This window comes from Hoplias malabaricus, chromosome Y (assembly GCF_029633855.1).
Source record: "Hoplias malabaricus isolate fHopMal1 chromosome Y, fHopMal1.hap1, whole genome shotgun sequence".
Classification (NCBI taxonomy): domain Eukaryota; kingdom Metazoa; phylum Chordata; class Actinopteri; order Characiformes; family Erythrinidae; genus Hoplias; species Hoplias malabaricus.
Window position 1 is genome coordinate 44,770,373 of NC_089820.1, and position 127,105 is coordinate 44,897,477.

General features: G+C 38.6%; 2 protein-coding genes and 1 long non-coding RNA gene across 18 annotated transcripts; 2 read left to right on the forward strand and 1 right to left on the reverse strand.

The window, feature by feature from the left end:
• Positions 1-38,267: 38,267 nt before the first annotated feature.
• Positions 38,268-111,847, forward strand: LOC136677787 (voltage-dependent P/Q-type calcium channel subunit alpha-1A-like). 16 transcript variants are annotated; one of them, XM_066655418.1, is made up of 47 exons: positions 38,268-38,402; positions 39,739-39,878; positions 47,658-47,749; positions 48,026-48,178; positions 48,349-48,536; positions 49,246-49,349; positions 52,672-52,787; positions 53,059-53,097; positions 54,828-54,914; positions 55,550-55,753; positions 56,240-56,352; positions 56,422-56,534; positions 56,826-56,957; positions 57,079-57,151; positions 57,349-57,466; positions 57,617-57,684; positions 58,929-59,035; positions 60,746-60,878; positions 61,088-61,443; positions 61,887-62,179; positions 62,847-62,982; positions 64,316-64,445; positions 64,528-64,587; positions 64,728-64,834; positions 70,155-70,254; positions 70,580-70,740; positions 72,813-72,953; positions 73,530-73,731; positions 74,347-74,511; positions 75,052-75,162; positions 75,907-75,990; positions 78,215-78,331; positions 78,770-78,835; positions 78,947-79,044; positions 79,145-79,295; positions 79,764-79,891; positions 83,031-83,127; positions 89,824-89,929; positions 90,618-90,725; positions 93,274-93,377; positions 96,376-96,482; positions 98,505-98,643; positions 100,379-100,498; positions 102,366-102,401; positions 104,496-104,706; positions 105,747-105,988; positions 106,703-111,847. In XM_066655418.1, the coding sequence occupies exons 1-47, from the start codon at positions 38,268-38,270 to the stop codon at positions 107,309-107,311; spliced, it is 6,600 nt and encodes a 2,199-aa protein (XP_066511515.1). In that variant the 3' UTR covers positions 107,312-111,847. The 16 variants fall into 16 exon arrangements, with proteins under 16 accessions (XP_066511515.1, XP_066511521.1, XP_066511517.1 ...); XM_066655424.1 differs by having other exon boundaries at positions 96,400-96,482; XM_066655420.1 differs by having other exon boundaries at positions 93,277-93,377.
• Positions 102,793-104,531, reverse strand: LOC136677789 (uncharacterized). Its single transcript, XR_010796432.1, has 3 exons — positions 104,416-104,531; positions 104,224-104,301; positions 102,793-103,940 (listed from the first exon to the last, which is right to left on the reverse strand). It is a non-coding gene; the product is annotated as an uncharacterized lncRNA (long non-coding RNA).
• A 3,624-nt stretch (positions 111,848-115,471) lies between the features above and the next one.
• Positions 115,472-121,694, forward strand: LOC136678834 (syntaxin-10-like). The gene is made up of 8 exons (XM_066656988.1): positions 115,472-115,549; positions 116,205-116,374; positions 116,604-116,698; positions 116,872-116,934; positions 117,224-117,325; positions 117,459-117,565; positions 119,549-119,643; positions 119,854-121,694. The coding sequence occupies exons 1-8, from the start codon at positions 115,515-115,517 to the stop codon at positions 119,928-119,930; spliced, it is 744 nt and encodes a 247-aa protein (XP_066513085.1). The 5' UTR covers positions 115,472-115,514; the 3' UTR covers positions 119,931-121,694.
• The last annotated feature ends 5,411 nt before the right edge of the window (positions 121,695-127,105 follow it).

The window sequence follows — 127,105 nt, forward strand, 5'->3', positions numbered from 1 at the left end:
CCTCAGTCACTCAGGACCAATCAGGCCTCCAAGGCATTGGTCATCAAGCCCAGTTTAAACCACTGCCGCTGAAGCATTTTAGTAAGAGTTTCAAGCAGTGCTGTGCTGTGAAGAACAGAACAGAGAAGAGAAAGCTGGAATGGGAAAATAGAGGAGCAAGAGAACTGCAGAAATGAAGTGAGAGATGTTGGTGTTGAGTATATTCCTGGGATAAACTATAGCTCCCCTTTAAGAAAATTAGGGTAGTTATCATAGAGAAATTCCCTCATGTATTAATCTCCCTGCTCCCTCATGTATCGCTGTTGTCCATTTCAATATATGAATGTACAGGGTGGGCCATTTATATGGATACACCTTAATAAAATGGGAATGTTTGGTGATATTAACTTCCTGTTTGTGGCACATTAGTATATGGGAGGGGGGAAACTTTTCAAGATGGGTCGTGACCATGGTGGCCATTTTGAAGTCGGCCATTTTGGATCCAACTTTTGTTTTTTCAATGGGAAGAGGGTCATGTGACACATCAAACTTATTAAGGTGTATCCAAGCCAGCAGGGAGATATAATCCCTCCTAAGTGTCCTAGGTCTACCCTGGGGCCTCCTTCCAGTTGGACGTGCCTGATATACCTCCAGTGGTAGGTGTCGAAGAGGCATCCTCATCAGATGCCCGAACCACCTCAACTGGCTCATCTCAACTCGAAGGAGCAGTGACTCAGATTTCCTCCCTAATCACTGAGCTCCTCACCCCATCTTGGAGAATATGCCAGCTGCTTGTATCTACAATCTAGTTCATTTCAATCATTACCCAGCGCTTATGACCATCGGTGAGAATGGGTACGTAGTAGACTGACTGGTAAATTCAGAGCTTTGATTTATGGCTCAGCCCTCTCTTCACCACGATGGTCCAGTACAGTGGCCGCATCACTGCAGGCACTGCACCTGTGTACGGTCAACCTCACAATCCTTTTCCCCATCACTCATTCAATGCCCACATTGAACAAACTTGACTTACCTCAGAGCATGCTAACACAACTCAAACTCTGAGAGTATAAGGACTGTACTGCTCACCAGAGCACCTCCCACAGAATCTCTTAGGGAACATGGCCATACATTCATTCATTCATTCATTATCTGTAACCGCTTATCCAGTTCAGGGTCGCGGTGGGTGCAGAGCCTACCTGGAATCATTGGGCACAAGGCGGGAATACACCCTGGAGGGGGCGCCAGTCCTTCAGAACACACCAACTCCTCACAGACAGTCACCCGGAGTGAGAATCGAACCCACAACCTCCAGGTCCCTGGAGCTGTGTGACTGCGACACTACCTGCTGCGCCACCGTGCCGCCCTACATGGTCATATACCTTCTCCAAATCTACAAAGTATGTGTAGAGGGGAGTAGCAAATTCCCATGCCCCCCAATCATCTTTGATAAAGTAAAGAGTTGGTCCGTAGATCCGAGGCCTGGATGAAATCTGCATTGTTCGTCCAAAATCCTAGGTTTGACTATCGGAAGGATTCTCCTTTCTAGCCTCCTGGCGTAGACCTTCTCAGGGATTCTGAGAAGTGTGATGCCCCAATATTTGGCACACATTCTCCGGTCCCCTTTTTTAATAACCACCACCCTGTTTGCCAATCCAAAGGGACTGTTCATGAGGTCCATGCAATATTGTAGAGGTGTGTCAGCCAAGACAGCCCCACAGTATCGAGGGCCTTCAGTAACTCTGGGCAAATCTCATCCACTCCCAGGGCTTTCCCACAGCAGAGCTTTTTAACTGCTTCAGTGACTTTAGCCAGTGACGTGAAATCTGACACCCCAGACACTTCTGGCCCTACCTCCTGCACTGGAGGCATGTCTCTCAGGTTATGTAGTTCCTCAAAAAGCTCCTTCAAACGCCAGACAAAATGCTCAACTGAGTTCAAAGATTCACCATCCTTACAGAGTACAGCTTGAATAGTGTGTCCACTCCCCCTGAGCTGTCGGAATGTTTTCCAGAATCTCTTTGAGGCCACCTCGAATTCATTCTCCATGGCCTCTCCAAACTTCTCCCACGCTTAGGTTGCCACCATAACAGGCAGATTTTGACCACAGCTATTTGCAGTTGCTTCCACCATGAAAGTCCGGCACAGGGTCCATTCAGACTCTATGTCCCCTACCTCCTCTGGAACATGTGAGAAATTCTCTCAGAGATGAGAGTTGAAATCTTTCTGGACAGTCCTCTGCCAGCCTTTCCGAGTACACCCTCACTACCAGGCCTGTCTGGCAGCTTTCCCAATCATCTGATCCAACTCACCACCAGATGGTGATCAGTTGACAGCTCAGCCCCTCTCTTTACCTGAGTGTCCAAAACATATGGCCTCAGATCAGACGACACGACCACAGAATCTATTCTTGACTTTTGACCCAAGGAGCTCTGGTACCAAGTACACTTATGAGCCACTTTGTGTTCAAACATGGTATTCATTATGAACGAACCATGACTAGAAGAGAAGTCCAATAACATCACATCACTTGGGGAAGCAGGCCGTTCCTCCCAATCACTCCTCTCCAGGTTTTCCAGTCATTGCCAATGAGCATTGAAGTATCCCAGCAAAACAAGAGTCAGTGCATGAAATCTTCTCCAGAACTCCACTCACTAGCTCCAAGAGTCAGAATACTCTAAGCTGCTGTTAGGTGCATAAGTTTTCCTCTCTGTAAGTTGAAGCTGCATTGAGAGGACCCTCTCGTTTACCGGGACAAACTCATATTGTACAGCTGCCAGCTGGGGACATGTGAGGATCCCTACACCCACCCGGCATCTCACACCCTGTGCAACTCCTGAAAAGGAGAGGGAGCAAAAGGAGTTTGGTTCCAGAGCCCACACTATGTATAGAGGTGAGCCCAACTATATCTAGCTGGTATCTCTCAATCTCAAGCACCAGCTCTGGCTCTTTCCCTCCTGAGTGAGGTTACATTCCACGTACCAAGAACCAGTTTCCTCTGCCCTGTTTCATGATGCCAGGGCCTCTTTACCCTGACTCTGTGCCCGATGGGCATTGCATTGCACCCCTACTCTGGATCTTGCGATTGCTGGGCCCACATGATCTTCCCACACTGCCTATTTGAGTTGAGCTTACATGGGCTGCCCGGCCCCCAGGTACCTGTCAATGGACAGTACCCCCAGGCCTGGCTCCAGGGGTAGGTCCAGGTTACCCTCTCCCGGGCTGGGTACACATTGCTCTTTTCATGGTGTTCATAAGGGTGCTTTCTAGATTGTGTTTGTCTGGATCTTCACTCCAGACCTGTTTACCGTGGGAGACCCTACTGGGAACTAACAACTCCCAACAACATAGACCTGGAGGTTGTTAGACCACACAAGCCCTTCTGTCATGAAAAGGCCCTGATCCAGGAAAGATGTGCGCTTTATTTACTGTTTGAATTACCACAGAAACTCATTGTTAACTCAGTTTGTTTAATTTTGTAGTGCTTTTGGTCTGGTTACATTATGCCGTTAGCAGTCTCCTAATTTTGTATATATCTCCACCATAAATAATCCAAACACAAAAATAAGTCAATATTACCCATCTATGGAGCAGGAATATAGCAATATCCTTTACTTGTTTTGTGCTCTTCAACAATTGGAGTTCTCTCTGTTGTCTAAAAAAACTTCAAATGCCTTTTTAGTAATGTGAGCAGAGAGAGAGAGAGAGAGAGAAAGCCTAGCATATCTGACAAGACAGTTTTTTTTAGTTAATTACTGATACCTGCACTTCGTAAACACATTAGACTAGTTTTCAAGCATAAGCATACAAAGAGACCTTAGAGCTAGCAAATGGTGAGAAAAAATCTTCTGGATTTTATAAAAAATGTTTTTGATTACAGTCATTGCTTTTGAGCAGATCTCAAAACACTGCCACTGACATAGACACTTGTGGGTTAGTAGTTTCCTGATCCCCAAAGAATGGGCAAATGCCCTGAAAATGTGATTATTTGCTCATAACATGTCCCTGAATTCTCAGTGAATTCTTGTAATAAAGGGTGTCCACAAAAATATGCACTTATGGTGTGGATACATTTTTATATACCACACACAAACACAAAGACAGGTTGTATGTAGGCTGTGTTGAAATAAGGCCGTTCCATTTTAGATTCCACCTGCAGCAGAACAGGGACGAACTACAGCAAAATAACTGCAGCAAATAGGCCACCTGTACTCTTAATACACTCCTATATATACTCTCTACCCACCCCACCACTCTCCCTCCCTCCCTCCCCTTTCTCTCTCTGAATCTGCCTCCCCACACCACCATCCCGATCAGTGAGATCAGCGCTGAGTCTTCCAGAAACTTCATTAGAGCTCATTTATACCACACACACACACACACACACTCTGTTGGCTGTTTTGAGCTTAATTGAAAGACTCTGATGAATCAGACACAGTGTGCAGGACTCAGCACAGAGGGAGAGTGCCCGAGAGAGAGAGCGAGAGAGAAGATGGACTAAGAAAAGAGAGAAACGGCATTAAGAGAATGGAATTTGTTCTCTTTGTTTCTCCCTCTCTCTCACGCTATCTCTATCTACCTATCTATCTATCTCCCCATTTGATTTACTGATAAAATATTATATATATATATATATATATATATATATATATATATATATATATATATATGGCTATCATTTAGGGAGGTACAGTTCTAATAGTGACTCAGTTAAGCCATTGTTAGTTTATCCCTGTGTTTCTCTGTCATCTGTGAATGAACTTAAATTTAGATCATGGTAAAGTGACCTGGACGTCCTGATACTTTCAGCTTTATTTACTCCTGTCCTCAATTAGGTTTTACAGCAAGGAAAAGAGACGAGGACACTGAAGAGATAGTGGCCGTATTATAGAAAAGATCCAGCACATTGATTTACTTACAGAATTTGTGTCCAAAAGTGCACACCTGAGCAGCAGACATAGATGACTGTTATGGATTTCAAAATCATGGGCACTAACACATTGTTCCTCCATACTAAGCTTGTTAAATCATATCTTTAAAAATCTAACTTTGTGCACAGGGGCACTGTACTGCTGGAAAAGGAAAAGAAGTATTATTTGTCTAAAATATATTGGTGTGATGTAGCATTGACATTAACCCTTCATATACTAAAAGAGCTCCCTCCTTCACCAGACTTTACTGTTGGCATTATGCATTCCAGTAGGTAGCATTCTCCTGCATCTGCCAAACCCAGATTAATCATCAGACTGCCTGATAGTGGAGTATGATTCATCCATCCAGAAAACGTTTCACAGCTCCAGTGACAAGCCTGGAGATACAAGGCCGTGACGAAATGAGCCTTACCTATACAGTCATAGAAATAATATATTTTATTTATGTAGCATCCTTCTCAGAAATGAGTTCCCTTTAGTGATATTGTATTAGATTTCATTGTTTGAGTGAAAACAGTGCAAACTGATGTGTATTCTTGTGTGTGTGTGTGTGTGTGTGTGTGTGTGTGTAAGTGCTGATTCTCCAGGGTAGACTGCTTACTCCACACCAGCACAGAACCCATTACAGCTGAGACCAGCTAGTCTCTCTCTCTCTCTCTCTCTCTCTCTCTCTCTCTCTCTCTCTCTCTCTCTCTCTCTCTCTCTTTATCAATCAGCTCATCAATTACTATACACAGTCTCTCAGAGTGAACAGCCAAAAAAGACCAATCTGCTAATTACTGTGGCTCTCTTTCCGCCCATCTTTATTCCTCCCTCTGTCACTCCATCTTTCCCCCAACTTAATTTATCCCTCATCCCTCCCGCTTTCCCTCCCTCCCTTAGATCCTCCACTTTCATTTTAATTTATATACCCATTCCCAGCCTCCATTGGATCTTTAGGTCTTTACATTTTCAAGATTTTGTGAATAATTTGTATTATCACTCTTATGACAAAGCTCATTTCTCCAAAATGGTAAACGCAATTGATAATTATTTTTTACATTAGTTCAGTTTTCTTGCAGGAGATCACTAACTGGTAATTGTGGTAAACAGCTGAACTACTAATTCTGAGCAGAATTCAGTAATTAATTTACACCAGCTCAACACAGTTTTGAGGAGAACCCTAACTGTTAATTCTTGTATATCTGCTCATCTCACTCCAAGGAGAGCACTAACTGCTAAGTCATTTATATTATACATCAGATGCATGCATTGGCTAACATTGTGCTGAGTAATAGGGAGACAGAGGTCCATCGTACAAAGTGTGGGGGAGAGAAATAAAAGGATTTGTTCCAACGGTGGAGATACATATCACCAAACTTCATTTTCAGGGAAGTGAATGGAATATAGATACTGATCTCACTTTGTCTCCTCCATCAGTTGACATTAAGCCTCTCAGTTTCAGCACATATCTGTTAATACGTTTAGCCATTTAACCAGCAGGTTTAGCCAATAGATAGAATTAACAATGTTTTTAAACACTCATGATAATGTGGTGTGTACCTTAACATGTGAAATGACTAAATTCACATTTTTTACCTTGACATTTCCAGTAAGTTCTGACATGTTCAGTATTAGACAAAAAAGAGGTCACTGTTGCTTTGTGTTAAAAGTGATTATTATGGTATTTATAACCTAATTAATAATCTTTTTTTTTAAATATGGTGCCTTCAGTACACACCAAATGGTTCACCAAAGCAGCTAAATATGAAGGGCACAAACAAAAGGCTCTCTCATTTCAAGCAAAGATGGGTTAGGACTGCTAGTTGACATTTGACAAACAGGTCAAAAATAACATTTCTCAAGGCAACTCACAAAGAATTCAGGTCTTTCACCATACCCTTGTAGTACTGTAAGAAGATACAGGGGATCATGAGAAATAGTATAAGGGAAGGCTGGAAACTACTGTTGAAAATCATGACCTTTGAGCCCTCAGACAACATTGTAGGAGAAGCTGTCGTGCTACTGTGATAAATATAGCCACATGGGCTCTGAATGTCTGTAGAAAATTAATGGCAACACGTGTCTCTCTAAAATCCCCATTTTTGGATTTTTGAAAGATGATTGCTACTATCAAAGTTTTGTCTTCTCTGGGTAAGTACACGGTTATTTTAAATTATTATTTATTGCTGTGGTGCATCAAGGAGAGGAGAATCAGGCAATGGCCAGCATGAACTGCTAAGCAGCTGAAGTTCTAAAACAATTAAAAAATTTAATTATTATCACAGTGGTAAACAGCCCTCTCTCTGCGTTTTGGAGTGTAGTGCAGCCATCAATTTCTACATTTGTTCATATATGTTATTAATAATGTTTGTTTAAGCTCGTGGGATTGCAGCTAACCTCACTGAACATGGTGGCACGAGGAAAACTGACCCCAGATTGAACAGAATTATGAATTTTAGACAAAGAGCCAAGGAAACCTTCCATAAACACAAGATGAACTCCAAGGTCTATCACACAATATACATCAATTTTGAGTGAAAATGGGGTGCATGAAAGAAGAACCAGGGGGATCCCGCTGCAGGAAGAATTTGTTAAAATGCACACTGACAAGCCACAAGGCTTCTTAGAAAATGTCCTTTGGACAGATAAGACAAGGGGCTTTTTGGCAAGTCACATCAACTCTATGTTCACAGACAAAAATTGATGCTTTACTGCATCAACTGAGTAGTTTCTTGCAGGAAACAATGGAATCTCATGCATGTGTGCAAAAGCACTACTCAAAATGGTTCTGGAGGGCACCTGCTACTTTTATTCATATGTTTTGAGAATGCTCCAAAGTAGGAAACATATGGTTCTCTGCAGTAGGAAAATTGTCCAATCTACTGGAACTCACCATTCCGCTTTTGCCACACTTATGTCTCCTAAATGATGACTCAGGTTTTCAATTTACTTTGATTACGCAAATAATGTTATTAGCTGGCTTTACAGCTATTAAGAAAACCATTATACAAGTCTGGATTTTCAGTTACGATTTTTCGGATCTTTAGTTTTCAAAATATAGTCAGAATGGAATAACTGTGAGCTAAACTTAACAAAGCACAATCCTCAACAACTGGTAATTGGGAGAATTTATATGATTCTATTCAAGATATTGTTTTCAGTTAAATGTTTTTTTATTTATTGTATCTCTTTTAGTATGTGTCTTTTCAATGTATGTATATGTCTTGCATTCTTGTCCCCTTCCCCCATCCCAGATGTTAAATGTGTGGAAAAGAATAAAAAGTTGATCACACAAAAAAAGGTTCTGAAGGCAGTGCTGCCTTTGACGAAGAGGGAGCATAATTGGTTAACAGCCAAACGGGCAAACACGGGGTTCTAGGTGGCACTTTACTGGTTTATAGCGCTGTATTTGAAAATCTCCACCCAATGCATTTTATCCAATCACATTCATCCCTGCCTGTTATCTGGTAACTAATTATGTTCTGCCTCCAGAAGTGTTTAGAGTAGTGATTTGCATGTGTTAATCTCCAACAGGATAATAATCACAAAGCACAACTAAAATCACCAAAGAAAGGCTAAAAACAAGACACTGGATTATTTAAAAGTAGACTGTATGAGCCCTGATGTGATACCTTCAGAACATCTGTAAAAACCTGTTACACTTCAAACCTTAGACAAGTTGAAGCATTTGCCTCAGGTAAAGAGGGCAAAACATCCAAACTAAACTGTTGATAGGTGCAGAAGTGTCACTGAGTGCTACAGAAATTGCTTGTTTACAGTGATTTCCTCTACAACAAAAAATTAGGTAAATAGTACTCTAGCACAAATTGCTGCTAACGTTAGTGGTGGCTCAGACAGAAAAGTGGCAGAACACACGGTGCTTCATAGTTTGCTGCATATGTGGCTGTGTAACCACCCATGCCAGATTTGCCTTCACGAGATTCATGATCATCAGAACTGCACCATGCAGCAAAATATGAATTTGGCTTCATCAGATGAATCACATTTTCTTTTACATCATGTGGACATTCAGGTCCATGTGAGTCACGTAGTTGAGGAATAGATGGCACTAGAATGCATTATAGGAAAAAGGACCATGACAAGTTTAAGGTTATTGACTTTGCCCTAAGATTCCCACATATCAATCTCAACATGCATCTCTGGAATGTACTGAAAACATCAAGTCTGAACCATCTTGCAGGACCTGAGGCATCTGCTGGTAACTTCCTGGAGCCAGATACCACAGGATACATCTGGAGGTCTGGTTAAGTGCATGTCTTGACAGGTCAGAGAGACTTTGGCAGCTCTCTGGTTTTAATTTTATGGCAGATTGGTGTATACAGATATAGCATGCTAAAATGCGTTAGCTTCGGCACAAATGTTTTAAATGCACAAATATAGGAATTTATACATATTTAATGGAGTCCTATGTGTGGAGTAGAAGCAGATGTTTCTGTGGTAAAGGGCCGATGAAGGACATCAGCACTTTAACTGATGAAATATTAACCACACCCCATAATGTAGGACAGAGAGAGAGAGAGAGAGAGAGAGTACAGTATGTGAGAGAAGGATGAAATGTAAAGAAGGGGAAAGGAAGGATGGACTCTATCTATCTATCTATCTACCTCTGTGTCAGTAATCTTTGTTCTGTCTCTATCTATCTATCTATCTATCTATCTATCTATCTATCTATCTATCTATCTATCTATCAGTCTATTTGCCTGCCTTCCTGTCTGTCTATGTGTGTTTTCTATCTCCTTCTTCAATAGTCTAGTGTATAGTGTAAGAGAAGTGAGCTAAGCATGTCTTTGTTACTGTGTGTGTGTGTGTGTGTGTGTGTGTGAGTGCAAGAGAGAGAGAGAGAGAGAGAGAGAGAGAGAGAGAGAGTGTGTGTATGGGGTTGCCGGGTGTTTCCTGCAGGGTTGCCGCGTGAACGCTCTTTGAATATCAATGCAGTATACCACACACCAACCCGCACACACACACTGAGAGAGAGAGAGAGAGAGAGAGAGAGAGAGAGAGAGCAGTATTACATTATGTAAAAGCATATAAAATAATGTGTCGTTTATTTATCCACAATATCATTACTATTGTTCCTTTTTTAATTAAAAACATGTAAAGCATCCCTCTCTTGTCTCACTCACATTCTCTATCCCTCGCTTTTGGTGAACGTTTTCCTGCTGCTGAGTCCTCCATATCCTTCTTTCTTATGCTCCTGCCATTCCCCTCCCTTCTCTCTTTCTCTATATTTCTATATCCTTCAGCACTCTTCTCTCTCTCTCTCTGTCTTTCTCTCACTCACTCACTCACTCACTCACTCTCTCTCTCCCAATGTGTTTTCCCGCCACTCCTGAGTCCTCTCCTCCTCTTCAGAGGGGAACTCACGTCTTTATGATGAAACTGATCTCCCGGAACCATGGAACGCTGAGTAATCCACTCTCACATCAGTTTTATTATACACTCCATTTATAAAGAACACTAGACACAGTCTATCAATGATGGACCAGAACCAGGGACAAACCATTGAGTTATCCATAGATAGAACCAGAGGTTTCAGTAATGGGTCAGAACCACAGGCAGAGAAACAACCATGGACAGAGACGGAACCATGGACAGAACTAGAGGAACCTTGAATAATCCGGCTCTACTGTCACATATTTATTACATGGCATCTATATAAGAGATGACATAGTGTATCAGTGGCTGGTCAGAATCACAAATAAAACAACTGATGGACCCACAGACATGCTATAAAAGAAACATGGACAGAGATGGACAGAATCAGGGTCCGCTCCAGGCGACCGCTGAGTAATTACACACTACTCTCACAGCAGATTAATTCCATTGGCAATAAAGGACAGATGATAAAATGCATCAATGATGAAACAGAAACAGTTGCAGAACCACAGGCAAAAGAGGCCATGCTAAATAAGCAGAGCCCAAGGATAGAACAAAGGAACACTGAATAATTAGAAACTACAATACAAAATAAATAAACACTAAATAATTCATTCATTCTCACCACACATTTACACCTACATCTATTACTTCATGAGTTATCCACGAGTAATGGATGAGTAACAATGAGTAAGTGGATAACTAAATCAGTGGATGAGCAATGGAATGGCAAATTATAGGTAAACAAGTGAAAATGTGAGTGGGAGAGTGACTGAGTAAGTCTGTATATGAGTTTGTGAATGCATGAATAAGTAAGGGAATGAGATATGTGAGGATGAATGAAGGAATGGAAATGTATGTAAATTAGGAATGGAGTAATTCGCTAATGGCATTTATGTCCAGTTATTCATTCTGGATATGCATTTCAACTTTTACAGTACCCGTCAAAAGTTTGGACATCGTCTCATTCAATGATTGTTCTCTGTTTTTTAAAAAAAAATATTTTCTACATTGTAAATGCACATAGAACACATTAAAACTATGAAGGAACACATATGGAATTATGTAGTAAACAAAAAATGTTAAACAAACCAGAATATGTTTTATACTTTAGATTTTTCAAAGTAGCCTTCTTTTGCTTTGATGACAGCTTTGCGTTCTCTCTGCGTTCTCTCAGTCAGCTTCATGAGGTCGTCACCTGGAATGGTCAGCTATCAGCTATGGCCACATCAAGAGTTAATTTGTACAACTGCTAGACTTCTTAATGTGGTCGAGATTATAACTTGGGTTGTGCAGAGGTAGAGCTGGTACACAGTTCTATACAGTGAATAGCCCTATTCCACCAATGACTAAAGAGAAGATATGTCCAAACCTTTGACTTGTACTGTATGTATTTAAGCACCATGGACAGTGTCCCCTGAAACTTCTGTACAGAACACTGAGGTTTCATAGAGATTTATCTGTATATTTAAATCCATAATTGAAGCTTTAAACTCAACAATCAGCCTTATAGCCGAATTTGTATAAACAGCAACAGTCCCTGACTGACAGTAGCCTATGGCCATGTAAGGATTTCCATGGTGATGTCAATGTATAAGCAATTACTGCTTGCTCTCAGCTATTTTTAAGCCACACCTAATTATGTTGTGCAGGTGTTATATTTGGTGATAAATTACTTGTTTTGTTTGTTGGTGCTTGGTGTTAATATTTATTGAAGGTACTTGTCGATGTGTTTTCTATTTGTCTGGTGCTGGTGTTTGGTGTAGCTGCTTGGTGTTTATGGTTGTCATAGCTGCTTTGTTTTGATTGCTTGTGGTTGGTGTTTGGTGTTGCTGCTTGGAGTTGATGGTTGAGTAGCCCACAGACCACAAGCTGACGGAGCGTCTAATACTTTCAGTGCGTTAAGCTGGCCTCACTCTCAGGATTCTGCCAGTTGCATTCTGATTTTCTATTTACCTCATTCTACACATCAGGACAAATTAGCAGATTTGTGATTGGTCCTTTGGCATGTCATTCAAATTTCTTTTTCTGGAGGAGTAGGCAGTTCTTGGCCATGTTAAGTGGCGAAAGGTACCAGACTCTCCCTAGAGAGTCTGACAGTGCGAGACTAATGATTGAGTAGCTGCTTATTGTTGGTGTTTGGTGTTGTTGCTGCTTCGTGTTAATGGTTGTTCCAGCTGCTTGTTTGGTGTTGGTGTTTGGTTTAGCAGCATAGAGTTGGTGTTTGATGAAGCTCCTTGGATGGTTGTTAGGGTTTTGTAACTCCCTGGTGTTGATTGTTGGTGTTTGGTGTTTGTTGTTTGGTTTTGGTGTTGCTGTTTGGTGTTGATGGTTTTTGTATAAGCTTGGTGTTGATGCTTATGTATCTGCATTGTGTTGATTTTTAACTGCTTGCTGTTGGGCTTAGCTGGTTGGTGTTGTTTGTTGTAGCAATTTACACAGCAAATTCACCAGTGCTAAATCAACGTTATTAGTGTTAAATTAACACTGTTAGTGTAATAATTTAACGCCTTCAGTGTTAAGTTAACACTGGAGAATTTGCTGTGTACTGTTGCTGGTTGTTGTAGCTGCTTGGTGCTCATTAATTTGTAGCTCCTTGGTGTTGATAGTTGTTTGTAGCTGATTGATCCTTGTGTACACTTTTGGGATTGTGTCTTTCACTGATCTTTGGTGTCTGTTTTAGCTGTTAGAAGTGTTGGGATTGTTATGTCCCTTCCTGGTGTTTGATGTCTGGTGTAGCTGCTTAAAATATTTGGGAGTTGCGTAGCTTTCTGGTGTCTGGTGTTTATTTTTCGCTGTTTGGAGTCTTGTCAAGGTTGTGTACCCTCTTGAATATAAAGGTGCTACTAAGGGTTCTTTGAGCAATGCTATAGAAGAACCACTTTAGGTTCCATAAAAATTGACAGGAGATGTGTAAGAAAACTTTTGAAGGATTAAAAATCCAACATCAAACAACCATCTTAAAGTTCTTTATGCATATGAAATGTAATAGCAAAAATGGTTCTTTATGGAACCAAAAGTGGTTTTTCTATGGCATCACTCAAATAATCTTTTGTAGCACCTTTATGTTTACAAGTGTATGTCACTAGTGTTTGGTGTCAGTTTTAGCTGTTTGGAGCATTATTGGTGTTGTGTAGCTCCATGGTGTTTGGATTCTGTTGTATTACTTTGACGCTTTGTGGTTGTGAATAGTTAACTTGTCAGTGTTGGAGTGCTGGATACTTTTAGATGCTGATGGTCATTTTGTTTTGGCATTGGCCTTTGCTTGTGGCACACCCCCACAGAGCTCCACCAACGCGCTTGGACTCCACCCTCTCTCTCTCTCTCTCTCTCTCTCTCTCTCTCTCTCTCTCTTTCCGTCTCTTTCTCTCTCGCTCCTGTTTGCTGACGCTCTTTCCGGCGCGTGAGCTCCTTTACTTTTTTTTCTTCTCCGCGCGCTGCGGACCAGGAGAGCGCGAGAAAAGAGCGGGGGGGAGAGAGAGAGGGAGAGAGAGAGAGAGAGAGAGAGAGAGAGAGAGAGAGAGAGAGAGAGAGAGAGAGAGAGAGCAGGAGGACCTCCACCCCAACACTGCAGCTCGTGCGCTCACACATACGCGCGCGCGAGAGGGGTTTTCTCGGTTTGTGATGGTGCCTCGCTCGCGCTGGACCTGCTGGAGGACGAGGAGGATAATGAAGATGATGAAGATAGAGAAGATGATGAAGATAGGGAGATGTTGAGGACGCACGAGGATTCGCGTTAGGCTTCTGAGAGACGAACACACACACACATATACACACACACACGCACACACACTGCAGTGTGGATCCTCCCATCTTAGTCTCATACGCTACACACACACACACACATACACACACACACACATACATACTATAAAATCTTGGAGCTCCAGCATCCGGCAGAAGAACCAGAAATGTAAATGGACAACCCACCAGAGTGCTTCATTTATCAACATAAAACTTAAAAAACATAAAAGGATCTTCAGTAAGAAAACAACATTTAGAACATGGACAAACACCAATGGAATTCATCTTCTTTTATCTTCCAGTATCCTGAAGATCTAAAATAAGAACAGAAGAAGGAGGGTGGATGTGCCTCGCACACGCATATGAGCACATATCACTGGGCATAGGCTACATTGTTCATTTTTTATCTTCAATTTTCTTCGCTTATTGACCTACATCCTGAAGATCTTCAACACGAAGAGAAACTCTGAAGATTTGGAAGGTGGACACACACCTTCCTTACAAGGCTTTGACTTTGTTCATCTTCCACAATATTAAACACTCCCTTGAATGAAGAGAATATCTCGAAGGTGGACGTTGTACGATGGGAAAAGAAGATCTAGAAGGACTTCTCATATACGCTCGTAAATCAGTGAGCTTTGATTTTCTTTATGGTCATAAATATTGAAGCTCTTCACACATTAATCCTCTACACTCATTAATCCTGAAGATCTTCAGAAGGAAGAGGAGATCTCAAAGGTGGATGTTGCACATATACATGAGTGGGCTTCAGCTATAATTATTATCTTCATGAATCTTGAAGGTTTTGTAAAGAAAGTGATCTGAAGACTGTTGTTGTTTGTATTTAACAGATGCAAACCAATGTTTTATTTAGTTTTTTTTTGTTTGTTTGTTTTATTGTCCTGAATCTTGAAGGCTCTCAGAAAGAAGAGAAGATTTGAAAGCCAACCAATGGGCTTTGTTCATCGTTGTATATTATAAAATATTCACAAGAAAGAAGAAGGTGGATGTTGCTCACACATAGACATGAACGTACCCCAGTGGGCTTTGGCTTCATTTACAACCTAAGAGCTTTGAAACCACAGATTTAGAAGATGGTGGCTTACACATGTTTATGGAGACAATCCATTGGCCTGTGGCTTTTTTTAGCATTTTAAATCCACAAGATCTTCAGCAGGGAGAGAAAATCTGGAAGGTGGACATTGGACACACTCTCTCACTCAAACACACATATACATAAACATACACACACACACACACACACACACACACACACACACACACACACACACACACACACACACACACACCGATGGGCTTGGGCTTCGTTTATATTCCGACATCTTGAAGACATCTCGGTGAGAAGACACTAGACGTGTGTTGTGTATTGATAGCTTATCCAGCTGGGCATTATTTCTTTATTTTATTTTATTTATTTTCCACAAGACGTGAGTACCCCCCATCTCTCTCTCTCTCACACACACACACACACACACACACACAAACACACACACCGTGGGCGGATGGGGTGTGATGTGTCGGCTCTGCACCTCCTGGGTTGCTGTGTAAAGTGTGTGTGTGGTGCTGGTGGTGGTGTGTGTGCAGGATGGCGAGGTTTGGGGATGAGGGTCCGGTTCGGTATGGGGCTGGAGGGGCCGGTGGCGCAAGTGGGCTTGGGGGGCCGGGTCAAGCTCGTGGAGGTAGCAGGCAGGCTGGGCCTCCTGGGGCTCAGAGGGTGTACAAACAGTCCATGGCCCAAAGAGCCAGAACCATGGCCCTTTACAACCCCATCCCGGTCCGACAGAACTGCTTCACCGTCAACCGCTCGCTCTTCCTCTTCAGCGAGGACAACTTGGTGAGGAAATACGCCAAGAAGATCACAGAGTGGCCATATCCTTTACCAAAGAGAGACTTCAGTAAGTGCAAGTGTGAGTGTGACTGTGTGTATTTGGCACTGCATGAGGACCAAAAATGGCTTTTCTCTTTGGCTTCAATGGAATCGTGGGGACTGTTTTGGGTTTTGGTATAAGTCCCCACAAACACAGTGATACAAACTTTTTCATTTGAGCAAACACACAAAAATAGGGGTCATACTGGATACGAGTGCTGGTGTGGCTGTTTGTGCTCTGTGTGCTGAGCAAAAGTAACCTGTCTTTTGGGTTTTGGTGGAAATATGGGTACTATAGTTGATTTCAGTGCAAGTCCCATCAAACACAGGAATACAAACTTGTTTGTATGAGAAAATATCATGACAGTGTTGGGTTCCTTTTATGCTTGTGTGGGTTAATAACACAGTAACCATAAAGCTTTACATGGGAACCAAAAATGCAGCCATGTTGAGTAACATTGGAAATACCCCACAAATACAGGAATACAAACCTTTCTGTTTCAACATGGCCATATCAGTTGTCTGTTTAAACATGGCCATATCTATATATGTCTGTTTTTCTGTATTTGTGTGAGTTTGTTTCTGTATGTGGGCTTTTCGGTTTCATTAGAAAGAAGGGGATTGTGTCAGGTTTCAGTGGAAATACCATATGGTTGCTTATGAATTTCTGTTTCAGAATAACTCCTGACAAACACGGGAATGCAAACTTGAGTGAGTACAATCAAAAAGACCAATAGCTGAAATAAAACTGACCAGAGAAGGGCTTTTATAATGTGTGATGTGTATTAATCTTGGTAAGCAGATATTTTACTAAAAAGAGATTTTGATAAATGCAGATGTATAAATGCAGTATTGTGTGTGTGTTATAGTGGAAGTGTCCCTCAAAGACAGGAATACAAACTTGATTGTTTAAGCAAATATACCAATAACACCACAGACTGGTCATACAGTCAGTAACTCTGTGTAAGTATTTAGAGCTGTAGGGGCAATGTGAAAGTTGCGTGTGTGAATGCACGTTTTAGTAAAGAGAGATTTCAAAAAGTGTAAGTATGTTGTCATTGATACGTATTTAGTTCTGTATTTTTATTATAATGGTGTTTCTGTTGTGTTTGAGTGGCTATACCCCATAAAGTCAGAACAAAATATGGTCTATATGAGCAAACAGGCCATATCCTGCAGATGGCCTATAGAGTGTGTTTGTTTGCATGGATGTATATTTAGTTCTATATGAGGATCTAAAATGGCTTTTACATTAGGCTATGATGGAAATATAGGGACGGTGTTACAACACAGGAATACAAACTTATTTGTGCGAGCAAATACATGTAGATACCATGTAATGGCCTGACACGTTTTTAAAGTGGGGTTATAAGTTAAAGGCGTAGTTCATTATTGTAATCAAAAAGCACTTTTTATAAAACTCAGAAGATGTTTCATCACCATTTGCTAGCTCTCTAGTCTGTGTGCCCACTGGAATGTGGTCTGATGCCTTTACGAAACCCCAGTGCCTGTAAATGATAAAAAGGATAAACTGGCTCGGTTCAGTTTGCTAGTCTCTCTCTCTGTGCTCATGGCAGAGGCATTTAGAGTATTTTTAGACAATGGAGAGAGCTCCAAACGTTGAAAAGCATGAACTGAAATGAAGATATTGTTCTATTCCTGCTCCATAGGTGGATAATATACGCTTTTTTGCTGTTTCAGATCACTTAAAGTGGAAATTTGGGAGACAGCTAACTGCATTACTGAAAGTGCTACAGAATTAAACAACTCGAGTTACAAATGGGTTTCTGTGGTAAATCAAACAGTAAATAAAAACCTAAAAGACAAGTTGAGCTTCATCCACGTACAAACAAATGTAATTTTTTCCCACTCAAACACACTGTTCTACCTTAAAAGATGCTTAACTTCAAAATGTAAATAACCTGAGAGAACTGTGACGGCCCACAATCTTAGACGTTCCCTTTAAGTGTGCCTGTGCATTTTGTTCTTTATGGTCATTATGTTTAAATTTTAATTAAAGAGCAGCAGTCGTGTGGTCATATCAACTGATCACATTTGGGTTTTATCCCGGCACTATGTGGAGTTTGAAGGATCAAAATAAAATATGACACTTTTATGATAAATTAAGTTTTTTAATATCCTATAAGTACTGACTGTTTTCCCCAGAGGGTAATTTACCAAAATAACTATGAGAATTTCTTATCAGTCTGCTGTCTGTAAGCTCTTTGTGTTTAGTTTTTACTGTTAGAAATGTGGGTGGCACAGTGGTGCTGCTGGTAGTGTCACAGTCACACAGTTCCAGGGACCTGGAGGTTGTGGGTTCAAGTTCCGCTCCAGGTGACTGTGAGTGTCTGTGAGAAGTTTGGGGTGTTCTCCCTGGGTCTGTGTGGGTTTCCTCCGGGTGCTCCTGTTGGTTGAAAAACACAAGTTGGTAGGTGGATTGGCGACTCAAAAGTGTTCGTAGGTGTAAATGTGTGAGTGTGTGTCGCCCTGTGAAGGACTGGCACCCCCTCCAGGGTGTGTTCCCACCTTATGCCCAGTGATTCCAAGTGGGCTCTGGACCCACCGCGACCCTGGATTGGATAAACGGTTTCAGACAATGAATGAAATGTTAAGAGACGCTATTGTTCAAATATAAGTAATAATTTTGTGTAAATAATTAGTGTTATTAGTTACTTTTTATATGTTTGTTTGTGTGTGTGTGTGTGTGTGTGTGTGTGTGTGTGTGCGTTTGTATGGAAGCTGCTTGAGTGTGTGATCAAATAAGATCATGCTATGACACACAAACATACACACGCGCACATGCTGCTGGAGACGACATATTATAACAGCATGAATGTGTGTGTGAGTATGTGTGTGTGTGTGTGTGTGTGTGTGTGGTTGCTGATGTCAGCATTTGAGCCCCTAACAGAGCTTTACCAGCAGGGTGGAGTGGAGTGGAAGAGGGAAATGGAGGGAAAAAAGAAGGTTGGCGAGGAAAAGAGAGGGGTGTTGGGGAAAGGAAAGAAAGAAGGTATGAAGAGAAAATGTCTGAGGACAATCTGAAAAATGGAAAAAAATGAGAAAAGGATGGCAGGAAAGAGGAATGGAGCAGAAAGTAAACAGAAAGGGAAGTTGATGGCAGTAAGGGTGAGGGAAGATGGGGAAAAAGAAAGAAAAAGGGGATGGGATAAAAAATGAATGATGGTGGTACTAAAAGCAAAGGGCAGAGAGATGTAAGGAAAAAATAGTGGAGAGGGAAATGGTGGCATAAGACATAGAGGAATGGACGGGAGATAGGAGGAGACAGGGTAGTGAGGAAAGAACTGAAAGGAGAAGGCCTACATTGCCAGATACGTTTATTATTGTACTATTCCTGTGAATTTGTATCTGAATGCCATCATCATATTTTATTACTTGTAAGATCATTGTATTAAAATTGCCTGTTTTTGTTATATGTCCTGCTCTTGATGGGTTTGAATGTATTCTTATATTTCACACTGCCCTTCCCAACCCCCTCTCATGCCTGGTACCATCTGTTCTGCAGTGTGTTGTCTGTGTGGTTCTGGTTCCCTGTGGTTCTGTTGGACACTGTTTTCCTGTTCCTCATGGTCACTCTGATCACACTTCTGTCAGATTCCGTTTCTGTTTGATTGTGAATCTGATGGAGGACTCTTATTCTCTCGGGTCTTGTCACAAAAACATATGTCTGGGGATAAGTTTTAAAACTTTTGGTGTTGGATTATGGTCAGTAAAAGCCTACAAATCTTTCTAAAAATTCCGTCCACAAATTTATATAATTTTTATTAGTCCATCCTCTTTTAATGTCCATTGATGACATAATCAAAAAGTGATAAGTGTATATTAATATCGCCTGTATTCAAAAAGACTAACCTATGAAATGCCACTTGCTAAAAGAACTGTATGATTACAGATTTCTGATGCATTAATATGGTTCAGGTTCTGTTGGGGTCATTGGCAGGTTTGGTTGGTCATTCAGATTTGATGATTGAGGAATATTTTTGGTCACTGTGGTTCTGTTGTTTGATTTCATTGGGATCTCTTTGGTTGCTCTAATTACAGTTCTAATTACAGTTATGAATCTATTTGTAGCTTTGGGGGTCTCTGTGGTTCTGTTGGATTTGCTGAATGGTATTCATTCTGTCATGTCGATTCAATGTTTATTGGATTTGCTGACTTAGGGATTTTTTATTTTGGTCATTTTGGTTCTTTTGATCACTCTGATTAACATTCTGCTTTATTTGTTAAATAAGATTGTGTTGGAGTTGATGATTGGGGTTCTACTGGTCAGTCTAATAAGGCTTCCTTTGGCTTTCTGTCACTTTGATTGGGTTGTTTTGTCAGTTTGGTCATTTTTAGTGACTGTTGTATTTGCAGGTTGCAATCCTGTTAATTACACACAGGTAATTGTCACTTTATTTTTCTGATCATTTGTTTGGGGTTCTTTTGGTCACTTTGAGTCATGTGCTGTTGGTTACTCTAATCACAGTCCTGGAGAAACTGCTGTTGGTTATGTTTAGTCTGCTTTGTTTACTTCCTTTGATATTATGTTCTGGTAATCTGACATTTCTCACGGCGACTATAGCATTTGCTGGTGGAGGTCCTGCACTTTAGGTTTTTGCCACTTTCTTATTCTGTTATTTTGAAAGGATTATGTTGGATTTTGCAGTTTGGGGTACTGTTTGGTAACTTGATTTTATAAGTCACTCTGGATTCTACTGGATACTGTTTAATATTCTGCTGAAATAACACACTTAAGGTTGTGCTACTCAGCCTAATTGATTTCATCCAGCACAAACTCAAAGAGGGGTAGATGCTAAGAGTATTAGCATGTGTGATAACAATACACAAAATAAAACATATTTTTTATACTTTATACAACAAGAGCAGGTTTGGGTCACTTATTTTAGATATTTTAATGTTTACATTTCTGGTCCACATTGAGCAGAAGGGAGAGGGTAGGATGTTACCTACACCTTTCCCAGCATAATGCAGCCAACATTATGGATTCAATTACACTCTGACCTCTGCTGAATTTACTCATTTTTCCACTTTTATCACACCTGCATGCAGTTCAAACACAGCACACAAAGAGATTTTTCCCAGCATTATGTCCAGGTCAATGTTTTATTGAGGTCTACATCAGCAGAACAGAAACTGTAACTCAGCTCCCAAACAAAGCTGTATACCGTTCCATACCTATAACAAAGTCAGTAATAATAAAATGAAGTGGCATTTATAAAGGAGATAATAAATCACAGAATGTTCAATACTTAAGGTAGAGTTAACAATATAGTGCATGCTGCAGCACATTTCTGTAGTTGGTAGCTTTTTTTCTACAGTAGAAACCTAACACTTGTGTTTACATCTTGTTTACTCTTGTAGTGTTACTCTTACTTAATTTTTGAGTCCTGATCAGGCACAAAAGTTTTACATTGTTTTAAAATGTCCAATAGAAATTGTTCTCAGAGGACTGATTTCTCTGAGGTGTCTGTTTAGATTCAGCCAAGCTCATTTCCCATTGGTTAGAGCTTCAGATGATCCGATGATCTTTTATCTTAGATTAACTACCAGTATCCTGAGACAGAAGAATCAGCCCATCACATTCTGGTTTACATTCAAGTTTCAGAGGTCCAGATTTACTCCAGAAAAGCCAAAAATATTCATGTGCCTTACCACTAACTTACAGTTAAAAATTCCATTGAAGTGTTAACATTAATTGACATAAATAGATGTGTTTTTAAGAGTGATTTGGCATTTAAGGGCCAAACTGAAGGACTAGTTGTACGATGAATTGTCCAACAATTATTATTTTTGTATTAATATTGATTTTTTGATTGTTTATAAATGCTTTTTATGAAAATGTAGGATTTAATTTTAGCTTGAGTTATTCTTAATTTGAATGTTCAGGCCTGAGAAAAAGAATAGATTTTCAACATCACACAGTCAGAGCTCAGTCACAATGAGTATCAGTGAGGGTAATATATTTAGAACAGTACAACACACACACACACACACACACACACACACACACACACAGACTGGTGGCAGCTAAAACAGTGACACCTGTTCTGAGGATCAGTGTCCTCAGGGGGGCTGAGGAGGTTGGGGGGCATAACTTAACACCACACACCCCCACACACACAAGTGCCATGTGGGACATTCACGCTCTGATGTGCAATCATACAGCAACACACACACACACGCACACACACATACACAAAAACACACACACAGATCTGCTGTTCCTCAGCTAGTGGAAACAATCTGGCGCCTTAAACCATCTGAACACACTCAGTGATGCATGAGAATTCACGCTTACATATATCAGAGACCATAATAATAAGTCAGAGTCCGCCCTGTATATTATTATTTCCAGTAAAACCAGCAAGACATTTCTGTTATTTCAGATATGTCCCAGTTTTATATTGGCTGATATTCAAGTCTTTCATTTCAATTCTGGCTGATACTCAAGGTTTCAATATCAGTAATGGCTAACAATGAAGGCTGTAATATTGGTATAGGACTAATTAAGATTAATTAAGATAAGCGATATCAGCAAATAGCTGTTTCTGAATAGACACAGGTTATTTCTCAATATTTCTATATCATTGTTGGTTATACTCAAGGTTTTGGAATAGATACTGACAGATACTTGGACAAATGGTAAAACATATTATTATTTGGTCAGTTCTTTACTGACTTACTGACAACTGACTTTACAGACATACTGACAACTGACTTTACTGCTAACAGGCAATATTCAAGGCTTCAATGTCAGTATCAGTTGTCAGTATGTCAGCCAACTCTCAAAGCTAATGCTCAAGTCAAGTCTATTATATCATTATCAGATTTTTTTAATGTACAGTGGTATTGTGCTATCTCTGGAGTGAATATATTTTAAAAAGTTAGAGATTCTTTAAATAGTCTCTGAAGCTATTGGCCTTTTCTGTAGATGATGCTCAATAGCACTGCATGTGTTTTCAGCAGAGCTCACATTGAAATCAGGCAAACACACATACACACACACACACAACAGCATCCAGCTGCGAGCGAAAAAGAGCATTTCTACATCTGAGTGTGTGTCTGTGTGTGTGTGTGCGAGTGTGTAACCTTTAACTACTCTATTTCCTGTAAAGGTCTTGTTTTGTAAATGCTGCCTTCGGTGAAAGCCTGCTGTGTTTCTCTCTCTCTCTCTCTCTCTCTCTCTCTCTCCCTTTTTATATTGAGCATTTAGTATTCTGGGTTTTTTTAGTGGGCTGTGTAGTGTGAATGGTTCTGATCAGTAACAGAATCTGGGTTTGACTTTGTTTCCATGGAAACGGATGCTGGTAGTGATACACCAGCTGCTGGAATGCTTTTGCAGTTTTGCAGTTTATTAAAGCAATAGTTTCAACAGTAGTGATATCTTTGTCAGTTCTCTTTAATAGCAGATTTATATTCATTGTAATGTCAGTTCAGTGCACAGCATTGTTAGCTCACTTGTATCATGTAGCATTGTTCATGATAACGCATTTATGAGTTTATAATTCACAATACTGAAATTCACTGGAATCTGATTGGTTTGTATCTGGTTTGGAACCATGTTGTTTACCACAGGACACATTAATTAAGATTTTCAAGTATCCCATTTGTGTCATGAAGAAATCCAGCTTAGACCCAGAATTTTTTATACGGACAACAGATTCTCACCCACAGTATCTAAACTGGAACTACTTTTGTGACTGCACAGAAATACCCGTTGTCTACTTATTATTTCTGCTCATGTATTTTTATGCCTCTGTAATGTGACTGAATGACTGAGCATTTTAATAAACATATAAGCAAAACCCCCTTCATCCTTAGTACCTTCGCTGTTGTTAAATGAGCTGCTACAGTCTGTTTTGTGTCTTATAGTCCCACTCTTTTATTGACATCAATATTGATCATTTTTGGCAGTTTGACAGTTTGTCGATTAATTACAATTATCATCACTGACATGGGGTGATAAATGTCCCTTTTTTTTACCCCTTCAGGGAGAGCGAGAGTGTGTGAGCCTATAGTAAGTGTAAACTTTGCAATTAGGCACAATGTCCAGTCTTATACTGGAAGTCAAAACATTCAAACATAAAATTCCTGTAAATACCTAGAGCTGAGCTGATTTTGTTGCTGTTGTCTTTTGTATGCTGTTCATTTGTTTGAATGTTACATAGAATGTAAATTTAAATAACTTACAAAGATAAGGAAAGTATTTCCTTATATTAAAGTTGATATACATTTTATTCCAGGTCATTTTTTTGGTTGTTGTAATTGATCGTGAAATGATGACACAGAGTAAATGGCAGCTAGCTTTTTCAAATACAACTTCTCAGCAACTTAATTTATAACTTATAACTTTAAAAATGTAACTATTTGCAGTTAGTGTTTTCTTCTGTTATCCCCTTGTCTTTGTGTGTCTCCTCCCACAATCCAAAACACATGTTGCCATAAGGTATTTTTCGGTGACTAGGTGAGTGTGTGATACTGTGTGAGGAGCTGGTGCCCTCTGACCCAGCAAAAGCACATTAACAAAGGCCATGACGGACCGTCCAGATTTAGCCCAAAAGACATCTTGTGTTTGGTGAGCTGTTCATGTTCATTGCACCCAAATATTCAGGGCTAGGTTCCTAGGTTCCTCAGAACTCATCACAGCCCTGATCAGGATGAAGTGTTTACAGAAATTGCATGAATTATGTCTTCTAAGAATACTGAAGACATGTAAAAGTTAGTATTCTATTAAAGCTAATGTAACAGAATTAGCATTAATGTTCTCCTCCAAGCTTGCTGACTGATGTAATAGAAAAGTGTAGTTAATGGTCTCTTCCAAGTGTGCCGAGTTGATGTAAGAGATATGAGCAGTTATTGTGGAGCAGTACATCTGTTCTAGATCCTTTAGTGTCTTAGAAATAATGAGACTGTGTGTTATTCGACTATGAGCTATGTTTGTATACACAGTATGACTATGGAACACGCACGCATGCTGATCATTCTTCAGTCATTAAAAGCAACAGTAATGAGGGGGTTCCTCTTCCATAAAAACAATCATCATTATAATTTGGCATTTAGCATTAGGGACAAACACACATACAAACACAAACACATCTTTATATATGTGTATATAGAACATACAGATATTTTGAACAACTGAGACATTAGAATCCTGAAAAAAACAACCAAGTGATTAGTTACAGCGCGCGGCACGGTGGCGCAGCAGGTAGTGTTGCAGTCACACAGCTCCAGGGACCTGGATGTTGTGGGTTCAATTCCTGCTCCAGGTGACTGTCTGTGAGGAGTTGGTGTATTCTCCCTGTGTCCGGGTGGGTTTCCTCCGGGTGTTCCGGTTTGCTCCCACAGTCCAAAAACACACGTTGGTAGGGGGATTGGCATAGGTGTGAGTGAATGTGTCTGTGTTGCCCTGTGAAGGACTGGCGCCCCCTCCAGGGTGGATTCCCGCCTTGCGCCCAATGATTCCAGGTAGGCTCTGGACCCACCGCGACCCTGTACTGGATAAGTGGTTACACATAATGAATGATTAGTTACAAATTTGCTCTGGTGTGATCCTATTTAATCTGAACATAAAACATACACTGACCGAAGCCTCCTATCTACTGTTTTTTTGGTAGGAAAAGGGAATCCTCACCGGTGAAGGTGTTCAATCAGCTTTGGCTTTTTCTCTACACTGTCAGAAATTTTGTCACTGTGGTGGTACCTTTTGCTGTCTCTGTGGTGGTACCCTTAAGGGTACATATATTTACCTTTAATTAGGGAACAGTATTGTACCTTATTCTGTTAGGATTGTAGATTTTGAAATTGTGTTGATTTCATACATTCCATTTCACCAGGACTTTTATTATGTTTTTTAAATTTATTTTATTTTTTTACCTATCCTTCTGGAAAAGAGAATGTAATGTATCTTCAGGGAACACAACTGGACTTAAACACTGTTGTACCTTTAAAGGTACATTTACACTGTTTGTATATTTAACAGCTAATGTTAATATTTCAGTAATACACAACAATAATTGCATTTAATAATTCTGAAACTAAAACTGAATCATATTTGAGATGGATTTTTGGTGGAGCTTCACTTTGTGGGTTTCTACTAGTGTGGGGTGGATTTTAGCGTGTGGTCTGTTTGGCTCCTCTGTGGAATTAGTTTATCGGACTTCAGAGGCCACAGGTCAAGAAAACTGTCACTCAGCAGAGAAAGAGAGAAGGAGATATAGGAGAGAGAGAGAGAGAGCGAGAGAGATGGTGATTGCTATAATATCAATTAGTCTGTAAGTTGAAGACGAGAACAGAGGATAACTGCAAGGATAACTGTGTGTATGTTTGTGTCAGTGTGTTATATTATAGATGTGAGTGATCTCTAAACATTCCTACTCCTCTGCTGATCACTATTGATCCGCCTCTAAATAACTGTTCTTGGTTTCCACGGTAACTGCATCTGCTTCCCTCTGCAATCAGAAAAAAACACACACTGGACGAGCAAGATTCACTAAGTAAATACACGTATAATGCATAAAATAATAATTTATGTTATGTATAAAAATATTTTGACTGATATATGATTTTAGAAAACAAACTCACTCTCTCTCTCTCTCTCACACACACACACACACATACATACACACACACAGATTAGAGAAGAGTTCCCTAGGGAGCTGTGAGAGAGTGGGTCACTTTCGCCTGAGTTCCTCTGAGAGCTGTATCTGTGAAGGTCACAAACAGTCATTCACTCTCTCCTCAGGTCAAATGTCAGTGGCTCTGTTGATATGGTGACCGCTAAAGAGCTTTGTTTTGTCCTGAGATTTGATCAGCATTAAGTGGTGTTGTTGTGCACATAAAGATAAGCCCATCTCACAGGCATACAGGTGATTTAGAGTCAGGATATTCAAACACCTTTGTTTTTCTTATTTAATAAACAACCCCAAATTCAGAAAACAAGTTGGGGCCTATCTTAAATTAAAATCAGAATTGGCTATTTAAATAGACTATATTATGTTTAATTTTAACCTATGATTCTTGAAACATGTAATAATTAGTTGGGACATTAAAGCATTATTACCTTGTAGTGTTGCCTGTCCCTCATCAGAACTAGTTATATGACATTTAGGGAGTAAAGACACAGGTTGATGAATTGTTTTTGGTGTTATTTTTTGCATTCTTCGTAGAGGTGAGCTGCAGTATGAGATTTTAATTTTCACATTTTGTGTTTCATAATGCGTCAAACAGTCTTTACTGGGGACAAGTCTGGACTGGCAGGACAGTCCAGCACTCTCACACTCTTTTTCTCACTGCCATGCCATTGTACTTTGTACAGAATTAGGTTTTCCTTGCCCTGTTTAAATCTGTATGTGCTTCACTGGAAAAGACGTTGTCTCAAAGGCTGAAGATATTGTTCCAAAATCTCTTTTTACTTTTGGAACAGTAAAGTATTTACTGGTATTTGTGGATATAAGTATGTAGTGTAGTGTATTACGGCAACCCTGAAAGGGACAAGCGGAAAAGATGAATGAATGAGTGTAGTGTATTATTCAACTTAGGCTTGTGCCCTTACCCTTTACCCACTCACATTCTACCACAGTCCTTTAATCCTTCAATTACATTATACTCCATATATGTTGAGTGTCTTCGGATGTTTTAAGATAATTATTTTCTCATGTATTGGCAAGGTGGTCATCCTCACCCATATTTTGATTCTCTTCTGGATGCTGGTTTTGTATCAAATCAGAATTATAACACCAGATGGCATCACATATATCTGTTCACATTGTTCATTCATTCATTCATTCTCTGTAACCACTTATCCAGTTCAGGGTCATGGTGTGTCCAGAGCCTACCTAACAGGCTGGAGGGGGCACCAGTCCTTCACAGGGCAACACACACATTCACTCACACTTTTGGGTCGCCAATCAACCTACCAACGTGTGTTTTTAGACCGTGGAAGGAAACCCACGCGGACACGGGAAGAACACACTAACTCCTCACAGACAGTCACCCGGAGTCAATCGAACCCACAACCTCCAGGTCCCGGGAGCTTACTGTTCTTCGAAATCTTATTTTTTCTTCTTCTTTTTATTATTCTAGTCACAAAATGTAAAATGCTACTCCTCCTAGGGTTTTCGTGCTACAGGCACAAAACTTTATACATTCATAGATCCTATGCCAACTCGGGTTGCTTGTGCTTTTTTGGAGCGATCCGACTTACGGATTTCGGAATACGAGTTTCCAAAGAGGGAATTTTTCCCATATGAATGCATTGGCCAAAATTTCATCCTTCTAACTCTGTCAATTTTGAAGCTATGACCACGAGATTTCAAACGGTCGGCCCCAGGCACACCGAGACCCGATTTTCGCATCGAAAATCGCACTCATCCATCCCGTTTAATTCCCCCTTCAATATCCCTCCATTCACTTGAATGGGCAATGGCTAGAGACTTAATTTTTCTCTTTCTAGCACCTGTACGTTTGAGATCGTTTGAAAATACGTTTTTTGAGTTATGAACTTTGTTCGGCACTAGGGAGGGTTTCGGCTACCATGGCGTTCAATGTATTTCAGAGCAGCTCAGCGTGCAGTTTTTCAAAAGTTTGTTCTTGATTAACTCGTCATGACGCGATCATTTACTGCTGAAACTGCAAAATTTCTACACCAGATTGATCCCCAGAGCGTGCTTGTCGCTTCTGTATGTTTGGTTAAAAAATTAACAGAAAAATTTTCAAGCTATAAGCGTTTGTTTGGAGGGTGTACCCCTTGTAGGAATTCATTGAATTCTGAATATCTCAGTCCTTCAGCTGTGTATGCGCGTGTGTGTGAGAGAGAGAAATGGAGGGGGAGGGGGAGAGAGTGAGAGTGTGGGGGAGGGGTGTGAGGAACACAGAAATATATAGGCAGTCTCTAAGATTTTAAAGGTCATCTTTAAGGTGGAAATCCAAATAACGTTGTTTTTAAGATGGACATCTTAATAAAATTGTGGCAGTCTCTTTAAGCTGGTGGAATTTTAAAGGTAGTATTGGATAGATTGGGTAAATTTGGATAAATTTAAAGTCATAGCCATAGCCATTAAGCAGCATATAAGCTAATGTTGCAACGATGCTCGCAATACGTGACAAGCCAAATTCACGAAAGTTCTTGAACTTTCACCCTCTAGTTCGTTATTATTTTACTTTTTTGGAAGGTGTTGCTGGTCTGAATGGCTGGAATACCAGACAAAACATTAAATATATTGTGTTCATAATGTCTTTAATGTAATACAAGTCATATTACTCTCCCAACTTGTTCTGATTTTGTGTTTGTTTTGAGCTGTGATTCCAGTGCATGTATCCTCTTCATCTTTGTATCATAATATCCTAATTTCTTTTTTGTTTTTTATTTTTGTTTCTTTTGTCTGTTTTTACCTCTCCTCCCGTTTCTACCATTTTGTCCCTATCTATCTCTTTTTTCTTGCTCCATCACCGAAGCCAGGTTAGCATAGCATGAGTCAGAGCACCTGCCTGACAGACAGTGTGGGTTTTTATACAGATGAGTGGAAACTGTAGATAAATTTAGATAGATTTATCCTGTATTTTGGGTGTGAAACTGTGCAGGTGACCACACACACACACACACACGCACACACACTCACAAGCAAAGAAACAGACACACATCCTTATTAATCTTCAGTTACTCTACCGTGAGATTCATGTGGAAGAAAAATTTAAACCTGATGCTTCCCATCACAAGCTGTAGTCACGCCTATATAAGGAATAACAGGCCTAAAATTTTCTAAATAATGAACTCATAAGAAGTTAAATATAAATAAAACTACATGCTAACAAACTAACACTGCTGTGACAATGTTCCCAAAATCTCCCACACAGAGCAGCAAGCTTTGTCCAGTGTGGGTGTTAAAGTCAACATCTACTGTTGTAGGTAAACTCTGTTCTGGTTTGTTTATGTTCAGACGCTCTGTGTCTTTTAAAGTGGAACGGTATGTTTAAGGGGACAAAATTACTGTTTGTACATTGTCTGTACGTTTTTACTCACTCGTTGAATTGCCACAGAATCTCATTTGTTCCTTAAGTTGGCAAGTTCAGTAGCGAGTTTCGTCTGTGTTTACTTTCATACAGTTAGTGCTCTCCAGTCTGTTCCATCTACAACCAAGATAAGTCAATATTACCCATCTATGGAGCAGGAATAGAGCAATATCCTCATCTCAGTTCATGCTTTCCAAAGTTTGGAGGTGTCTTCGTTGTCTTCGTTGTTCAGCCGTGAGAAAGCCTAGCAAAATGGACTGAGACATATTTTGATTTTATTACCTACCCATTTCCAAATGCTAGGGCTTTGTAAATACATTAAACCAGTTTAATGACAAGCACACAATGGAGAGCGAGCAAATGGTGAGGAAACATCCTCAGAATTTTGTAAAAAAAAAAGTGTTTTTCAATTAAAACGATGAACATCACATTTAAGAGGTTTGTCAGTTTCCTGTCATTTTAGATGTGCATAGAAGCGTTAGTTTGCTTGTGGCAGGTAGCACAGTTTTCATTGTGCGTAAATAAAAGTGTGCCAGAATTCTGATAATTAATTCTATTAAAGATTACTGTTGTGAAGATTTTACCATTATGTTTTGAAGCTACTCTGTTACTTTAATGTCACAGTAGCTGTTTTATATGTTTTTTAATACAGGCTTACATTGTCTTCGTCATCAAAACTGACTGATTCTTTATGTTCTAGGTTTCTGAGCTGAGCTGGATATGTGTTGTGTGTGTGGTGGAGGGGAGGTGTTGACCCATGGTCCTCAATCTCCTCGGGGGAGTGACCAGGTCAGCAGTGAGCAGTGCTGAGTCTGTTAGCTTAGTGTTGCTCATCAGACCAGCACTGCTGACACACACTGGCTCAGTCACACACACTCACTTACATACACTCGCTTACACAGCTACACGCTGCTGTGGGCTGTTTATCTCCCAGAGTGCACTGGTCCATTGACATCCCATCAGCTTCCATCAGCAACAGTACAGCTAGGGTGGAGCTCAGAAGGCAGGTCTTGGTGTCACTGGGAGTGGGACTCAATGCCAGGACTTAGGGCAGGAGGGTAGGGTTCAAAGGGTGGAGTTTAGTGCTGAATATCCACAACATTGCTAATCTGGGACAGTGTTGGACAGGTCTGGGCACTGACAATTTTATGGAACAGTTTAGAAATGGTTGGAAATATTGGTTGTTTTTTGACAGTTGCACAGGAGTAGACAGGACTGGATAATGATAGAAATGTTTGCTTAATATCTTTGATTTTTGTTCTGTTATCTCTGACTGCTCTCTCTCTCACACACACACACTCACTGTCTTTCTCTAAAAGACATCTGATCTGGTATCAATAATCATATCAGAATATTGTGTTTGCCCAGACATGAGTGCTTGCTGTGATATGATTGAGGATGGGGGTGTTGCCTGTAGATGTATAATGTAATGAGAGTGAGGCAGATGGAGAGAGATTTTTGACTGAATTGTAAAGGGTTCAGAGAGAAAAAGGTAAACACTGAGCCAGAAAATTAAGGGATGGAATTATGGACCAAGTGAAAGAGACACTTTGTGTGTTTGAAGTGAGACGAGTGAAATCCCATACGAAATCTGCAAAGAGTGGATTGCTGGATCACTCAGCAAAAGAAGAGACAAATAACTGGGGTAAAGATAGAGAGGCAGCGAGACAGAGAGAGAGAAAGAGAAAAGAGAGTGAGACAGAGAGAGAAAAGAGAGTGAGACAGCGACAAAAGAGAAAGAAGAGAGTGTAAGAGACAGAGAGAGAAAAATGGAGGTAGAGACAGAACGTAGAGACAAAACAGAGGGAGAGAGCAAAGCCTTTTATCAGTCACAAATCTATTTTTAGTAATGAGCAGGAGGAAGGATCTACGACATCATTACTCACACACACACACACACACACACACACACACGGTGCATGTAGCAGGAATATATCACATTGCGGGGACACACTCAAATTGTGGGAAAACCAGCTGGTCCCCACAATGTTAATCATTACAATTTAAGGTGAAGTCATGTTTTAAGGTTGGGTTAAGGTTAGTGTTGGTAAATCCACAAAATTAATGAGAGTCTATGTAATATACCCACAATTCACAGATATGAGAGAGAGAGTGTGTGTGAGAGAGAGAGAGTGAGAGAGAGAGAGATTTCTCCTTCCCAATGCAGGCCACCTGCTCACAGGCCTCTTTTCCAGTGAGGACTAAAAGATTCTTAAGGCTATTCCGTAGTGTTCCTGCCGTTGCTGACCTGTCAGCCTGGTTGCGGTTTCTTTTTCCATTGCTAAATCAGGAGCAGGAAGTACATAATATCTCAAAATAATTTTGTCAGTTAGCATGCTAAATAAATGGAGAACTACGAGTTTGTTGGATTGTTTTTCAAACTTCTTTTTTTTGTGTGTGCAAAGCATCACAGACTAATGTTACACTCTGTGAATACTGCGATTACTGTGAATACTAATTCTTGTAGGATATATGGCCAACGGGAGGACTTGTATGGTCAAGGTATGTTATTGCTACTAATACGTCATATAATACACATTTTACTCAACTGTAAATATGTTGCATTGCAGAATCACTTCATGTTTAAGCAGCAAACTTTTTAAAGCCAATAAGTGGATCCTTACGTCATTTGAGCCCTCCCATGGAATGGTTCTGTAGATTAGCTCACCATTCTGAGAAAAAACACTCTGAGCATGCTTTGTAAACGTGCCGTATAATGTCCGTGTGGAAAAAACACAGAAACTGTTACCCTCTTTGCTCAAACCGTTCAGCCCTGCAGTGAAAAAGAGGCCAAAGAGCAGCATTAACCAACAAAACTACAACTCCCATGACGCCTTTCTTAGCCAAACCCGCTATTTACACTGCATACCTATTTCACTGTATTAGGATTTGTAGTTCACTTCAACCACTGAACAAGCATTATCACTTTTTTGGATTAAAAGGGATGTTGGTGTTATGAGGATGTATCTCTCTCTCTCTCTCTCTCTGTGTATCTATGTGTGCGTTTGTAACTGAAGATCTATCTATCAATCTGTCTGTCTGTCTTTCTGTGAACTGTGAATTATTAAAAGTCCATTATAAGCTGACCACCATCTTCCAGTAAAGCAGCATCAGTGAGAGAGAGAGAGAGAGAGAGAGAGAGAAGGAGAGGGAGAGAGATGGACAGAAAACCTTAACAGAGAGACAAACTGCTAGCAGTTGGCAATGTGTGGTGGTGCAGTCTAAAGTTAGTGTAAAATCATATTATTCTCTTTGAAAATAGATGATTTTGGTTTAGTGGTTCAGACCTGTTTGAGAAAAAATATAATTCAGTGTTGATTGGTAAGCATTGATCCTACTGTGTGCTGACTGAGGTGCAGTGTTGGTGACTTGTGGAGATGCAGTATGGGTAATGGATGCTGTAGTTACAAATGCTGGGTATGGGACTCATGAGGTTTTCATGGTTACCGCCAGTGTTGGACAGTAATTTGTTATAGCACTTATTTGTCATAGAACTATTTCGTGTATCTGTATTTCACGTAAATAATTCCATTTTGGGAAACTTTTTACTTTAACTACGTTTCAAAGTAAAATATCTTGCTATTACCTCCACTACATTATGAAAATCTGCCGTTCCTATTGGTTTATGTATGGAAGTCGTAATGTGTGAACAACTTTACCTGCTCCACACAACTCTCTGTGTGACACATAGCGGCACCGTTGCTAGGAAACAAACAAAAAAAGTAAAAAGCCGCTGCGCTAAAACAAGTGAAATGTTTCTCCGCCTAAAACCAATAATACCAAAGGCATACTTTTTTATCAACTGTTGTGTGAATCCGAGACTGTAAATAATTACGTTATTTTCTTAGAACCGTTATGAGTTAACAAAATTATCTGTACGGTTTAGTATTTCGCTGTATTTGCGACATAATTTAAGAGTAATTAATCACGGATTACAGATCTGTAGATGTCACAAATCACTCACCATCTTTGACCTTGCAAAGATTGAGAAGGCGCTCTCAGTTCACATAGCCCTCGCGAATTTCGTTTCGAGATAAGTATGCTGAGGCTTTGAGGCATTTGCGTTTACTGACACCTAATGTTGAAACGCGCATGCGCCAGTAGGAACTGTTAATTCAGTCGTATTTCACAGAACTTAAGGTGGCGTCACTACACTGTCTAACCGTTACTGACTTTTTGACGAGTAAATTACATCTGCACCGATTTTTGTTTAACTTTACACGAAAACGGACAAAATCTTCGGATTATTAAAACCAGAACACCAGAGCGAAGTGTTACTCAAAATAAATGAGGCTGTGAATTTGTTACAGCACAGTTTTTTTTTATCATTCAGACCTTTATAGAAATGTAAGTCAGTAATAAATATCTAGTTCCCAGCGATACCGTTTCTTTATCAAGTATAGATTACTCGGTTGATAAAATGTTAAGGTGCTTCCCAGTAAACAAGGAACGTCCCTGGACGTCCAAAATACGTCTAATAGTCGTCTTTTCAATGTCTGTGTTTGGACTTGGTCTTTTCAACTATCATTTTCAACCTTAAGAGAACGTTGATTAGACGGAAATCATCACGTTATTTCATTTCATTTTATTTGAATCAATGGCTAAATGTTTACTGGGTTGGTTTTTATAAACGTTCAAAAACTTAAATGTTAAACTGTTAACTTGTTGCTTTAATGTCACCTCAACGTGGTACTTCAGTTTTGTAGCTTTGCATGAACAGAAAAAAAGTACAGGCTTTCCATGATCACACATACACTCGGCAACTGACAAGATAAACTATTTTTATTTATTTGTTATTATTGTAAACAAAGACATTGATATTAAGCACCAGACCTTCCAATGACAAGGGTATGTATTTTGAGCTTTCCTGTTTTTGAAATACCAGACAGACCTCTGTGACAATGGCTATATGGCTAATTGTGGTCCGGCAAATCTAGGCTTCCCTAGTTTCTCTTTGATCTTTTTTTTTAATTTATTTATTTTTTTTTTGTCACCAGCTAAGCAGGACGGCTGTTAAGACAAGCACCAAAATACACTTAAAAAAAATAAAGGGAACACTAAAATAACACATCCTAGATCTCAATAAATGAAATATTCCAGTTGAAAATCTTTATTCATTACATAATGGAATGTTTAGAGAACAAAATAACATAAAAATGATAATGTAAATCAAAATTATTATCCCATGGAGGTATGGATTTGGAATCTTACGCAAAATAAAATTGGAAAATCAAATTACAGGTTGATCCAACTTCAGTGGAAATTCCTCAAGACCAGTTTGATTAAGGCTCAGTAGTGTGTGTGGCCTCCAAGTGCCGTATGACCTCCCTCCAATGCCTGGGCATGCTCCTGATGAGGCAGCAGATGTTCTCCTGAGGGATGTTCTGTACAGTCTGTGGTGCAAGGTGGCAATGGTGGATGGAAAGAGACATGATATCCCAGATGTACTCGATTGGATTCCCAAGGGTCCACTGCACCAGCATATGGTCATCCCAGTACCTAATGGCAGTCAGGGTACCTCTGGCTAGCACATGGAGGTCCTCACACCATTACTGACCCACTGCCAAACTGCTCAGATTCGAGGATGTTGCAGGCAGCAGAACGTTCTCCACTGCGTCTCCAGACTCTGTCACGTCTGTCATGTGCTCAGTGTGAAACTGCTCTCATCCGTGATGAGAGTGCCCAGAGTGCCAGTGGCAAATCTGCCAGTCTTGGTGTTATCTGGCAAATGCCACTCACCCTGTACAGTGTTGGGCTGTAAGCACAAGCCCCACTCCTTGACGCTGGGCCCTCATATCATCCTTATGGAGTCTGTTTCTGACAGTTTGCACAGAAACATTGATACTAGTGGCCTGCTGGAAGTCATTTTGCAAGGCTCTGGCACTGTTCCTCCTGTTCCTTCTTGCACCAAGGAGGAGTTAGTGGTCCTGCTGCTAGGTTGTTACCTTCCTACGGCCCCCTCCAAGTCTCCTGGTGTACTGGCCTGTCTCCTGGTATCTCCTTCATGCTCTGGACACTGTGCTGACAGACACAGCAAACCTCCTTGCCACAGCTCACATTGGTGTGCCATCCTGTATGAGCTGCACTACCTGAGCGACTTCTGTGGGTTGTAGACACCACCTTATGCTGCCTCTAGGGGAGAGTGCACTGACAGAATGTAAAAGTGACCAAAACATCAGCCAGAAACGATGTGTACAGAGACGGTCTGTGGTCACCACCTGCAGAACCACTCCTTCATAGGGGTTGTCTTGCTAATTGCCTCTCATTTCTACCTGTTGTCTGTTCCATTTGCACAACAGCAGGTGAAATTGATTCACAATCAGTGTTGCTTCCAAACTGGAAAGGGTGATTTTACAGAAGTGTGACTGACTTGGAGTTACATTGTGTTGTTTAAGAGTTCCCTTTAGTTTTTTGAGCAGTGTAAATACTTTAAATTAAACAGATAAACTTTCTATCATTTACACGTGTATCACTACAATCTGTAAATTCAATGTACATGTACATCACTATAAACTGAACTCACTTGGATTAACTCACTCACTCAATGGTGGATTTACACTAGAATCAATGTTTGAAACAATGGAACTATTTTACCTTGTGGAATGTTGATAAACAGGTAGTTTTATTTTCTCTGTCCTTTTTATCTTAAAATCTAACAATACATTTATACGATAACGGAACTGTTGCCTCATGCCTACGAACGATGCAATCTCCTGTTATAGCTCTCCCTCTTATTGCTTAAATATTTAAAGGTTTTTAGATTTTTTATTATTTGGCACATGTTCACTATAGCAAGTCATTGTTCAGGTTCACTAATTTTGAGGAATTTAACAAATGTTTGCATCAATTTTTACTAGTGGTATGTTGTTCATTAGTTTGGAGGATTTCAGTAGTGTTTTGTATGGTCACATGGAATTGGATAATGTTTATTATTTGGTTTATGAGGTAGCAAAAAGTTATTAAATATTATTGGTTTTTGGATTGTGTGTGTGTGTGTGAAAGCAAAGTGGCTTCTTGGTTGAAACCAGTAAGATGGTAGTAACATGGACAGGACACCATGGGTTTGTCATAACATATCAGTCGATGTGTGTGTGTGTGTATGTGTGTAGCCTCTGTTAACAGGCGTGCTCTAACAGGATAACGATGCTCCATTATATTGTCTGAATCTGTCCACAGCCATCAGTTCAACACAGCCCTGCAGCTGTGTGCGTGTGTGTGTATGTGTGTTTGCTTTATGAGCATGTTTTCATTCAGTGGTGGTATGAACCAGATATTTAAAACACAAATATAGCATTTTATTTCCTCTCCACAACCAGCAGTGAACTGCAACAGTCTAAAAATTTTATATGGATGATGTTAATGATGACAAAGATGATGATGATGATGATGAAAATGATGGAAATAAGTGGAAATCTTAACCTCACAACGTCTGAAATTTCTCTAGAAAAACATTCATTCATTATCTGTAACCGCTTATCCAGTTCAGGGTCACGGTGGGTCCAGAGCCTACCTGGAATCATTGGGCGCAAGGCGAGAATACACCCTGGAGGGGGCACTAGTCCTTCACAGGGCAACACAAACACACATTCACTCACACCTATGGACACTTTTGAGTCGCCAATCCACGTGTGTTTTTGGACTGTGCGAGTAAACCGGAGCACCCAGAGGAAACCCACGTGGACACGGGGAGAACACACCAACTCCTCACAGACAGTCACCCGGAGTGAGAATCGAACCCACAACCTCCAGGTCCCTGGAGCTGTGTGACTGCGACACTACCTGCTGCGCCACCCTCTACCTGCTGCCCTTAGAAAAAAACATCCAAACAAAATTCCTTCATTTATATGTCAAACATTTAAGGATGCAGAAGCATTGTGAAATAAGTGGAATTCTTATTTAAAATGCAATGTTTAGGCTACCTGCCTCTGAGAGTTCACTTATGTTTGCAATGTTTACTGATGCTTAAGATTGTTTTTTTGTGTTTACATAGTTTGGGGCATCCAGTAGTCTTTGGGATATTCAGAAGAGTTGTTATGCATAATTACGTGTTGTTTATTAAAATCCATTAGCGCTTGTGATGTTCTTTGGTATTTATGATATTTACCTGTGTTTCTGTATTTCACTTGTGTTGTGAACATAGGTTTGTTGACATGTTGATTGTGATTGGTTAGGAGTGAGCAGATGAATACAAATTTGTGAGAGTGAGAGGGTTAATGTGATTGGGTGACTGTAACAGAATAAACGTGATTGTGTGAGTGAGAACACATAATTAACGGAGTGTGAGCACATTAGTGCGATTGGCTGAGAGTGAAATGTTGAATTTCTCCTTAACTCTACTCACTCCATTTGAGTGGATGATTTTAACCACCATCATCGCCAACTGCATTGTTTTGGCTCTGGAGCAGCATCTACCAGTGGGAGACAAAACACCACTTTCAGAAAGACTGGTGAGACAACATACACACACACACACACACAAAAACACACACATACTCATTACAAAAAGTGTGACCGAAACACAAAGAAAGTATCTAAACCTCTACTTTGGTTTCTGCACTCACATCAGCTTTATGAGTGTTTTAAAATAGTGTCAAGTACCTATATCCAAAGGTTTGTGAACACTGCTCAAACATTCATTTGCACATATTGTGGACACTGTATAATCTCTAAAATAAATGGTTGAATACCACAAAATCTTCACAGCAATGTCCCAGGTGAGTAGGGACTTACTGTGGTAAAGAGGAACAAACTCCTACTTGCAGTTTCCTCAGGCGCTTTGCAACATTTCTCAAATCATCATTTATTTTTGCACAACATCATGTGCATTTCTCAAAACATTTCGTACAATCAGCACCACAGGGTGGATTTCTGGCAAATGCCTGTAACTTGCTAAAAATCCTTAGTTCATATCCCGGAACGAAGTATTTATGTCAATGTACGTATCTGTGTCATCAGTATGACAAGACCTTGTGTCATTGATTATGAACAACCCAGTCAAAATGTGTAGCCACATTGTCAGTATATCAATAACTAATAAGTGTTTTTTTAATGTTTTGATGACAGTGAAATTGCACCAGGCTGCACTTTTACTGTGAGGTAAAGTTAGATATCACAGTATGTGGGGAATGATTGGAAGAGACTGGACCAGATTCACATTTATGCTTTTTACTGTTTGTACTGTAGGTCAGTGACAGACTGTGTTGTTATGATACAAAAAAGAAAGACAAGACTGTTTAGCAAATGTAAAAAATGATTTAAAAAAAAAACATATCAGAAGTATAAACATGGGGAACACCCTTCAGGCACAGATGTACATATAGGGCTGCATAGAAAATTACACTGGAGTCTTTCTAAAACATTCTGATCAACATGAAAAAAGAAGTTGATAATGTCAGAAAGAGCAGACAGGTGTACACAATCATCGGCATGGTTAAAACAAAGCAGGTGCTGTTTGTCCAAAATGAATGAGAAACAGTGTTTATGAGGTGCACCCGTAACTAGACAATGTGGAGTTTGAACAAGTGATTTTGAGAAATTCAATTCTGATCTGAGAAATTATCCAAATCGTCTGAGAAAAACTGTAATGTGCTTAAAAAGAAGACCACTAATTTTTGGCAGACATCAAACTAGACCTGCCCACATCTGTTCAGGCCAAATATTTAATAGAATTTAAACTTATACATATTTAACCTTCTATAGGCCTTCTAGTGGCCATTGTGACTGCAGAATGTCAATTCTCTCTCTCTCTCTCTCTCTCTCTCTTTTTTTTTTCTCTTTCTCCAGGAGGAAACTGAGCCGTATTTTATAGCGATATTCTGTTTTGAGTCTGGGATTAAAATCCTGGCCCTAGGTTTTGCCTTCCATAAAGACTCATATCTCCGTAACGGCTGGAACGTCATGGACTTCGTGGTGGTGCTGACAGGGTGAGGCACACACAGACACACATACACACACACATCCTTTCTATTTAAGGATCAATTTTGCTTTGTTTTGTTCACAGAGCATCATGAACCATTCCCTCCCCAGCTGATGATATAATCGATGTAGCATGGTTGTGATGTCACAACCCAGTTCTAATGTACGGCCCACCCAAACGTCTGTGCTGGTTTCAGCTATTCCACCTACAAGACTATGGACCAAACTCTTCATTCCACAACTTTCAGCCTACACCACCTTAGCTCTGCCTGTTCAGTCTCCAACAATTTAGCCCCACCATTCACCACATGGCAGTTTAGCATGTAATACATACAGGTGTGTGTGTGTGTGTGTGTGTGCATGTGTGGGCACAGCAGGGTACTGTTTTCACACAGAATTCACCTTACCCTAATGAACACACACACACACACACACAGAGTCAAACAAGGCCTGGATCACAGCAGCACTGCAGGGAGCGACAGTGAGGAAAATGTCACAGAGCAGGGGAGAGAGACAGATAGAGACAATGACAGAAAGAGAGAGAGAGAGAGAGAGAGAGAGAGAGAGAGACAGAAAACAGAGAGGGTGAGTGACAGATATCTACCATTTCTGAAACAACATGTGGTAAACATGTGGTTGATTTCAGCCAATAGAAACTCAGAAATGATGCTAGATGATTACCAGGTGACTACAAAATATAATTGTGATAACGTATTATAAATTGAGTTGTGGTTGAGTGGCATATTTAGTAGTGTTTCCTAAAGTTTGTCTAACCTAACAACAATCGCTATGGGGTAATGCATTTCTGGAGAGGAAAATTTTGAAAGCGGTCGAAACACCTAGGCTAAAAGGGAACAGAACTGAGTGAAGGAAGAGTGACTGAGAGAGAGAGAGAGAGAGAGAGAGGCAAAAGGAAAAAAGGGAGAGAGAGAGAGAGAGAGAGAGAGAGAGAGAGAGAGAGGCAAAAGGAAAAAAGGGAGAGAGAGAGAGAGAGAGAGAGTGAAAGCTGGAAACAGGATGATGAAGATGGTGTGTGAGTGGAGGGGGATGGGAGAAGATCAAATGAGAGCATTAGCTGCTGCAGTAACCTGGATTTCACTGCTGCAGATGATCAATCACAAACACACACACACACACACTCTGTTGATTTACTGCATCTTCAGCACACATGCTCATCTGAAGATGGGTGTGTGTGCCCCAATTAAGAAACGCATTTGCATCAACTGGCTGTGTGTTTGTGAGAGCAGAAATGTGAAGCTAAAATCCTTTAATGTGTTTACGGCATAGCTAGTGATGCACCAATCACATATAGTACGCTTTTATGCGATCTGTACAATCCCGGCGAACACATCCTTGCTCTCAGGGTAGGTATAATGGCCCTCCCCCTTCCCATCACGAGCACAGTGCCAGACAGAGAAGGCATCTGTTATCTGATATAATAGATCTGTGCAGTTACCATTATTTTCCAAGCCTGAGGAGATGTCCAGTATCACTGTGTTATCAACATTTTATAAAGAATTAGTAGAACTTGACATACAGTATTTTCTCAAAAGCAAGTGTTCTTCACCCGCCCAGGTTGGCAGTCTTGCACTTAATTGGGAAGTCCGTCTTAGTTTACAGTGGGAACTGTCCATGACTAAATTGTGGATAAAATTGGGTGAACATATAAATTAGCCATACCATTAAAACTCCCACCTTGTTTCTCTCACCATGTAAGTGCAGGTAGTTGATCTATCTATAGTGCCTGACCACTCTCACCCTGTTCTTCAGTGGACAGGACCCACAGAGGATCACCACAGAGCAGGTAATTTGGGTGATGGATCATTCTTAGTGCTGCAGTGACACTGCTGTGATGGTTGTCAGTGTGTGTTGAGCTATTTTGAGTTGATCAGACACAACAGTGCTGTTGGAGTTTTTGGACACCATGTTAGTGTTGGAAAGAGAATAGTCCACCAAACAAAAATTTTATGCCAACAGCGTTTTTTGCATAGCGTCCAGTGACCACGGATGAAGGACCAGAGGATGACTAAGACAACTCTGCGGCAGCACATGAGCTACTGTGTCTGACTTTACATCTAGTGGGCAGACCAATAAAGTAGGTGTGTCTGATAGAGTGGTCAGTGAGTCTGCACAGTGTTTAAAAACTCCAGCAGCACTGCTGTGACTGATGCATTCATATCAGTGCAACACAGACTAACACACCAGCAATACGTCATTGTCATTGCAGTGTATTTGTGGTCCTGTGTGGGTCCTGATAATTGAACAACTGTGAAAAACTACAAATTATGCAGAGCAGTAGAGGGACTATAGTGTCTATAGTGTATAATTGTAGAACTACAAAGTGCATCTATACATTATGGAGCTGAGGCAATAAGTGTAGAAACAAGGAGGACATTAGAACATTTACATGTTTTGGCTGGCATGAGAACAGTATCTGGAAAAAAATGGTGGTTGTGTTATTTAAATGAAATATTACAAACTATTTAGGTCTGATTTTAAACTGTTGTTGAAACAATACTATGGCATTTAGTTCTGAGTTTACATTTGGGGTGAGAAGAGTCTAGTCTTGTATAAGTGGAATTAACTGGACAGATGGACTGATGAGTGGACAATATTTACTATAAGAATTAGCTCAGTACCAGCTGATACCAGAAACCAAACATTGCACTGGTACTGGTAGTGATATACTTACAATACTCTAAATCATTTTCAGCTATCAGTATTATAAATTGTGATATCGAATTTTACATTTATTTTACACCAAAGAGTTGCTTTAAGAAGATATAGAGACAATTTGCTCTTTTCAGGATTTACACCAGATGTAAAGACAAAAGGAATTAAATCTCTGCTCAGTGACAGGAAATCTGTGATTACACTGTAGTTTCAGTACAAGTGAGAAACTTAGTCAGGTGTTAGCTTCTGTATAGTACTAGCATTCCCCCCACCCCATTGTGTGTGTGTGTGTGTGTGTGTCTGGCAGCTCTCTGAATCGTGACTGTGGCAGCCGGACTGACTTCAATGCTGGCACGGAAAGGGAGCAAGAGTGAAAAAGGACAGACAGAGAGAAATTGAGAGAGTGAGAGAGAAAGAGGGGGCATGCTAAAGAGAGAGAGAGAGAGAGAGAGAGAGAGAGAGAGAGATTACAGGTATATGAGTGTAGCCAGTTATATAACCACTGAGCTGTGGACAGAGAAATCTATCGTTCGTATTTCACACAGACGCTCCTCAGCACCGACATGCTTCCTGTTTCCATGGCGACATTACGTAATGCCAGAGAAGATGCTAACGCTTCTTGCCGCTATGCTAGTCCTTCAGTTACCGTAGCGATATTACTGCGCACTTTCTTTAAATGACTGCAGTGCTCCAGGAGTAATATTGATAATGGAAGTGATGGCAGTGGTACAATTTACACTGGCTCTCTCTCTCTCTCTCTCTCTCTCTCTCTCTCTCTCTCTCTGTCTCACACACACACACACACACACACACACAGTGACGTCCATGCTGAAAACTGATTGGCTCTGTGCCGCGGATATGAACGAGACACTCATTATAACAGTAAACGCTCGTAAATACTGCCCACCTGTGGCTACAGCAAGAATTGTGCATACACTTCTGACTGCGTCCAGAAATATTTGGTACTTTTTCTGTCCTTCTTATGCCTTCCAACGTAATCTCATTTCCTTGTTATAGAAAACATATTGTTGTTTGTATCTTTGAAATGGTAGCTTTAGAGGTATAGTAAAAATGTTCTTAAAGTTTAATAGAAATGAATGGAACAAGATTATATATTATAATTTTGAAACATATTACGTTTGTGAAATATGTGTGAATATGTATTATTATACTTCTGAATTTGCAATTGACATGTACTCACTACTGTCAGTTGTCTCATAAAGCTTTTTTTCAGATTTGGACACATTGCAGCTTTTTAAATAATTGATATGCAACAGAACATGGTAAAGATGGCAGCGGTTTAATTATACTGTGAGCTACTTGTTCACATTCACTAAGGGGAATGTCTGGTCATCTTGCTCAACTCTGTTATATCTTGATGGTATGAAACACTAAAACTGGACACTTATTTCTATCTTTTTTTTTCCAAGTGTCACTGGGCACTTCCCAGGCCAATTATGTAAATAAGAATACCTTCTTAAATGCCTGCCTGGATAAAATAAAGGTTAAATAAATAAATCAGTATTAATCACAAATCTACTGACTGCACACCAGGCCGCCTCATGCATATGTAGCATTTTATGATCAGCTCAGACAGTATTCTAAAATTTCATGCTTACAAATGGCTGCAATTAGCGTTTCCTGGATTTTTGATCTACAGTACTGCTGTACAGAGCACTGCCAACCCAGTAGCGTTACTGGTCAAGGATGCAAAATGACATATCAGAATTCACCAAACTTAATCTTGGTTTCGCTTATTACAGCAATTCAATTGAGATGATTCAGATTTCAATTGGGAAATGTCAGTGATTAATGTCTCGGGTTACTGCAGCTTAAATCTATCAAATATCAGCTAATCAGAGATGAATTATAATGTGTTGCAATGTGTGTGTGTGTGTGTGACATTGTTACACACATACTTTTCTATAGGCAACTCCATAGAAAAGGTAAAAAACAATATATAACCACTTTTATAAATATTGCTTTTTACATTGTTATGGAAAAATGCCCTATTGCTCCTTTAAAATTCTTGAAGAGAATGTGCTTATTTTCAACTTGACAAAAACAGGGATGTTCAAACACTTGCACATGGCTGTCTAGTCCTTATAAAAGGATTTTTTAAGTCATAAAATATCCAGTTAAAGCCTCTGTACACAGCAGTGTGGGTGTCATGTGTTTCCTGCGACAACGTGAACTCTGCTTCAGAACTGAACCCCACTGAATAATGTAAACACTGACCCACATTCACACTCAGAGTCAGAATCTATCTATCTATCTATCTATCTATCTATCTATCTATCTATCTATCTATCTATCTATCTATCTATCACCTAACACATACAAACCCATAATAACATGTCAGCAATTTGTGTGTGTGTGTGTTTTTGCATGTACTGGTCAGTTATTGCAGCAGAGAATCTGTCATGTAAGAAAGGAAAGCCTTCTCTCTCACTCTTGTTCTTGCTGTATTTCCATCTTTCTCTTGTCCACATTTCTCTCCCTCTTCTGCTGTCTCTGTCTGTCTTTTTCGTCTCCCTCCTTCTCTGCATGTCATCCCTTCTCTCTCTCTCTCTCTCTCTCTCTCTCTCTCTGGCTCTCTCTGTCTCTCTCACTGGCCTGGTTGCAGCGGAGATTCCATCAATGACAGAGGGCTCGTTGCTGTGGCAACGGTTATGAATGAGAGGAGGTCGGTAACCGTGGAGACTTTGTAAAAGAGGAATTGCCCGTTGCCATAGAAATGCGGTGAACGGGGAGAGACCTGACTGTGGGGGAGAGTCCCACCTTCATCATAATCATCATCCTCACTCTTATCTTCCCCTTTATTCTCATCCTCATCTGCATTATTTTTTTCCTCAACTTCATCATCACCAACATCGTCATTCTTATCTTCATCCTTGTCCCTTCGTCACTCCATTATCCTTATTCTCACCTACATTTTCATCTTCACTAACATTTTTTATCATATTCAGCTGTATCAGCCTCATCATCATCATCTTTACATTTATCATCACCATCTTCACTAGCATCAACTATTCCACACCTCCATCATCCTCTTCCTCAATTTTATAATTTTCATCAGTCTTCTTCACCTCCATCAACATCTTTAATACTCCTGTATACACCTATATTATGCTCACTTCATGATCTTAATCATCTACGTTGTCATCCACCTCATATTAGTTTTGATTCCTGTGTTTCTGTCTGTGCATGTATGTGATTGTCAGGTGTTTCTCTGCAGACTAAAGTTCTTTCCACACTTCTTCAATGTGTTAATCCCTTGTTCTCTCCCTCCATGTCACCCTGTCATTCTCTTCTCCCTGGAGGTTGATCTCTCTCTCTTTCTCTCTCTCTCTCTCTCTCTCTCTCTCTCTCTCTCTCTCTCTCTCTCTCTGATGTCTCTGGAGATTTTCTGTTGTTCTGTTACTTTCAAGGCTAACTCTCTCTGTCAGTCTGGGGGATCATACCAAATTACCCCATTCTTCCGCCATTAAAAGCACTGCACTTAACATCCTGCTGGGCTGGGAGTGCCATTATGTGAATTATTGTCAATTATTTTAACCTTTGGACCCAAAGAGTGTCCAAACTAAGGTTTAAATAGTTCTTCCTACCCAAATGTAGCTTAGAATTTCCAGACCGAGCGTGTTTTTTTGAAGACATTTTTAAGCCCTTTTCACACTTGAAACTCTGCACAATCGGAAATGTTTGGATTTACACCTGTAATCTGGTTGGAACACACTGTATCTCTATATTTCAAGGGCATATGATGGCTTCTGTTTATCCAGCTCCCTGTAATTTCTCTGATATTGTTCTTGTCTCCTGGAAGTATTTTCACAGCCATTACAACCACACAGCAATAAACAGAAAAGAACTTGTTACCAGAGTTGATGTCTAACACTAAAAAGTGTGTTACTCTGGCAAAAGTTAGCAAGCATGCTAACACTGGGCCTCATTCATCAGTAATTCTCAAAACCCTGATTATAACAATTTGCTGTCAACTAAGCTTTTGTAACTCTGTCCATTACAGCCACACAGCAATCGACAGAAAAACACTTAATACCAGGATCAGTGTCCAAATAAACAGCTAAAAGGTTTGCTAATCTGGCTATATTTAGCAGGAGCTAATCTTGGAGTTCATTGTTCAGTAATTCTCAACAACCTGACTATAACACATTGTCGCTGTCTCATTGTAACCTCTGCCATAATGTCCTTACTAGGAAATCTGAGCTAGATTCTCCTTGTAACAAGCTGAACACCGTAGTAGCTCCTGTGTTTCGTAAAGAGTTATGCAGTTTTTGTGAGTGTTATCCTCCATCCCCTGTAATGCTGAAGTGGCATAGTCTAGTTTTTGCAGGTCGAATGAGCATCATAATCATTTTGAAGCTGTACATTTAAGATAAAAATAATACACAGTGCTCCTGTAAATAGTTAACCCAGTAAATCTTCATTTCTTCTAGTGTTTGAAACATATGTATGAAACAGTGAATACCTTAAGAGCCCATGTTCCATATAATAACCATTAAATTATCAGTTAAGAGTGCAGCTCTGTTGCCAGCTCTGTACTTGCAGCCACAGATGCTCCACCCACAGGTTGACGGAGAGCCTGATGCTTATAGTGCATGAATCTGGTCTCACTGTCAGGATTTTGCAAATTGCATTCTGACTGGCTGTCTGTACATCGACATATACACACTTCCGTATATTGTATTGTACTGGCTCTGCTACTGGTCCAGCTTGAAAGGCTCCCTCCTTCTACATGTCGTGCCAGAATAGAACAGACTTGTGATTGGTCCTTTTGCCTGTCAGTCAGTCACTTTTCCTGCTGTAGTAGGCATTTCTTGGCTACATTAAGTGGTGAAAGGTACTTAGAGATACTCTGTAATTTAGCTCTGTAAAGTTCACATTTGTTTTTATGAAAGAGAGTCAGTGGCACCCACCGGTGGTGGGTTTCAGAAATGTACCTCTGTCTTCACATTTGTTCTCCATATTCATCAATTATATACACAAAAGTAATTCAGACCAAATCAGCTGCTATTAATATATGTTGTTCACTGTATTGACCTTTTCTCTTGCTCTCTCTCTCTTTCTTTTTGTCTTTCTCTGTTTATCGTTCTCAGTATCTTATCCACTGTTGGTTCTGAGTTGGATTTGCGGACACTGAGAGCTGTCCGAGTGCTGCGTCCACTCAAACTGGTCTCAGGAATTCCAAGTAAGTGTTTGTGTTTGTTGTGTATTAGTGTTTTGTGAGTTTTTTTTTTCGTATTGCTGCTATTTTTCCTCCAGGCCTGCAAATGGTGGCGGTGTGTGCGTGTGTGTGTGTGTGTGTGTGTTGTATTGAACACACCTGATTACTTTAGTGCACACTCTAATGTAGAATACTCTGGTTTCAGGGAAAAACCTGTAAATAAAAATATCTAAACATAATATAATATCTTAAATTCTCAGAAGTGTCATTCGATGATTAATGTTGCTGCACCTCTTTTAGGCCTGCAGGTGGTGCTGAAGTCCATAATGAAGGCCATGATTCCCCTGCTGCAGATTGGAGTGCTGCTCTTTGTTGCTATCCTAATGTTTGCCATCATCGGCCTTGAGTTCTACTCCGGAAAGTTCCACAAAACCTGCTTCGATATTGCTACAGGTTCAAAAGCACACAAAAACACAAAAATACTACTACGTTTGTATAGGATTACTAAATGACATGACAAATGAGGCCAATTTCTGCACTGATTTAATATGGGTGTATTTTTATTAATGTGTGTGTGTGTGTGTGTGTGTGTGTATGTGTGTATGTGTGTGTGTGTGTTGTAGGTGATATTTTTGACGAGCAGCCATGTGGAGAGGAGTTACCAGCGAGAGTGTGTCCTGCTGGGGCAGTTTGTAATGAATCCTGGATTGGACCTAACTATGGAATCACGCAGTTCGACAATATCCTGTTCGCTGTCCTAACTGTCTTCCAATGTATCACCATGGAGGGCTGGACAGATATGCTCTATTACGTAAATACCAGGAGACATTTAAATATTTTAGACATTTCGCAATCAAAATCACACTTGTTCCTGGCCAATTTTAATCAAAAGAATTTCTGTTGGTACATTATAATGTACTATATTATTGTAATGAAATCATCAAAGAAGAGGTTTGCAGACACAGACATACTGCTCAAGGTTGTCCTTTATTACAAGGGCATAGGAAACAGAGCAGGGTTTTCATAACCTCATGCTCAGAACTGCAGGAATTAGGTCACACACATCCATCAAACTGAACTAACATATACCACATTATGTTATAGTATATTATACTATAGCATAGAATACTGCCATATACTATACCAAAATTATACTATACCATATTATAACACATTATATTTTAGCTGTATACTTATGCTGTACTTGACTGTATGGTACAGTGCTATAATATACTATACTACAGCATACCACAGTTAAGTTTATTATACTACAGTACATTATATATCATAGTGTTATGTTATGCTATATTAGGGGTTATATGACTAGTAATTTTAGTTCATCAGAAAGTAGTTGACTAGTCATAATTTCCATAGTTAAAGCAAGTTTTTTTTTTAAGTTTATTAGTGCCATTAATTGAACACTAGCTAGTTACAGCTAGAGTATCGAACCATTCTGATTGCCCCAGACATGATGTCATAACAAGAATATTCCCAGAATATTGTGTGTGTGTGTTTTACAGAGTAATGATGCCTTAGGCAGTGCGTGGAACTGGCTGTACTTCGTCCCCCTTATCATCATTGGCTCCTTCTTTATGCTCAACCTAGTGTTGGGTGTGCTCTCAGGGTATGTGTGTGTACTTATCTTGCTAACCATGATAGTACATAATGTCCTCACAGTGACCAAAACATGGAAGTGTTTCCTGCAGCACAGAGAGCTCAGAGAAGGTACGAAGTATTGTGCAGAAGTGTTCTTTGTTGTGAGCAAGCTGTCAGTCTGTTTCCAATTCCCAGTTCAGTTCTAACAATACTAATTCTAGTATGGTTTAAATTAGAAATGTGGGGGAATTAGTGGGGGGAACAGAAGCTATCGATCTCTGTGACTCCTTGAATACCTAAGACAAACTACTTCTTTGTAATTCCCTCTAAATGTTCTCTGCTGAGCAGTCCTTTGGCTCACCCCCACACCCTAAATACAATCTACTGTCACAAGTATACAGAATCTATTGTAAATGACTTTGAAAACTGCCAACAGAGTTTATGATGCATTCATTATAGTAATGGTATGATGTCCAATGTATGGACTACAATCATGGAATAGTAGAGTTTCTAAACATGATTTTCTGTACATAGGTGTGTCACATGTACGTTTTACATCCCTTGAAACAGAGATACAGCAACATTGTGCTGCACATATAACATACATCCCTGATATAGATTACTTAAATGTAATCTACTACCTAAAGTTACACAAAGCATAATAAAGGTACTTTAACCTAATCCATATTGTACCAATGGTTGCACAAGTAATCTAGACAAATGTATACTTATTTAGAGATAAATTGCATTGATAACATCAGATAAATTAGGCCTACATATACACATAGCCCATATAATTGTATGAAATGAGATCTAAAGATTTGAGCAGTAAGTGTTTGTTTGTTAAAATCAAACAAACAACAAATAATGGCAAACATTAGAATTAAAACAAATAACATTATTCCAGTGAGTGTGGTATTCTGTGTGTGAATGTGTTGGTGTCAGGATCGCGGGGGGCAGACTGACAGAGGCGGACGGATTCGCTAAAAACACAGCGAATTTTATTTAAACAAAACAGAACAATACAAAACAGACTTCAAAAGAAAGGAAACACGATGACTGGAAAACAAATAACGGCAGAGGAAATGAAACAAGGAACAGCAGAGACAGACTAGACTTAGAAACAAAATGACGACGTTGAAAACAATGACGGAGAAACAGCAGAGACATACAGACTTGATAATGAGACAGAGGTAACAACAGGGACCAAAACAGTACAAATGACCGACAAACGGGAGAGACACAAAGGAACTTAAATACCAGACACAGACAAGATACACCTGGAACAGATAATGAGAGGGCAGGGTAACAAATGAGACACAGACGAGGAGGCGGGACTAGGGCGGAGACATGGACAACAACAAACAGAGCCATGTGCAAAGAGAGCACATGGCGGGGAAAACAGACATGACAGGATGAGGGCGTGACAGTTGGTTGAAATTTTTCCAAATCTCTTCTCGTGGCAGTCCGTATTACTTGAGGTTATCATCCAATACCTAGTTTTACCAGTTAATAAATAATTATTTTAAATAGCGTGTGCTGTTGATTTAACAAATTCATGCAATCAAGGAGAATCTTAACAAAACATTGTTCTTCAAACTCACTCACACCTAGGGTTTGGCAGTACAAAGATAATACCGTATAACGCGGTATCTCAAAATGAGGGCGGTGTTTATGACACTTGTGTGGTGTGTCTAATTTCTGTTCTGTCTCTTTAAAAGACAGCAAAAATGTCCATGTGCATTTAAGAGAGCCACAGGGAGGGGCGTTGTGGGATCTCAATGACAGTTGATGTCACGGTATGAAAACGGGGGAAAAGCATAAGCCCAGTAGCCCACAACAGTTGTAAGATTAACGCTGAATTTCGGTTCAAAGCGAGGAAAGAAAGCTGTAAACAGACAAAATACTCAGAAAATCCATCACTCAGCTTTGTGTATACAGGTATAAGGCTTTATCCTCTAAAAAGATATTTTGAGGCTCAGTTCACTGAAAAAAAAATCTGTGGTGTGCTAAACCACAAGTGTACGGTGTACATTTTAGGACATCCTCAGCCTCAGTACTTGGGCATTGAACAGAACGGCATCATTCCTCGTTTGAAACGACATCAAGTCTCGGGAAAATCATCGTCATGTCTTCAGAACTCGTGTAATTAAACATCGGACTTCAGACCAAACGGCCTCAGCCCAAACTCCCACAGAAAAAAGCTTCAGACCAAACTCGCTCAGAAAAATAGCTTCAGACCAAACTCCCTCAGAAAAAAAGCTTCAGACCAAACGGCCTCAGCCCAAACTCCCTCAGAAAAAAAGCTTCAAACCAAACTCCCTTGTAACAAAAGGCATTTGCTTCCCTGTTCCCACACAACCAGATTTCCCTGAACCCCGAATTTAAACCATGCTAGAATTTGCATTGTTAGATTAGTTGTTGTGGTAGATGTATTTTGATAATGGGACTACAAAAGGTTCTCTGAGCGATGGTGTAGACGAACCAGGTTTGGTTCAATAAAGAACATTCATTCATTCATTCATTATCTGTAACCGCTTATCCAGTTCAGTGTCACCGTGGGTCCAGAGCCTACCTGGAATCATTGGGCGCAAGGCAGGAATACACCCTGGAGGAGGCGCCAGTCCTTCACAGGGCAACACACACACTCACACATTCACTCACACACACCCACGGATACTTTTGAGCCCAATAAAGAACAATTTTTGCTAATATGTTTAAATAGGTAAAGAATCTTAAGATGGAGTTATGCATCTTAATGCATCTCAAACAAACATGGTTCTCTATGGAGCCAAATGTGGTTCTTTTATGCCATCGCTCAAAGAACCCTTTGTAACACCTTTATTTTTAAGAGCGTATTACCTCTTTTAAGAATGCAAGTCTGTAAATAGCACAGAATCTGCCCAAATCCTAGGACAATATTAAAAGGTTAATACAACACAATGATAAATGAGCCCTTTGTCACTGTATTTATTTATTTATTCATTTGTTTTTCTGGAGGTCTCACTCACTTCTACTGCAGCTTAGAAATTGACTATCATGCTCACTACACCAAAACTGTCAGAAATTTTACCTGGTAAAGAAAGAGCCAGGAAATTAAATGGAGGAACTATGCAGAAGTGTTCTTTATTTTGAGCTCTCTGTCAGTCTGCATTTAAGTTCTGTTCAGTGGCTATATTAAATTATAAAAATTACAGACTAGGTACACAGTCAGCCTTTTGGTGAGTAAGGTCAACAGCAATGTAACAGAAAATAAAATGTAAAAAATCCCAATGTGTTTGGAATTGTATTGTTTTTTTCTATTCAGTTTTCAACAAAAAAAAAATCGTGTGTGTGTGTGTTGTCTATAGTGAGTTTGCAAAGGAAAGAGAGCGAGTGGAGAACCGGAGTGAATTCCTGAAGCTGAGAAGACAGCAGCAGATTGAAAGAGAACTCAATGGATATCTGGAGTGGATCTGTAAAGCAGGTTTATATGCACTTTAAGAAATAACCTGAGAATTACATTTAATGTATAGTTAAAAAACTTAAGCATTTTAATATATTAACAATTGTTTGCATTTATTAACTTATCAAATAACACAATAACATGAGTATTAATAAAACATTTAAAAAACATAGGAGTTAAGATAAAATAAATGAAAGTTTAAGTTAATCTCTCTCTCTCTCTCTCTCTCTCTCTCTCACTCACTCTCTCTCTATCTATGTATCTATCTATCTCCATCTCTCTTTCTGTGTAGAAGAGATCATTCTGGCAGAAGATGACAACACTGGTGACCGTATGATGTTTAATGTTTATGTTTGTAAAGTTTGTTTGTATGTTTAAGCAGTGGTAGTAAATTAAATGTAATTTCTTACTGTACATAAGTATTTCCATTTTGGTTGACTTTTTACTTTAAATCCACTACATTTCAAAGTCAAATATCTTACTTTTTACTCCACTAAATTATGAAAATCTGCTGTTCCTTTTAGCTGATGTGTGGATAAAACAGTAACAAGTCTGAACAAATGTGCCATCTTCGCACAGCTCTCCTCGGCACTGTTGCTTTTTATTTTAACTGTTGTGTGTATTTGACTAAACACTTGTTTCAGTTCTTAGAACCATTATGAATTAACAAAATGATATGTCAGTTTAGTTACAGTCAGCAGTGACTACAGTGCAATTATATATTACATGGTTTACGGATGTCATTAATCACTCCAAACCGAGGGTGAGAATCAGTTGGAGGTTTATTTAACAGTGTTTAATAAGTTTTAGTATAAATTAACACAATACTTGAAATGAGCTCAAAACCAGATCTATTCCAAAACCTGAAAATCAGTACCACAAGACAAACAAGTCCAAAAGGCAAACCCAAAAAAACAAAACTGAGTCAGGCAAAAAGTCAGAAAAACTAAAAACGTATTTAAGAAACAGATGGCTTAGAAATGCAGAAAGAGCTCAAACAATAGGCCTACTTTGTAACAGAGAGCTTCACTGAGCTGTAACACAGAGATTAGATCCTCAGTCAATGTTAATTTTGCAGGAGAGTAGGCACTCTGCGTTGAGATTTATTTTTAATTTTTTTCTGAGACATCCGATTTTTCCTTTGTTTAAACTTTTCATTCATTCTGTGGTGTCCAAACCAATGTCTAAGAAAATCTCTGGCAGTGAATTTGCTGCTGCCTGCAGTCTCTGTAGTGTGGAGGAGTTCATATTTTTGGATGAGGAGTTCATCCATGTTCATCTGACTGCAGACCAATCACAGTCATTTCGGTCTGCGTCTATGAGGTGCATGAGGTGTGAGTCAGGCTATGGTGTAGGTTCGACACAGAATCATAAATTGGGCTTAATACTCAAGAGACAGCGACCTCTGTTGGTTTGGAGGTGAAACTCCTTGGGTGTATGTGAAGGTTGATGTAACATTCATTGTAATTAATCTTTGGCCGTTTCTCTTGTGTTCATCACTGTCAGATTAATTAATGCATTCTATTAAAACACCGGTGAACCAAAAGTGACAGTAGAGTCTTTTCACCTACAATGCATTGATTAAGCATGAGTTGTTACAAAAATGATACATCAGAACCATAACAAATCATGGTACTTGTACTATTGTTACATAAGTACATTTTAAGGTAAATACGTTTGTTCTTTTACTCAAGTGGAGACTTAAATCAAGGACTTTTACTGGAGATATATTTTAAATTGAGTAGCTGTACTTTTACTCAGAAACATGGTTTGGGTACAATGTCCATCATTGTGTTTAAGTACAGTATTATGCCTGATATATTCTGTTGAAATCATGTGGTCATTTTCTAGTGGGCCTTATGCCTATATAAGGAATTCTGAGTATAAGCTTATTTTTCTTTAACATAAATCAATAGGAATTTTGAAACTGAGGCAATTTTCTGATAACATATTATTTGGTAAACAGAACAGTTCTAAGCCCGATGCATTTTGCCATAGAGACCTCTTCTTGTACAGTTTGAGGGTCTATTGGTGGTTTATAATAACTTCTGTTTTTCTTAGGTTCTCGTCGGAGACCCACGATAAAGAAAAGTAAAACGGACCTCCTGAACCCAGAGGAGGGAGAGGATCATATGGGGGATGCAATGGGTATGAGAACTCTTTAAGCATAGTTTGACACTAACGAAATCTAACGAAGTTACCCCTCTCCATTTACCTCAAATGTATCATTTGACCACTAAAGAATGTGTTGTAAAAAGTAGAGGGAAGTCAGAACGGAAAGCCCATACCCACCCTCTGTCCTAATGCTGCCTGTCAACAGTAGGGTGAGACTTCGGAGCATGGTTCCAGACCCCCGTGAATGTTCTCTGCCCTCTGCTCCATTCATGATGCTGGGAGAGAAACTGTGTAGAGATATGCCTCCTAACATGACTGGTATTAAAAGTATTTGTGAACGTTTTCCTGATTCGACTAATGTTCATGCATTTGTGGATGCTGTAAAGGGATGCACCAAATATGGTCAATTAACCTGATTTCAGGATCATTCTGGAGAGAGAGAGAGAGAGAGAGAGAGAGAGAGAGAGAGAGAGAGAGAGAGAGTGAGAGAGAGTGAGTGAGAGAGAGTGAGTGAGTGAGTGAGTGAGTGAGTGAGTGAGTGAGTGAGTGAGTGAGTGTGTGTGTGTTTGTGCACGTGTGTGTTTTTCTGTGTTTCTCAGGTTCTTTTGCCCAGATGAGTGTTGTGTGCTATTGTGTTATATGTTTGTTGTTGTATGCGTTTATTCCAGGTTCTTTTGCCCGAGGGAGTATAAAGAGTGGTAAAGGGGATGGGTCCAATTTCAGTAAAAAGGAGCGGAGGTTCCGGTTCCTGGTTCGGAAGATGGTGAAAACTCAGGCGTTTTATTGGACAGTTCTGAGCCTCGTGGGTTTGAACACACTCTGTGTGGCTGTGGTCCACTATGACCAGCCGGAACTACTCTCAGACTTCCTGTGTAAGAACATCCAATGGATTATAAATTAAACAGTTACTGAAGGGTTAACGTGCAAAGCTTCACTTGAAAATAGACAAATATGTCCTGTTTTACTTTGGACAGTCAAGATGTATTCCTTTACCCTCCCAGCTTCAGCATTGTATCGTGAGGAAATAGGGTAAAAAGAAACACAGCTTTGTTTAGTATTTAGTTGAAAACTCTTTGTAATTGATGACTGTCTGTGACTTAGTCACAGGAATAACCATAATGTGTCACTATCAAAATATTGTCTTCCTGTTGATCTATTGTGTGATTGGTTTTCTGCTTGGTTTGTGTTTTTAAAGTAATTGGACTATGATAGAAAATTGAATGATTGTTGAGGTTGATAACTACTTACTATATATCTGTGATGACTGAGTCTGATTTCAATATAGCTATTGAAATAGTTTGCTGAGATTAACTGCTATAATATTCTAATATAATTTGTGTTATTGTGTCTTCCTGCAGTTTATGCAGAGTTTATTTTCCTGGGCCTTTTCATGTTTGAGATGTTAATAAAGATATATGGACTGGGGGTTAGGCCTTATTTCCACTCTTCATTCAACTGCTTTGATTGTGCGGTGAGTATGTCTCTCTCTCTCTCTCTCTCTCTGCTATATTGCTGTATTTAAATGTGTATGTGTTTTCAGGTTATTGTGGGCAGTATATTTGAGGTGTTTTGGGCAGTGATTAAACCAGGAACCTCCTTTGGGATCAGTGTCCTGCGAGCTCTCCGTCTGCTCCGAATCTTCAAAGTCACAAAGTGAGTTTTCTTGTTTATCTTGTATGAATTCTGCCAGATTGGTGAATCTTGTTTAGCCATCAACTTTAAGAAATCACTGTCACAGTCTAAAGCTTTGACAGCTTTGTTCACATTAAGCAGGATGTTTCAGATTTTTTTTTTCCTGTTCACTGAAGTCATTTGGCCCTTCTGTAGCATGGACCATGCCCATATAATAAATTCCAGGACTAAACCAGATTTTTTGTGTATTTCTCCCTCTGTCCTTCTTTCTCTCTCTCTCTCTTTCTCTCTCTCTCTCTCTCTCTCTCTCAGGTACTGGGCATCCCTACGTAATCTGGTTGTTTCTCTGTTGAATTCTATGAAGTCCATTATCAGTTTGTTGTTCCTCCTCTTTCTCTTTATTGTGGTCTTTGCTCTCCTCGGAATGCAGCTCTTTGGGGGACAGTGAGTACAAAAACTGTTTGGAATGAGATCATTTGAGTTTAATTTACTGTTTATTTTCAGATGATGACTGGCACCAGTTTGATGGTCTGAGACATGTATTGTGTTCTCCATTCTCTGTTAGGTTTAATTTTGAACAGGGAACTCCTCCCACAAACTTTGATACCTTTCCTGCAGCCATTATGACTGTCTTTCAGGTGAGAGGTTTCTGTTTTATTTTAAACATACCATCTTTTTCTTAGCTGATATTTCTCATTTGTATTTTGCATTTTTAAAATCCTTTACTGTGTAAACTTGTCTAAATATACAGAAATGTTTTCTCTGCATTGGAATAAATGTAAATTAATATAAATGTGTGTGTGTGCGTGTGTGTGTGTGTGTATGTGTGTGATAGATCCTGACCGGTGAAGACTGGAACATGGTCATGTATGATGGCATTGAGTCTCAGGGAGGAGTAAAGAAGGGGATGATCTCCTCTGTCTTCTTCATTGTTCTCACACTCTTTGGAAACTGTATCTTTGACAGGAATAAATTAGGGATTTATTATTGTTATTATCTCTATTATTGTTAATAATATTACTATTATTAATATAAATATTATTTGTTTTTAAAAAATAATATCATCCTTCTTCTGTGAGTTCCTTTAGCTCTTTTGTTGTCAGACACACTGCTGAATGTGTTCTTGGCCATCGCTGTGGATAACCTCGCCAATGCTCAGGAACTCACCAAGGTAAGGAAAATAGTAAGATAAAGTAGGTAATAAAGGTGAAAAAATGTTTTCATTCCCTGCTTGTGAAAGATTGAGCAACAGCTAGTTACAAAAAAGAAAGCTGAAAACATTTTGATTTACTCTGAAGTTTTAGGTAGGCAATATAATATTTTATTTTAATTATATATCATATTATGTGTGTGTGTGTGTAAACACAAAAAAACACACTTACTGGGTGACTGTCTGTGAGGAATTTGGTGTGTTCTCCCCATGCTCCAGTTTCCTCCCACGGTCCAAAAACACATGGTAGGTGGATTGGCAACACAAAAGTGTCCATAGGTGTGAGTGAGTGTGTGTTGCCCTGTGAAAGACTGACGCCCCCTTCAGGGTGTGTTCCCACCTTGAGCCCAGTGATTCCGAGTAGGCTCCAGAATGAATGAATTATGGTTTATGAGTAAATAATATATTTTAAATATGGCACTTTTTTCAGTATTACTCACCATTACCTGTGGTTTTATAAAAGTTGTTACTGACAATGACCTAATGATGTACCATTTCAACCAACAAATAATAGAATTTTACAGCCAATTATAGGTAGCTGTGGGCGGTAGCTCACTCACTGACTGGTCACACAAAATGGGTGGAGGAAAATCACAAGCCCAGTAGCACATTACTGCTGTGAATTTAGTGCTGAGTTGGGTTAAATGAGAGAGTACTCAGAAGACCATTCACTCGACTTGTGAGGCTTTGTGCTCTAAATATGTGTGTTTTGAGACTCTGTTCGCTGTCATTGTGTGCTAAGCCACAAGTGCCCGTTAGCTAGCCAATTATGCTTCTACACAGTATAGAACCCATCTTATTTAGCTTGTTTTGGAACTTTTCTGTTCCTCCATCACCAGTCGCTGAAATTTGCTCTCTCAGAAAAAGGTTTTTATCATTAACACGTGTGTGGATGTGAACTGTCGGGCTTGTGCTGAGCAGAGGTTCACAGCGCCTCACTCTGAAAACCCTTTGCTTGACTTTGTGTTCACATATATGAAGCTCAGTATTGCCCGAAAGTGCACCACCCCACAACCACCCCGTCCCACAATAATACCATATACCATGATATTATTTTGAGAGGGTATGACAGTATGAAAAATGTGGATACCGCTCATCCCTATTGGCTATATTCAGTGTTATAGTTCTGTGTAAACACAGATGAATAAACTACAAATGTTAGAATTTTTTGTCATGAAATATATGTATACTTATGTGTTAATCAGGATGAGCAGGAGGAGGAAGAAGCAACCACTCAGAAGATTGCCCTGCAGAAAGCTAAAGAGGTTGCAGAGGTCAGCCCCCTCTCAGCTGCTAACCTGTCCATCGCTGCGTAAGTCTCACAAATTAGGATACCTATATAATAAATGTTATGGTAAATGAATTGACCTTTGTCCATTGTTACATGGATTAAGCTTGCAGTCTTCCAATTCATTTCAGCTCAAACAGTGTAAGAGATACACTGCATACAAAAAGCGAAGCCTTAGCAACTTTTATAGAGTGAAAGGATTCTCTTGCATCTTTGAAAGAAAACACATTGAATCCAAGAGTAATACAAGACATGCACATATTTTATGCAGTACTGTGAAACACAGTGCATTTAACAATAAAGGAAGCCTTTCACATGTTTTATACAGTGAAATGAAACTCTGTAATTCAAAAGCTGTAGCTCAATGCAAATAAATTGATATTTGACTGTAGCCATTGCCGATTAACATGTGACATAAATCCTTTTGGGAAAGGTTTTAAGATTTACAGGAGCATCTTTTTTAGACAGTGGGTTATTCTTAAGGTTAATGGACACATTCACTTACAAGACACCTCTGACACTCAGTCCTTCATGAATATGTGTAAATATGCAAATGGATTTTGTAGCATAAAAAAAAGAAGCTCAGATTATGTAACTCTGTCTACACTTTAATGTGGTTTATGCTCTAAAGCTGGTTTATATTGTTCCCCATTTGATTCACAGCTAGAGCCAGATTAATGGGTTTAGTTTAGCTTAGCCTGTCAGATTAGACCCTGTGCTATAGAAAATCCAGAAAATCCACTGAGAAGAATCCACATTTCTGCTATTAAGCTATTATGTCAAATATATAATGTGCTGTGTTCCTGCAGCTGCAATTTCTCCTTTAGTTATTTATTTATTTTAATCTCTAAACATAAATTTATTTATCTTTATTACTTATACTGGTATATGAAAGTCAGTCTCTAAAGTCCAATATCTAAAACCTAAGTCAGTGACTATTATTGGTCATATTTGTACTTATTGTTAATATAAGATATTTGTCCAATGTTAATATTATCCACTGCATCACGGAGTTTGTCCATTATAACAAATTTAATTTTATAATAATTTTATAACTAGTAGACAATGAGAAACCTATTTTAGGACCTATTTTGTAGTATAGAGCAGTGATTAATGTGTAAATGGAATGGGGGGGCATTTATAGCCCCCTTTCACCACCATGCACCACATTTAAAAAATGTTCATGATAAATTTCCATGAACATAAATAGGTATCTGAACCAGAATAGTTTGTTCCCAGCTGGACTCTCTCTAATGTATTATTGCTAAATTGAATAGCTTTAGTATGTAAGTTATGGTTGACAGCATACTTAAGTATTTTGCTCCAGTACATTAGTAACTCCAACAGGAAACAATTAATAAGAATAAAACAATAAGAATTTGAAATGAAATTAATAAAATAAAAAACTAGAACACTAGAACTTTTGAATGAGTTTGTAAATTCCACTCAGCATGACTAAATGCACAGATTATAAACAGGAAAATCTATATTTTGTGCTCAAATAAATCTTATGCAATATACATATTTTATATCACCACTAAATAGTTTATAACGTTTATGTGATAAAGTTAAATGTTCAATGGTTTTCTTGTCTCTACAGTTGCCATATTTTTTTTTGAGTAATACTGATTTATATAAAACTTATTTTATGCATTGCATCACTATTATTCTGTGTGTTCCAATATATTTTATATTTTATATTACAAATGTAAACTCTGATATAATTTATTTCAGTAAAGAGCAGCAAAAAAATGCAAAGCCACCAAAGTCTGTGTGGGAGCAGCGTACCAGCGAAATCCGCCGTCAAAATCTCATGACTAGCAGGGAGGCGCTCTACAATGAACTGGACACTGAGGACCGCTGGAAGGTTAGTACAGAGAGAGAGAGAATGAGAGAGAGAGGGTGCAAACAGAGCAAGAGGAAAGAGGAGGATTAAATTCTTTAAAATTAATTATCACTGAAAGTTGATAATAATATGATTAAGCTTAAATGTTTTGCTTGTTATAGTAAAGATAAACTGATATAAAATATAACAGACCTACTTTTTTTTAAAAAGCACTTTGTACTGTTTTTCAGCAGTCAAACTACCGGAATCGTCCAGACATGAAAACCCACCTTGATCGACCCCTTGTGGTCAATCCTCAGGAAAACCGCAACAACAACACCAACAAACCCCGACCTGGAGAGCCCGAGGATTTTCCACCTCGGTATGAACCTCGGAATTCCAGCTCCCTCTTTATTCACACTCCGGACCACCAGCACTCGCACAGACGTAGGGAGGATGGGAACCGGCAGAACCGCAGCAGGGCAACTGGACAAGACTCACAGGAGCCACAGGATCGGAAACAGAGGAGACATCGCCATGGCAACCATGGTAACCACGGAGACAGAGATGGGAGGAGGGAACGCTCCTGTCCACATCGTTCGAGGAAGTGAGTGGAAAATGATATTTATGATAAACTGCATTAACAATGCACCAATGAGAAAAATTCAGGATATATCTACTGGAAAAAACATTAACTGAAAGACTCAATAAAAAAAATCAACATTCAACTTAAGTTTAGAAAATGTAGCTATATTTGCATTAAATAATGCCAAAACTATTGAATAAAAAACAAACAATGTGAGGATCAGTAATTTCTTCATGATATGAGCATTTTATCAGTTGTAATTTCCAGTTTCTATAAATTATATCTATGCTTGCTCTGTCTCTCTCTCTCTCTCTTCTTTCTATTGGTCTGATCTGCCTCTCTCACTCTCCATTTCTCTGTTTCTGTTCTCTTTGACTATTTCATTCTCTGTCTGTTCTGCTCTTTTATTTTCTGTCAAATCCCCCCCCTCTCTCTCTCTTTCTCTCTCTCTCTGTTTCTCTCAGGGAGGGATTTGTGTCCTCTGCTCGTCCAGTGCATGGTCTTCTGTGTGAAGAGAACATGGATGATGTGTACAGTGAGGATCTAGATAACCTGAGGAACAGTAGGCTAGTCCTGGATGATCCAGAGCAGGCAAATAACCTGCTGAACCTGAGAGGCCCAGAACCTCAGGACTCTGTCCTCATCCTCACACAACCAGAACGCACCTCCTCTAAAACAGAACACACACTCGCAAAAAGTGAACACACTGCCATCGACATGCCCCCTGTTTACCCCTCGCTTCATGCCAAGCTTCAGGGTAAGCATCTCAAACTTCAGAATAAATTAAGCAATTTCCAGGTGATAACTGGGTTTTTGTCTGCTGGTTAATATGTTATGCAAGTATATTCCTGGAGTGATAAGGGATGACTTCTGAGTTGTTAGTGGGCAGTTGCTGTGATGTTCCATGTGGTTGTTAAGTGGTAATACTAGAAGGTCATTATGGTGTTGCTGGGTACTTTCTGTGGTGTTCCAAGTGGTTGCTAGTTCATTGCAATGGTATCTCATACGGTTGCTTATTTGGTGTTTGCCGTTTAATATGTTATCATTTTATTTGCAGTTGTTTGCTGGGTTTTGTGAAATGGTGGCTAGATTGTGATTAGGGTAGCTATATACAGAGTGAGCAACAAACGTACATTACCATAGCTAGCTACCAACCATATGTAGCTAACAATAATGGAAGCTAATACCTCAACATGTGCGGATTTAAGTAACCTCAAATAATGTGTGTGGGTTCTTTATTTGTAAGAGTGTTATGCATTCAAGATTTTTGTCTTGGTGAAAGCAGTGGAATTGGCCTATGGAGTTGAACAGATAGTGACAATATAATATTGGTCATCTTAGCTAAATGAATGACCCTTCCCAAAATGAAAATAGAAAACTTTAGAAAACAAACACGAATTTTGCCATCCATCTATGTCCTGCAGTGAATAAGAATGCGAACACCGAACCAGCTAAAGAAGGAGAGAAGAAAGAGGAGGAGGAGAACGGTGGAGATGATGAAGATGGACCTAAGCCCATTCCTCCTTTCAGCTCCTGCTTCATCATGTCTCCCACCAATCCGTGAGTGTGTGGCAAAGAGTGTGTACATGTGTTTATTGTGTGTGTGTGTGTGTTGTCTATCAAGTGATTTTTAGTGTAAATAAAAATTTGATAAAATAAAAAACAAAAAAACGATTGTCTCTATAACATAGCAATATAATACTGTTCAATAATGTAATGTCCTGTGCAAGTTTAGAGACCACTCCATTTATTTTATTTCCAATCATTTCCAGTAACAAAAAAGACAGAAAATTAAACATAGGCCACCACATCTACATTTACATTACCGTATTTTCCGCACTATAAGGCGCACCGGATTATAAGGCGCACCGGATTATAAGGCGCACCTTCATTGAATGACCTATTTTAAAACTTTGTCCATATATAAGGCGCACCGGATTATAAGGCGCATACAATAGACGCTACAGTAGAGGCTGGGGATTACGTTATGCATCAATTAGATGGAGCTGCGCTAAAGGGAATGTCAACAAAACAGTCAGATAGGTCAGTTCAACTTTATTAATAGATTACAACCCAGCGTAGTTTAAGGTAAAACATGTAGTGCAATGTTAATATACCCCACAGGGGGGGGGGGGGGGCTTTTCCTCGATTCAATAATAATAATAATCACAATATAGTAACACTCGAAATAGTGCAAAGCGATAACAATATATCAATAACTCAACGTTGCTCAAACGTTAAAATCACACAACACACAAAATAAACACGTAAAGCTCACTTTACTAAGTTATTCCTCTATTCCCGTGTTCTTCTGCGTGACTGATCGCCTTGAGTTTAAACTCTGCGTCATATGCGTGTCTCTTAATAGGAGCCATTTTGGGCTTTACATAAAAAACAAATGGAAATGAAATATATATACCGGTATATATCCAGCATGCACCGCGCGCGGAAGAAAATGAAGTAGGCGGCTGCTTACCGTAGTTGCGAGACCTGGCTCAATATTGGTCCATATATAAGGCGCACCGGATTATAAGGCGCACTGTCGGCTTTTGAGATAATTTAAGTTTTTTAGGTGCGCCTTATAGTGCGGAAAATATGGTACGTATTTCAGTGTTTACTATGTCCACACTTTGCAGCCACTCCTCCACAGCTCAGTCTCAGGAGTTGCTTTTACACATTCTCCAAGTGAATTTTTACAAGTTTTTTAAATCCAGTTTGGAAATTTTGCCTTTCTTCTTCCTTATGAATATGGATAATCTAGACTGCAAAAATTTCAATAAGTTGTACTAAATGGTCCTGTTGACTGGAAATAATCATAAAAAAAAAGTTGGTCTATGTCATTTGCACAGTATCAGAGAATTTTGTTTGTATAATTGTGTGTGTGTATTTGCAGATTTCGCAAATGCTGTCACTACATATTGACCCTTCGCTATTTTGAGATGTGCATCCTGTCTGTAATTGCTATGAGTAGCATTGCGCTAGCAGCAGAGGATCCAGTGTCACCTGATTCACCTCAAAACAATGTAAGCACACACACATACACTTATGTTTTAACATGTTGTTATGTGTGTGGCAGGGTGTTAAAGTTCTCTTGTTGTTTTACAGGTTCTCCGATACTTTGATTATGTTTTTACTGGTGTGTTCACTTTTGAGATGCTGATCAAGGTAAAGTCTCATGGAGCATAAATTGTTTCATTCAGAAAAGCAGTTTGACTCTTAAAAAGTCACTCTTTAGAGGTAAAATGACTTGTTGCTTCTTTAAGACATCTGGTATTGTATCTAATTACATTCTCTATGTGTTTTAGATGGTGGTTCTGGGTTTGGTACTTCATGAAGGCTCATATTTCAGGGATCTGTGGAACTTTCTGGACTTTATAGTGGTTAGTGGTGCCCTGGTGGCCTTCGCCTTCACGTAAGTGTCCCGTTACCCCTTAAATAACTCACCTCACTGCCTGCTGCCCCACATCTGCCTTCACTCTAATGCCCTCAACTGGCACCCTGCAGCATTGACCAGGCTTCTTACACCCTTTACACCTCTCTCTCTCTCTTTTCTTACTGTCTTTCTTTCTTTCTTTCTTTGATCTGCCTCTCTCACTCTCTCCATCTCTGTCTCTGGTTCTCTTTGTCTATTTCATCCTTTTATTTTCTGTCAAATCTTTCCCTCTATCTCTTTTTATACATTTCTTCTCTCTCTCTCTCTCTCTCTCTCTCTCTCTCTCTCTCTCTCTCTGTTGTCCTGCCCACTAAGTCCTTTCTCAATTTTACTTTTCACTTTCATGCAATGTTAATTTCCTTCATCGAGTTTACACTACATTTCTCTTTCTCTTTCTGTCTCTGTCCTATTTTCTGTCTGTATTTTGTCTCTTAGCCCTTGTTTGTAAAAGAGCTGTAATCTGATCTGACTGTATAGTTTGGACAATCCTGTCATCTTAACTTTTGACTGCTGCAAATCATAGTTATTTTAAAAATAACTATTGGCTGTTGTTAATCGTTTTTTCAGTGGAAATAATTTTTGGAATTTAGTAGCCAGGACTTACTATTACTTTAATGGATTCATTGGGTTTCACACTTGTGCTTGGGCTACAAACTCTTTTCCTCCTGTACGATTGCTAAAAACTGTATTAATGCCACCCCCTCTGTTTCCTGTAGTGGTTTAAATATGTCAGAATTGGCATATGGATTATATGAATATATTAGAGCATAACGTGTTTAAATGAACCATCTACATCATAAAATTGAGGGACTTATTCAAAAATTTGCCAATTTCTTTAAACATATTTTTTTCAAAACATGTACTGCTTTTTATATCGTCACTGTCCAAAGAAAAACAGGCATTTTTTGTGTATTTTTTTATTTAATTCATAATTTGAACACAGCAGCTGTCCTTCACACTGTGTGAAAATTTAATCATGAATGGACGAATAGAAATGCTCCAAAATTACTTTTTATCGTTTTACATTGTCATTGAAATTTAAGAAGTTTTTAGTTTCTCTTGTAAAGTTACTATATTTGAGAAACATGTTTTGTTTTTTTGGACAACAACGATATTTTAAATTGAAATCATTTCAGCTTTATTACTGATTATCTATCATCAACAAGTAAATTAAGACACTGGCTGAAAAGGAGGCTCTCCTTCCTCCATCTTCATCAGCACATCCCTCACTCCTCCATTCCCTAACACTTCTCCCTCCACTTCCTATGGAATTGGGTCACCTGATGCCCCAATGGGTGGGGCCTTGTGGGGGGAGGGGCCTCCAGGCACCTGTAGCCCTTTAGTGCCCAGGTGTGTTCCAGGTGTGGTGAGCATCCAGAGTCCCGCCCTGTTGCAGGTACCCCTCTCTTTTTCTTCTGCACGCCCATAAATAATTAATGTAATTACATCAGACATCCAATCATTGGATTTGTCTGATAGTCATAATGTGCATTTGAGGTGTTTTTGATAGAATTTTTATGACATTTGTTGTTTATTTTTAATATTAGGGTTGTTGTTTCAGTTTACTAAGTGGAGTTTGTGTTTGTACTCTCTAGAAACAGAGAGGTTAGTGTGTCTATATCTGTGATGTTAAGTCTATATTAGTGAAGTTAATGTGCATATTTATTAAAATAATAAATAAAAGATTGGACCTTTTGAACAATCCATAGTCCCAGGCTGAAGCCCACCTGCAGTGCTCTGTTGCTATGATTCTGTAATTATAGTCTTCTAGTTCAAAATTTGAAATTAGAAATTTTTTGATGGCTCAGATCATTTGTCAAATGTAAGCATTTAAGACAAATGTGATTAATTTTGATAAACTGCTAAATGTATATAGAAGTATGTGTGTGTGTGTGTGTGTGTCTTCTATCTCTGCTCTGCATGGCTTTCCATTGCCGTCACGTATTCCTTATACATCCCACTCTCCAAAGATTTTACCTCATTTTTCTATACCTCTTCTCTTCTCTTCTCTTCTCTTCTCTTCTCTTCTCTTCTCTACTCTACTCTACTCTACTCTACTCTTCTCTCCTGCTCCAGGCTAATATTCAGGGTGTGGACATTTTGTTGAGTCAAGGAAATAAAATAAATAAATAAATAAAAAAAAACAATTAACAGAAACAATGTAGTGTTCCAGGGTGACAGATTCTCATCTTTCTTTCAGTGTGTTGTTTGTTGATTCTCTTCTTTAAATCTTTAGGATTTCCACTTCTCCAGCTCTATATTCATAAAATATTTCTTAAAAATATTCAAATTATATAATAAACAAAAGACAGATCCTATTAACCTAACCCAAACTAAAAAGGATTTTCAAAGGTAATTTGCTATTGCCACGTAATATTTGTGAGGATATGAGTATTATTCTTTGGGACCATTGAAAAGCCCAGTAATGTGAAACACTCCTTCTTCAGCTTTAGTTGGTGTCATATGTTTGTCTTCATTAGAGTAATAACTCTAACTGAATTTGTAGCCTTTGAAATGTAACTTGCAAGGTGCATCATTAGAAGGGAGTTTTAAACTGAAGGAAATTGTAAAGGAAGGAGAAAGTAAAGTAAAACAAGGTTCACTCTGACCAGCCTAAACCTGGAAGAGCAAAGAGAAACCATCTCATAAAATGAATAAATTCCAAAACTGCAGTTTTTTTGGATATGATCCTTCAGATGAAGGTACAAGTATGACATCATCTTCTGCACCCAAGCAGAAGTGTTTGTGAGTGTCTTTGTATGTGTGTAAGTGTGTTCACAGACACACACTTGCACACATGTAGGGAAAGGCATCACTCTTACGTGTTCAAGCTTGGGTCCCCACACTGCTTACTATAGCACATCACCCGCTATAGGGTGTAGTGTGTTATGAATCGCAGCATGCATCAGTAATTAGGTATTTTGTGTGTGTGTGTGTGTGTGTGTGTGTGTTTTATCAAACCAATAAATAAGATCAATACAGTACTTGAACATATGTATTAGCTTACTCACCTCATGGTACCAATGAATGTTGTTAAGTGTTTAAATCAAGGTATGTTGTTGTTGCATAGGAGACATTGAATCAAGAGTTTTCTGAAATTTTGCTGTCAACTGCAGCTGTGAAATAAATCAGAGCTAGAAGTTCTTCGACACATTAGCACTGAACGCTCATAGCCAGTCTTAGTGCTAATATACAGGAAACAACATTGGTATGAAATGTGTCAGAACACGTTTTCAGTGGCAACTTGTAATGACATCATGACTTCCAAAAAATCATGGAAAAAACTAAAACTAGAATTTGTAGCGCCACCTAATGGACAGTTTACATTTTGGCTCCCATTGAATTTCATTACACTTCTCTCCGTCTATCTCTCATATGGATGTTTTTCCTCTGAATTCTCCTCCTTTTTGTCCTGTTGATTCTGTCTGTCTTTCTCTATGTTGTCGTTTTTCTCTCTGTCTTTCTGTATGTATGTGTGTGTGTGCGGGCATGTGTGTGTGCCTGACTCTCCTGTCTCTCTGCTGTGGTCCTCTGCAGGAGTCTCTCTGGGTAAAGTTTCTTTTCTTCCTGTTGCTGACGCACGGCAACCGTCTGCCTCACCTGACGATGGCTTCTCTCTCTTTCTTTCTTTTTTCCTCCATACATTCTCCCGTCTTCCGTCCCCTCTCTCTCTTCATCCATTATCTTACTGTCTTTTATCCTTCTCTTCCTGCCTGCCGCACAATCATACATTCCTCTTTCAGGGATTTATGTGCAAATCCCATTGGAGCGTTACAGAACTGCACACACACACACACACACACATACACACACACACCATCACAAGGAAAGGAGTGATTAATAATTGATCATGGATTAATGGTCATTGCCCAGTTCCCACACAGTTATTCTCTGATTATTGTCAATTTCACATATCTTGGTATTTTGAATTACTAAGAGGAAATTTAAAGGAGATAACAGAATTCACATCCAAACTAAAGGAGAGTCAAAAAATATATTTCTCAATACCCGTGAAATATTCTAGTTGGAATTGGTCTTTATGGGTTATAGTCAAAACTGAATGCTGCTTAGTTCAAGTATATCTCCATTGTACAAAAAAAAAAGTGCCTTTTGCCACTTAAAGTGGCCAAGAACTGCCTACTGAAACAGGAATATAAATTTCACTGACACACAAAAGTCCCCGTCACAAGTCTGCTATTTTGGCATGACATAGAAGTGGACAATACATGGAATTTCATATATGCGGTTGTACAGAGAGCCGATCAGAATAAAACTGGCAGAATCCTGATAATAAGGCCAGGTTATTGCACTGAAAGTATCAGACTCTCCGTCACCGTGCGGTGTACCTTTTTCTTAACACACTGAGTTTCAGTCTTTTGAACTGTGGTTTAATCTCTACAGCATACAGTGAGTGATGCTATTTTATTTGTCCCTTAATATTTCTTTTTTTTTTCCTCCTGATTTATAGTTTGGAATTTTCTCACGTCTCAGTGCAATTCACAGTTGTTCAAATAAACAGTGATTCAACTTTACACTCCCAACCTCTCCATATTAACACTCCAGCCCCCCAGACCCCATCCCAGCCCCTGGACCCCCCATTCCCAGCAACCGGACCTACATCCTCAACACTGTAACAGAAAGAAAGAAAGAGGGTTGGCTGGGCATTGCACCAGAAAATGCCTGAAACTCTGTTAATGATTAACTGAATGTGTCTTGCTTTCGGAATGTCCACAAACTTCAGGGAATGAATGAATGAATTGCAAAAAACAGAAAAGAGTTTGACAACAATTCACATTCTGCTAGTTCTCTTTCTTCAAATGTAGCCGAATAGCAAGGACATGTTTTGTGTGTGAAGTTTGTTTTTTTAATTTTGCACTGGACATACAAGGATAATGTAGCAACGTTACCTGAACTGTATGTATACTGTTAGAAAACATTACATGAGTTACTAAGACGAGTTAAAGAAAGCCAACTAGTGATATAACTTCCATTATATATAGTGCTTAATTTTTTATCTCCCGTGTGGAATTAAAACACTTCACACCAATTCATGATCGACTACACTTTGATTAAGTTGGGGAGAATTTTGGAAGTTTGATTTTTTTTTAAAGCTTGCAGTTTGTAGAAAAGGTATATTAAAATAGATGTATTTTATTAAGAAAGTAAAATCACATCTGAAATAGATGAGTCTGTAAGTGGATGTGTAAATAATGACTACAGTGTTCTGGGCAAACTGTAGTAACTGCCTCTCTCTGGAACTGAGAGCTAATTGCATTGTTTTTTGGCCTCTTTCCTCCAGGGGGAGCAGTAAGGGGAAAGATATTAGCGTCATTAAGTCTCTAAGAGTACTTCGAGTCCTGCGACCTCTCAAGACCATCAAGCGTCTGCCCAAACTAAAGGTAAGCTTACACAAAAATGTAGATGTTTCATACATTGGTACATAAGATGTTTTCTTTTGATTTGTTGTGTTATTTTGAAATCAGCATAAAATATTGGCCATCTACCAAGAGGAAAATCTGAGCCCTGTGAACGCTTGTCATAGAACAACTGATTAACTGTAATGTACTAATGAGGACATTTCTGTAATTGATTTGTCATTTTCTGCTCAGGGTAGGGGAGAGGTCTCCAAATCAGCAAATTTCCAAATGTTACTAAGTGCGCTCTCTCTCTCTCTCTCTCTCTCTCTCTCTCTCTCTCTCTCTCTGTTGTTGCCTCTTTCTTTAGGCGGTGTTTGACTGTGTGGTGAACTCTCTGAAGAATGTCTTGAATATCCTCATTGTGTATATGCTCTTCATGTTCATCTTCGCTGTGGTGGCTGTGCAGCTCTTTAAGGGACGATTCTTCTACTGCACGGACGAATCCAAAGAGTTTGACAGTGACTGCAGGTAAGATTACTTACATTCATATACCCATGGGTTCATGCAAAAGGCATATCCTGAAAAGGTTCATTTTATTTCATAATTTATTTAAAAAAGGTACACTTTCACATATTTTATATTCATTATACATAAAGTGACATATATCAAGCCTGTTACTTACCATGTATCTAGTTCAGCACATGCAATCATGGGGAAGACTTCACAGTTGTCCAGAAAACAGTCCCCAATATCCTCTAGAAGGAGGGTAAGCTACAGAAGGTCATTTGCTGAAAATACTGGCTGTTCGCAGAGTGCTATATTAAAGTATATTAATGGAAATTTGTCGCATAAGCATCAGGGACGACCCCAGCCTTGAGGGGATTGTTGGGAAAATTACATTTAGGAAATTGTAAGAGCTTCATAGGGAACAGAACGAGGCTGGTATCAGTGCATCAATAACCACTATGCAAAGAGGTCTTTTAAAAATGGACTACAGCCACCACATTCCTAATATCAGACCACTCCTGATCTACAACATTTGAAAGATCTGGGCATTGAGAGAAAGAACCGAACTGTTGCTGAGTGGTCCAAAGTCCTTTTCATATTGTTGCTCTCCAATGAAAAACTCGTATCTCCAATATCATAATTTTACAGGAGAAGGAAAACACCTTAAATTTCAATTAAAGTCAATATAAAAAAGGTTTTAATCCAATTAAATTTGTCAACAACTGATGTTGTTGCAAAGCATTTGAATTGGAAATCAAGGTCCTAGATTGTGGAGGAAGACTGGAGAGGGACAGAAACTAAGGTGATTTGATGGTTTGGATTGCCATCTGCTGATGTTGGTTCACTGTGTTTTATCAAGTTCAAAGTCAACACAGCCATCTACCAGGAGATTTTAGAGCACTTCATGCTTCTATCTGCTGACAAGCTTTATGAAGATGCCAATTTCCTTTTCGAGCGGGATGTACAGTGTCAAAACTACTGCCAAATGTTTGGCTGACCATGACATTACAGTGCTTGGTTTATCAGCCAACTCTCTGGACCTGTACCCTGGGGTACTGTCATATGGAACATGAGAAACAACCAAGTCAGCAATACAGATAAGCTGGAGGCACCTGTCAAAGCATCTTGGGCTTCAGTAACATCTCAGCTGATAGACCACACTACAATGGTGTAATGATTTGTGGTAAAAGGAGCCCCAAACCAGTATTGAATGTATAAATGAACATAATTGTCAGATCTTAGACACTCCTGTATTGTATGTCCTTTTGTGTTTAATCCAATGAAATGTTCTATAATTTGAGTTAGTGGATTTCTAATTTTTATGAGCAATTAGCCATCAGATTAGATTTAAAAAAAAGGGCTTGAAATATGTTACTTGTCATATGCCACATGTGTAATGACTATAACAAATATGGCAGTTTACCTTTTTAATTTAAATGTTTTAATTTATGGACAAGAAATGAACTTTTTCATAATATACAATATTTATGGAATGCCCTAATACCATACATTTTACGTTCAATAAAATGCAGTAAATGTGAATCTGTGTCATATATTAGGGCTTTATCAAGGTAACATCAATCCCAGAGAAGCTGTGGTTATTTAAATAATAATTTAAATAATAAATAATAGTAAATAATAGTAAATAATGCCAGGCCTTTTTCTACACATGCTACAATGGCTTGGCTTTGTAGACACAGAGTATATGTTTAACTGGTCTGCCTACAATCCAGATCTGTCTCCAGTTGAGCATCATGAAGAGGAGAAATAGTCAATGGCAATAGACTACTGAGCGGCTCTTGTGTCAAACGAGTGGACATAAAATTGCAATACTGCAAAGATTCAATAGTTACCTAATGATTAAAAAGTGTAAAAAGAAAGATAATGCATCACAGTGGTAAATAAGCCTCTATTTATAATTAACAATTGGCTTATATTTACAAAAAAGTTTGACAAGTGAAAAAAAGTTTGTTGGTGAAAACACTGAAAATCTTTGCTTTGTACTTTTTTTTATTGCAATTTACAACTTTTCTTGAAACAATTTATGCTAACATGTTATGAAATTTCTAAAAATGTGTGTGTGTGTGTGTTAGGGGTGAGTACCTGGTGTATGAGCGCGATAACGAAGTGAAAGCACAGGCGCGGGAGTGGAAGAAGTACGATTTTCACTACGACAATGTGCTGTGGGCCCTGTTAACTCTCTTCACCGTATCAACCGGGGAGGGGTGGCCACAGTATGTATATGCACAAACACTGCGTTTCCAAATGCAATACACTGCAGTTACCCCCTGGAATGATATATAGTTCTAAAGGACTCTCAGGAATGTTGCTTTTGTATCAAATCTTTAGTGGTGTAATGGATGACCAAACTCACTTTTCAGATCAGATCACCAAAAGAAAAAAGGCGACAAATGTAAAACAGTTATTTTAGTTTCCAGTTTGCAAGTTTTGTAGTGAGCATCAAAGACAAGGTCTGCACACACATTACATACACACACATGTGTATTTAGTGTCAAACTGAGCTAACAGGTGCTTTGTTTTGCTAAGTGCATTGACATTCTCTAGCATTACAGCTAGCGTGCATGTAAACACCCCTAAACAATCCCTAACAAACCCCAAAAAAGGCCTAGCAAATATAGCATCTTCCCTATGTCCCAATTACCCCCCACTTCCTCCCAGGCCCCGCAAAACAGAAAAGGTAATGATAGCTTATAGTTATGTGTTTTGTTTATAGCCATTACATTTCTCTCTCTCTCTCGCTCTCTCTCTCTCTCTCTCTCTCTCTCTCTCTTACTATCACACTCTCTTAGGGTGCTGAAGCACTCTGTGGACTCCACCCATGAGGATCAGGGCCCAAGCCCAGGCTATCGGATGGAAATGTCCATCTTTTACGTGGTGTACTTCGTTGTCTTCCCCTTCTTCTTCGTCAACATCTTCGTGGCTCTGATTATCATCACCTTCCAGGAGCAAGGAGACAAGATGATGGAGGACTACAGTTTGGAAAAGAATGAGGTATGAAAACAGAAAAAATTCTTATTCTGCTTGATGTTTGAAATAGTCAGTCACAGCAAAAAATAAATCAGAACTACAGTCCAAAATTAAGCAATATAAAATAATACACAGAAAAATCTATCTAGACAAGCATAAATCAATGTAATTTACTGAGCAATTACTATATATGGTATAAATAAAATACAACCTAGCACTTTACACACACCCTTCATTCAAACCCAATCTGTCTTACACACAGAGCTAAGATACATTGAAAAACAGCGTTAAAAACACACACACAAAAAAAACAACCCACCACAAGCCTAAACAATATAATGAACTAAATAATAAATTAAGTATTCAGCATAATTTCATTAATAATATAGAGCATTTTTCTGTGTGTTTTTTTAAGAAATTAACTGAATGTAAAACATGCTAACCTCCTTTACTAAAGCACCCTCTGCCTTGTGGGTTCGACACCAAATTTTTTCACTCTTATCTGCATCAGCACACTGATCTTTATGGTTTTTATGTGTATGACTATAAACAGATAGAGTGTATAATTAAACACATAAATTATATTAATTATTGAATATGTAGCATATTCTTGTGTGTGTGTGTGTGTTTGTTTTACAGAGAGCCTGTATAGACTTTGCTATAAACGCTAAGCCTCTGACTCGTCACATGCCAAAGAATAAGCTGAGTTTTCAGTACAAAATGTGGCAGTTCGTGGTTTCGCCGCCATTCGAGTACAGCATCATGGCTCTGATCGCGCTCAATACCATCGTCCTCATGATGAAGGTACATCCTTCTCTTTCTCTTCTTCTCACTCAGAACATTGTCTTTGTGTCTTTAGTTTCAACTGCAAATTTATAGAACTTAGTGTCCCAACATTTCGTATCACACATTAGTCTCAAAAACTGTTGTTCAATCTCTGATGATGATAATAATAATAATAATAATAATAATAACAATAATAATAATAATAATAGCACAACCAGAAAAACAAATGTAGGGGTTGGTTATGATTGGTTAAACATGTTCTTATAGGGGGGCACAATTGCTTTGACTTATAATTGCTACATGTATAGAATTAGGACTTGGGTAGTAACTAAGCACAATTTGGAACTGCTCAATATTCACAAGGGAAATGACCACGGAAATGTAAAGTTTTATATAGCTGTGTGTCCAAGAAAGGGAGCAACTTTTTTCTACGACATATGCCCAACTACATATGTTTATATTTAACATTATATCCTGCACCATGCTGAGCTTTCATTTATGGTAGTGCCAGTTAATCTTTGACAAAAGTATAAACCAGGGTTTTGTGTTTATGTCCAGTATCACCAAGCCCCAGACATGTATGATCTTGTGCTGAAGAATCTGAACATTGTCTTCACCATCCTCTTCTTCATGGAGTGTATTTTGAAAATGATCGCCTTTGGCATTCGAGTAAGTCTTACACAAACATGTGCGCACACACAAACACACACTCACTCACACACACTCACTCACACACACACACACACACACACACACACACACACACACACACACACACACACACACAAACTGGATACGCGGTTAATGACATTGGATGAAAGCATAAATGAATGAATGAATGAATAAATAAATAAAAGAATGAATCACAAGGTCTTTACCCCATGACAGTCACCTAAAACAGCAAACAGCAAGTGGATAAATGTCTGCAGCATCCAACTTGTGTTAATAGATATTGATTACCAATGTAATTCAAATAATTTATAGAAATATCACTGCATTATAGATGTCTATTTAGCTCCATAAAATCTGTATTGGTTTGAGCCACATGTTACAACTTGTTAATACAGTTGGTTAAAATGTGATGTTTTGGTTGTTTGGGAAATTTGTTTTTACATTTTTGGCTCGTAAACATCTTCATACGCACACAGAAATACTCTTCTGAATGACTCAGTGATCAGTATTAATATGTCGTTCTTTATTTATTAATGGTCTGTGTTACTATTTAGACCTGAAATTGTATAAAGCATGTGAGTATCTGCTGACCTCTTTAAAATATCCTAAAATAAGCTCACAAGTACCCATCTTTTCAAGTGTACGTATCACCTGCCTGTTTCCATGGTAACAACTCTGTGATTGGCTGAGTCGCTCAGACTCTGTTTAAATGCTGGTTGTTTTTTGTTTGTTTTCCTGCAGAATTATTTCCGAGACGCTTGGAATATTTTTGATTTCGTCTCCATCCTTGGAAGCATCACTGATATTTTAGTTACGGAGCTGTGGGTGAGTGTTCTGCTCCACTTTTGGGCTGAGTCTCATGCAGGATGTGTATATTCTTTGTATAATATACCTCAAATAGTTTTCTATGTGTGATTAATTAGCCATTAAACTTGGATCTGTAACCACTGTTGTTCCTGTTCTTTTTCATGCTTTCTTTAATCTTCTGCTTTGTTGGCGTATCTACCCTGATAAACCCATCCAATCTAAAACAAACAAACAAACAAAACAAAACAAAAATGCACTATGACCCTCCACTGTCCCTCCATGTGTGACCATAACAAACCAAAATGAACCAAACATCACCAATCACTGTCAATCAAACCCATTCTTCTCTGAACTACATTAGCCTACGGTTGGTTTGTAATTTTCTTTCTGCCTCCCTCTCTTATAATGCATCCATTTCCCACAATCCCCTGCGAGAGCATGTGCTTCCTGTGTGATGAGCTGACGCCTGGAGTGGCTGATGATGATAATTTTGCATCTTCAAGCTGAAATGACTCACAGTTCATGTTCAAATGCATTCAGATCACACTCTGAAACAGGCTTTCAATTTTAGCACTCAGCAACTTATAGTGATTGAGTTTACATACATAGCAGTATTTCTATGTAGGTTTTACTAAAGTACTAAAACATGAGAATTTTACGGGGTGTGTTGGGTAATTAACAGAACTGATAATGTATTTAATACAAGTTTTTCAAAGTGCATCCCCTTTGTCCCACCCCACCTATATTTCTGTTAAAATTCAAAAGGTTTGATTTTATACAGTGGTGTTGATTGTTAGCTATAATTGTACTGATTTCCTAATGTAAAGCAGCTGGATGTTAAGGGTAAATTGAATTACATTAAATGTAATATTTGGGCTTGTTTTCTGCTTGTGAGCAGCCACAGGGCCTACCACCTCTTTTATTTTTACTGGGATTTCTGATATAGTACAAAAGAGTTACTGGATAACTGTCTCCATGTAGAAGTATTACAATAAGTAATTGTATTTGTAATAAAGTAATTATACGTACTACTGCTTATATATCATTTTAGAACCAGCTTATGCTGGATGGGATATTAACAGGTAATTGTTTTACAGTCTATGTATGTATACCTGTTGATTTTGTTACACAGGACGTAGGATCTTAGATCATAGTCACAGATACATTTATCTCTCTCACACACACACACACACACATACATTTATTTTTACATACACCCAGATAAATTTAATCATTTCATTGCCTGAATGCCATGCACTTTAATAAAAGTTGCATGATGTCTCTGTCTCTCTCGCTCTCTCTCTTGCTCTCCCTCTCCCTCCTTGCTCTTCCTCTTCCTCTCCACCCCACACCCTCATGTTCCTCCTCCTGGCCAGAAGGAAGCGCTGTGTCTCAGTGGAAGGAGGCAAACGCTGACATGAACGTAAACATTTTAACAAAAAAATTTCAAAGGCTAAATCATATACAAGTAAATTTCTTTCATGGTAAAAGCAATTACCATAAACAGAACATATGCATTTTATATTTACTAAAATTGAGTACAGATATTTAAGAAACATATTTATAATTTCTTAAATAATTAAATGTTTTATTTTTTATCAGGTCACTTCATTTATGATTATTATATATTTTTTTCTGTTTATGTATCTAGAAATAAAGTTTATATAATGAACACGAATCAGTGTTAATATATAGTTAATATATTTTTGTTGTTGTTATACTAAAGCATCATTTAAACATACCTATATAATATTATTAAACATACATATATAATATTAAAATATAGTGACTGAAATAATGAGATATATTGAGAGTTTCAGCTCAGCGTTCTCCTCCTGTGTGTGCCTGTGTTTGCTGCTCGTCCCAAAAGATCAGTGCATTTGATAATTGCTGCTTAAAAATGTGATTGGATGATGAGTGTTTAATTTCAGAATTTTCATTTTCTTTTGTTTCTGTTTTTTTTTTATGAATAAAATTAATGTCCCCTGTTTTATTTTATTTGATATTATATTATTCTTTTATTTTGACCTCCTATCTTAGCTGATAATTTCAGTATTGAAAATTTGGTATGTGCATTTTAAAACAGAATTTCTCTCTTCTTTTTTTAAAGTATTTCTCACTTGTTCTTTTTAAATTTTTGTCTGCCTATTTTCTCCATTCTTCCCTTTTGTTATCTTCTCTGTCTGTTTTCTTCTTCTCTATATCTGTCTCTCGCGCTTCCTCTCGCGCTCACTCTCTGTAGAATAACGTAATTAATGTGAGATTTCTACGTCTATTCCGAGCGGCTCGTCTCATTAAACTCCTCAGACAAGGCGAGACCATCCGCATTCTGCTCTGGACCTTTGTACAGTCATTTAAGGTGCACAAACTCACAAACACATACACAGTCTCTTTCTCTTTCTCTTTCTCTTTCTCTCTCTCTCTCTCTCTCTCTCTCTCTCTCTCTCTCTCTCTCTCTCTCTCTCTCTCTCTCTCTCTCTCTCTCTCTCACATTGGTCCCTATGAAGTCATGTGTGTAAAAAGTGTGCTCATAAAGGGTAAAATATAAACATAAACACACACTCAGATAACAAGGCTTCTAAGTTTGTATAATTACATTTTTATCGAGCAATTAATTAAAAAATCAGCATATTATGTCCTTTTTTAAATAAGTAGTATAGTGTCTCTGATACATAATGAATACAAATGCCTACATACAAAGAGCAGTCTGTGTGTATAACACCTGCCTCTCTCTCTCTCTCTCTCTCTCTTCTCCCTTCTTTCTTGTTTTTTTTTCTTTCTTTATTCTTTTCTGAAGGCTCTGCCTTATGTCTGTCTGCTGATCGCCATTCTCTTCTTTATCTACGCTATTATCGGCATGCAGGTAAAACACACACACAAAACAGACTATATTGCACTCTGATTTGTACAGAGTTCATTTAAGTTTGTATACACTGAGTATGTTGAAAATGTATGTTTATGTCTGTATTCGTAGCTGTTTGGGAACCTGGCTTTAAATGAAGAAGAAGACAGTGCTATAGATGAACACAATAATTTCAGAACCTTCATCATGGCACTAATGTTGCTGTTTAGGTACAACAACACCTCTCTCTCTCTCTCTCTCTCTCTCTCTCTCTCTCTCTCTCTCTCTCTCTCTCTCTCATGGTCTTATGAGTGTGTTTTTGTGTAACAGGAGTGCTACAGGAGAGGCATGGCATGAAATAATGTTGGCATGTTTGGGTGGAAAGAAGTGTGACCCTGCCTCTGGGAATGAAAACAAAGAGTGTGGGAGTAACGTGGCCTACGCCTACTTCGTTTCCTTTATCTTCCTCTGCTCCTTCCTGGTGAGGGAATCTTTCATTTCATCCCTTGATCCATCCCTATGTAAATTCTGGTCATTTACTTTTGAACCCCTCATTTTTGGTCACACTTTTCAGTCACCAGAATTCCAAGTGCTGATTTTATAGCAGTCTGAATGCCTCAGCTTTCTTGCTGAGGAGATGGTGTAAGTGTATAGCTATTCTATAGGGTTCCTAATAGTTTGAATGAGATTTTCCCCAGCATTAGCACAAATTTCAGCAGTAGCTATAGGTAGGACAATTTTGTGATTTCAGTACTGGTGTTTCACTCATCACCTTCTATTGATAAATGAGCTTTACTAATGTGTGTGTTTCCTGCCTTGCACCTAGTGATTCTGGGTAGGCTCTGGACCCACCGCAACCCTGAACTGGATAAACGGTTACAGACAAAAAATGAATGAATTATTGAATAATGGTGTGTGTGTGTGTGCGCGTGTGTGTGTGTGTGTCTAGATGCTGAACCTGTTTGTCGCCGTAATTATGGATAATTTTGAGTATTTGACACGGGACTCTTCTATTCTGGGTCCACATCATTTGGATGAGTACGTCAGAATCTGGGCAGAGTATGATCCAGCAGCTTGGTGAGTAACAAACACACACTCTCACATACATACATACATACATTAAACACACACACGCACACATAAACACACACACATATATGCAGGTACATAAATACAAACTAGAAACCTTCTCACATTTCTTTTAAAAACACTATGTAAAATAACTGATCACACATTAAGCATTAATACAAAGTAGATTTACACAACCTACAACATTTTTTTTCAAATGTAGCCAAGCTTGGTGTCTGAGGTGTGCTTATTTAGATTTATAAAAATATGGAAACCAGGTATAAAAGTCCATGCTGCTACTGTTTTCAGATATTAGTCAATAATATCTGTAGATAAAAAATAATATTAGTGTCTTGCAGCCCACCAAAAATGTATAATCCATAAATGACATTAAATGAAATAAATCGATATATAAATCCATATAAATAAATAATGTAGACAGTTCCCTGTACAGTTCCATTAGAGGAAAAAACAAACAGCTACTTTTAGTTTAATTTGTGTAGGACGCTTCTTCCAACACCTTTTTGTCACAGTATTGTATCCTTAGATTTAGTGCACACCCACTTTCAGATTTTCTGCATTCCAATTAATCGCATGGCTCTTTTTGCCATGAGGACATTTCTATCTGATCAAGAAAATGAAATACACTATTTGATGTGTGCAAATCAGAGACAAATGAGTTCAATATACTTGTGCCTGATTGGCTGATCTCAACAGGACAGCTGCATTCTTTTACCTAAAGTTTAAATCTGCAGAACTTTTTTGTCAAATGGTGATTCAGATTTTGCTGCACGACAGACCATTGTGTACAGGTTAGTGTGACTGGTTTCTATTGACATGAACTGGCTTAAAGAATAAAATTATTACTGAGAATTTGTTGTGCTGTGTAAGCATAAATAATAATTTACATTTTAGTGGACTATACCTTTAAATCTCATTTTGCATTAATATATGTTTTAAGTATCAGAAACATCTGAAAAACAAGGCCTGTGCTTGCTGAGGCTTTTCATATTTAGAATTGAAATCATAGTAACACTTCTTCTCTTCTCCTAAGAATACCAAATGTGGTGTTGACTGAAGGTTTAGAAGTGGCACATTTCTCCAGTTATTAAATAAATTAATTTAACAACCAGGCACTTTATCACTGGCCACACCTGCAGCTTCTGAGGGTTAAAAAAGCAGAGTAAACACAAGTAAACAAAAAAGAAATAAATGAGAACAAAACCACTACAGAAGCTGAGTATAAAAAGAACACCCTGTGCATGGCAAACTTAAATCCTGACAATGACTTAATTTAGTGGTTGTTGGGCTCCGGTGCATGGCTCTCCACAGGTTCCAGCTTCAGTCCTGCCCCACTGCATACCTCCTAATACTTAGTACCAAAATACAAAGTGCAGAGTACTCAGTACTACTGCTGTATTTTGCTGTTTTCTCGCCTGATGCTGTATGCAGTGTTAAATTAAGTCATTGACCTCGCCACAGTGAGGGTGTTTTTTTTTTTTTTTGTTCTGCACCATGATCACTGCTCCAGTCTCTCTCTCTCTCTCGTTCTCTCTCTCTCTCTCTCTCTCTCTCTCTCTCTTTCTCTCTCTCTCTCTCTCTCCCTCCCTCCCTTTCTCTCTCTCTCTCTCTCTCCCTCCCTCCCTTTCTCTCTCTCTCTCTCTCTCTCTCTCTCTCTCTCTCTCTCTCTCCCTCTCTCTCTCTCTCTCTCTCTCTCTCTCTCTCTCTCTCTCTCTCTCTCTCTCTCCAGCTCTTAAGATCATCTGAAGGACAGTTCCTCCATTTTTTTCAGAGTTTATCACCCCACCATCTGAAGCGGCTGAGGTAGTGCATGCTGAGCTGGGACCTGTTAATTTCCAACAGAAATTTACTTTAATATTGAAAAAATGCAGCGTGTGTTCTGGTTGATTTAAAATTGTACAAATGTGTAGTTTTATTGGGGAAGAAACTTTCCAGATCTGAAGCAGATTTACATTTCATTTACCTATTACTAGTCATATTCATATGTTTTTTTAAGTTATATTTCTATTTTATTTATATTTTTAAGGTTTGTTCTATTTTATTTATTTTGTAATCTGGATCAGTGGCTAGCAGTATGAATGCATGAATGGAGAGAAGCTTGTCCCACAGCAGCTTGTCCCTCTTCAAGTATACATATTCCATAAAAATATTAAAAGAGGATTTTCCTAATTTCCATTTGTGGATATGCTTGAATGTATGTAAATATTTAAAATAAATGATTTTAAAACATAAACACAGTAAAGTTTTAAAATGTTTGAAAGACTATTCACTATCTAGTTCAGTACCCTACTTTTGTTATGGAAGTAGATAAAACCAGCAGGGAAACTACATTTAGGGCTCAGAATGTTTATATGATCAGAATCAGTGATAGGTTTTGGTGGTATAATGATAATAAAGTATACTGTGGCATTTAAAAATGTGGACTGTATCTCAAAATGAGAGTGGTAATTATGTTTCAAATTTCTTTTCTGTGTCTTTAAGTACATAGCCATAAAGTTAATTTATGTGCAATTAAGAGAGCCACAGGGAGGGGGCACTGTAGGAGCTGGCTGACTGGTGATTTCACACTCTGAAAATGGGTTGAGGAAAAAACACAAGCCCAGTAGCTGTTTGCTGTAAAATAATCTGCTGCAGTGTGCTAAACCACGAGCTGGAAAGCAATGCTTGTAGAACTTGTCTTATTTAGCTTTTTTTTTCTTTCCTGTTACTCCGGCACCAGTCACTGAAATTTGAGGCTCACTCAACCCAACAGTGCACCCCCCTCACCCATACCTTGTATACCGTGATAATATTTTGAGACAGTATAAAAAATTTGCATACCGCCCATACCTAATCAGTGCACAGTAATTTTTACTCCCAGTTCAGTTTCCACTCCTCATAAACTCCAGACGTCCTGTGGAAAATGTCTCGAACTGTCCTTTAAATAATCTCTGAGATTTTTGGGTGGAGTCAGGGAGCAGCTCTGGAGCTTCACTGGGTTCAGAGTGCGATTTCTCTATGGATGTGTGTGTGTTCTTTCTATTCTTGTTCTTTTTTCTCCTTTACCTTCTCTCTCTCTTTCTCTCACACTCTCTTTCTCTCTGTTTTCCCCTCCCCTCCCTCTAACCACCCTGTGTTTTTCTTGCAGCGGGCGAATTCATTATAAGGATATGTACAGTTTATTACGGGTTATCGACCCCCCACTGGGCTTAGGCAAGAAATGTCCTCATAGGGTGGCCTGCAAGGTTTGGACGCTTTTAACCAAAAAACCTCAGCACCTGCTCGCAGTGGAGACTGGAATGAATGTTGCTTTTTCTTTTCCTTTTCTTTTTCCTTTTCCTTTTGGCATTAACACTTCATTATAAGGTCTGCTTCTTAACAATTACCTAATCTTTAATGAGCAGTTAATAACACCTTAGTAAACAGAAATATATAATTTGTAAACATGCTCAGAAATGGGGTATAAATTTGTTTCTAAGATGTGTTAAAGGAGCAGTGCTTCATATCATGAAACATTATACTGTCACCTAGTTTCTGGGATGTATCAGAGATTCTGTACTAAGCTTTTTTTAAACATGGCTGCCCTCTTATTCAGGACCTGCTCTGTGGAGCATAAACTGGTTATTCAATATAATATAATAGTTGATGTAAAAAAAAAAATTTTTGTTGTGTTTTGGGTGGAAAAATGATTGATCTCTCCTTTAATACAGTCTTCTGTAAATGAGTTATTAACTGTTTAACTAATTGTTTTAAATTAAATTGTATTTGCATTAGTTTATGATTACACTTTCAAACACAGTGGCCACTAATCACGCTGCCAGTTGTATATCATTTCTAAATAATCCTCAATGGCCATGTAATCACATTAATGGCCGTATTTTGGGATTGTGAATTCTGATCATTTGAGTTCTTACTATTTATTGATAATGGTGTCATAACTGACAGTAAATGTACATCTAATTTATTAGTCAATAAACAGTTAATAACACTTGCATAATATTATAGCTAACAAAATTATATCAAATTTTTAAGCTTGCATACAAATCGTATATTTATATTTACTAGACTATTAATTGCTTGTTAATGGTTAATCAATTTTTAGAAAGCAAACCTTAAAATAAAGTGTTACTCTTTTTTTAAATTCTTCTTTTTAATTTACTTCTCCTCCACGTTTTTTCGATTATTTTTTAAATGTTTTTTTTCCGTTGTTTATTTTATCTCCATCATCTCCACATATTTGCATTCTGATATGAAAATGAGAATGTGCGGGACAATGCAGAAATCGCAGGAAAACGCATGATGTGCACTTTGCCACAAACACACAAGCAGTCAATTTACAAACAAGATAAAACAAGAGCCTAAAAAAGCACAATAAAAGCAGCCGTGTGTGTGGTATGTTCTTTGCTTGCTGTGGATCGATGCCTGGGGATTAAGCATTGCTCTGGTTCGGTCTAGAAAGGGGAGGGAAGGGCCAGAACTGCGCTGACATAAACCTGACTCAGAGCAGCGAGGTTTTCTGTCCGAATAAAGCCTTGCTGCTGTTTCTATGTGACCACTCACCGATCTCATAGAATGCTTTTCTTTTTTATTTTGTTTTTATTTAAATAAAAAAGTACAACATAGCGATGCACCAAATTAAAATTTTTGGCTGAATCTGATACTGAAAATGTTGCATTAGGTTTTTCATATTTACACTGTTGCATACTTGTTGATTGATATGAATATAATTTTTATTCATTTATTTAGCTTTCATGAAAATTAAAAAATTGTCCTAATCGTTTTTTTTTTTGGTTGGTTTTTTTTTTAGATTTTTGGGTTTTTTATTTTTTTTGCCACCACTGAGAATCATTTAGTGTGAATCTTTACTGTGATTTGAATTTTGAAATTTAACTGACAAACGTACAGTTGCTTGCATAGAATGAATGTACGTTTAGACACTATACTTTTTAAATCATTGCAAACTTTAAATGAAAATATAGGATTCATGTCAGCCTCTAAGCATTTTGATTGTACATAACAAATTGTGTAGGTCATTTGAACATAGATTTGTAATATTTAATGCCAAGTTTGTTTGTTTATGTTGTAGACTTAAAATAACACACCACAGTCATTTTATTGTGTATTGTTTCTGGCCAAAAAAATTTCATGGAGCATCGCTACGACCAATCTCAGCATCTCCTTCTCTCAGTAAACCACAGATCCAGCCAACAGTGGAGCATTCGCCAACTCTCAGACTCCGCTCCCATAAACCTCCCCACCTTCCACCTTCCACCTCCCTGTGACCAAATCAATAACCTCTGTGTCTTTCTTTCTTTTTCTTTTGTTTCTTTTGTTTTTGATTTGGTTTTCCGTCTACGCTACCCCTGGTTCTGACCCATCTGTGTCCTTCCCCATCCCGTTTTGCGTTCTGTCTGTTTGTTTGTTTGTTTTGGGGGTCTGCAGCGGCAGGATCAGTTTCAGTGATATGTATGAGATGCTGAGGCTCATGTGCCCGCCACTCGGTCTGGGGAAGCGATGCCCTGCAAGGGTGGCATACAAGGTTAGAGGGCAGCTGGGTGAGCGGGCACCACTCTGACTCTTTATCTTTCTTTCCATCTCTCTCTCTCTCCCCCTCTCTCTCTCCCTCTTGCTTTCTGTTTATCTTTCTCTCTCCCTCTCTCTCTCTGCCCGCTCCCCCAATCAGAGCTGCCCCTTTTCTCTGTTAGTTTTGGTGTTGGTGAGCTAATGTTCTTTTGTGAAAGTCGGTGAAAGTGAAGTGTTAGCCAGCCCACACTCATGCACAGACAAACACACACTCATTCATTCACATTCATCCACTGGAGAGGGAGAACAGAGAGAGGTCTTGTCAGTCCTTCTGCACGGTACGCACCTAAACACACAAAATATTATACACAACACCAGCAACATACAGCAACAAACACTCAGGTCCTTCAACCCTTAGAAGGCTAGAGTTATTGAGGCTTTGTTCTGAGGTTTGAACTGGAATGATCACAACACTTTACACAGATAAATGTGAAAGTACACAGATAAATATGAAGTATGCGTTTTCTTTTGTTTGAGTGTCGTTAAAAAAAAATTGAAAAGAATGTGATAGTAGTTTGATACATGTTTTTTTTTTTTTTTGTTGGGTTTTTTTTTTTTTTTTGGGGACTATGGCAAGCTGGTAATTTAACTTCCCACAAATAATAAGATTGGGCACGCAGCGATATATTTTCATCATATTGGAACATTAAATAATATATATTTTTCTATTTTAAAATTTCAGTGACCTACACATTATAATTAGTTCATATAAAATAACTGTGACTTCTAAGGGTTATTTAGGTTGAGAGGCCCGTAGGAATAATCATACAACTAAACATAGTTAAAATAAAGATTACTAAAGATGAAAGGTGTGTGTGTGTGTACAGAAGGACTGGGAATGGCTGTGTGTGTTTCGTGCTCTATGTCTTTCTCTCCTGTGGATGGTCAGCCAGCATCCTGGAAATTACAGAGCTTTGGACACACTGAGACGGTCAGCTGTAAAAACCTTTGCAGATATCTTCTGAATGAAGTGAAGAGAAATTATCTACAGATCCTCAGAATTTCAGAATCAGATCAGATGACTTTTCAGAGCCATGTTTACTTGTCCACTGTTTTTTCATCTGTCGGATTCTGTCAGTGCAGTATTCATTCCATTTCCCTCATTCTCATTCTCTCTCTCTCTCTCTCTCTCTCTCTCTCTCTCTCTCTCTCTCTCTCTCTCTCTCTGTCTGTCTGTCTCTTTGTTTCACACACACACACACACACACACACATTCTGTCTCTATTTGTCTTATTTATTTTGTCTTTATTTTTGCATTGTTAATGCCTATATGGCAATGCTATTCTTAACATTGCTCCACTTTGCCTAAAATTCTGCTGTGATTTCATCTCCCCTCTCTTCAAATTCCTGGCATGGTTTTCCCTACGTCTCTCTCATTTTCAATCTAGATTATTCCACCGCAATTTACTTATAGCCCAGAAAGTCAGGTTATAGATTTCTATGAAAAAGTCAACAAAGTCATTTATGCAATTATACAAAGTTAAAAAATTTCAGGCAGCTTCAGCTTACCAGCTTCATATTTTAGTTAAGTTCAGTCATTCTGTATGACTAAATATTTAAGATGAGATTTAGAACCCCTGTAATAGAACACCAGCGCCTGTAATCTAAGCCTCTACTTTTCTATTTGACCTTGGCTTAGTCTTAAAGGAATATTTCTCTGTATTTATTTGATAGTAGAATACAGTTTAGTTAATGCTGTACATTAATCAGGATTCATTCAGTAGGAAGAACCAATAAAAGCAAAAGAATATAAGCTGAGGGCAATTTTAAGTGTTTGCTATGGTGAAATATACTATAGGAAGTTATTATCCATATTATTAACATTTACTATTAAGATGTAAGATACGATAAAGATCAGTAATTTCTTGATAATCTTTACAGGAACAAAATTAAACTTTGTTGTAAACATTAACATTGTATTTTAATGTTTAAGGTCAACTTAGCCAGTAAGTCTGTTAGAGTTTTGTGACACACGTTTGCTAAAATTACTGATAAGTTATCAGTGTTGGTTATAATGATGGTTATTATTTTGTTCTAGGTCTGTTCTACAGCTTAGTTTTTGAATCAGTTTTTTGGGTGTTTTTAATGTAGTGTTATATTTAAAAAATCACTCTTAATCATTAAGTATTATGTAAGTATTAAGTATTAAATAGCCATGACACACCAGGCCTGACTCTAAGGGTTGTGGAATACATTTGTGGATGCAGAAAGAAATATCTTGCTGGGAATAAATATTACCCAGTGCATGATATTTCATTCCAGAGAGGACTTTTATTTTGAAGGGCATCCAGTAACAATCAGATAAACATAACCTTCTTTAGCATTTAAGTCTTTTGTATTGAAAAACAAAAAAGATCAACACAGAATCATACCGTACAGGCCTAAAGTATAGAAGCAAGCAGTTGTTTTTAAAATTATTATTTATGTTCTAAAATATTTTAGAAATAAATGCTTGTGTATTTAACTATTTGCTGTCCAGTTTCACAACCCAGTTTGTTTCAGAATGTTCCACTAGCCTGAGAGTGCTATTCTCTCACCCTATTGAAATATGATTTGATATTATGGTATATTTGCTGGGTTAACACTTGTTTTTAAATAAGCTTTTTCATGAACATCATGTTCAAATCTAGAAGAATGGAGCAGCTGTTCTATAATATAGATTTGTTTTGTTTTTACTACAAATAAGACAAATAAGTGTGTCTGTACTACCTTTGACAGTGTAACTCAATGATTAATATCATTCAGTCAATATCAAAATCTATATTGCAAAACTCAAATCAAAACTAGGGTTGTGCTGAGGTTTGATTTAATTGCTTAGCATTGCCTCCAAGCTTTCGGCCTGTTGATCATCTGTCCGTTTCCCACGATCTGTGTAAGATTAATTTCAGTTAGATATGGTTTTGCTTGTGTTTAATTTTACACCAAATGTCTGCGGTTCTCTCAAAGTTGTGGTTCTTTCTGCCTTCCTACACATCTTTCTCTATCTCTTTACCCTCCTCTTTCCCTCTGTCTCTCTCTCTCTCTCTCTCTCTCTCTCTCTCTCTCTCTCTTTCTCATTCATTTATTGCTTTTTAAACAATCATCCCTCACTCTTTCCTGACCATTCCTTCTGTTCATGGCCAAACATATGATCATCCATCATCTCTTTGCTTGTTTTTGTTTGTTTTTTTACCTGTGGAAACATTTCATGGCCTTCCAGTCTGGAGTGAAACTAACACAGCAATCGACCGATGTCTAACCCAGCCCCATGTCTTGCCTCTCTCTCTCTAACTCCGTAACTCTGTAAATTTAGCAGGCAGTGTCTTTCTATAACTGACCTTAAAACTGACCGCACCCATCCTGCATTGAGAGATCAGAAAAGAAATCTGGAATTAAAAATCAAATTCAATTTGAAATATGAATGTGTGACAAGCCCAAACCAGCAAAGAAAACACAACCCACCCCAACTCCTTTAAACAGAGTGATCAATGCAAAGAGAAATACTCTGATAAATGAAGTGATAAATGGTCCTCTCTGTGCGCGGCTGCTCGTGCTCTCGGGGTGAGGGTGCATGTGTCGCATGGTGCATGTGGTGGTGGTTTTGGGGGCGTCAGCGTTCTCTGCATGAGCCGTTGCATGGTAATTGTTGGAGCTGCAGCTTTTCTGCTTGTAATGGAATGGATTAAATGCAGAACGCTGAAGAAACACAGAGCTTTAATGCTCAGTAAGGCCGTTGTATGTCATGTGCTTCATGAAACCGATGCTTAGTGTTCAGAGGTAACTGAAAATGACCAAAAATGGCAGTCTGAAAAACAACATCCTACATTACATGGATTTGTTCTTAGATGTCTTTTTGTTCATTTAGTCCCTTGTGAACCATGCCTCCAGGAGGTAGGGGGAGCTCTGATACAAAGGATGACGTGTCAGAGATTGTGTAGTCTCTGTTAAGTGCGTCCAAACTTCAGACTGATATTGGCACTATTGGTTTTTTCAGTTATATACTTAGTTAAATGTGTTGGACAGTTGCTCTGTGTAGTCATCATTCTCAAAGATGCCTCTTAGAAATTTCTAGCTCTTTATGGACTTTTTTTATGGATTTCTTTTTAACAGTTAACCTGTACTTTAGATTACCAAACAGAAGTATAGGTAAGAAATACAGTACCAGAATTAAATATGTGCAATTAGTGGTGAAAATAGAGTAAGTGAAAATGTCAGAAGATGCTTCACTGATGCATCTACCATAACCAAGATATGTCTGGCATCATATTTTAGCCACTATATACTGAGCTCCCCCCTCCTTATACCTGCCCGACAAAACAGCTGATTGGAGGTTTGAATGAAACGCCCACATACTCTCAATCCTGATTGGCTCTCCACAGAGACTGCTGCGTATGGATTTGCCTGTTGCCGACGACAACACAGTGCATTTCAACTCCACCCTGATGGCCTTAATCCGCACGGCACTTGACATCAAAATTGCAAAGGGTATGGAACATTAGCCTATAATACAGGTTCTGTATATTTCTGTTTAATTTCCTCTGTAGATTAAGGAAATGAAACTCTGCCCTCACAATGAGACCTTTTAAATGCAGATAATAAATTGAAAATATCAGCACTTTACTATTTGGAATAGTCACCAAACCAGATGTCTTGATAAATACACACCTTTATCATTGCGTCCTTAATCTTCCCACAGTGCATGGCATTATGAAAAATTCTAACTTAAGGTAGAGCTCTTTTACTGGTAAATATTTATGTAGGTGTTTAAATGAGGTTAGTGTCACTGTCGCACAGTTCCAAGTTCCTTTGGTTGTGGGTTCGAGCCCTGCCTTGGGTGACTTTGAGGAGTTTGGTGTGTCCTCCCTTTGTCTGCATTTTCCCTCTGACAGTCCAAAAACACACTCTGGTGGCTGGATTGGCTACTTAATAGCATCCATAGATATAACTGTGTATTGCCCTGTGATGGACTGGTGCCCTGTCCAGGGTGTTTTCCTGCCTTGCGTCCAATGATTCTGGGTGGGATCCGAACCCACAGTGACCCTAAACTGGATGATCCCTGAACTAGACTCAGTGATATTATTTGGTTAGGAAATCATACACCATGAAGGCTCTGCCTTCACGACAATTCTGTTCAATATTTCTATGTGTATACTTAAACACCACATACTTTCAGGAGGAGCAGACAAGCACCAGATGGATGCAGAGCTGAGGAAAGAGATGATGGCAATTTGGCCAAATCTGTCTCAGAAAAACTTGGACCTGCTGGTCACTCCTCACAAGGGTAAGTTTAGAGGGGTTTGTACCGACCGAAACAGCTAATCAGATCACCAAGTCATCAGAGGAGCTTACTCACTCACTGCTCAGCACCCTCTGATCAGGCAACCCCCCCCCCCAGCCTCCAGCTTTTCTCTAATTGCCATCCAGCTAGCAGACTATCATTCTTTAGATAAACTTCTGTCAGCCTCTAGAGAGACATTTTTCAACCTCAACATAACCTTCTAGCTAACCTTGCATGACTATGTATCTAGCTTTGGCTCAATCCAGTTAACCTCATATGTTCTTCCCTGACACTCCAGTATCTTATCTAAACTTGCAGCCAACTTTCTCTAAGTCCTTAGCTGACCTTCTCTTAAGTCCTAGCTAATCCATCTACAATTTCCAGCTAACATTACATTAGTTTTCCTCTAGCCTTCCATCTACCACCAGCTAGCACATTCAACCCAAATAACCACCCCAGACCAAAAAAACATTCTCCCCTGTATGCTCAGCTAACCTTCCTTGTACTCCAACATTAACTTTCCTCAACCTAATCTTAACACAAATTCATGCTTGCCTTCCCTCATCTTTCACAATGTTTTAATTTCTGTAACTTTTGCTCAATCTCTAATCTCCTGCTTCAGCTTCTGTTCTTTCCCTGCAATCTAATAATCCTTTCAGAGACTGTTTTTTTAACTACAAGAAGCCTCCTTTAACATCCTGCTAATCTTTTCTCAATTTCTAGATTAATTTTCCACATCCTCCAGCTGTCCCTTAAATTTGTTCTGATTGTCCACTACCCCCAGAAACATCATTCACTTTTCAGTGATTCTTCTCTGACCTTCCAGAACGTCTCATTTATTAAAAATATATAAATACAGTAGTATTAACTGTGGAACTGAATTGGAAAACTCAATGAAACTCATTTAAAAAAAAACTCATTGAATTGGAGCGTGGTACTGTAACAGAATACCATTGTTGCAACCAGTCAGTTGTGAAATTTCTTCCCGCTAAACTATCTCATGATCAACTGTGAGTGGTATTATATAAAAGTGGATATGTTTAGGAACCACAGGAACTCAGCCAACTGGCAGGCCACATAAAGTTGCAGATTGCTGAGACGCACTGTCTCCAAAATACAAATGCCAGCATGTTGCCTGTGAACTGTCTCAGTTGTGCATCACTCCAAATCTCCCTCCAACAAATTCTTTAACGTTGGCAGTCTTGCAAATCATAAATCATTTAAAAAATCTGTGCATGTGTCCTTTCCCAGCTGCCTTTATCCTCACTTTCAAATGCATGCACCTCACTCTCTGCATTTTCTCCTCTTTTTCCTCCTTTCCTCTTGCCTGTTATCAGGGGGTGACTCACTATAGAAAAATCCTCTATAGATGTCTTTTCACTCCAGTGTGTGAAAGGCAGAAAATTGCACATTTCAGGGCACCTGTGTTCAAGTATCCTTACCAATTACAACAAAATGATACTTGAATTGTTAGCACAATAATGTAATTTTAAAACATTTATAGTCAATTAGTAATTAATTACTTGTCAATGGTTGTCAACTATTTAGAGAATGTATAGCATCTGACAATGCATGATATTTTCTTTGTTGAATTTGAATAACCGCGACCCTGAACTGGATAAGCGGTTACAGATAATGTATGAATTAATGAATGAATGAATTTGAATAGAGTTCATTTTAAAATACTCTGGAGATACATTAACTGTCATCACATGATTTAGCAATTTAGCACTCATCTGCTGCATATGTTTAAGCATTCTGTGTTATTTTCTCAGTTAAAATGCTCAAAATAATAGGGTTATAGGAAAATGATTAAACCGAGTGTTTTGGTGATGACTCTCATCTCCTCCAAGGGACATGAATTACAGTTAGTTTTGGAGGTTGTTACTATTCGGTCTGCCTGTGAAAAGACAAATGGCTCTTTAATGTACTTTACATGTTCCGTGTCTAACGTGCTGTTTTATGTTGTTTTGTGTGGCAACTAAACAATGTCTAAGTGTCCAATTTGTCTGTGTTGTGTCTGTGAGCTAGTTTCTGATACTGCATTTATATGTTGTCATCCAAGAAAAAAGAACTTGTGAATAAATTGACCATTTACAAAATCATGTAGCTGAATCACTATAACCAAGGTGATAGTATTACTAGGATAACAAATGGTATTAGCATGCTTTGCTCCTATAAATTTAGAGCAGAGGTTAAATTAAATGTTAATTGTCTTTTACCTGAATATCCTTCAGATATTCTCATTTGATGGGTGTAACTTTGTAATTTCATATTGTCTCTTCCTAATTAAAAATGTGTATTTTCCAGTTCTATCCATCAGTATTAAGCTAAAAAATACACTGATATTGCAATATAGTATAATGGGCATATTTAATTTTAATAGATCAGGTCTAATGCTGGTGTTAGAGGCTAGCTCTGTATGCTCTTGTTGTGTTGGTATTGTGTTTGTGCGTGTTCTTTTGTTTTGTCTCCCACTCCCATCCCCTCTTGGCTCAGGGTCCATTCCAGCTGGGTCTAATTGTGCAGGGTAACTTTTGCGTCCTCTCAGCAGCCACAGACCTGACAGTTGGGAAAATCTATGCTGCCATGATGATCATGGAGTACTACCGCCAGAGCAAGGCCAAAAAACTACAGGCACTACGGGAGGAGCAGGTACCAGTTTAAACACAAAACAATTTTATACTTTTTTCTGAATTCTAACACTAGCTCTGATAAAGCATGTTCATTCTCCTCTTAGCTAGACAGCTTAGCATTAAGAAGACAACGTGATGAAATGTCTAGAAATCTGATTGCAACATTTATTGTAAAACATCCTACACCACTAATCGCACATTGCCTGAAATGCCTCATGATTCTGTCTCTTCACTTTCTCTTTTTGCAAGCATTAGCATTATCTTTGGTTACTTAATAGTAGAGGCTGTTTCAGATGACCATCAATTAACGAGCCAGTGCTAACACATCAACTGAGAATATATGATGGCTTAATCAACATTCTGAGTGATTTTTATTTCCTAACTTAAGTGAGTGACTTGCTCATACAATTAACAATTAATTAGGGCCACTTTTGAAAAGGATTTTCCTTTCTGAGACACTGAGGGGATCACTAAATCTTCAATTCAGTTTAATATGCGTCTTTGAAACAGCCCTAAAGAGAATTTAGTCTAGATATTTATAAGCATGCATTAAGGTAAAGATATTAGTTTTCAAGAATAAGTGGATGTGAATGTTATGATTTATGATACAACATGGCCGTTTGACAGTGTGAGAGTTCATGTTTTCTCCAAAAAAGTGTCCATAGCTTCTAACAGGAGGAGTGTTATGTCATGAATTTAAAAAGGAAGACAAATTTATCAGTCTTCTTTAAAACTATAGAACCATAAACTTTTTGTACTCATTTCATATTCCACTGGAGAAGCATGGACACTACTTACTTTGTGTGTTAGATTGTGTTTTTGTGAGTTTTTTGTGTCTTTCCTTGGTCCTTGATGGTGTTTGAATCAGATTGATTCCTGTTCTTGTTCCTGAAGCTTCACACAAGCCGCTCAACATCACTGTGCTACACCTGCTTCACTGTTTTATTGTTAGACTGTGTCCCAATTATAAACATAATTCATAATGGTTTATTTATATAATTATAAAAAATACAGTAAACTTACACTAAGATGCACCCCATCCAGTGTGTGTTTCTGACTCAGTGATTCCAGGTAGGCGCTGGACCGAATTTGACCCTGAATTGGACAGGCAGTTAGTAACAATGAATGAATAAGTAACTTTACAGGAGAAAGAAAAATATCCTTAATGTTAAAAAGGAGTTAATGGAAACAAGTATTTAGACATAATTTCTCAATCAATCAAAAGCTCAATGTCTCAGCTTAAAGTGTAAAAATCAGGCTCAAAAGATTCTGCTTTTGTCAAATTCACAAAACATAGAAATTGTGCAGAATCATCAATACTTCTTTTTTATTGTATGGTCTGTACAGCAATCTTTTACATTAAAGATTAAAATTCCTCAAATTTGCTAGACCAAATATATTAGATCAAATAGAAATGTGGTAAACAATCTTACAATATTCTTAAAAATCTCTCATGATGAGAAATATTAGATATTGTGACTAGATTGATGAGGTCATTTGTTAGCCCGCAATTTTGCAGTTCAGTGTATACGTTAAAAGGGACATATATTCTTCCACAAATTAACAGAGGTCCTTGGGGTCTTAATGAAGTATCTGTGTCATTCTTTGGATCAAACACATAGCTCCATTCTCACCCTGTATAAACAGCCATTTTTAAAAGGACTGATTTGAACACTTCTTCCTTTAAGTGACAATAAACCACTGTACGCTGTACAGGAGTGAACAGCACAGCGAGACATTTTGCTTGTCTTTTGTCTTTCACAGAATCCCTTGTCCAAATTATACTGTGATTAAAAACACTCAGATGAAGGAGCGATACAATCCAAATCAATTCAAAACAATAGCCAGAACGTCTGTTTTATCACATGCATTCTGTATTAAGCATGTTTGTGAGTTGAAAGGTTCCCTATCCCTAAATGACTATCTCTATTATAATACGTCCTCTTTAATTATATTTTGGTGTATAGTAATGGGACACAGTATTATTCTGTCTCAGTGATGTCTACCTGTCTCTCAGTCCCAATAACTGTCTCTTTCTTCCTCACTCTGTCATTTTCTTTCTTCTTTTATTAAGCCGTTATATTAATGTCTGTTTTTTGTAGATAATGTGTTGCTTCCCATATTCCCATATTTTATTCTCTGTTTTCTCCCGTCTTTGTGTCATTTGCTTGTTCTACTCCTCCCCTTTTCTGCATTTCTGTCTTTAATAATCAAAAGATCAGTTGATATATTGTTCAGTGAACTTTTATAACATGGAATTTTCTCTCCGCAACTGTGTGTTCATTCTTAGTTTGTTGGATGTTGAGGTGAGGTTATCAGTTTAACCTCTAGCTGCCTTAGAGTTTCTGAGTCTCAGACACTGACCAGATCATTAATTGGCAAGCTGATCAGTTAAAATATACACAACCACTTAATCCTTTAAAAGTTATGGAGATAGATAGATAGATAGATAGATAGATAGATAGATAGATAAACTGATATTATATAGTACATTTTGGTTTAGAAGTCGAGAAGGAGATTTTTTTATTATGATTTGAAATTCATTAACACTTTTTGTTGTTTGGGTTATTTCCCAGCAACATGGGGCGTTACTGGAGGTCATGGAGTCCAGGAAAATTACCTCTGTATATGTCAATCAACAAACAAAAGCCATTGACCTTACGTATGGACCCTCTACCTACCCGAAAAATAAGAAGTGTCTATAATAAAACTATGCCCAAGAAAAATTTGTAGTTTTCTGATCTGGTTACTAATACTCTGAGGCTCAGTCTGTTTTGGCAGCGGAAGTGGTTTTAGCCCTTCATTAGCGATGGACTGGATGGACGAGGCTCAGATCCACTCAGGTTGGGCGAGGGCACAAGGGACTCCTCTTTCCACAGTGCCCTCCGACTGACTTCTGCATTCTGTCTGGAGCCCCACCAGTGTATTGCATGGTGGCTTGTGTGTGTATGTGTGACCCCGTGTTCCCATGAGTGTGTGTGTGACCCCGGCTGCCGGCCATGTTGTATCTCACACAGAACCGAACGCCATTAATGTTTCAGCGCATGGAACCATCCCCGAATCAGGATGGGAGTCAGGGGGTCAATGGTTTGACCAATCTTCAGCAGGACACTGTTAACAGCCTGTGAGTAAAAGAATTTAATATATCTCTCATACACTCTCACTCTCTCTTTTTTCTCACTCTTACTCTCTCACTCACCCTCTCACTCTATCTTTCTCTATGTCTATCACACTTTCTTAATTCCTCTCACTAAGATCTTCCTCTCTTATGTTAATCATGTGCTTAAAGATTTTGCACAGACTCTGAAAAATCTAGAGCATTCAAACTGGAGCATTCTGGGAATATTCATCAAAGACTATGGAAGCAAAAATGCCAACATCTCTTGTGGTATGGGGGATGTATCAATGGCCAATGCATGGGTGACTTGCATATGTGAGATGTTTTCACTGATTGGGTATTTAGAGAGACATATGCTGCCATTTATAAAACTTCTTTTCCTGGTTATTTCAACAATACAGTGCCAGGCCTCATTCTGTAGTACAACAAGGCTTTGTAGACAGAGTGTGTGTGGTTGCAGGCAATGTCCACCATGTGCTAAAAATTGATATCTTTTCTTAGTCAATTAAAGCTTCAAGAGAATTAACAGCTCACAGATTTTTGTTTTACAAGTCTCTTTTCTGGAAATGAGATTTGCATCAGAACATAAAGACAAAGAAAAGACTGATTTAATATTGCTGTCCTAACCACGTGACACCAAACAATCGAGATGGAGGGAGCATGCACAACTAAACCTAAGACCTGCATTAGTCATTGTCAAAGGCCAAGGATGTTGCCAAAATGACCACTGACATCACTGAATGTTGTCCCATGTTGTATGAACCTTTGGATATGTTTGAGAAATGCTTTCATTTCTGATAAAGGATTCAAGAGGTGGATACTTCCAGACTTTTAGTCACCTTCAAATAATCTCCTCTTTAATCACTCTTTGTCCTTTCACATCTTCAATCCTACAATGCCTTCAGACCTACCATGCCTTTCACATCCAGTAGTGCAGCCAAGGTCTTACAGGTGTTGAATGTTCTGTAATCTTATGAGACTGTCACTTGGTCCTACAAGACTCTGGGTTTTTTTTAAATGCTTTAATTCTGCTTTAGTTTCTGAGAAAATGCAGAACTCAACTGTCAAAAATCATTCCATCTCTTCAAAGACCTGCAAAAGTCCTAATTCCACCACTCTAAATCCTTTCAATCTTCGTCACCCTAAATTGTACCAGATCTTTAGTCCCTCACAGTTCCTCCAAACCTTCATTCATTTACAAACTTTTCATTACTCCAAGGACCCTCAATCCTGACAGACTTCAGTCAGCAACTATATTTCTAAACTTCCCAACACCTAATATCCTTACATTAAATCGAACACCTGAAATCTTTCAGTGTTATTAATGTTGCTTATATCAGAAAGCCATGATGTTTCTACTGGAGTCATCGTGAGAACTTAAAGGGAACATATTATACCCCTTTATCCAGAAGTTTACACAGTTCTCTAGAAGTATTAATTAAATGTCTATGTCAAAATACTGTATGGATCAAATACTGCATGGACCACATTTATCCAGTACACTTGTTTCTTCATGTTTTGGTTTGATTGGTTTAACCTCTTTGCATCTCACATAAATATTTGTTCAGTGTTGTGATTGGAAAGACTTGGACAGCTAATAAATCTTTCCTGCCTCAGTTACATACGAATGATCCATGACTTTGGGACACAGCTTCTCTCTAAGGCTATTTACAACTTGCAACTACCTGCATTTTTGCTGATAGAATCATATTCTTATTTGCCACCAGCTAAGTGTAAACACTTATGCACATATTAGGGAGTTATAAGTTTATAAGTTTATCCAGATATTTTTCTAACATGTTAATGCTAAATAAAACAGCGCTTTTATGTATCTCTCTCCAGTGCTTTGTGTTTTTTGTTTTAAATGTTCTTCATTTCTTTGGCTTGTAGGTTTTTATATCAGCTGTATCTTATTGATTTTCTTAAAGAGATTTTCTTATATTTCTGATTAAGTTTGTGCATAAGTTTTGTGCATTTACATTTTGTAAGTAATTTTGTGTATGTATCTGACATGTGTGTTTGGTTCAGGCCAGTGGACTCTGGTTTAATGGATACTCAGTCATGGGTCACACCAAGAGCTCAGGAGATATTTCACAAGTCTGTCCCTGACAACTGGAACTCTGACAGAGCCTACGATGATCCCCATGACAACCGCCACAACCCACAGGTAACACTTCTCTCAGGTAAACACCTAAACACTCTTCTCATAGGGAATGAGTGAGATAGTTATGGCGATCTGGACCATAGATCCTAACTCTGGTCAAAGGAGTGCTGTTCAGTTCTGCACTTATTCTACAGCAGAAACAGTAGCTGTCTACCTCTGTTTCATTTCCATTTATTGGCACCTCTGATAGGCACAGTTGTGTTTCAGAGGTTTTGTGTTTTGCCAATCACAGCCATTGTTGCTGTGTCTGTTGCAGTTGTCTTTTCTAGCAATGCACTGAAATCAAAACTCTGGACTAAAATGACATTTAGTTATAAAGTCATAGTGAAACATAATAAAAAAGTTTCAAACTTTAATTTAGACATTGTTTACTGCTTTTATTAAATACTACATAGCTATATTTTCAGCTAGCTTAGTGCCTTACTTTGCTGTCACATAATTAGTTTAATATATTAAATTGATGTGTTGTTTTTTTTTTTTTTTGTTTTTTTAACAAATCCATTCATCTCCGTAATGACACTGTTAGCCAAGGCATTTATTTAGGATCCGAAAACTTTAGGGTAGTTGCTAACATTAGCTGCAGTACTAGCTAGTTCGCTTACATAGCTAATTAAGGTCTTAGGTTTTAATGTATACTTCAGAATCTCAGTCCAGTTGTATTCTCTTTTTTTGCACCAATAAATCTTTGCACACTCCACTTGCTATTTTTTGACACTTATGAGACCTGACCTTACCCATAGCACCTGCCCACATGCAGTCAACAGAAAATTTTAAGCAATGAAGGAGAACAATGGAAACTGACATTTTTTACCATCAAAATAATTTTTTAAGTGATTAACCCTTGCAAAAAAGATAAATTATAATGAAGTTAATGATAAATTATAATGAAGGTAATGAAATTTCAGTGCATCACTAGCTGTTTACCATCCCCATCCCTCCATATCTTCCCTTTTTTTCTGTGTCTCACTCTCTCTCTGTCTCACTTTCTAATTCTCATGCTTTCTGTCTTTCTCCTGTTGGTCGTTGATGGTTCTCTTGCCTCACTGTTGCTCGCCCTCGGTCTCGTTGACCCCTGTTTTGGTCCTCCACATGGCCTGGCTGCTTCCTTTCCCGCTGTTCTACTGTTGAACTCCGCCAATGCTAACACGCTACCATCTCTCCCTGAGGGAGCTCTAGCACTCAATGCTGTCCTCCACACCCACCCCAGTTTGTAGCTAGCATTGCTCACACAACATGAGGAATGGGAAAACACTGCAGAGTTTTTAGCTAGCATTGCTCACACAACATGAGGAATGGGAAAACACTGCAGAGTGAGGATGCATACTTTGCAAGTCATATCTGCGGATGGCTTAGCTAGATTGTTCAGAATTGAATATCCTGGTTCTATTCTGCTGCTCTTATTAGTGATGTGAACTGTGTTTTATTCTCACCTGGAAGAGTAAAGAATTCATTTTAATTCTATTCCAAGTCTTGAGCAATAATTCAAGATTATCAAGCTCAGTTAAACAAACATGACACTGCTGTGCCCTAAATGTGGTTTTGCAACTGTTAAAATGTGCTGCTTAAGAGATGCAAGGTATGTCCTGTGTGTTCTGCTTTTTTCATTAGTTCTATATTAGTCATACTTTGAGGGGAAAATAGATATTTGGTTAGTTTAGTAGTTTAGTTTATATCAGGAGATTATCGTTTTAAGCAGGAGTTTGAGGCTTGGCCCCCACACTGTCCTTCTGTTTTACAGACAGTAGAAATGAGGGAGATGGGGCCTGTTGGGGGCGGTTACTCGGACACTGAGACTTTTCACCCAATGGAAGGGCATGGGAGGACCATTTCCATGCCCCGCCTCTCAGCAGACAACCAAGTGAGCACCTTCATCCTACCATCAACGATTCTCTCCCACCCTCCTCTCATTCCTCCATCTATGCATACAGCCATCCCCAGCTCCATCTTTTCTCTGTATTCCTTTATTTAGTTTCCAGGTAACACAGCTCAGGTCCTGGAGATCCTCTCTGAGTCTGGCAAAGTTTGGAGGTTTTCTCACACAGATTCAAAACTTGCCTCTTAACCATTAGATGTTGATGTAATAAAACCAGTTTAATAATCCTGTAATTTTGTATGCTTTCTCAGTTTTAGACAATAAAGCAGATTTCAAACTTCGCATAGTTTGCATAGTATAAGCTTATAATTAGTATTTGAGGAAAAGATACCTAGAAAGCTAACATTATTTTAGCAAGGGTAATTTTGTTTGGAATCTTTATCCTCTATCCTTGGAACCTTTATCCTAAGACTATTTCGGTAAATTACCAAAAGTGCCTTTTTTTAATAAACTTTTAGTAATTCTGGTTTAACTGAAGATCAGGGGTTTTACACAAGAAAATTATCAAACTGTGCTGGACTGGTGCTTGTCCAGGGCCTAAACTGATTTAGTAGTGTTCTCCATCATCCAGTTATAGATTCTACCAGCCAATTACCATTGAGGCTCTTAAAGGCCAATACGTGCTTATTTGTTATGTATGCTACCATGCTAAATTTTAAGCAAATGCTAGCATGTACTTTAAGTGCCTGGAGTAGACATATTTATATCCATGCTGTGAGTGTGTGTGTGTGTGTGTGTGTGTGTGTGTGTGTGTGTGTGTGTGTGTTAGCATTCCTTAGCATTCCTATCACCGCCATCTCACTAGTTCACTCTGAACATAGCCTTGGTTTGTCCTGTCTGTTCTGCAGATGGAGGGTAAATAGTTGTGAATGGCAACAGAGATAACCCACAAGCAACATAACCTTTTTTGTTTGTATTCTTCCAGTATTTTTTCATTTTGGTGGATTATGTGCATATATTCTGTTGCTTCTGGGCTGTCTCCTTTGGAGTCTTTTCTGCACCTTTTAAAGGATATGAAACGCCATGTTTCACATGTGGTTTGTTCATTGGGTGACACATCACCAAAGTGTAAAGGGATGAAATTCAGCACAAATTTTCAAAGGGTGAAATTCTTCTGTACAGTGCCACCTCTTGTAATTCCTGTTAATTCCTGTAAATTGCCCAGATTGTTCTGATATTCATCTCATATTTAGATGAAGTATAGAGGCTGCAGCACAATTTCTGTGGGTTTTGGGAAGGATAGGTGATATTGCGACAATGTGCCAATGTGCAGTTAGTTTCAAATCAGTTTGCACAGTGCATTGTGACAGTTGTGTAAAAGGCTAGCTCTTAAATTATCCATTTTAGTATCAGCAGTGGTCAGTTAACTTACCACTCATATATGTCTACTGACATCCTTCCATCCTCCTTGATTTGAGGAATATTGTGTTTTTGTGTGTGTTTACATGTGTATATTTGTGTATACCTTTAGCAAGGTGTCTATTTTTGTTGCTGTGTCTAACACTGCTCTGTTCTGCAGAGTGTTCGCTGTACACTGGTAAGTGCAGACCACCTCCATCACACCACACGCTCTCTCTCTCTGTTCAAATCGTGTCATTTTCTCTCTCCATCTGATGTATCATTCCCTCTGACATGATTTGGAAACAGAATCTATTGTTTCCCACAATATTTCCCCCTTTTCATTATCCACCCCTTTCTTCCCATGACACACTTTATTCACCCACGTATAATAATCTCTCTCAATCTCTTCCCTCTCTTTCTCTCTCTTGCTCTCTCTCTCTCTCTCTCTCTCTCTCTTGCTCTCTCTATCTCTCTCTCCTTGCTTGGTGTCTTTGCGCTTCATGTTCTCCAGCGTCGCAGAAGCAGACCGCGAGGAAATAACCTCAGTGTATGTACCCTGTCTGCCGTGTCTCTCTCTCTCTCTCTCTCTCTCTCTCTCACTCACTCTCTCTTTCTCTCTCTTTCCTGTCTCTCCCTCTTTCTGTCTTTCTCTTTTGTCTCCCTTCTGCCCCTTCATCTTCCTCTTGTTCTTTTTGTCTGTTCCAGGAGTCTGTCTTTGTCTCATTACATATTGTTGATCCTTTTCCATTATACCTCCAAGTGCCTTTTAATGTCAACATTCTATCTATCTATCTATCTATCTATCTATCTATCTATCTATCTATCTATCTATCTATCTCTTCATCTCTTTGTCTGTCTGTATGTCTGTCCATCTATCTATTAATTAGTAGGGTGACCTAGTGCCCCACAGTGTACAGAAAACATTAATGAAACTACCTTTTGTTGCAAAATGCCTCTGGAGTCAAACTTTGCTGTAATGTATTATGAACATTCTTGCTGAAATGGTTCTAGTGCCCCAGCAGGTAAATGACCACATCAATTTGTCCTGGGATACTTAACTCCAGATAGTATTCACACACAACCCTTTAGTTATTAGTTATTTAGATACTCAGTGGAGAAGTGGCCAAATGAAGAAGTTAAAATATTTTTTTTGTATGTAACATAAGTGACAGAAGTACCTTCTCTTAGTCATCAAGTTAAATGTCATCTGTAATCTCATGGCAAAATAAAAATGTGAATTATTGTCCTAAGTCAGGAAAACTTAATATTTTGTATGTTCAGCTTTAATTACATTTTTCAGCTGACACATATGACAATTTCAGTGTGGTCCGTGAAGTTATAACAAGCAACATTCAACAGCTTGGAGAAGAAAAAAAAAAATTAAAAAGTGCATTTTGTATTGTTGGACTGGGTCAGCCTACACTACTGTGTTCATGAAATTCTACTACAGACCCAGACGTGAGTGAATGAGTGAGTGAGTGAATGAGTGAGTGATTTTTATGTATGTTGTAGCATGAGCTAAATCAGTGACGACAAACAGTAGCATGCTGATATACTGCATGGCATCAAGCAACAGATGTTCAGACTTATGCACTAGTTTGTATGTCTATGTGTGATTTAATGCTAGGTATTTGATTGACTGACTTTTTTGATGATGCTGTTTGTAGATTACTGCAGTATTTATAACATGAGTTCCTCCATGCATTTGCTCAGATCTGTCCTCTATTCCCTGCCCTAATTGCATCACCCCTGTTTTGGAAAGGTTGGGAAATTTCTTATAGAATGTAATAAATCAAGAACTGGAATTTATCTTGAAACTTTATGCAACTGACAAATGTACAAAGAAACTAATAACAATAACAACACAAGAACCCAAAACACTAGCAAAGATAGAACAAAAAAAATAAAAATACAAAAAAATAAATAAACAAAACCACCCCAATACAGAAAGTACGAAACAGATAGCAAAGTACGTAGTCTGCCAGTGAGCAGGCCGCCATCTGGAGGGACTCCCTCAGTCAACATTGGCAGCAGCTAATTAGCAGGCTGCTAGTCACCATTCACAGGAAATAAGGATCAGCTCCTTCTGTTGACCAAAGAAGCAACTAGCGTGAGTGTTAGCTTCCCTTACTCCAGTTGGAAATAGTGTAACTTAAATAATCTATAAACCTTATTATTATGCCCATGTCCCATTTTTGAGTGTCTTGCACAAATTAAAAATGTGTTTGTATTTACAAAATGCAATTAAGTTTATAGTTCTATTGAAATGCATGTTAGGCAGCAAAGCATGCTGTGCACATTCTCTCTGATCTGTCTTTCTCAATTCCTACCCTTGCGCTTCTGTCACTTTCTCTTTTTGTCTTTTTTACCTGTTGATCTCTCCTTCTATCTCCTTCTCTGTCCTCTTATTTCTGATCCTGAATGCATGTCAGATGAGATGTGTAAGTCTGTGGGTGTGAACAGACAGGCATGGGTATGACCCAGAATCTCCAACACACAGCATTTGCCAACATGACTTCAGTCAGACTAATTCCCCAGCAACCAAAACATGTTTATTTAACCTTCTTGTCTCTTCCTCCTTGTCTTCATTCTTCTTGTCCTTCCTATCTGTCTGTCGCTCTATCTTTCTTGCTTTCTGCAGACAATCACAGACATGAGTCCAATGCGGCGTTCTACATCCTCATTGGTGCATGGGCGCTCAGGACGAGGTGTGCGATTGGATGACTACTCTCTGGAGCGGGTGGTGTCTGAAGAAGCACAAAGGCATGGGAGACGGAGGAGAGAGAGAGACAGAGAGCGAAGTCATAGAACCTCCGAGAGATCACTCACCCGATACACAGATGCGGATACAGGTCAGGTTATATTTCAAAACTTTTTTCTCTTTTACTGCATGCTAGTATGGACTGTTGATGGTGGTTCAACAGATGAGAACATCTTGAACTCTTAATAACTCTTAACTCTTTAAAAAAAACAGCTACATTTACAGTAAATAAATATACAGGTTTTATAAGCTTTTATTTTGAAATTACCAGTGACAGTAAGTGTCAGCTGTGACTAATATTAGAAACGGAATCCCAGTTCCTATCAGCAACACTGATTTAGCCGTCTTGAATCTATAGATAGCTATAGCTAAACTCACAGCAACCTACTGATTTACTAACTCCACTGCTTTACATCTCTTTTTATATATATATATATATATATATATTATACTTTTATACAATACTTTTCTGTGAAGACTGAACATGAGCTTTTACTGTAAAATTAAAGAAAGGATTGTTTTGACTGTTTATTCCTACACATTTTCATAGCACCTTCAGGGAGAAGTGCCTTGAGGATCAAGAAGTCCCTTGAATTCTATAGTTAAACTTATAAATGAGTTTTTCGTTGATAGTTTGTGTTATCTAAACATTTTAACGACACTCACGTGCACTATATATTTTTTACTGGTCAATGTGGTTTTTCACAGAGATAGTAGTGATGGGTGTATCTTAAACCGATCACAAGAATTTGTCCTTAAAACCAGGGTCTTGCACCAATTTATGATCTTCTCCAGCACATTTAAAATCCATTTACCTCCATTCACTGGCATTGTGGAGGAATCCAACTTGAGGCCTCTGCATTTAGATTGGTCAGAATTTAATACCTTTTTTACATGTCTAATCTGAGAAAGGCCCCTTGTCAATAGTCTGTCTCTCTGTTTCAGTTTGTCAGTCACTTATGACAGATTAATTGAATTAAAATTAAAATTAAAAGATTAAAATAAGAATGAACTCTTAAAAACATCCTATTTGTGTCACATCATACTTGCAGTATGGGCATAACCAAGCTGTGCAGGACTCTGAACTTGAGCAATGTCTGATTCTCATTGAATCTGTTTTAAACTCATCAGGTCTGGGCACAGATCTCAGTACCACAACGCAGTCAGGTGATCTTCCACCCAAAGAGAGGGAGAGAGAGAGAGGCAGGGCCAAGGACCGGCGGCATCATCATCATCACCACCATCACCACAGTTCTGTGGATAAAGAGCATTACGGCCAAGAGAGAGAATACCACCATCACTCTCACAGCAGAGCAGAACGCCACTGGTCCCGTTCCCCCAGTGAGGGCAGAGATGGCCGTGGACACAGACAGGTGGGACACACGCATACAGTTATTTTGGTTCCTTGAAAGGATCATTGTTCTCAGAACAAAACCTTGGTTCTCATAATATGACAGCTTTGCAAGGGAAGGATAACTTGTAAAAAGGGATAATGCACCAATAACTTCTGTGATCGTTTCTGTAGATCTCTTGATTCACATAATGTATGGTTTTGATCTGACAACATGTAAATACCTGTGTATGTAAAAAGCATTTCCTAAGCCTAACCCTAAACCTAACCCTAACCCTAACCTTAACCTCAGTAACTAAAAAGAAATTATTTTGTTCTTTCAACACAAAATCTCTGTTAGAATAACAGTTAATCCTGATGTAATGCATGATATTAACACCCACCCTGTTCCTCCTCACTGAACCCAGTCTCTCTTCCCTGTGTTATTCTGTTATTACTTTTTTCTTTATTTCTGGCTGATGTTGTTTGTGTGACTTGTGGCTTCACTGTGCTTGCCACTTTGCTTGCTTGCTTGCTTTTGTATTATTTACTGACTCGCTGTCTCTCTCTCTCTCTCTCTCTCTCTCTCTCTCTCTCTCTCTCTCTCACACACACACACTCACACACTCTCTTTCTTTACTGTGGCTCTTCCTGCTGCATCCTCTTCTATCGTGCTTCTATTGTTTGCCTTCCATGTTGATTTTGTGCTTGCTCTTTTATTTTTTTGTTGTGTTTTTTTCTTTCCATTTTGGTTTAGGGCAGTAGTTCAGTGAGCGGGAGCCCTGTCCCGTCAACGTCGGGCACAAGTACGCCCCGCAGAGGGCGCCGGCAGCTTCCGCAGACGCCGTCCACCCCTCGCCCCAAGGTCACCTACTCACCTGCAGTACGGAAACCTCCGTACACACACTCACCTGGTCAGGGTCGCCTCCGTTCACCTTCGCCAGGACACGAGGGTCACTACCACCACCGCCCGCCTTCCCATCCACCTTCTCGCCCACCCTCTTGCCCTCAGTCCCGCCAGGCCTCACCCCGCTCACCCAGAAACCCCCGTTGGTGCCCCCCGGTGGACAGTCTGGAAGGTGAGCCCCCTTTTTACGAACGAGACTATGAATATGAACGTCACCATGAGCCGCCTGCTTATGAGCAGAGCTTAGCTCAGGGCAACCCTCACCCACATTCCCGTTCACCAAGAACTGCCCGCCACAGTGGGTTTTCACACCCACGCCGTGTCCCTAATGGCTACCGTTCGCCATCCCCTCCATCACCACACCATCGAGGACAAGCCCACCGCCCTGCGCACTCTCGAGGGCCAAGGAAAGGCCTCCATGAACCCTACAGCGAGACGGACGAGGATGACTGGTGCTAGCGCTAGCATGCAGTGGCCTCAAGAGGGCACAAAATTGTCCTGCAATTAAAAAAAGTAAAGACATTGACATGCAGATTTTGAAGGAGAGAGAAGAAGGAGGGGCCAGTGGTCTGAGATACTCTTAAAATAAGAATGACACTCTCACATTACTAATGTGAGATGCCATGCTACCTCTCCTGTTCTCTCCTTCTCGCACACTCTCCCTTGCTTTCTAAAACATTATCCAGAAGCTTCAGTGGGGAGGGGCTAGCCCGGGGGTGTTTGTCGGTGGCTGTCTCCATGGAGACGTGTGTTGGACATTTCAGTGGACTCCAAGAGCCAGAACAAAACTACAACAACAAGACTAAGCCAACACCACAACGGACAATAATATGTTTGTTCCTTTCCCAAGCAGGGAACAACATTATTATTTTTTTTTTTTTTCAACATAAAAGCTATGCCTCTTGAAAAGACCTGAAAGTGAAAAAATAGCTAAAAAAAAAAAAGAAAAAACAAACAAACAAGTGCTCTCATAAAGTAGAGCTAGCACCACCTACTGCAAAACTAGCCCAGGCTCATACTGATGAGTTTTATCATCTATGTTTACTCAAACTTAAGGAGTTAGCCTCATCGCCTGGGGGCGGGGTTAACTAGAGTCTGGAGAAAGGGTGGGGCACTGAAGAGGATGTGATGCACCAGAAGCCCTACCCACAATTTGTCAAAACAAAAAAAGGACAGAGATATGGGTGGAAATGGGATGAAAGACTAATTCTACTTCAGTATGTCTTCACTTAATTAGTTCTTCTTATTATTCTTCTTCTTGAACATTTGAAGCTTGGTTATTTTGTTGCATTTGCTCTGCTTTCTTTCATATTTTGGACTCAAATCTGAAGGAAATCTTGCATGATTGATTAAAAAAAAAAAAGAATTACCTGACAAACACTTAACTGTGGAACAAAGAGGGGGATGGGAAGATAGGTCTCTTTATTTTGCAATTGTTCTAAGAAGTTCTCTCCTTCTCTCTAAGTTGCTCTTGCACTGGTGGCCTACACAGATAGATGTTGGGTTTGTGCCACGATGATGATCACCATTTTTTGATTGCACTATACAAGAGAAAAATGTTTAAGGAGCAGACACTCATCTTCTCCGGATAAGCAGTGGCTACGGCAGTGAGAGAAACTACAGGAGAGAATTTCTAGTTTACAAAGACTTAATTTATTACCACTATTGATAATAGTCTTATACAATAATGAAAAATATGTTTAACACAATTGATGATGAATGAAACGATGATCATGATGGTGGTGTTGGTAGAGGTTGTCAAGTGACTTTGTTGTCTTGTTTTTCAGAGTTTAAGCTGCCATGTTGTTTCTCATTTGGTTGCACACTTGTTTATGTATAAAAAAAGAAGGGTGCCACTTTCCACCTCTGGCTTACGGTACATCTTTATGACCTCAGTGAACAGAAGGGCACTAATCAGCAGGGAGCATTGATTTGGGATGTAGCCCGAGCTTCTCGAGGACTGAGCTCTTCATTAGGTACTAAGTGCACTCCAGGACAGTAGTGGCCAGGTGATTTTTTTGCCCTCAGATATTTTCTACCCCAGGAGTTCTTGAGAGGTCAGTTTTTGTGTCAGAAAAAAAAGTTTTTCAAAACAGTTGTAACCTGAAACCAAACTGACGCCGAAGGTCGTCATTCAGGGTTCATCCGCCTTTCTTTGTCTGCAGTTTAAGAAGAGAATTTAATAGTGTGATTTGGATAAGTTTTATAATCCTATGGGTCAGTTTTAATCCCCGGTTCTTTTTTTCCAGCCAGCCAAATGTAAACTGTAGGTGCAGATGACTATTTTGAGAGAATATTGTCATGTTTACCTTTTGTCCACACGGTGGTGCTGCTGTGCAGTGTTAGGCTCCACAGTGGGATCAGTTTATTCCCTTGATCAAGAGCGCTTTTTGTGTTGATGTCTCTCTGGGGAGCAGCTAACGGTCTTTATTTTGGTACAATGTGTGATTGTGATTTAGAGGAGGATTTTCTGGATTTATGTGATCTGTTAGAAAGTACTGGAAGTCGGATGGTCTGCCCTGCCTACCTGTCTGTCTCTCTGAAACCAGACTTTAACCAAAATCCAAATTCAAACTCAATATAAAGTCCAAATCCCCAACTTTAACCCCAATGTGAAATCCAAATTCAAACCCAAATCTGATCCTAAACTCAAACCCTACTCAGGATACAACATTTTCTGACCATACTTCACCAAACCCCATACTCATCACTGCCAGTATGAATTCTCCCACAGTTCTTATTGTCTATCACCCTCAGGTTTAAATTAGTTCCGCATGTAGCTAATGATATATACCTTTTAAAAACAAATTGTTTTCCCCCAAAGTAAGAAGTGTTAAGTTTCTCTCGGTTTAGTGTATGGTACAAATGAAAAATATCTTTTTACACTATGAGTATGTACCTATGCAGATAGCATTCAGATTCTCAGATCAAGAAGCATGAAGTATTATTGTATCATGTATCCTAGGACAGCCCTGAACAGCCTAAACAGGCCCACCATCGTTTTCCCTTAATCCACATATGTCCTCCCAGCTGATTTAATTTAAGCTGATGAATATTCAGTCTACAGTGAGACATTAGCCTAATGCTGGTATTATGCTTGGTTTATACTACAACTAAGACTCCATTCGTGTTCTTTCTTTGTGCCATCATGCATATTCAAAGAGTACATGCAGAAATTACCAAAATAATGAAGAAAATATTATTAATGAAAACATGGTTTAATGCTCTTGTCATTAGGTATTTATCCCAATTTGTATTATTTTCTTTACACATCAGTACACATCTATTAAACAAGCCACAACAGGATTGATGTGTATGTAAATTTAATCCTTGTATTGTTTGGAGATGTACGGTGGTATGAAAGAGAAAACACTGGTGGAGAATTTGTGTTCAGTAAGTCTCCAGTGAGACCCACCAAGACTGGTTTAATGATGATGGTGAAGATGAAGGCGATAATGTTTAGATGAACCTACAGAGCCACAGTGCCTTCTGTGCCACATTCTACATCTCCATATGTCTCTTTACATCTCTCCCTCTGTTTCTCTCTCTCTCTCTCTCTCTCTCTCTCTCTCTCTCTCTCACACACACACACACACACTCTGTGATGGAATCAATCACAAAACGCCTTAACGACTGGGAGGCACAGTAATGCAGTGAAACAGATCACAGTTCTGGAGGAATAGGAAAAGGACAATGGCTGTATTATGTGTCTGTACTAGCATCGATACAGTTTTGCAAGTTTTGTGAGCTAGGGAGAGATTTTCTGTTTCTCAGGTCTCTAGAAGGTTTTTGCTGGATGTCCAGCTCTTGCATGCATTTAAATGCTGTACCATTTTACACTCCTCTTGGTCCTGCGCTTTCCACTGGGGAAAATAAAAAGAATAAACACTGACACTGAATAGGAGGCAAATCTGAAAAAGCTCTGTTTCAGCTCCAGACACAGGTCAGGCTTAGGTCCCAGTGCTTGGACATACTTTTGTTGATTGTGGTTTTAGTGCTGTTTACAGAATCCTTTTTTCTGTTTTTCTCGACTGGTTCTGTAATGTGTTAGGCTTCAGGACGTTTTAAAGTCACTAAAGGAATGTGATGCTAATGCTCACCAGCTTTGCCCATGATAAATGAAAGTGGACAGCCAGTATTTATTATTTTTTTAAATAATCCATCGTTAACTGGTGTCTCTTAGCTTTCGTTCATTGCCAGCAGCATTAGTATAGCATAATTTTTCACGGATCAGGATTCCAAAAGGGGTCTGGAGTTAAAGATTACAGCAGCATGAGTTTTAGGTCACATATACACTCCATTTCCACAGCGTTATTTAATGTAATTATTTTTGTTTGTTATTGTGTTCAACACAAATAAGGGCTCTCCTTCTACTGTCTGATTTTTACGAGTGCTGCCAAATCTAGTCTCCTGTAATGTAGCTCTGCCACGTATGTGGCCTCCCTCTGTACAGATCAGCACTGCAGTGTGTGTGTGTTTGTGTGTGTAAGTGTGTGCATGCTAACACATTGGGGAGGGAGGATTTTTGGGAGTTTTTTCGGCTGTATGTATGAGCAAGAGGCAAAACTATGGCAGTGAACAACACCAAAAAAAAAATACAAACACAAAAACTATGATGCCATCGGGTCCCAGAGGGATTCAACCACATAAGAATCCATCACAATTCATTGCACTCCATTACAGTCCATTACAGGGCATCACATTCCATCATTATATGCCGTTATGTTTTACTGTCAAAGCATATGAATTTAGGAGTGTCCATGTCCAAGTCTGCCATGTCATGTGGTGTGTAACAGCAAAATCTGCCTTGCCACACCCCATAATAATTTAGATAACAAATAAAAAAAAACACATGATGCTCTTAGTGTTAGAGAAATAGAAAATAATATTTGTATAATTTAGTTTGATAGAGAGTCAGCCAATATTAATAAATACTTGTGCTAGCATTTTTCTCCTTGATTAGCTGTACACATCATTATTATAAGCAATCAGATTTAAAAGATTTAATCATCTTTCTAAATGTTGGAATAATTTATTGACTATTTATTGAATTGCTTTTTCCAACAATGGAAATTTCTGAAAAAATTTAATAAATTTAATTAAACTCTATTTGTGTTTCACCATGTAAAGCTGGTTTAAAAGAAATATCTAATAAATGTCTATCTTTATAAATTATATTTTGAGATAATGTGACACAAACTACAAAAACAAATTATATATGTATATTTACAATTAATTTAACCTGTTAATTTCAGTTAGTCAGGCATCAGTATATAACGTGATAGTACAATATAGAATTATTTTGCAAAATCTTACCTGCAACCCTGATATCCTAGCACTAAAGTTTTAAACTCTGTTGAGATTATGACTCCTGCTCAGCAACATTCATTATTCACAGTCCCTCATAGCAAACACCTACACTTATTTAAAGTAAAGACCTAGGAGGATGGGGTGAGTGCTGTAACAGTGTGTGGGTGGGGGAGTGTACTTTTGAGTAATTCTGAATGTTAATACTTGTAATTGAGTATATTATAAACTAATGTAATTTTACTCCATTCATACAATCTGTTTAATTGTAGTCAATGCACTTATACACCAGGTGTCAGAATGTACATTTAGAACCATTTAAGGTGAAATGAGGAATCAAATTAGCAACTATGCTGGTAGATTCTGGAAGTTTTTTTACAGTTTACATAATTGTTGGTGTATGTTTGGGTTTTTCTTGGCTACATTTACGTTTATTAATTGCAATAACACTTCAACTTAACTTCCTCTGGGGCTGATGTGAACGCTGGATGTTTTCAGTGCCTTATGATGTGTTTTTCGATCATCTTTCTCTTTCCACTCTGCTTCACTTTTACTGTACATAGAGCACTGTCATTCTGTCTCCTCGCATTGTCATTTGCCAACCTACTGTAGATTTACAGACATTCCAACTGTAAAGAATGTGTTTATATATATATATATATATATATAAACACATTGGCAGACATTTAAATACTTTATCTGTCTCATTATATCTACACTGTGTTGTTTTACTCTCACCTATACTCTCTTTGTTGTTTTTCTCTCCCTCTGTATTATTTTTCTCTGCCCTCTCTCTGCTTCTGTCTTTTTCTGTTTACTCTCATTCTCCCTCTCTCTCTGAACTGAAAGTGGAATTGCTCATTGTTTATGTTTACCATCTCCTTCAGTAAATAATCACTTAAATATCACTCACTGGGCTTGTCTTCATTCTTTGCTTCATTTCCATCACACTCTTTCTCTCTCTGTCTCTCTCTTTCTCTCTCTCACTTTCTTCTCACTCTCTCTCTCTCTTCTCACTCTTATGCTCACTTTCTCTGCATTTCTTTACTTTTACTTCCTATTTAATCCCTGGCAGTTAACTAACATGCTGCTTTAAATGAGTTATATCAGTTATATATGAATGTATATATATTGTTTGTGTGTGTGTTTGTGTGTGTGTGTGTAATCTTATGATATTATTATATAAGGAAAAAATGCGAAATAAGGCACTGGTTCAGGAAAGGTACATAATACTGCTTAAAATTAGTTACAATATGAATTTGCCAGCAAAAAGCTAGCTGAAGTATTAAAGCTTTGGGTATAAATCTAGTAAAGCTTTACCATATGTAGAAAGCATATCTGATATCACTGGTACACTAAACTGATACAGCTATCAGGGTATTTTCTTATTGGCCAACAGCTCTTTGGAGAAGTGTGTTTAATCTGCTTGATGAAAGATACAATAGTTTTAATAATTAAATAGTATCCATGCGTTTGAAATCTACAAACTGTTTTATCTTTATGAGTTGCTGTAAGGTTGAATAATAAAGTAAATAATATATAGAGCTTTAATATTAACAGAAAGAGGCAAAAATATTGAATAATGTATTTATATTTATTTATTGATATGATTATTTTTTGGAAATAGTAATAATATGATAGAACAATTTAAATTATAATAAAGTTTTAACAGTATAGTATTTTTGTGTTTACCATTATACCCCAAGCCCCTCCCAGTCTCTCACATCAGTCCATCATTACACACTTCCACCATCATCCTCTGTAATCATTCAGAAGCAAAAGATGAAGGTTTAAAAAAGGGAAGAATGTTACCATGGCGATGAGGAGGAGTATGTTTTCATGATATGCATGTGCAATGTGCATGCCACTCTGTGGGTCAACTTCAGGAATATATAAAAAAAAATAATAATAAAAACACACGCACACATACACACACACACGTGTGTGTTTGTGTGTATGTGTGTGTGTGTGAGTGTGTGTGTGTGTGGGTGTGAAGAAAAGAATATATATGTATAAATATATAAAAATAGATAGATGTTTTTAAGAGCAATGTGTTCTTTTTTTTCTTCTATTTTTAAAAACAAAAAAGCAAAAATTTACAGAAAAAGAGCACCAAAAAATAATGATATAAAGGATCTTTGTTTGTTTGTTTTTATTGCCGAATGATACTGAAAACTGCAGGTGAGGCAACACGCTGTTTGAAAGGTTACCGATATTGAAAATTATATTTAAAATATGTAAAAACAAACATCAGCTTTATTGCTGAGTAGATTTAAATGTTAAAAGCCCTGTTTGCTGATATTGCTATGAAAGCAGAGGCTGTGAATGTGGTGATGTTGCCCTCTATTCCGGCTGTGAGAAAATCCCTGTTTCTCTCTCTCTCTCTCTCTCTCTCTCTCTCTCTCTCTCTCTCTCTCTCTCTCTTCCTCTATCATGCTCTTTCTGTTTCTAAAGTGCATTTTGTAATAATTCTGAACAGAACCCTACCCAAAGGCCTGGAATAAAACTCAGAGAGAATGCATTCTAAACAAATGCCTCAATTTTATTACTGTGTGTATGTGTGTGCGCGCGAGGAATAGATCACACTTGATCACGCAGTGTGGAGATTTGTCTTACTTATGGGGACCCCTCTGCTGGCCCCACAATGTAAATTATTACATTTTAAGATAAAGAAATTGTTTAAGGTTAGGGTAAGATTTCTTGTAGTATTTATACAAATCTAATATGTGTCCACAAAATGGTATACATATATTGTTCCAACAATTCACAGACACAAAATTTTGTGTGTGGGGAGAGAGAGAGAGAGAGAGAGAGAGAGAGAGAGAGAGAGAGAGAGAGAGAGAGAGAGAGAGAGAGAGAGAGAATAAACTTTTAACTTTATGATTCAGTTAAATTTAGGAAAATTAACAGAGAACATTAATGAAACACTGACGGTACAAATAATACACAAGTGGCCTTTTATTACTTAAAATACTTAAATAAAAAATAAAAGCCCGTTTGCAACGTCACAAATACTTCACTTCAGATTGATTTCACAATAAAAGACTTCAACCAAAAATCACATATAACGGTATGCATATTCTACTACAATGAGTGGTACTTTTTTATTTTAAAAATGATCATTTGAACGTAATTCATAAAACAGCAAATAACTTCTGCGAGTGGTAATTTAACGCAGAAAAAAGTATTAGACAGTTGAATTAACACTTTAAATTAATTACAGTATCAATGGTGACTAAGGATGAATTTTAATAGGTAAAAGACTTTTTTAAAGTATCCAGAGGAGTTTAGGGAGTGCGTCAGGACTTTTATTTTGAAGTACAACATCGAGTGTAAACTGCTGCTGAGAGGAACCATGTCCATGGAAGATCCTTTCTTCGTGGTTAAAGGGTAAAAATAATACTTATTATTCTTTATTTCACTCTGTCATTAATGATGTACTTCACGATGAGTTCTGTGTGATCGGTGTTCTGAGTCAAAATCAGAGACGGGTTATTTTACAATCCTTCAGTGTCTGAGAGGAGAGATTACACAGTGTCTGAGAGAGTACACACAATGAGAGAAGAATACACACAGTGCTTGAGAGATAACACACAGTGTCTGAAAGATTACACGTGTGGTCTGAGTACACAAAGTGAGACATAACACATAATGTCTGAGAGAGTACAAAATGAGAAATTGTACACAGCGTCTGTGAGTAGATTACACAGTGTGTGAGGGTATACACACAATGAGGGTATACACAGTGTCTCAGAGAGTGCACACACACAGTAAGAAAGGATTACACACAGTTGGGACACTTGTTTATGTTAGTAAATATATAAAGTTTATATTTACAAAACACTGAAGTTTTTTATTTTTGTCTGTTAAGTAAAGTTCAGAAAAATGAACACATCACACATTCTTGTTTATATTGCATTTACATGGAGGTTGTATTATAATTTAGAATAATGAGAATGTGTTGTAGGAACATTCAAAAGGGTATAATATTACTTAATATAACAAAGACTGCATTATGATGTATAATGTGTAACAAATTTTGTAGTGAGGTGCAGAAGGCATTATTGCGAGCTCGGGGACTATTTCAGAGATGGGAGGAGCTTCTGCAAGAGGACACACCTGTTAATCGAGATGAATTAGACTGGAGCACCAATGAGCTGAGAAACTGTCTCAGGGCTATTGACTGGGACCTGGAGGACCTCCATGAAACCATTAGTATCCTCTCTCTCTGTGTATCTTTTTATTTATCATATTATATCAAATAAACATCTACAAATGCAAACTTACATGCACACCATACACACTATGTACACATCAGTGTTCATACAGTATTACATTTTACATTACACTATATGAGCTGTGTGCATTATGTAATGCTTTAGTGAATCATGAACATTCTAGTGTGTTCAAACCAGAAGTATGTATGAGCTCTTAACTATGAGAGGTATCGTGGAATCAAACCCTGGAAAGTTCCGACTTGGGGAGAATGAGCTGCAGGAGCGGCGAGAGTTTGTGGAGAAAACAAGAACAGCTGTTCAGGTACACACAGAAAGTCATGTGCAAAAGTTCGAACACTGCTTAATATATTAAAAAGTAAAAGCTGAAAATACAGTTAAATCCAACTCACTGCCCCCAATCCCACCAAAATATTCCTTTAATATAAGCACACTTTTATATATCTATATGTGTATGTATATGTGTGTTGTACATAGGAGATGAAAGAGCAGCTGTCCAGTCCCTCAGCTGTAGCTCAGGCAGAAAAAAAGAACAGACAGGTAAGTACTTTCATCTGCCTTAATATATCTGTTCACACTACACATCACTATAAAATATGTGAAAAATGTAAGGCACTATTATAAAAACTGTCCTTTGAAAAATATACACAAAAATACTTATTTATAAAGAATGCATTATCATAAATACACATGTAATCCCTTGTAGAACATTTTGTCATGTATGAGTGAGTAATTTGATATTATGAATGAATATGTATTCATTCATTCATTTTCTATTAAAAACAAACAAAAGAAATACATATGCGCTCCTTTGCGTGCGTGCATGCAGGCTCTGATGGGAGGATCTACTCAGGTGAGACATGCAGGTCTGGAGCCTCACCTGGTTTCAGCCAATTCCCGGTACATCCAGGAACAACAGGAGCAGCAGCAGGTAAACAAACCTGTTTTTATTATAATTATGTTGTTACCTTTGCTGGTTTTGTTTAGAGTGTCTGTATTATTATTATGATTTGATATTATAGCACTTCTTCCATCTGCTGTACACTGCTTTCTGCTACGTGTAGTTGATTGTACAGGAGCAGGATGAGCAGTTAGAACTTGTATCTGGAAGTATTCGAGTGTTAAAGGACATGTCCAACAGGATTGGAGATGAGCTTGACGAACAGGCTGTGTGAGTGACCCAAAATATGCCACAACTTTTAAACATATCATAAACATCAACTATTATACAGTTTCAGAGCAGATAACTGCAATGAAAATATTTTCAATACATTGAGTTTATTCTAATTTATTACATTGGTTGTATGCAACTGCATAGCTCTAAATAAAATTTGAAAGAAATAAACAAAAGGATGGTAATATATTATTCTAATATTCTGGGGGTACAATGCATAGATACTATAAACCCACATGGGTGAAATGAAGTAAGAATACGTGATGTTATATCCTTTGACAAAATGATGTTTAAAGAGTAGTTACACCTTAAGACCTATTATTTCAATTAGCAACTGAAGTGGAAAAAATCTAAGCCTATTTCTATGTACACAAAAAGCCTTTTTCTCTCAAATATTGTTCACACATTTGTCTAAATCTGTGTTAGTGAACGCTTCTCCTTTGCTGAGGTAATCCGTCCACGCCACAGGTGTGGCATATCAAGATGCTGATTAGACAGCATGATTATTGCACAGGTGTGCCTTAGGCTGGCCACAATAAAATACCACTCTGAAGTGTGCAGTTTACATTTACTCTATTAGTGGGGGTCCAGGCTGTTTCATGGGTCAGAAAACCAGTCAGTAGGTTTCCTCCAGGTGCTCCGGTTTCCTCCCCACAGTCCAAAAAACACATGTCGGTAGCTGGATTGGCGATTCAAAAGTGTCCATAGGTGTGAATGTGTGAGTGGGTGTCACCCTGTGAAGGACTGACACCCCCTCCAGGGAGTTTTCCAGCCTTGCGTCCAATGATTCCGGATAGGCTCCGGACCCACCCTGACCCTGAACTATAAGCACTTACAGATAATGAATGAATTCAAAATGTGAATTGGTTTACAGCCAATGAAAACCCAAAAGTCATTATCTCCTAAAATAATGATAATCAACACAAAACACCTGGTTTTTGTTTCTTAAAAGGTTTCTTAAACCTCCAGGTGTCCAGAAGGCAGTCATTGACACCCTCCTGATGTATCCAAGTACATTAATGGAAAGTTGAGTGGAAAGAAAAAGTGTGGTAGAAAAGGGTGCACAAGCAACAGGGATAACCACAGCCTTAAAAGAATTGTGAAGAAAAGGCCATTCAAACATCTGGGGGAGAGTCACAAGGAGTGGACTGCTGCTGGAGTCAGTGCTTCAAGAGCCACCACACACAGACGTATCCAGGACATGGGCTACAGCTGTCACCTTCCTTGTGTCAAGCCACTCATGACCCAGAGACAATGGCAGAAGTGTCTTAACTAGGTCAAGGATCAAAAGGACTGGACTGTTGCTTAGTTGTCCAAAATCTTGCTTTCAGATTAAAGCAAATTTTGTATTTCATTTGGAAATCAAGGTTTCAAAGTCTGAAGGAAGAGTGGAGAGCCACACAATCCAAGCTGCCTGAGGTATAGTGTGAAGTTTCCACAATCAGTGATGGTTTGGGGAGCCATCTGCTGGGGTTGGTCCACTGTGTCCAATCAAGTCAAAAGTTATCACAGCCGTCTACCAGGAAATTTTAGAGCACTTCATGCTTCCCTCTGCTGACAAGCTTTATGGAGATGCGGATTTCATTTTCCAGCAGGATTTGGCACTTGTCCACACTGCCAAAAGTACCAATACCTGATTTAATATCCACAGTATCACTGTGCTTGACTTGCTAGCAAACTCGCCTGACCTAAACCCCATAGAGAATCCATAATCATCACCATTAAAATAAATAAATACCTGAAACAATGAATCTATATAATATGAGTGTCTTTTTACATTAATTAATTAAATAAATTAAGATAAATGTTATTATATTTTAATATACTGAGATACACACACACACACATATATGGTCAGTGTTTCTATTTTTTTTTCTTAAGGATCTTAGAACTGCTAAATCACATCAGCATTGTATCAATGTATTCATAACTAAAGTTTTTGTATATTATGGTGAAACTTATAGTGTCTGTATTTTTCAGCATGTTGGGTGAGTTCAGTGAGGAGATGGAGCATACCGGTTCCAGGATGGACTCAGTTCTAAAGAAGCTGGAGAAAGTCTCACACATGACGAGCAGTGAGTATGACTGAGATACCCAGTCCGTTTCAGAGCACTTATGAATGGTATTTTACTCTTTTATAATGAATTAATCCCAGTGCTGTTTTGGAGATTTTGCACTCTGCTCAATTTTAAGTCATATATGGTGTGTTTATCTGTAGTGTTTTTTTTTTTTTTTGAGAAAATAATAATAAAAAAGTTAACTTTGACTACTGTTGTCCTTTGTAGGTAAGCGGCAGTGGTGTGCTATCGGTGCTCTCGTCATCATCCTCATTGTCGTCCTCATTCTGTTCTTGGCATTGTGACCTCCACCTGCTGGACTTGAATGGCTTTTACACACAAACGTGTTCATGTATGCACACCCACACACAAACGAGTGGCCTCTGAGAATATAGGTAAATGCTGCCACAAACCTCTCGTGGTTTTTTTTTTTTTTTTTTTTTTTTTTTTTTACACACAATTTCAGCTTGTGGTTATTTTATTGTATATTTCACTTAAATAATGTTTGTGTATTATTGGACAGATTGGAGGAAGGGGGTGGACATTGCTGCCCTGCTGCAGCCTTAATATTATATCTTATACTCCTACGGTTCACAGTGCAGTATGGAAAATATGTAAATCAATTAACAATACTACACCGGGGTTGAGGGAACTTTTATTTTGTAAGGTAATGCTTGTTTCTAGCCAAAGAGAAGAGCTGTACTAGAGCTGCACAATACAGAAAATATATCAATATTGTGATAATAGCAACCATGCATTTATAGTGATATTTCTTGCAAAAAAAATACATATATAAAATTTTAATAAAATAATAATAATGTTAAATTGGATTGAATTAAATTAATTACTCATTTTAAGACCCGTGGAATCGTCTCTGGACTAAAACTAGCTAATGTTTTGGCAGATAAATAATGCATATATAATGCAATTATTCTAATATGGTAATATTTAACAGGTGTAAAACTATTTGTAAACATCTGAAAATAACATAATGAACAGAACTGTAGATGAAGCCATATATCCACACTATGATAGCAAATTTTAGTGATAATATAATAATGATATTTAAACAGTAACTGTGTTTGCCATAAATTCTTGTTGTTCCCAAATTACATTAGGATCACATCTACTTCATATTATTTTAATCTACATTTACAATTATTTCAGCTATTACTTAACCAGCATTTTTAATTTGGTATGCAATTTTATTTGTTTATTAACTTTGGTATTAATAATAATAATACACCCTATTACTTGCATGTAATCTGCTTCCAACAATTTATATCATGAGAAGAAACAAAATATTGACATTTTTGTACTGAATTATTACGTTAATATATTTTGAACTTTGAATGATCTGTTGCCCCATGCTGGATGCTCCAAGCCTTTACCAGTATTTCCAATATTGCGCAACTGACATTAAAGAAATACTCCGTTTTATATCTATATTATCTTTACCAAAGACATATACCGTCAATTGGGATATTTGTTGATTATTATATTTATATTTATGAATATATAGAAAATCAATTGCATAGTTTGACAATGCTAAAATCACAATAATAATTCATATATGATTGTGTCATGCAGCTCTGGATTCAGCCTTTTCTGCTTGTGTAATTAATGTACTGATGATGTAAAATAATGTAAATTGATATGCTCCATGCCTTAACCATTTAACACAGTGATTTACCTGTTCACTGAAAAGAGCTGAACATTTTAGAACCTACTTTCTGCCAGACACAGGGGAAAGTAACTCAATATTACATGGTCAATATCATGGAAAAAAATAGTTTTTGTTTTGTTTTGTTTTTAATCTCAGTTGGTTGATGTAAATAAACAAGTTTCAAAAAGTCTGTACAGTCCATATATGGAAAATAAGCACAGCCCATTTTGAATTCCCAGTTTTTATGATGTCACATTTACATATATCCACACACGCGGATATACTGAACAGACGCAGTCAGTCAGATGTTTTCAGTCTGAATGCTGTCTGAGACTGATTATCGTGTTGGGTTTTAATACTGTTCTGCAATGAATGTGATTTTTGTTTTGAGCTGTAAAATAAAGAAAAGTTTATATTAAAATTATATTTAAAAATCCCTTTTGTGTGTAATTATTGCTTAAGACACTGGGTTAATTCCAGTTTTATTTGAAATCAAGAGAATAATATCTGTAATTGATGTTTAGTTTTAATAAACCGTTTAGTCATGTACAATAGTTGAACAATATGATTTAATTTTTCTTATTTTCTAAGGCTTATTTTCTAGCGCCTCTCTGTTTTATATACAAAGTCCATCTCCAGGAAAGGTGAGACATTTATAACAATAAAATAAGCAGATTGTGATTTTTTTTAAATACTCGACTATTTGTATAGCTGACAAAAGCTCAGAATAGATTTCCAGTGTTTTCACTGAACAGCATGATTCATATATTGGTATATGGGGTGTAGCACAAGATTGGGAATTGCTGGTAGACATGGGTAAAAAACTGTAGGTCCCAGAGTACAGTTAACTACACTGAGGTCAGACATGGTGAACTACTCTGAAAGTAAACAGTTCATTTCATAGAGTTAACAGTTCCATTTGAGGATACAGTAGATGAAGCAATCGAAAGGAAAAAGCTGAAGTACGCAGACTTGGCGGCCGAAGTGAGGGAACATGCGTGGCAGGCACATGTAAGACCAGTGGAGACAGATGTTAGGGGAATTGTAGCCAAGTCTGCCACATCCCTGCTTGTGCAGTTTGGCATCAGGGGCCAGAAACTAAGGACAGCTGTGAAGGAGTGATCAGAAACAGCTGAAAGGTCTAATCAGTGGTTGTGGATAAGGAGAGCACAAAATATTTCAGGAAATGCACTGTAGAGGTCCTATTGTGGTTGTTGGTGATGTAGCATGTAAAGTTCACATGGAACTGGTGGCACTGAACATGCATTAACGGTGCCAGTGGGGCTAGGTATGGCCTTAGTCACCAGGGAGGCCAGTGTGGATTTATGGTTGTTGATGATAAAGGATAAGGTGGGCTAAAGCTGGCTTGGAAGGGGGGTTGGGTCTGGGACACTAGACTTCACTGTTGAGCCTTCTGGAGGTGTTGTGGGCTTAATTCAGTGAAATACCAACAAGAGGAGGTGTCTACCTGATGACCCCTTTGAAGACCTAGTAATACAGTGGGTGGTTTGTGTACCTATGGGCTGGGCTCAATGAGTAATCTTAGGTGTTAAGGATAGCTGGTTGCTGATTGGATCATAAATGGCCACAGCAACCTAAGTGTGTAGGTGTAGGTTTTAAGCAACAGAAATTTTGTGGCTGTAGGTAGGAAGAGAGGTGGGTGGGCACTATGTGAATCTCTAATGGATAGGCATAGGATATTTTATATCTTATCCTGTGTATGATTGTAATTATGTATTTTAAATATAAACCAATTTTATAATTTGATGCCTGCCATACAATTAAAAAAAATTTGGGATGTGGCAAAATAAAAGTGAGGGCTGTCATGCTGTTTTAAAGCAATACGCTATAAGCATGTGAAAATAAAAGGATAGTTTACCAAAGGCTCTGTCTTTGCAAACAAATATTGTTCACTGCTTATTGCTTTATGCCAAACTTTATGAGAGAATTTTCAAATAGTTCAACAGAATATTTTTCATTGCAAGATTGCAAAATATTTATTTCTTTTATCACTGCCTGTACTTAATATTGTGAAATGATTCAGGCGAGTTTGGTCCTTCATACAATTCTTCATATGGCACCACATCAGAAAATGTCAAGTGGATATTATATATCCACACACGTCTTGGGAACTTTAAAAACTTTTTAAAACTCTAAAAATCTGTTGCCACTTAAAAGAATTAACTACTGCATCAAGAAAATCATAAACAAACAAGGATAATTCCATTCTTAAATATACTATGCAGTTCATCTCAGATGGCCCAGAAGACCATGCGAGCTTGTTTAAAAAAAAAAAAAAAAGAAACAAATTTTCACATCAATCATGGTATGGGGTATGTATCAGTGACCACAGTACATATACATATGTGAGAATTTTTAGTTTATGTAGCAGCAAATATTGGGTTTACAGGACAGGGATGGTGTCACAATATGTAGCATTTCTGTGGCACAGCTCTAGAGTCCTGGGGTTGTGAATTAGAGTCCTGAATTAACTTGCGTTTGTGGATGTAGCAAACTATGTTCACGGATGTTTGTGGGAACTTTGAGCCCATGCAGTGATTTCCACCATGGAAATATTCATTCATTGTCTGTAAACGTTTATCTAATTCAGAAAAACAGGGGGTCTGAAGCCTACCCGGAATCACTGAACTATGGGAGAAAACCCACATGGATAAGGGGAGAACTCACCAAACTCATCAGTTACCTGGAACAGGGCTCAAACCCACAACCCCAGGACCCTGGAGCTATATGACAGTTATACCTGCTGCTTCATTGTGCTGCCCTGCCATGGAAACCTGTGGGTTTAGGATCTAATGACAACAAGATGACAAGGTATCTCTTGACATGAATCCTAGAGAAAAGTGGTTGGGTGAATTGAAAAAATTTATATGTTTAAACTGGGAAGGCAAACAAATGACTGTTTCACTGTAGTTCGTCAGCACAAATGGGCTCAAACGCCAGAAAACTTTGAGAGAAGCAAGTGCAAGGCTACTCTAAGAAGTCCAAGGCAACTTAATACAATGTGTATTTCAACTTGTTATACACTGAAAAGTTGGTAGAGTAAATAAAACCTGACATAAATTTGTGTCTTAACAGGCTATATTTAAATAAATCTTGTGGAAACAAAACACATACTCTAATGTAACTAACACGCGAAATGTTTGGTGACGTGAAATGGGTTGAATTTAAAAAAAAAATAAATAAATATAGCCGCAAGCAACAATTCCCGGGGTCCAAGCTGGTATTCGCTGGTAGAAGCACAATGTGCTAGCATATGAGCTGCCCTGAGATATTAGGGGCTTTTTGGGGAAGTTTGTGTAGTGTTTGTAAGGTGTTCCATGCTGTTCTGGCATTTCTTTGGAGGTGTAGCATGAGATGGAGGAGTAGCGGATGACAGAGACAGTATAGAGCACAGAAGTCACTCTGGAGTTGCACTCTGGTTTCTCACCCTAATGTTCAGGACCCACAAACAGCAGATATGATGTGGAGTTGCTTGTACTCGAGTCTGTCATCAGTGTACACAGGACACTGTCTGCTGGATGTGTTTGGTTGTGGACTATTCTCTGTCCAGCAGTGTTGCTGAGGGATTTAAAACTCCAACACCTGAGTCATACCTGCTGTATGGGTGTCCAGACCATTGAAGAGCAGGGTGAAAGCGAGCAGTCTTTGCAGAGCAAGAAGGTAGCATATAACATTTCCTGATACAGGAGCCACACTTTAAGATAGATTTTGTAGTGCTTTAAAATGTGATCCTTGGTGTTCTGGAGTGTAAGAAGAAGTGGTAGTAGATGAGTGGGTGAATTTCTGGACTGCAGAATTTCTGGGTTACAGAGACAGCACAGAGCACAGAACTTACTCTGGAATTTCACCCTTGATTCTGACCCAATGTTCAGGAGCCCCACAAAGCAGATATGATTTGGGTGGTGGATAATTCTTAGCACAGCAGTGGCACTGACATTATGGTGATATGGCAGTGTGTGTAGCACTCTTATGAGTGGATAAGACAAAGCAGTGCTGCAGGAGATTTTAACACCTGTGTCAACTCACTGTCCACACTAAGATACACATATTTTATTGGTCCAACTTACAGACATAAATTCAGAGACAGTAGCTCATACATTCTCAGCACTGTAGTGACACTGACATTATGGTGATAAGTCAGTGTGTATTGTGTTCTTATGAGTGGAACAGAAAGAGCAGTGCTGCTGGAGATTTTAAAACCAGTGTCAACACACACTGCCCACAGTGTTACACACACCTACTCTGCTGGTTAATATTATAAATACAAAATGGCAGAAACAGTAGTTCATACATTTGCAGCATACCTGCTTTGTAGGTGTCCTGACCATTGAAGAACATGTGAAAAGGAGCAATGAAAGTATGCAGAGCAAGAGGTGCGCCCCTCTCTGTAATTTTAGATCTACAAAGTGCTCCTGTGGACAGTGGAGCTGAAAACATGGACACTGAAAGTAAAATAAGGAGGTGGTCATAATGGTATTGTTGATTTGTTTAGATCTGCTTTCAAATGTCTGTGTCATCTGGCCCTCTCTGACTGGCAGGCGGGAGGGGAGGGGGAGAGGTGACAGTCTGTGTGTGAGGAGGAGAGGTAAGGGCTGAGGGGGGATTCTGCATAACGAGTCTGCAGGTATATATGAGATGTAACGGACATATATTTGATCAAGAACTAGTTCTTGGATCAAAACCTAATATGTGGTATCATGAGAATCGTAAGAACCTGAAATTTTGTAGTTATCAAAAAAATGTGGAACTTTCATTACTGTGTGATTGCAGCCTCTGCTTAAATAGAGATGTGCAGCTTGCCGTTGAAACATCACATAAAAAACAGCTGTAACTCAAAAATGCTTTAGGCATATGTTATGAAAATGCACAAGGTCCTTTCCCATGATGTTCAGAATATATCTATCTCATCTTACTGGTACTGCATCTCTAGGTGGCGGTGTAATCAATTAATAACCTATGCAACCAGTTGCTGTCTAATTGTAGCGCCCCCTTTCTGTGCAATGTGGTCACATTTCGCACACTACTTAAGAGTAATGACATAAATATGTGTACCAAGTTTTGTTTGATTTGGGTGAAGTTTGTTGTAGTTATAGCTCAAAGAGTGCATTGAGCCCCGCCCATGCATATTTGTTAAATAACTGCCACAACAGCGTGTTAAAAGTTCAAAGCTTTTATGAAAATTATTTACCTACAGTCTATAAAGATTTCAAAAATACCAGTTGTTTATTGATAAGACAAATTTCCAGGGAGGAGTTCAAAAAGCTCCATTTTCACATACCTGACTATTGTGGATAAACGATGCATTTTTTGACAATAGTTGTAATTGCAATGTTGTAAGACTCTATGCAGAGTATGAAATAAATTAAACAGCTTGTCAATATGTTTTATTTTCGCAGAGATATTCCATATTTTCATGTTGAAAATTTGAATTGCGCCCCCCAGTGGCTATCGTTATGAAACTTTTTATGGGCTTAAGAAGTGCTACCATGGACATACTATGGAAGTCTCATGATGACAGGAACTTGTTAAAGTCATGAAACAGCTGCTGAAATTTGATTGGCCGATGACGGCCATGTTTTTTCGAATATGACATCATCCTCATAGAATCTCATTCAGGACATCACCCACTACATGCATACCAATCGGCATGTCAATCGGACAATCCTGTTAAATGTAACAAATTCTTTGTTGTTATAGCGCCCCCTATGCTTGCAGTTGCACAACCAAGTACGTATGTCTTCCAAACCATATACGGATTAAGCATGTGAAGTATCGTACCATTCAGAGAAAGCG

Coding starts and splice junctions, on each gene's coding strand:
- LOC136677787 (XM_066655418.1), top strand. CDS start 38,268: ATGTTGAATTTCTCCTTAACTCTACTCACTCCATTTGAGTGGATGATT. Junction 59,036..60,745: donor GCTAACCTGTCCATCGCTGC/GTAAGTCTCACA, acceptor AATTTATTTCAG/TAAAGAGCAGCAAAAAAATG. Junction 75,163..75,906: donor TGATCGCCTTTGGCATTCGA/GTAAGTCTTACA, acceptor GTTTTCCTGCAG/AATTATTTCCGAGACGCTTG.
- LOC136678834 (XM_066656988.1), top strand. CDS start 115,515: ATGTCCATGGAAGATCCTTTCTTCGTGGTTAAAGG. Junction 115,550..116,204: donor CCTTTCTTCGTGGTTAAAGG/GTAAAAATAATA, acceptor CAAATTTTGTAG/TGAGGTGCAGAAGGCATTAT. Junction 116,699..116,871: donor AAACAAGAACAGCTGTTCAG/GTACACACAGAA, acceptor TGTTGTACATAG/GAGATGAAAGAGCAGCTGTC.